The 144,179-nt window shown below is 40.6% G+C and overlaps 3 protein-coding genes across 14 annotated transcripts; 2 read left to right on the top strand and 1 right to left on the bottom strand.

The window, feature by feature from the left end:
• Positions 1 to 19,944: 19,944 nt before the first annotated feature.
• Positions 19,945 to 38,853, top strand: LOC120306764 (cytochrome P450 2K6-like). 4 transcript variants are annotated; one of them, XM_039340573.1, is made up of 11 exons: positions 19,945 to 20,187; positions 25,416 to 25,577; positions 26,620 to 26,768; positions 27,246 to 27,394; positions 29,672 to 29,906; positions 30,622 to 30,709; positions 31,562 to 31,661; positions 35,987 to 36,123; positions 36,431 to 36,618; positions 37,142 to 37,283; positions 38,420 to 38,853. In XM_039340573.1, exons 6-11 carry the CDS (start codon positions 30,625 to 30,627, stop codon positions 38,602 to 38,604), a joined length of 837 nt encoding a protein of 278 aa, XP_039196507.1. In that variant the 5' UTR covers positions 19,945 to 20,187; positions 25,416 to 25,577; positions 26,620 to 26,768; positions 27,246 to 27,394; positions 29,672 to 29,906; positions 30,622 to 30,624; the 3' UTR covers positions 38,605 to 38,853. The 4 variants fall into 4 exon arrangements, with proteins under 4 accessions (XP_039196507.1, XP_039196503.1, XP_039196504.1 ...); XM_039340569.1 differs by having other exon boundaries at positions 29,672 to 29,902; XM_039340570.1 differs by having other exon boundaries at positions 19,947 to 20,082; positions 29,672 to 29,902.
• A 181-nt stretch (positions 38,854 to 39,034) lies between these two features.
• LOC120306760 (cytochrome P450 2J2-like) lies at positions 39,035 to 90,796 on the top strand. 9 transcript variants are annotated; one of them, XM_039340550.1, is made up of 12 exons: positions 39,035 to 39,092; positions 39,177 to 39,419; positions 51,526 to 51,683; positions 63,721 to 63,808; positions 64,892 to 65,054; positions 66,136 to 66,285; positions 66,747 to 66,907; positions 83,073 to 83,249; positions 87,192 to 87,333; positions 88,027 to 88,214; positions 88,720 to 88,861; positions 90,372 to 90,796. In XM_039340550.1, exons 3-12 carry the CDS (start codon positions 51,577 to 51,579, stop codon positions 90,554 to 90,556), a joined length of 1,503 nt encoding a protein of 500 aa, XP_039196484.1. In that variant the 5' UTR covers positions 39,035 to 39,092; positions 39,177 to 39,419; positions 51,526 to 51,576; the 3' UTR covers positions 90,557 to 90,796. The 9 variants fall into 9 exon arrangements, with proteins under 9 accessions (XP_039196484.1, XP_039196486.1, XP_039196492.1 ...); XM_039340552.1 differs by lacking the exon at positions 51,526 to 51,683 and adding an exon at positions 58,493 to 58,755 and having other exon boundaries at positions 62,269 to 63,808; XM_039340553.1 differs by lacking the exons at positions 39,035 to 39,092; positions 39,177 to 39,419 and adding an exon at positions 58,493 to 58,755 and having other exon boundaries at positions 51,566 to 51,683; positions 62,269 to 63,808.
• Positions 47,851 to 51,577, bottom strand: LOC120306759 (MLV-related proviral Env polyprotein-like). The gene is made up of 2 exons (XM_039340549.1): positions 48,731 to 51,577; positions 47,851 to 48,183 (listed from the first exon to the last, which is right to left on the bottom strand). The coding sequence occupies exon 1, from the start codon at positions 50,716 to 50,718 to the stop codon at positions 49,090 to 49,092; it is 1,629 nt and encodes a 542-aa protein (XP_039196483.1). The 5' UTR covers positions 50,719 to 51,577; the 3' UTR covers positions 47,851 to 48,183; positions 48,731 to 49,089.
• Positions 90,797 to 144,179: the final 53,383 nt, after the last annotated feature.

A 144,179-nucleotide genomic window follows, 5' to 3' on the forward strand; every position in this document is an offset into this window, starting at 1 on the left:
GATGCCAATGCAACATATTACTATCTGTTAAGTCTTAGTACCTTTTTTCATTTTTAATAAATTTCTCTATGGACTTCATATTCTCCAGCCAGAGCAAACGTCATAGATGTCCTCAAAGGATACCATGCTTGAAGGTAATAAAAAGCTGCTGACAGAATGAACAAAACAAGAAAAAGGGCATGCCACCCATCTAGATCCCAGTGCAGAACATCCACAAGGCAACCAATGTATTTGTCATCCCATTCTTAGGGCTGAACCTAGACTAGATCCAATCTCTTCTTCTACTTGTTCTGAGGAGAGTTTCCTGTGACAGTTGAACCCATTAAGAAGCAAGGGCCATGGTGACTGTACACTGTACATTTTATTTGATCTGTATGGCTATGTCACCATCCTGTGCTACGCGTCTGTATGGCTATATAATAATCCTCTGCTACATTTTTCTGTATAATAAAACAGATTTTCTAATAGCAGGTTCCATTCCAAACTCAGTTTACTTTGCTTCATTCTGTATTAGTGAGTCTCTTCTCCTTTAATTATAATACAGTGGTACCTCAGTATTCATCGTTAATTGGTTCCAGGAGGTGCAATCAGTACCAAAAATGACGAATACCAATGAAATTTTTCCCATAAGGAATGATGTAGTGAGTCACAAGGCAGTAGACACCAACAACCGCTAAGGAGCAAGGCCCATGGTGACTGTACACTGTACATTTTATTTGATCTCTAAGGTCAGAGGTGGGATTCAGCCAGTTCACACGGGTTCGAGCGAACTGCTACCTAAATTTTTTTGAGTTTGGAAAACTGGTTGATCCATGGCAGAACACCCCCACACACATACACTCCTGATTGTGCAAATTGAGAACATTAATAATCATCAGGTTCACCTAACCTTCAAAGGTACTTTTTCCTATTTTCTGGCAAGGCGGGATAACATGAAAACCCATCTCCTGAGGCCGGGTGGAAAATAATTTCTTAAGTCGTGCCACAGTCCGCACCTCTCATTGGCACAGCCGCTACCTCGAGTGGTGCTCTACATAGCCAGTCAGCATCTCTATGGCTTCCACCAACACTTTTCCTGTTTCCAGTCTTTTCCTCCTTCGGTGGTAGCAGGGACTGTGGGGTGATGGTGGGTGTATGGGGCCTCCGTATTTCGGTGAAGGCGACCAAGCTGGAGGCCATGGAAGTGGAGGAGGTCAAGCTATTACTTCAGACTGGAGCCCCTGCTATCCCCTCACCTCTGCTACAGCATCAGCAGAGGAACTAGCCATGCCGATGGGGTGCTCGCTGGGGCAGCTGCTGCCGGTAACAGAGCTGGAGAAATGGGCCGGGTGGGGGACAAGCTGCCGGTGCCACTGCCACAAGGTGAAGCTAATGGGGGAAGGGGGATTAGACCCACATATCCCGCTTCCTGGAGCCCACATGCCCCATTGCCGGAGCCTCTCACATCACCCCACTGGTGCTGCGGCATGATGCTGCATTTCCGTGATGCAGCAACATGCCAAAATTGGCCGCAGCACAAGTGGGGCTGGTTTCTGAGGCCGTTTCCTCAGCTCCATTACTGGCAGTAGCTGCCTCAGTGAGCACCCAACAGCTCGCCCTCATCCACTTCCATGGGCTCCAGCTCAGTCGCCTTCACCAAAATACAGCCGCCATCACCTCACAGATCCTGCTGTCTCTGAAGGAGGGTGAGACTGGAAACATGAAAAATGAAGGTGGAAGTCATAGAGATACATTGATCAGCTGTGCAGATTGCCACTTGAGGGAGCTGCTGCTGGTAACGGAGCCGGGGAAATGGGCCAGGTTGGGGGGGGAACTGCCAGTTCCGCTGCCATGAGGCAAAGCTGGTGAGGTAAGTGGGATTGGACCACTTACCTCACCGGAATCCTGCCACAGCTCTCACATCACCCCACTGGTGATGCGGCCAATTTCAGCAACACTGCCACATGGAGATGCAACATTGTGCCCAGGACCAGTTGGGCAGCATGAGAGGCTGCGGCATGATACCAAGAAGCAGGGCACATGGGTCCTATCCCCCTTCCCCCACTGGCTTCACCTCATAGCAGCGGCACTGGCAGCTCCCTCCCCACCTGGATTCATTACCAGCATCAGTTGCCTCAGTGATGTCCCACCGGCACTGCTACTTCCTCTGCTGATGCTGTAGCAGAGGTGAGGGGGTAGGGGGGGCTCCAGTCTGAAGCAACAGCTCACCCTCTTTCACTTCCATGGGATCTGGTTCAGTCCCCTTCACCAAAATACTGAGGCCCCTTACAGCCACCATCGCCCGACAGGCCTTGCTACCGCTGAAGGAGGGCGAGACTGGAAACATTAAAAGTGTTGGTGGAAGCCATAGAGATACATTGACCAGCTGTGCAGAGCGCTACTCTGTGCTGCTGCACCCATCAGAAGGGCAGACTGTGTTGGCAACTTGAGAAATTATCTTTCGCCTGGCCTCAGGAGATGGGTTTTCATGTTATCCCGCCTCGCAGTTGCCGGAAAATAGGAAAAAGTACCTTTGTAGGTTAGGTGAGTGAACCTGATAATTATTTTTCTCAATTTACACAATATATTGAACCATAAACTGACCAAATAGAATTTCCAGCAGCAAGTTAAGCTATACATTTACATGTCTGGAGACCAAACCTGTTATTTTTGCAGTCTGTTAGCCCTACACATAGCTTAATATGTGTAGGTATTTAATTAACTTAATTAAGCACATTACATCAACATAGTTATTGTTTGCAATCATGTGACATCCCTCCCCCCACCTTATGTCTAAGGTAGCACAGGGCTACCACAAAGATAAGAATATCAATCTATTTTCCAAAGCACCAGAAGGCAAGACAAGAAACAACGGATGCAAGTTAATCGAGGAGAGAAGCAATCTAGAACTAAGGGGAATTTTCTTAACAGCGAGAAAAATTAATCAGTGGAATGTCTTACCTGCAGAAGTTGTGGGTGCCCCATTGCTGGATGGAAACTTTTAAGAAGAGACTAGACAGCCACCTGTCTGAAATGGAATAGGCTCAAGCAGGGGGGTGGACTAGAAAAGGGTTTTTAAACCAGTTTTATGTGTACCACTAGTGGTACTTTGGCAGGTGGCAGGTGGCGACCATCCTAGAGAAGTGTAGTGGGGGAGGGGAATGAGCCAAAGCGACCCAAGCCTGAGAGAGAGGTAGCTGGAGCTGCAGGACTGTTGGGGCTCAGCTCAGAAGGCAGGGAGGAAAAAGAGGAGAGGGAGAGAGGAAGAAGGGCCAATCAGCTAGCTCAAGGGTCTACAAATTTAGCAACTTTAAGAACTGTGGACTTCAACTCCCAGAATTCCTCAATCAGCCATGATGGCTGAGGAAGTTCAGAAGTCTTAAAAGTGCCAAGTTTGAAGATTCCTGAGCTAGCTGGTAGTGGTGCATATTAATAAACATGGATAAATTCATCATATATTTGTCAGTGCAAAGGGAAAGGGATTCAACAAAGGAACAGCCACCCAAAAAATTAAAATCGGTACTTTTTTTGCCTTTTTCTACAGTTTGCAACATTTTATTAGATTATAGAATAAAATACAAAAACACAAAAGCAAATAGTAGGATACAGTGGGGAGGAAAAAAGGGAAAAATTGAGGGGGAGAAGGGAAAAAGAACATACTTCCTCTGTTGCAGTAGAAGAAAACATTAACATTGAATCTCAACTTTTTACTTTTCCATAATATTATAAATTAGCCATTTCTATAACAACAAATGAATCTAATCAGTAAAACCCAAAATCCTCCCCCTTTTTTTTAAGTCATCAAGTTTTTGACACTTTGCTAAGCACTGGTGGTACTCAAATATTGTCATTTCCTAAAAGTACTACAATCTGTGAAAAAGTTGAAAAGCTGTGAACTAGAAGACCTCCAAGGTCCCTTCCAACTCTCTTATTCTATGAGGGAGCCAGGAATTTATTTATGTGAAAACAATGCCTAAGTATATACTCAATCTGTATATTCCCTCTCCAGGCTCCAAAACAACTACAGTATTTTATTGATGTTCAAATAGTTGAGTAAATAGTATGAACTAAATCTGTGCATTAATTTTCTTATCCCTACCTGGGTACATGACATTAATATTATGTCATCTGCATAGAGCAAAAAGTTTACATGTTTATTTTTAACTTTATCATATGCATATCAGTTGAATGAAGGGAAATAATATTCAGATTAGACAAAACGGGAGCCAATATATATCCTTGCCTGACCCCTTTTATTGATATTAAGTTTTCCTGATATGGAACAATGCATTTCTGTTTGTACTTTTAGGCATGAATTTGAGTATAATGCCTTGATTAAAGAGAGGAATCTGGAATCCATGTTCAGGTCCATAAGATTCTTGCAAAGAGGGTCCCTATTTATTGAATCAAATGCTGCACTGAGGTTTATAAAAGTTACCTTTTAGTGGTAGCCATTCTATTTCTATAGATCTATAAGATGAAATTGATTACAGACGGATGGACTTAAGCATAAAACAATAGCTCTTTTTGTATCCCAATGACCGATGATCAAATACGTTTTTTAAACGATTCAACTGTCAGTCAGTGCTTGGAATGAGACACATCAAGACAATCAGTAATTTGGCGGTAAGGAATAAAAAGAACAATAAAAGTATTGGGCCAAAAGGCAAAACACAATAGCATAAAGGGTGGCTTGGTCTTACTCAAGCCACCTGACCTCCATTGAGTTTAAAGATGCTTCAGAGTTGGGCAATTGCTCTTGCTAAAGCTTTAGCATGGATCGTTTCCAGATGTGCTCAAGGGCTAACCCTCATGTGCTGACTTCATTCTTAGGTAGGCATTGTTCAGCATCTATAGTTATCTACCTATAATTTGATGCTTGGATTAAGGGCAACTGTTAATAACAACTGCTGCAGGATCTATAACAGCAGCCCCAAATTATTAAGGTGATGGTGTTCATTTCTCTTAGTTGCAAAAGACTATCAATCACATAGATCCACAGATGTTTCTCAGACATGATGCCCACACGGAGACAGTCTCTTATTTGCAGGGGAAGTTGAGAGATTTTTTTTCATAATAATGTCCCAATGAGGGACTTGCATGAGTGTGCATGCGACATAATGCTGGACTACATAATATTTCTGTGACCCACAAGATTCTCGTTTATTTTCAGGTAGATTTAATAGACATATGGTACACCATGATTTTAAAATAATTCTGGCATAATATCATTATCTTGTCTATGGAGTTTTTCAATTATCCACGTCACAATTGTCCCAAAGGTACTTTTTCCAAAAGGCAACTGGACTTCTTGGTTTTTTTCTTGTCCCAAAGGTCTGCACTTATCTGTTTGTGTCAGGATGTTTGTCCTTTGAGTGTGCAAGCTTCTCTCTTAATGTATTCCTGGGACTAGACAGCATGTAAATCGATATGGAAATATACTCTTTGAGGGCTGGACCTCACCTTCTAGTAGTGCTGTCTGGATTCAAAACTGTGAAAGCAGCAATGACCAGCTTCCCAGAGGAATTCTCTGATCAACCCTATGATGATTTCTTGAGTACTTTACAGAAAGTAAGGGATAGGTGAAAATAGTAAGAAACTTTATTTAAATAAATAACCATCAGACTATAATGATTTGTGGTAATATTATGCATAGCATGGGGAAAAATGTAAGGCACAGTTTAAAAAAAAATGTGATTCAAAAGCATAAGATAAGCATATATGTCTGAAAGTTGTCTGAAGTTGTTTAAGGTGGATTCATTGCCACTGGACTAATTTTTAGTTTCAGAGACATTTCACTGCCCATTCAGGCAGCTTCCTCAGTCAGTGCAAGGCAGTTAGGCGGAGAGTCGTTGGAATGTACCAACTCCTGCCACATCAGCTTCAGGGATTCTCCTCCAAAATATGTTGCAAAATATCAATGAAGCATCTCTGAAACTAAAAAGTTGCAATTATTCAACCTTCAGACAACCTTCAGACATATCTGCCTGGATGACTGAGAATCATCAACACATTTTGGGGAAGAACCCCACCCCCTCAGGTTGGTATGGCAGGAATTGGTACATTCCAACGACTATATCTGCCAAATTGCCTTGCTCTTCAAACTTTCTTATAATTGTTGATTTATTGCTGGCTTGTCTCAAAAGTATTTTGCCCTCAGGGCCAAAAAGCAATTTAAAATATTTTGTTTAGTAATTGGCAGATAAACACAATAGTAACTTAATTAAACTTGGGGAGTAAAAAAAAAAAACCACACATTTGCCTATTTTACTGGTTGCTTTCAATCTTTTGATTGATCTGATCTGATTTGATTTTTTTTTAACTTTTTGAAACAACTGACAGAGTTCCCAATTCTCTTCCTTCATCCCCTTACAAGCCCTGTTCCTTAAAAATTTATTATAAAATACTGTTCTTGTGGAAAAATAAAGCTTTAAAAATATAAGGTCTTTTACGAAATTCCAAGGGTGAAAGAGAGATTTTTATTTTTGCACAAAAGGTTCAGAAGTGATTTAACAATCAACAAATTTCTGAACAAGGGGGAGGGTCTAAACTAAAACTTTATAGGTTTCTTTTTCTCAGGAACAAAGGAAGCATAGATGGAATCTTACATTGTATATGGAATCTACTTTGTGTAACATTCAGATAGTTTCTCACACATTAGCTCCATTTCTCATGGGAATACAATGAAGGCAGTTTTTACTTTTATACAATGTTTCTAAATATGCATTAGGTCATTCACGTACTGTTAATACAGCTTTTGCTAACACAGCTTTCTTTTCAGAGATTATGCAGACACATGATTTTTGCTTTTAGTGATTTTTCATTATTATTATTATTATTATTATTATTATTATTATTATTATTATTATAATACTTTATTCTTCTTTATTCTATGTTATTCTATTTCTTTCCCACATTACTCCCCCCTTTGGAAGTTTTCTAGCTTCAACTTCCATTATTCTACCTCTGATTCCGGATCTCTTGAAGGTACCATTTTATATTCCCATAAGGCTAACATTGTTTCATGTTTTGCTGTTAATTGGGCTGTACTTTCTGAGATCCTCCGAATCATGGCTATAAGACAGGGGAGCAAGCAAGGAATTAAAATACATCCTAGAATTAACAAAACTGCTATAACTATGATGGTTTGTAGGCCGGGTAACTTTGGCCACCATCCTGAAAATACATGTTCCAAGTTAAATCCGTTCCAGGTTTGCACCAGAACATGTGCTAACTTGATCATTTGATCTGTTATGCCTTTCAATACTTTTCCACTTTCATCTACTTCAATGCAACAGTTTGTAAGGTTGAATTTTCCACATACCCCTCCTTCTTTGGCTAAAAGATAGTCCAGGGCTAACCTATTTTGCATGATATATGTTCTGGATTTCACATTTTCTTTAGCCAATTCAGTTAGTCCCTTCACAATCTCATTGGTGATTAACTCTACCACCGCTTATAACCTCATGATTCTGTTGATCATATAAATAGGGGTACGGTATCCATACATTCCATCCTCAGCCCAAGTAGCCGGGCCATAGACTAGAATGATGTAACAAGGTGGCCATTCATCCTTTTGCCAAGTGATTCCTGCACATTGGGTGTATGCACTCGGTTCCCTTTTTTGTCTTATATTGCCAATTTCATCATATACAGGGACTCCAAGAATTTGCTTAGTTTTTAGTGGTAACAGGAAAAATCCTGGTCGAATTATTCCCAATACACAAGATCCACACCAGTTCTTAGGTAGTTGCTCATATGCCATTTTTCCGCAAATCCAGTACATTCCATCTGGAGCTAACCAATGGAGACTGGTATTTGTAGGGTCTTTTAGATAGGGCATCCCAGGAATGTTAGTAAGGGCATAACGATCCATAGCAGTGGTCTCATTGGTTCCAGACCACCATTTACCGTTTTCCCATGTTCCTGTGCATAGGAGGTCACCTACTGCTACACAAGATTCTGTTTTGTTTCTTGAGTAACATACATGTCCTACCAAGTTGGAAGTGAGACCCCAATCACCATCTTTCCCACTTGTATAGGTTAAATTATTATTTTTAGACATTTCTAGTACCTTGGTATAATTTAACTCTTGTGCCTCCTATGGCCACCTTTCTCCCATGTTTGTTCCACCACACACAAAACAGTTAGACACGCCTAAAGTATGGGTAATGTCTTCTGCTAACTTAACAAAGGTATTGGTTACATGTCTAGGTACTTCAGGAATATGTCGGTTCTCCATTTCCTCATAATATGACCAAAATAATGATTTTTGTTCTGGTCTTTTGGTTGCAGTTATAATTTTGACTTCTATTTCTGACATTGGGTCATAGCCACTTATATCTATTCCTATCCCAAACATCCATTTCTTACTTTCCCACCTATTTTGTTCCAGGAACCAACTGTCATTCTTGACTGTGAGAGTCAACAAATTACAGTTATCCGTTCCACAGGAATTTGCTTTTGTTTCATTCTTTTCAAACAAGATGTAGTCTATCTCTTTTGGGTCTTGGGTATGCCACTTAATACATGACCACCACTTACATTTGAATGCACATCCATCTGGTGGGCACAAGTACTTACGTTTTGGGATAAAGTTGTGAATATTACCGATTCCTCCACAACCATATGTTGGAGTCCAATAATTAGCTGCTTTGCAAACATCAAAGGTGACGCTAAAACTGGAGTGTGGATTGGATTTCCATTGGGAGATCCCTAAGAGTGCCTGGTCCTTATAGCTAGTTCTTGTTCTATGTGTTTTGATTTGTAAGGCCCAACGATCAGGATCAGACTTTGGGTTATAACACTGATATTGGACACCTTTTCTACAAACTTTATATGTAATTCTATTGTGTGTACAAGAGTCAGGAGAACTATCTTGGCACCCTTCTGGTTAACTGTATGGTAAATCAAAGTCTTGGTTATCTGGTTTCCTTGCTTTGTAGTTTTGATACAGTTTTGACAACCTTGGTTTCCCTGTGTTTCTGCTCTTTCTTGTGTGCTACTCAATAATTCTTTATTAGAGGGTTTCTGCATTATGACCTCTCGTGTAGCCATTGTACTGATTTGTGTAGGAATGTGTGTGCATATTAAATAATTAACAAATATTACGAGCTATAGAATCCTTATATCTTCCACCGTGCATAGAGAGACAGCTTCCTGGGGTGTCTCAGCAAGGTTGTTGATCACACTGTGTCTTGGGAACCCATTGCTGTATTTCTTGTAAATTTCAACACCAAAGGCTTGTCAGTCTTGTCCACCTTGTAGGTCACCGGATCTGCAGGTGCAGCTGCTTTCACTCTACTCCAATGGATCCAAGACTTTCCTTCCAAGGTTTTCACTGCCAAAGGAGAACACATGACAACAGTATACGGTCCTTTCCATCTTGGGCTCAAGGGATCTGATTTCCAGTGCTTTACCCACACTCTATCTCCAGGCTTGAACCCATGTGTTGCTGTAACCACTGGAGGGGGTTGTTGTTCCATCATATAATGGCGCAATTTTGAAACGGCCAAATTATGAAGCTGTAACTGATGTAACAATTTCTGTTGATCTACTCCCCCCTTATGTGCCAAGTCAGGCCAGCCTTGACTGTCAGGTTTAAACAGGCAAGGAGGACGGCCAAACATGAGCTCATAAGAACTAAGTTGTAATTTAGTGCGGGGGGCCCAGTCTGATTGCATACAAAACCATAGGCAAAACATCTGGCCAATGTAGATGAGTTTCCAAACAAAATTTGGTAATAAGTGTTTTAATTGTTCTATGAGATCTTTCCACTCTAGCAGCCGATTGAGGGTGGAAAGCACAATGAAATCTCCACTTAATTCCTAATGCTTGGGCTAAAGCCTGATTGATTTGGTGTACAAATTCAGGGCCATTATCTGATGAAATCCTAGAAGGGCAACCAAATCTAGGAATAATTTCTTTTAGAAATATTCTGGCAACCTGTATAGCTTTCTTATTTACAGTTGGAAATGCTTCAATCCAGCCTGAATAGGTATCAATTATTACTAACAATGCTACATATTTCTTACTTCTAGGCATGTCAGTAAAATCAACAACAACATAGTCCATAGGAAAATAAGCAATTGGTTGTCTGCCAGGTGGTATTACTGGTCCTTGGCGTGCATTGGTTTGGGCACAAATGGTACATTGAGAACAAACATCTGCTGTTAGCGAAGAAGCAAATGGGATATAGAAAAATCGTTCAAGTTGCTGTAATAATGCAGTTTTTCCCAAATGATGTTGCTTGTGTGCCTGAAAAATAAGTGGGCGAGCAAGTGCCAAAGGAACAGCAATGCATCCATCAGATAAGGTGTACCAGCCTTTAACTAGTTTGGCTTGTACATCTTGTTGTAATTTTTGAGTTTCCTCCCTTGTATATGTAGGATCAAGTTGTTCTAAGTAAGTGTCTAGATACATGAACCTTGTGATATCTAATTGGAGAGGGGGACCTTCTAATGCAGCTCTTTTGGCTTCTTTGTCTGCCTTCCTATTGCCCTGGGTAATAAGGCTTGAGTCTTTTTGATGTCCAGGACAATGGATGATTGCAACTTTGGATGGCAATTGTGCTGCCTTGATAAGTCTTTTAATCAAAGTTGCATATTGGATAACTTTGCCTGTGGAATCCAAATATCCTCTCTCTTTGTAGATAGCTGCATGTGCGTGTATTGTCAAAAATGCATATTTACTATCTGTATATACATTTAAAGTCCTTCCTGCTGCTACTTCTAATGCACGGGTCAAGGCATACAATTCTGCAAACTGTGAACTGGCTTGACTAGGCAACTGTGCTGACTCAACAGTAGAAGTTTGAGAAACTATTGCATAACCAGAGTATCTACATCCTTTATCCATAAAGCTAGAACCATCAGTAAACCATTGATAGTCTGGATTATGCAAGGGTTGGTCTGTAAGGTCAGGTCTGCAAGAATATTGTAGTTCTATTGTTTGCATGCAGTTATGAACAGGTTTGGTTGAATCAGGAAATGGCATTAGAGTTGCTGGGTTTAAAGTTGAGCATTGTTGCAGTGTAACTTGTGGATTTTCTAATAAAAGAGCCTGTATTTTATGCATTCATTGATTACTTATCCATAAATGTCCTTTATTGTCAATGATTGTTTGCAAGGCATGACTAGTATAAACAGTCACTGGAGCTGAAAAGGTTAACTTGTTTGCCTCCTGTAATAGCATAACTGCTGCTAGAATTTTTAAACATTGGGGCCAGCCTTGTGAAGAAATGTCCAGGTGTTTTGACAGATAAGCGACAGGGCGATTCCAACTTCCCTGCTTTTGGGTAAGGACCCCTAAAGCTACATTTTGTCTTACATCCACATAAAGTGAAAATGGCTTAGATATATCAGGTAGTCCTAGGGCGGGGGCTGTGGTGAGAGCCTGTTGCAGTTGTCTCATTGCTTGGGTTTGTTCCTCTTGCCACAAAAGAGGTTCTTTTTCTAGTCCCCTTAAAACTTGGTACAATGGTTTAGCTGTGAGAGTGAAGTTAGGAATCCAAATTCTACAGAAGCCTGTAATTCCCAAAAAGGCTCTAACTTCCTGTTTTGTTTGTGGGATGTTAATCTGTAACACAGCTTGCTTTCTCTGGGGGCCCAAAGTTCTTTGTCCTTTTGAAAGTTCATAGCCTAAATACATTACAGTCTCTTGAACTAATTGTGCTTTCTTTTTGGATGCTCTATAACCACAGTCTTGTAACAATTGGAGCAGTCTGGATGTGTTTTCAAAGCAATCCTCCCTGCTTTGGCCAGTTACTAAGACATCATCGACATATTGAAGGCAACAATCCTCTTGTCTGAATAACTTCAGATAAGCAAGATCTTGGGCTAGGGCTTGACTAAAGCACGTTGGCGAATTTTTAAATCCTTGTGGTAGCCTGGTCCAGGTGTATTGAGTTTTAACCTGTGTTTTTGGATTAGCCCATTCAAATGCAAAGATTGGCTGACAACTTTCAGCTAAAGGTATTGTGAAGAATGCATCTTTTAAGTCTACAACTGAAAACCATTTAGCAGATGCAGGTATTGTGCTCAAAAGAATATATGGATTAGGAACAGTTGCGTGTAGGGTTAGGGTCAAGTTATTGACGGGGTGTAAATCCTGTGCTGGTCTCCACTGTCTGTCAGGCTTACGAACAGGTAGAATTGCAGTATTCCAGGGAGACTGAATTGTTCTAATGATTTTTGCTACCAAGTATTTTTGTATTAATTCTTGAATGGCAGTGGCAGCCTCTGGAGTACAATATCGTTGAGGCACCCTAACAGGATATGCCTGTGGCTTTAGCTTTACCATAACGGGTGTGGCATATTTTGCAAATCCAGGGGGATTATTCTCTGCCCACAGGAGTGGGACATTAAATTGTTGCCAATTAGAATTTCCCATTTCCTTTCCTATTTCTGTTACAATCATTAAACGCCATATTTCTTCCACTGGGTGGCGCACTTGCATTAATTGTTTTCCGTGGTCAAAAGAAATGGTTGCTTTAAGTTTTGTGAGTAAATCTCTGCCTAATAACGGGATGGGGCATTCTGGAGCATAAAGAAACTGATGTTTAATGACTCCTTGTCCCACTTGGCATGTTAGGGGTTCCAGGAGTGGTCTGATTTGAGTTTCTCCAGATACTCCCTGAATTTGGATAGTCTGCTTTGATTGCTTGCCAATAGATTTATTTAGGACAGATCTGGTGGCTCCCATGTCAACTAGCATCGGGACAACCTGTCCTCCCACCCTTATTTTAACAATGGGCTCTGGGGGTGGGGCGATATAACCCTGTCCTCTTCAGTCTTCCCATTCCATGTCAGCTAAGCCGATCATGTTTTCTTCTCTTTCCTCTGTCTGATTGGGATAAACTGGATGCCCTCTTCCATTGAAGCTCTTTCTGAAGCCTCTCTGGAAAGTCCCTCTAAATCCTCTTCCTCTTCCTCTTCCCTACTGGCGAGATTGTCCCCTGGGTTGGCCATTCCTCTGGGGGCACTCCCTTTGCCAGTGTCCTTCTTGTTTACAGATGGCACACTGATTGGGTCCTAGGCATGTTCCTCCCAATGCCACGGCTAACATTTCAACTTTCTTTTTTTCTTTTTGATCTGATTTGCGTTCCTCCTCCCTGTCACGGTTACGGAACACTTTCCTTGTGATTTCCATAATCTCTGCTACATTTTCCCTAAGGCCCCTTCTATCTGCTGTAGTTTCCTTCATATATCTGAGGAACTCTGGGTAATAAATCTTTCAATTAGGAGCGGGCGGTTTTCAGCCGTCTCCATATCAAAACCTGTATTTACTTTGTAATCTTCTATTAATCTGCTAAGGAAAGCAGTTGGGGATTCATTTTTCTCCTGCCAAACATTGGTTACGGCAGAATAATTAACTGGGCGGATGGCTGCTTCCCTCAAAGCTTCTAAACATAACATCTGATAAGCTTTTAACAAAGTCTGATGTTGGACATTATTGGAATTCCAGTCTGGTCTCATTTCTACAGCGTCTGTATTTCTGTGTGTCTATAATTAACTCCTCCTTCTGGATGCCTTCTGGCTAAAACTTTGATTTTTTCTAATTTATATTTTTCTCTACCTTCAACATCTAGTAAAGTAGCGATAAGCTGTTGGATATCATCCCAATTAGGATTATGAGTTTGAATGATATTTGCAAATAAATCAATTATCTCTTGGGGTTTTTCTGAAAATGGCCCAAAATGTAATTTCCAATTCAAAAGGTCTGTGGTTGTAAAAGGAACATATTGTAGCATTGAAATATTAGTGTTATCTGGTCCAGGAACCAACACATCTCTTAGAGGGGCTATATTTTCTTCTGTTTTTATTTCTAACTTGCTCCTTGTTCGGCTAGAAACTGTTTTGTTTTCTTCAAAGTTATTCAAGCTTTTATCTGTTTCTTGAAGGGATCCAGCTGTTGCTAATTTTCCGTCCTCACCGGCTTCTGGCTGAAATTGGGCTTCTCTTTCAGGCAGAGGGGGTGGATTTTGCTGATTTATTCTCCCTTCTTCTCTTCTAGGAACGTAGGGGGGTGGTCTGGCAATTTCCTCCCTATCTTCCTGGCTGAAAATCTTAGCTTTTGTTTGAGGCTTGGCTTTTTGACTTGCCAAATATATCTTTGCACATTCTATCTGACATTTTGCTAACCATCTGGGTCTCTGTGCAATGTTGATTTTCCACTGGTCAATATAGGGGTACTGGTCCCAATAACCATTTCCATTCACAATTTGATGAACCTGTGCAACGAGTTCGGGATTCGCCGATCCCGTTTTTGGCCACCCTATGCCCAGGGCAGTCCACTCAGATTCACAGAATCTTTTTAACATGGCTGGATTTGGTTTTGGATCTCCACAATCCCTAGAAAAACCCTTTTTGAAATTCTTTAACATGCACTGGAGTGGCGTCTGGTCAATGCTCTCCTTTGACTTTTTCCCACCCATCTCTCTAATACACTACCATCAATCACTCAAGCATGAGCTACAATGGTTTAACCTCCCACACCATCCTGCCTGTTGAAGGCTTAAGGACAACACCTTTGCCTTTTCAGGGGCTGATCGGTCCCCTCTTCCGATCCAAAAGGGATCAGGTTTTTTCCCTGTTTTACAATACTTGTCTGCAGGCGTTTTCCAGACTCCTTTGTTGATTTAAGACCTGTCTGTCACCCTCACAGATCCTTAGACTGGAATGCTTCGTTGATGGGTTAATTCCCTTTCCTCCCGTCGAGGTCTCACCGCAGTCAAGAGCTACGGAGCCAGCTTTTGGAGCTGTCGTCGTTTAGGAAAGGGAGCCCCACCAGGGCAATCCGTCTTGGAAGGTTAAATTCCTTTTCTTAAAAGCCCTTAAAAATGTCCCGGCAGAGAAGTCGCCATAAATCTTGTGGAAAAATAAAGCTTTAAAAATATAAGGACTTTTACGAAATTCCAAGGGTGAAAGAGAGATTTTTATTTTTGCACAAAAGGTTCAGAAGTGATTTAACAATCAACAAATTTCTGAACAAGGGGGAGGGTCTAAACTAAAGCTTTATAGGTTTCTTTTTCTCAGGAACAAAGGAAGCATAGATGGAATCTTACATTGTATATGGAATCTACTTTGTGTAACATTCAGGTAGTTTCTCACACATTAGCTCCATTTCTCATGGGAATACAATAAAGGCAGTTTTTACTTTTATACAATGTTTCTAAATATGCATTAGGTCATTCACGTACTGTTAATACAGCTTTTGCTAACACAGCTTTCTTTTCAGAGATTATGCAGACACATGATTTTTGCTTTTAGTGATTTTTCATTATTATTATTATTATTATTATTATTATTATTATTATTATTATTATTATACTTTATTCTTCTTTATTCTATGTTATTCTATTTCTTTCCCACATTACTGTTAAGTCCTGCACGCGATGGCAAATGAAGAAGACTCATTTCTAGTGAACAGTTCTTTATTTGCATTTAGTCAAAACTCCAACAATGAGCAAAGGCATGCAGGTCTCCTTTTATACGTCCCAAATCCCCGGACATAATGGCAACATTTCTAGGCAATTTTGCACCTTGCGCATGCGCGCTAGGCCGGCACCACTCATTCTGGTCCCAGGCAGCATTTCCAATTGCCCGGGAACCTTGCAATGTCCCGAGCCTGCATTTGCAGGCTCTGGACACAACAAATACCTTCATTTGCAGGACAGACGGCCATTTGACGGTCACTTCCGGTTCTGAATGCAGTTTGTAACATCATATGTTCTTTGAGTTTTGGACGTCAATTTGCTCCTGGAGATGAAAACTTCCACAAACTAACTCAAGCCCTTGAAACGCTTGTGAATTTCACTGGTAACTTTCCCCATATTGTGAGTCATGTTTTCTACTAAGGAGACAAAGTTCCCCCACCACTTATGTTTCCATCTGATTTAATGCTTGAGTTGGGACTAGAACACAGTGTACCTCAGTTTTGGAATGGGACAATTGAACAGGGCTGCCTTAATATGCCCACTTCATTGAAATAATCAAAAATACGTGTAGCTCAGGCTTTAGATTTTGGCAGAAACCCCTTTTTTTCCCACATAGAGTTGGTGGGACAAACAGGAAGGCGATTGAAGACAAGGGTTCACGAACATCGACTTGCAATTAAACAGCATGACCCAAAATCCCTGATCTCAAGCCACATTGATAATAAAAAAATAGCAGTTTGACTGGGAAGGAACAAAAATCATTGGGCATACCAACACCTGCCACACACGTGAATTTAATGAAGCCTGGTATTCTACCAAAGGAGCAATTAACAAGCATATTGATCTAGATCCAGCATACGAATAAGAAAACAGACCATTTGAATGATCAATCAACAAGAGAACCAAACAGCTGCTCAGAATTTAAATATAGCTCCAAAGGAACAGCTAATCACATGACTAGCTGACCACACTGGCACATAAGACATTTATAAGCTAAGGAGAATAGGACAAGAAAATCCTGTTGATGATATTACCTAGTCTGGTGATGAAACATTCAAAAATTAAATTGAAACAAGCTTGGAGAGCAAACCACGCCCACTCCATCTCAGGCACTCCACCACAGCTGAACCAACATGTGCATTCTTTTTTTTTAAAAAAAAAAGTTTTAATTTTTTTCCATACATACAATAATAATTTTTCAACCAACGTGCTGTCTGAGTTTACATTCACTAATACATATTTAATTCCTAATCCTTTATTCTTTCCTCTAGCCCAGGGGTAGGCAACCTTGTCTCTTTTATGACTGGTGGACTTCAACTCCCAGAATTCCTGAGCCAGCATGGGGGAACTATGGCCCCTTCATGACTCGTGGACTTCAACTCCCAGAATTCCTGAGCCAGCATGGCTCAGCTTAGAAACCTCTTCCTTTCCCCTCAGCATGGCTGGCTCAGGAATTCTGGGAGTTGAAGTCCACGAGTCACAAAAGAGACAAAGTTGCCTACCCCTGCTCTAGCCATCGATCAAATAAGTCCCAAGTTTGATAATATTCTGTTTCTTCTTTTTCTTTCAGTCTCATAGTCAATCTGTCCATCTCTGTGCATTCTAGTATTTTTTTTTATTATTTCTTCATCTGATGGTATTCCTTCATTTTTCCAGTATTGCACAAATATAATTCTTGCTGCTGTTGTGACATGCAAAATCAAATATAGGCTTTGTTTGTTAGTCTCTTCTGGCATTATATCTAATAGACAAAGTTCAGGTTTAAAATCTACATGTTCTCCCAATATCTTTTCTAGCCAAGTATGTATCGTTTTCCAATAATTCTTTTCTTTATCACATGTCCACCAAACATGATAATATATATATAATATTTTGGTGTAAAGTGGATTAAGCAATATTTCTTTTGCTTGTCTCATGCCTGTAAATCAGTGGTTCTCAACCTTTTTAATGCTGCGACCCCCAACCGGTTGTAAGTCGAGGACTACTCAACCGGTCGTAAGTCGAGGACTACTCAACTGGTGCAGCACCGTTTGCAGAATGGGACTTTTGGCGGGCTCAGCAGGGTAGAGACAGCCTGAACAATTCCTATTGGCTTTTGAAAGCCAATAGAATTAGACTCTATTCAAGAGAGTCTATTCTATTGGCTTTCAAAAGCCAATAGAATAAAAGGGAGTAGCACAGCTAAGAAAAAGGGGAAAAAATGGCAGACTGCGTTGTTTGGCGACCCCCATGAAATGGTCGTTCGACCCCAAATGGGGTCCCGACCCACAGGTTGAGAACCACTGCTGTAAATCCTTTTGTTTACTATATCTTACTCTTTTTTCCCTGTGCTATACATAATATTACCATAAAATGGAAGAGTTTGATGGTTATTCAGGTAGAATTTCTTACTGTTTGCACTTACCCCTTCCTTTCCCTAAATTATTCAAGAAAGCATCCTCTGCCTGATGCGAGCATTCTGGGAAGCTGGTCATTCCTTCTTTCACCACTTTGAATCCAGACAGCACCATTCTAAGGTGTTGCCCATGCCACAAACTGTATATATTTCCATATTGTTTTACAGGCTGTCAAGTGAATCTAAGACGAGAAATCAAACACACTGATGATTCCCATTTAATATTGTGTGCCATCTACAGGTGTTCCTAAATCCTGAATTCTAAGACTTTTCACCATATGCAATTCTCTGCTCTTTAGAATTCTTTTTTTCCCCTCTCTAAGGTTCTTGCCAAGAATTTATTTCTGATTTTCTAAATTATTTTTCTAAGAATGGACATGTTTTTAATTTTTGTTTTTGTTTTGTCTATTTAATTTACTTATTCAATTTCTACAGCCCCATCTCACCTAAGTGACTTCCACGTTTTGTTTGGAAGACAGTCATGAACAACATTTTCAGCTCATAAACTGATGTTTTGTTTCATTTTTGTTCCGCTCTGTGTCACTGTTCCTTGGAGATACCCCTAGTTTAAGTAAAACCCGATTGCATTAGGGATGATAGCAGCTTTAGAGAGCCTTTGATGCCACCTGGAGCAGTGGTTCTCAACCTTTTTAATGCCGTTACCCCCAACCGGTCGTAAGTCGAGGACTACTCAACTGGTGCAGCACCGTTTGCAGAATGGGACTTTTGGCAGGCTCAGCAGGGCAGAGACAGCCTGGACAATTCCTGTTGGTTTTTGAAAGCCAATAGAATTAGACTCTATTCAAGAGAGTCAATTCTATTGGCTTTCAAAAGCCAATAGAATAAAAGAGAGTAGCACAGCTAAGGAAAAGGGGGAAAAATGGTGGACTGCGTTGTTTGGCGATCCCCATGAAATGGTCGTTCGACCCCAAATGGGGTCCTGACCCACAGGTTGAGAACCACTGACCTGGAGGCTTATCTGGGTCATCAGGGTCACCTGAGTAGTGCAAGTGTGTGTGGAGCTGTCTTGGAACTGTTCAAAGGACTGTGTTGTATATTGGAAATAGATGATGTTGCATCCCTCCCCCTCTGTTGAGAAAGGGTTGTTCAGTTTTGACATAGATGGCCTCTTTGACCTCTCTTTCAAACCAGTAGTCCTCTCTGTCCAAAATATGAAGTTGCTGTCTTCAAAAGAGTGGCCTTTGTTTTTTAAATGCAATGGACTGCTGAATCTTGTCCTGATGGGTTTGTTCTTCTGTATTAAGCCTCCACTTAATGTATTCTTAAATTTAAAGTGTGCATATATGTTGTGTTGGCTGAAGATCCTCCTAACCTTTTCTGATACTCCTGCAATATATGGAATGACTACATTGCTTCGTTTATTGTTTTTTTCCTTGCCTGCTGTGGAGGAGTTCCTGCTCGGTCTTTTTTGGGATTGGATAATTTATTACTGGTTGAATATTTAGAATGAAAAACTTTAAGGAAAGTATCTTCACAAAGCCCAAACCTGTCAGTTTTTTCTCTTTGATGCTTTCCAGTCAATTTGGAGGTGGTTGTTCCTTTTAATCTGATGCCTTTTACTTATCTTCCTGGTTTTCTGTATTCCATTGCTAGGAAACTAATAGCAACATGTCTTTTGAGGCTCTGATGGATTAGCGCTGGTGCATTGTCAGCCAGGTATTACCTCATTCATTCACATATTTCTGACTGCGTGCTACTTAGTGAGGTAAGTTAGCCCAGAGAAGGAAATATTAAAAGGGGCAGAAAAATATATTTTTCCTCAAAAGGACCTTTTTAAAACCAAACCTGGCCCCAAGTCTATCTCTCTGCCCCAAGCAAGACTTTAGCCCCATACAAATGCAGATGTAAAACCATCAGAGTTGAAGCCAGAGCACTGAAGAAGACAAAGAGAAGATCTGCATGCCCCACCCAAACTCTAGGAGTCATTAGCCCCCTCACCTGGGAAGCAGGATATGATAATAGGATTAAACCACAGATATCAAGGCCTAGACAAACACTCAGAAACAGCCTCAAGGTTCATGCCACAGGAACAGGAAACTATTCCAAACAAAGCTAGAGAGGGTATAAAAACCTACTGCCCATGTGCTCAACTCCTCTTTCCTCTCCTCTGCTCTTTCCTGCAAGGACCATCTTTCTGCTTCTTCAATAAACTTAACCTTCTTCCCAAAGCAGTCGCCATGTTGCTTATTTTTTCCCGGCTTGGATGAACCAGGATGAAGACTTACTTCTGACATTAGGAAGAGGTGATGTCGTGAGTATGACATGCCTGCTCTATGGGGTCTAATGATGACTCAGAGTTGGGCAATTATCCTTGCCAAGCATGGATCATTCTCAGATGTGTGCCTGGATTAGGCAGGTGGGTTGATGACATGGAGAAAGTACTTATGTACTCTTATAATTTTCTCCCAGTAATTTAATACTTGGATTAAGCACACACCTAAGAAGAGCTAATGAAGAATTCTGTAATGATTTTAATAACTTTTTGGATCTGAGTTCTGAAGGGTTGCATCTGTTTTAAGTAATGATTCATATGTTGCTGGTTGGCAAAGAAAGCAATAGAACAGGTTTGGCTGTGTCTTAATAGCTGCTTGGTATGTATGCTGGTTTTCTTCTGGATGAAATTTGAGGTGTTAGTTATCACTTTGAAAGCAATTCAGGCAATGCTTCCAGGCTCCATAAAGAACTATATCATCCCAATGAGTTTGGCCCACCCTAGCTGTGCTGGTAGAAAGGCCATGTTGGTGAGGGATTACTCTACACCTGAAGGTAAGATCTGCAGCCTGCACTGACCTTCCATAAGGGCCTAGAGACCTGGCTCTGCCAGATGGCCTGTGGGCTGCAGTACAGTAAAGTGGCTATCAGATTAAGAGAAACTCCACCTCTCCCCATGCACTTAACAGAATAACAGAACTGGAAAGGAACTTGAAGGTTTTCTTGTTCAATCCCTGTTCAAGCAGGAAACTGTGTAGTATTTCAGTCAGTTAAAAAAAATCATAACATTCAGATTGTGCTAGCAAATTCTTTTTAAATAATTTTGAACGGTAAGATTATTTTGGGATGCTATAATAACAGACGAACATCAAGATTATATATTTGGGGGCTTCTGCTTGGGACCTTGCTGTGATGCAGATGCAGGAAGACGGATTCCGTCTTTCGCGTCCATTGAGGGACCCTGGAAAGGGTCAAAAGCCACCCCTTAGAGGCAGCAAGCAAGGAGGGGACTCTTGTTGATCGTGGGGAGTAGCAACCCCCCGTTTGATCTGAGGAAGCCCTCCAAACCAGCGGAGGAAAGACTGGCTGCATTCATGTAGCCAGTCCTAAGCTGCGGACAACAGAAGTGAACAAGCACTACCAAGCAACTTTACAGCAACGTGGATGAAGCTGGATGAGACCTGATCCTTTCTTTATGATTTTAATACCTCTTCCTGAAAATGTGCCCAAAGCACTTCCCCCGATGAAAGAGGGAAAGGGAAATTTTGCCCCACTCCCTCAGAAAAGAAAAGCAGTGAATTAATACTTGGGAATACTGGAGAAACCTATAAGACTTATCTGGAATTAAAATATACTTACAGCTTGAAAATTTGGGGAGTAAAAGTGTTTTTAAGACCTTTTTATTTATTTATTTTTATTTTTAAAGAAAAAGATTTGAAAAGTTTAACAATATAAGTTTTGGAACTAAAACCTGGAAAGTGGTGTTGATGACATCTAATGGGGAATCATGACACTACAACTTATTTATGCCTAAAAGAAACCTGGCTTAAAGCCCAGAATTAGATAAGACTTTGGCTGGCCTTTGATCTATCAATATTTTGTTATTGAGAATTATAGTAGAGGAAAAAGGAGCAGGCTTGAGGGCTGCTTATCTATGTAGAAGATATGATAAACATTTTAAATTTGGCCTGAACTCTGAACATAAATACTGACTCTTAGAATTTTGGATTTTTTTTTTTGTAGAAGAAATATATGGAACACTTTGAATTACAAATCTTGATTGTTAAACAACCCTCAATGATTCTTCTTTCTCCCTGGACAGAAAGGAAATATTTTTTACTGGACAGAGAAATGAACTTTACTTATATCTGCTTAGGGGAGATTCAGGAACGAACAGATGGTTGGATAAATCTATAAAAGCTACTTACAAAAATAATAAAATAAAATAATGAAATACTAAAATAAAATGGATGTTTCATACTCAGCAGTAAATAGTAAAACATCATCTTTAACATCTGTTCCCAGCAGCCTCAACTTGCCATATCACCAAGAAAATACTGACAAAACACAGAAAGAAATTCTCTCCATGTTGAAATTAATACAAAAAACAATGATTTGGTGGCTAAAAGTGCTTTTGAGACTTCTTTTTTTTTTAAAAAAAGAAACTTGAAAATATAGGTTTGGATTTAAAAAGCTGGAAAATGGCGCTAATGACGTCTACTGGCAAATTACGGCACTACAATTTGTTATGCCTAAGGGAAACTTGCCTTGAAGCCTAGATTCAGGTAAGACTCTTGCTGGCCTTGGAAGCTTTCACTTTTGAAGACTGCAGCTGGAAAAATGGGGAAAAAGTCTTGGGCTGCTTATCTATGTGGCAGCAATGATAAACTACTTTGAAATTGGCCTGCCTGAACTATGAACATAAATATTAACTGACTTTCAGAACTATGTTATGGAACTATTTCCCTGCAGTAGAAACACATATCATTGCTTGAGATGATGGAATACTTTGGATTATAAATCTTTGATTGATGAACAATTTTTACTATAAAGACTGCCTACAAAAAAATAAAATGGATGTCCCATATTCAGCTTTAAATGGTTAAAAAATCATCTCTAAAACCTGTCCCTAAAGTCTTCAGCTTGACATACCATCAAGAAAATACTGATGAAGCTCAGAAAAAAATTCTTTTCATGTTGAAAACGATACAAGAGACAATTGCCTTAGCCCATGCTGAGATGAGAAATAACACAAAGGAGACAAAAGAACAATTTTCTAATCCAAATTAAAAACCCAGAAAATGACTACAAAGAAGGAATTAGCAATCCAGAAAATAGAAGGAAACAGATCCAAAGATGGAGGACCTAAACAAAGGAACTAACAGACAGACTCAGACAATTGAGGAACTACAAGATGTAGCGATAATATTGGAAATGGAAAAGATCTTACCAATTAAGATCTCAAAACACACTTGAGGAAAAGAAAGAACTGATTAACTGGAAGATAGAGCTGTTAGGAGAACTGTGGGGAACTGGAGAAGGAGGGAGGCTGTTTAATGAATATCAATGGACTGAAAAAATAGAGGAAGAACTATTTGAGGACTCAAATGCATTGACTTGGAAATTTAGTTGGCAAAGGAAGAAAGCTACAGTAAGACTGAAGAAAATAGAGGTTTTGACATTAGATGGGATATTATATTATTAATTAGACGTTTGAATATGGTGGAGAATAGATAATTGTTAGAAATAGAAATATTATTATAACTAGTGTCATGGTTCTGATAGATGAAACCATTTAAAAGAACTGCAAGGCAAAGATTTCTTCCTTAAAGAACATTTTATTCAGGAAACAAAGTATTGGCACTTACATAGTTGAACTCAAGACTAAAGTTCCCTTACCCCTGCTACAAAGTAACAAGTTGCAATTTTCACCCCAGAAATACTGTCATAAATCACATTCACTAATTAATCTAAAACGCGGGCTCTCCTCCCAACTTTTCAGACTGCCAAAACTTTATCTAGAATTGACCTTGATGCTCATACAGCTTCAACTATTATGGCTAACTAAACCAGCTCAAGTATTCCCTCTTCCCCCTCCTTCCTCATCTGAACTACCAAACAACAGAAAAAAAAACATAATGAAAGCAAAAGATGAAAATGGCTACAGTTTCTCAGTTGTCGCAACGCTGACAACTAGAAAGATAAGATTTGCAATTAGAATATCAGATTTTGGTATGAGAAGGGAAACAGGAAAAAGCTAAGAAGTTTGAATATGGGAAGCTTTTGGTTACCTAAATATAACTTACTTTGATATTATAAACAATAGAGACATTTTGAACACCGATGGAAAATTAAAATAAAAAAAAGCGAAAACAGGATACTGATTGAATGTCAACACTGTGACAAACCGAACTGAAGCCATTTTCATTTTGTCCTCATTGGCATATTTTAGTTTAGAGATTTTAAATGGGGTGGTGGTGTAGTTCTCAGTTAGCCAAAACAATTCATATGTGTGAGAACCAAGGTCAGTGCTGATAATGTTTTGGCAGGCTGGAGAGCTGGGAGGAGAGCCTGCATTTTGTAACAATTGGTGAATTGTTATTAACTTTGTAACCAGGAGGAGGGGATTTTAGTCTTGGGTTCACCTATGTACGTGCCAATAGTTTCTTTCCTAAATAAAATGTTATCTAAGGAAGATATTTTTTCCTTGAAGTTCTTTTAACTGGTTTTCAACTATTGGAACCATGACATTGAATATATGGATATTAAGTGCAAATACAATTAAGATATGTTTTGATTAGAAAACATATCTTAAACTGACATTATTGATATTATTAGAAAAATGTAACAAAGGTGTTGATATGCAATTGTATATATATATTAATAATAATAATTGTATTTGCCTAGTATGGGAAAACAGATATCACCAGAAGAAGAGAGGAAACATCAGATGGTGTAATATTGGATCTAGACTGAAGAAGTTAATATATATCAGTGAATTACTGATGGACCCAGACTGCACATTGTTTATTATTTGATTGTAAATCTAGAAAATTAATAAAATATTTATATAAAAAAAGATTATATCCTTGGAAGGAAGTACCATTAGGCTTTTACTTAAACTAATACAATTCCAAGCAACAATTACACAGAGCAGAACAAAAAGAAGGAGGAGGGATGAACAGTTTATGACTTGGGGATGTTGTTCATGACTGTCCTCCAAGAAAGACATGTACATTATTTGCTTTAGGTTTTCTATCTTTCTCTGGAGCCAGAAAAATTGGCTCTGTCACACTTTCTGGCTCCTGGTGAGCAAACTGTAAATGGTAGCACCAAGAGCAAGACAGGTTCACCAAGGGTGCATTTGTCCTCTATTGAAGATGGACTCTTTCTCTAGAGAATGTTGTAAGGCTCCTTATAGTCTGAAGGGGGAATTACTAGATTCTTTTTGATTTTGGGCAACTATTGACTAACACCGCTCCCCTTCGTAATATCTGCATAAGTCATCTTTCTCAAGGAAGTTGGTCATTTTTTAAAAAACTACTTTCCCAATAGTTTGTATGGAGCTAGTGCTGTTCTTATAGTCAATCTTAATTCAAGTTATAAGCCATCAGATGAAGGGAACAAACAGATGGTAGATAGTGGATTTCAACCAGAAACATAGAAAAAGGGACATCCCAGGAAAATAAAGAAAAGTAGATAAAGAAGTTCTTGGCAGGAATCTTAGAAAAAATAAGTTTCTAAAGAGTTGAGAATTGCCTATGGTGAAATGTGCTAAAATTTAGGTTTTAGGAAAGACTCTAGGTGGCATATCATCTGTAAATAATCTGTTTATTTTATTGAAATGTATCTCATCTTTGATTCATTTGGCAGCATGTAAAATAATATGGAAATATATACTCCATGTGGCTTCGACCTTACCTTGTAGTTGTGCTGTCTGGATTTAAAACTGTGAAAGAAGGAATGACCAGCTTCCCAGAAAATTCTCTGACCTACTAGATGATCCTTTCTTTGATATTTTAGGGAAAGAAAAGGGTAAGTGCAAACAGTAAGAAATTGAACCTAAGTTATCAACAAATTTTTCCACTTTGTGGTAACATGATGCATAGAATTGTTGTAATCAACATCATCATATTTTTGTTTTTAACACCAAGTGCTGAAATGTTTGTGTGTAAGTTTGTGTGTGAGTGTGTGAGTATTTGTCAAAGACATAGCCCAACTTTTTCTAGACCATGTCATTCACTACCACGGCATGGTCTCAGCACTCATGTCAGACAGAAACACACAATTCCAATCTAGATTTTGGAAAGAACTTTTCCAGTTACTAAATGTCAAGGTCAACCTCTCCTCTCCTCACCATCCTTCCACGAATGGGGAGGCTGAAAAAACTAAACCAGCTCCTACACCTACACTTGAGATGCTACTGCATCTACAGCCAAGAAAACTGGCCATTGTAACTGCCATTCACTAGCTCCCTTTCACCCTTGCCAAGTTCCCATGAGAACAGACTTTGCAGGATAATGCAGGAAGAGGAAAGCAGCATAGAAAACAGAGGAGAGGGGCAAGATGGAAGGATGGGTGATGTAGGAGATGACCAAGCTGAGCCTAAGGGTGGGATCAAACATTTCATCAGTCATGAGTCCCTTCGTGCTCACAAGAGATCTAAGTCCAGCCCACCTTGAATTCTTTCTACTCCTACCTCACACTAATTTCCCTTAACCATTAGTGTTCAGATTTGCGTAGAGAAATCAAGCTTACAATAAATGTTTATACCCATTTGAACTATCTGGATCTCCTGATTTTCCTGGCAGTAGATAATTATTTTAGAAGCTTTTGCTGTTCTTTATATAAGTTATAGGCTTGCAAACACTGTCCCCATACCATATATGTCTCCCAGTGTTCATATGAATTCCAAAATGAATAAATATTTTTAAAGAAAAATTAATATAACCAGAATCTTACAAATGGCAGCATGTCACAAATGTTTGGTATTGCCAGCTAAGACATGTTACACCAATCATTTTTTTAACATGAATGTTAGCAGTAATCATTTATCACTGTCTGCTGATGCCCTCAGGAATTATTCTTTCTAATGGCCACATCTGGAAACAGCAGCAACACATTGCCATCACTTCTCTGAGGAAGCTGGGCCTGGGAAAGAAAAGCATTGAACATCAAATGGAAGACACAGCTCAGACATTGGTGGAGTTTTTTAGACAAAAAAAGGTCTGTAATTTGCAGTAATATAATGGTGCAAGTTCCTGAGTGCAGAAATCTTTTCCATTCTGATTATTTCAAATAAAAACACATTGATTTGATTTGATTCTTATTTTTTTTAAAAAAAAAACCTGATGAAGTTCCTAATTCTCTTCCTTCATCAGTGTCCCAAGTTTATTAGACAGGGGGCATAATAAGATGAACTGACTCTACTTCTACATTAGCAGACTCTTGCAGTTTGAAAGTACAAATCTCCCGCAGTTTCTTTTTACTGCCTGATAAGTTACATGGGATCCTTTCAAAGTTTCTTTCTCTGCCTGTTATTCAGTTGTGGCCTCCTGAACATTTCCTAGGCAGTGCTTCTTCCCCCACCTGTATTCCAAGGTCATTCTCACATTCTATTACATTACCTTAAAAGTCCTGTTCTTTACTATTAACAGGTTAACAGGAGAATCTGATTTCATTATAAAATACCTTCATTTGCAGGACAGCCATTTGACTCGTCACTTCTGGTACTAAATGCAGTTTGTAATGTCATTTGTGGACATCAGTTTGCTCCTGAAGATGAAAACTTCCAGAAACTAACTCAAGCCATTAGAATTCTGTTCAATTTCACTGGTGACTTTTATCATGTGGTGAGTCATATTTTCTACTAAAGAGATAATGCACCTCAAACAAATTATGTTTCCACCATGGAAACATAGTTCATGGAATCATAAAGTGTATGTCATGGAGGAAGCTCGGGAAATCATCTAGTATGTTTTTCTCCCCATGTATAAGTGTGCCCTTGTATCACTCTTGACCCCTGGTGATCGCCTAGACAATCCTTTGTGGTTTCCTTTTCAACATTTTGGAAGTGATTTACCATTGCCCATTCCCTTTTTATTTCTTTCTTTTCATTAGTTTTATTCATTTATAACATAAAATGTGAAAATGCAAATGCAAACAGTAGGGGACAACAGTAGAAAAAGGGAAAACAAAAAGGTGTGAAGAAAGGGAGGGGAAGAAACAAAAAGCATTGACTTCCGACTCTCTCTTTTGCAGTAAAATTAGACATTAATCAAATCTCAACTTTTACATTTTTATGTATCCATTGGCCATTTCTGTATTGGCAAATCAATCACCATTGCCCATTTCCTAGGGCTGAGAAAGAGTGCAATTGGTCCAAGGTAGCCCAGTTGACTTATAGCCTGAGTTGGGTCTGAATAATGAGGAATAAAGAGGAAGGATGATTTCTCTTGATTTTGATACTAGACTGCTGATCTACCCTAAGACTAGACAGGTAGTCTTTGATTTGCAACCATAATTGAACCCAGAATGTTGATCGTATGTCATTGTGGTTGGAAGTTGAGTCATCACATGACTGGACTCAATTGTACAACCGTTTTTATGAATTTCATTAAGAACATCGACATGGCCATTAAGTGAATCATTTGCTCATAAGTCTAAACCCAGCTTACCCAATGGGTGTTCTTTGCCGGAAAATGGCAAAAAATGTAAAACCATGATTTTGTGACTCTGAGGTGTTGCTACTGGTCATAAATGGAAGCCTGTTGCCAAGTACCCCAAATGCACTCATGTGACAATCGGGACGGTAGTTTATCTTTGAGAATAAGTCATAAGTAAGTTTTGTCAAGTCTGTTGTATCTTTGAATTGTTGTTAAGCAACCAGTTGTAAGTCGAGAATTACCTGTTTCAGGGAGTTGTATCAGGTTATTGGCTTATGGTAAGGTAATTATCCAATAAGAGTGATCCTTTTCATATATAACACATGCAATACAGGGAATACTGAGCTGCCTCAGACAGGCTTAGTTCCCAGTAATAATTGTATCATCTTGAAGAGGTGGAAGGTTTGGAAGAACAAAGGAAAGTATGCTTGGATTTTAGTGTGAAATAGAGAATTGTGCTTTTATTTAGTTGGCCAAGAGTTTGATCCTACTACCTGTCCAGTCATACCTGGAGCAGGAGAATTAGTTCCACTCTGAAACAAATCAGTTTATTTAGTCATTGATGATTTATATACCCACCCATCTCACAGAGGTGGCTCAGGGGTTTACAGGACTATAACAAACCCATCAGAAATAACTCCCCAAAACTGAAGGAGAAACAGTAATAATAATAATAATAGTAGTAGTAGTAAAGTTGGAAGGGACCTTGGAGGTCATCTAGTCCAACCCCTTGCTCAGGCAGGAAACCCTACGCCATTTCGGACAAATGGCTGTCCAGTCTCTTCTTAAAAACTTCCAGTGTTGGAGCATTTACTGCTTCTGGAGGCAGGCTGTTCCACTGATTAATTGTTCTCACTGTCAGGAAGTTTCTCCTTAGTTCTAGGTTGCTTTTCTCCTTGATTCGTTTCCACCTGTTGCTTCTTGTCCTGCCTTCAGATGGTTTGGAAAATAGCTTGATTCCCTCTTCTTTATGGCAGCCCTTGAGATATTGGAATTCTGCTATCATGTCCCCCCTTGTCCTTCTCTTCATTAAACTAGTAACCACCTTCACCATCAATAATTACAGAGTTCATTTACCCACCTGATCCAAATGTCTTTGGGAACAGTCGGGATTTCAATACTTTATAAAAAACTACCAGAGTTGGGGAGATCTGAATCTCTTTGATTAGGGATAGTCATTTTTGATCCAAAACACTATATTGTAGTGCTAAGTTAATGATATTAGATCACAAACTAGTATACTGGGAAAATTTACAGTTATTGTATTATGTAGTCTGGTATGTGAATCCATTTGGGCTAATTTGTTTCAGGGGGGATTTTGGGATCTGATACCATGTATTGTTTGCCATGTTTTAATGTATTTGTAATATTTTTGTTTGAATATTAAGTTCTGCTGTTGCTGTGAGTTGCTAAGAGTCTTCTGTATGTTGTGAAAAATGAATAATTTTCCTCCTCTTTTTTTAGATTTATGATTTATTCCTGTGGTTAATGAACTACCTCCCAGGCCCTCACAAGAAGGCCCTGGCTTCTGTGGATTTAATCCTTACCTTTGCAAAGCAGGAAATAGAGAAACACAAAGAATCTCACTGTCTGCAAGAGCCACAGGATTTCATTGATTACTATCTTCTTTGAATGGAAAAGGCATGGTTTTATTGTAGCTCAATACATGAGAAAGGAATCATCACATTCCTTGCTGTAGGTAAATAGAAGGAAATACTGATTCTGTCTTCCTTCTTCCTAGATTTTTTTTTTTCTTTTTCATTCAACTTCCATTCTGAATATAGCTCATGGTAAATTCAGGTTGCTTCTCTTGGAGGTTAATTCGGTCTGCGTCTTATTCCAAGCCAGTAGAGAAATCCAAGAAAAGGAAAGAAATTGTGGCAGGCTGCAGTTGGAAAGGAGATTTATTGGCCCAGTAACAGCAGTGACAACAGCAAACATTTCTGGGGCAGCTAGGAAATTGAGGTTATGAGTTAGCGAGTTTTTATATGTTTCTGAGTTTGTTTTAACTGGTGTTTTGGTATTTATGTGAAAATGTGTTCTTTCTATGTTCTTTAGGCTGGATATAGTATTTTAATTGTCATTGCAAGATTTTCTATTGTGGCATGTGGGATCATGACTCACCTTAAGGGCAAAGGGAAAATGTAAAACAAGTGTTTTGTTTTCCGGATGTTGTCCCCAATTCGGGTCTGAGCCTAGGTTCCGAATCCTATGAAGAACACCAGAGATGAAGTGCAGGTATTGTTTCTGTGTATTGAAGCGCTCCAAGAAAAAGGGTCCTGACTAGAAAATGTCAAGTAACCTTGAACAATAGAATTAAGAAAGCTTTATAAATTTTCACTAAAGCAGAAGGTGGAATAAGGTAGGATGTATAAAACTAATCATGTCTTTTTTTCCCTCTTTTTCTCCCAAAGAAAATGTCCATTATGTACCCTAATCTACAGCCGAAATGCTGGAGATGTGGATATTTGGATGCTACCTATTACCATATTTGGTGGACGTGTAAGCATATAAAAGCTTTTTGGATTAAGATATGGTGGAATATTCAAAGAATTTTTAAAAGGAGGGTAAAATTTACTCCGCAATTATTTTTACTAGGTATTGTTATTGACTGTGATGCTAAGGAGGTTATATTGATGTTAAATTTGATTACAGCCGCTAGGTTGTTAATAGGACAATATTGGAAGAAGGAATCTTTGCCTACTTTACAAGAATGGTTTCATAAAGTTTCGTATTTGGCAGAAATGGCAAAGATTTCGGCTTTCTTAAAGGAGCAATCTCAAGAAAAATTTTTTGCGGTATGGGAAAAATGGATAAATTTTATACAACATAATTTGGATATGGAAAAATATTATTTAGCCTTTTTATAATTTGTAATGATTGTTTTTTCTTTCTTTCTTTCTTCTTTTTCTTTTTTATATATATACATTTTTTACGTATTATTATTCATATATTTTTTTTTCTTTTTTTTTTTATATATATATGCTTTATTCTTCGTCTACTTTCTTCTTTCTTCTTTCTCTCTCTCTCTTCCTTTTTTATTTTTTTTTTTTTTTTAGTATATATTATTCATTTTAAAGTTTATGTTATGTATATTATTATTATATATATTATTACTGTGATTTTTATTATTATTATTAATTATTTTATAAATTGCAAATGTTATTTTTAAAATATTTGTTAAATAATCCTATATTCAGTTCTGGGAAGTCGGGGGGGGGTGGGGTGGTTGGGGAGGGGGGGGTGGATTCTTATTTGTAAAACTTTTGAAAAATTTCAATAAAAAAAAAAAAAAAACTAATCATGTAATAAACATTTTAGTAATGATCTAACCGTCATCCTATTGGTCTCTAGCCAACTTTATTCCTAAACCTTGGCTAATGAATGCTGCTGGAATTATGTCATACACATTGTATTTGCTCCAGGACATCCCTATTACTAACTTCTATCTGAGGTATGCAAGATGTCTAACTCTTTGTTATTGTCCACTAACCACCTAGAGCAGTGGTTCTCAACCTGTGGGTCGCAACCCCATTTGGGGTCGAACGACCATTTCACGGGGGTCGCCAAACAATGCAGTCCGCCATTTTTTTCCCCTTTTCCTTAGCTGTGCTACTCCCTCTTATTCTATTGGCTTTTGAAAGCCAATAGAATAAGCTCTCTTGAATAGAGTCTAATTCTATTGGCTTTCAAAAGCCAATAGGAATTGTCCAGGCTGTCTCTGCCCTGCTGAGCCCGCCAAAAGTCCCAGTCTGGAAACGGTGCTGCAAGTTGTCTGCAGCTAGCTGTTTAGGTGAGCTTTCTGGACATTTCCACCCCTCCTTGCTGAGCAATTAAATGTAAGTAAAAGAGGGCCAGGGGTGGGAGGTGGGAGGCCAGCGGGCGCAGGGAGGGTTGCTGGCGCGCGTGAGGCTCGGCAGGTGGCTTACCTCCCTTGGCTGGGCCAGCTGGCCTGCGCCCTCACTGCCATGTACGAGGGCCACCCAGGAGTGCCTGGGCCTGCCTGCTACCACACCAAATGTGCGGTGGCCAAGGTAAGGCCAGCGAGGCAGCAGCGGGCACAGGGAGGATAGCTGGCGCATGTAGGGCCTGGTGGGTGGTTTACCTCCCTCTGGCTGGGCCAGCTGGTGGCTCAGCCGGTGGTCGGCCTGCGCCGTCGCTGCCGCTTGCAATGGCTGCCCAGGGGCACCTGGGCCTGCCTGCTGCCGCAAGTTGTGGCAAAAAGCTTCCTCAAATCCTATTATAGAAAGTCCTCGACTTACAACGGTTCATTTAGTGACCATTTAAAATTACAACTTCATTGGGAAAAAAAGTGACTTAGGACCATTTTTTTCACATTTACGACCGTCGCAGCATCCCCAGGGTCACGTGATCAAAATTCAGGTGCTTGTCCACTGACTCATATTTATGATGGTCACAGCATCCTGGGGGGGGGCAAGTGACCCCTTTTAGTGGCCTTCTGACAAGCAAAGTCAAAGGGGAAGCCGGATTCACTTAACAACTGTGGAAAGAAAGGTCATAAAATGGGGACAAAACCCACTTAACAAATCTCTCCCTTTGGGCTGAAAAATTCAGAATTTTGTCAAGGCCCTGTTTTTATCAATCTCAATGTTTTTATTTTTTATTAAATCATGGTCTCAGATCTCTGGCTAAAAATCTGAATTGCATGAGCCTGGTTTCTTTCCCAGGATAGTAGAGTTGATTTTCCACCAGAGGAGTAAGACTCCTCCCATGGAGTTGGTGATTGCTGGCTGTGAAGTTCTGGGAGTTAAAGTCCACATGCCATAAAATTGTCAAGGTTGAGAAACCCTGGGTTTGTAAATAGAACAACACAGATCATAGGAAACTTTAATGAACTGTTTTGACTGAACTATGCCATGTGTCATGTTTTGTATTATTGAAGCTATTGTTACATATTTTCACTAGCAAACCATTCAATGAGAATGGATCTAAAGAACATCAGGAAAAGGAAATATAGTGAGGATTTCTTACAATATGGCTTCACGTCAATATATACAGAGGGAATTGAGAAACCGCTATGTGTACTTTGTTCCGAAGTTTTATCAGCAGAGTCGTTGAAGCCTAATAAACTTAAACGCCATTTTGAGAGCAAGCATCCAAGCTATGCTGGCAAGGATACAAACTATTTTAGATCCAAAGCTGATGAACTGAAGAAAGGCAGACTTGACACTGGTGGCACGTACCACAAACAAAATGTAGCAGCCGTTGAAGCGTCATATTTGGTGGCACTCAGAATCGCCAGAGCTATGAAACCTCACACCATTGCTGAGGAGTTACTGTTGCCAGCGGCCAAAGACATTGTTCGACTTATGATTGGAGATGAATTTGTGACGAAATTGAATGCAGTTTCCTTGTCCAATGACACTGTCTGCAGAAGAATAGATGACATGTCTGCTGATATTCTTGATCAGATAATCCAAGAAATTAAATCTGCTCCACTTCCAATATTTAGTATCCAGCTTGATGAATCTACAGACATTGCAAACTGTTCCCAGTTACTGGTTTATGTGAGGTATATTAAGGATGGTGACTTTAAAGATGAGTTTCTGTTTTGCAAAACTCTTGAAACAACAACTACTGCACCTGATGTATTTGACACAGTTGGTTCATTTCTGAAAGAGCATAACATATCTTGGGAAAAGGTTTGTGGTGTTTGCACAGATGGTGCTCTACCTATGCTAGGATGTAGGTCTGGATTTCAATGTTTGGTATTGAATGAGTCACCAAAAGTCATCGGAACTCACTGTATGATTCATCAGCAAATATTAGCAACAAAGATGCTGCCACAAGAATTATGAAAAGTAATGAAAAGCATCATAAATTGTGTCAACTTTGTAACGGCAAGCAGTTTAAACACACGACTGTTTTCACAACTGTGCAACGAGTTGGATGCGCCAAACAATGCTCTGCTATTTCACACTGAAGTGAGATGGTTGTCGAAAGGAAAAGTTTTAAAACGTGTTTTTGAGCTTCATGATGAACTCAAAACATTTTTTATTCAGAAAGCAAACCGCAGTTTGAAGCTCTTTTCAGCGATAACAGTGAACTGCAGAAAATAGCTTACTTGGTTGACATCTTTGCCATCTTGAATGAGTTAAATTTATCACTGCAAGGACCAAATGCAACGTGCCTTGATTTGTCTGAAAAGATCCGATCATTCCAAATGAAACTGCAGCTTTGGCAAAAAAAAATTGGATGAAAATAAAATTTACATGTTGCTTACCTTGTCTGCTTTCTTTAAGGAACATGACATTGAACCAGACAACAGGATTACGTTGATAAATTCTGTTAAAGAACATCTGTGCATGCTTGCAGATGAAACCTCATCATGCTTTCCAAATCTACTGACACCCTATTTGCACTTGCCAGAAGCCCACTCACAGTCAACGTTGAAAATGTTCCTGAGACAGCACAAGAGGAGTTCATTGAACTTATTAACAGCGATGCAGCGAGAACTGATTTCTCCACAATGTCAGTTACAAAATTCTGGATCAAATGTTTGCAGTCATATCCTGTTCTCTCTGAGACTGTGTTGCACCTTCTTCTTCCATTTCCAACAACATATCTTTGTGAAGCAGGGTTTTCCAGCTTGTTGGTTATCAAGTCTAAATACAGAAATAGACTTGTTGTGGAAGATGATCTTCGATGTGCTCTTGCAAAGACTGCCCCGAGAATTTCTGATCTGGTTAAAAATAAGCAACCTCAACCTTCACATTGATGTTGGCTTCTTACACATACTGTTGAAAAATGTAGCAATGTAGTTTACTGTTGTTATATTAAGACTGTTACCCATGCTACACCATGCTTCAAGACAAAATTTCATTTTTTGTAATTAAAAATAAATATTTAACAATATATAATTACATATTGTTTTGTGATTAATCACTATGCTTTAATTATGTTCAATGCAAATACATCCTGCATATCAGATATTTACATTGCGATTCATAACAGTAGCAAAATTACAGTTATGAAATAGCAACGAAAATAATTTTATGGTTGGGGGTCACCACAACATGAGGAACTGTATTATGTGGTCACGGCATTAGAAAGGTTGAGAACCACTGACCTAGAGGATGTATGCAAGTGTTACACGTGCATATTCTCTGTAAATAAACATTCTTTGTTCTTGCCAGACAGACTCCAGTATTATAGGCATCATAGCCTTGCTTCATTTTAACAGATAGCCCATCACTAATTTAATCTCGTTTGCATAGTTAGTTTGAGTTCCTGGTCTATTCTGCCATCTATTTGGAGATCGCTTTAGCCAAGTCTGATTTTAGAATGTATACATTGTTTTATGAATGAAACTTAGTTTCCTTAAGCTTTTTCTGCAGGCTGTTTTAGGGGAAGAAAGACTGGGGCTGCTTTCTGCCTTTGTTAAGGAGATTTTTCTGCTCTTCTCCTTTAGGGGAAATATTCTATTTTGCTTCTTTTCTTGTTCTGTGAAATATTTTATTTGTGAACTGCCAATCTTCTGCTTAACAAGAATAAAAGTTGAAGTAAAAAAAATCCTGAAAGAGTTTATCCAGTGTTTCATAAACATGAGAAAAGAAGAGAAAAGAAACAGGAACACAAAGTGATTCAAGGAAAAATTGTGCCCACATTTTTTTCCAGATGGCATTTCTTTCAATTAGAATGCACACAGGAAATCTTGTTTGTGAATTTTTCTAACCCAGAACACAAGAAAAAATGACCCAAGGAAAGTTGTGTAGAATCCATTGTAATTTTCATTTTCCATTTTAAACATCTGAGCAGGAATGACCCCAAGTCTACCTACAATGAAGAGAACTTGGCTCAGTGTATTTTTTATTTTTTTGCTGCTGGGACAGAGACAAGCTTTGCTACTCTGAAGTGGGCACTGCTCCTCTTGACAAATCATCCCAACATCCAAGGTGAGCAAAATTATTTGAAGATATTTGAAGGATTAAAAGCTATTGAATAATGAACTGAATCTACTCTTCATAATAATTTTCCTATATGGATTCTTGAATCTAAAATTATGAACACGAGTTTAGTGGTATTAAAGGAAAGCATAGAATCTACATAAGGAGATATTTCTTTGAAATCCTTAATAAAATATTGAGTGAGGAATTAAAAACTGAAGATCAGTACAAATATATCAGTACAATAACAACAACAATGGGAAACAGAATATAAAATGAAAACCCAGCTTCTATTTCCATCAATTTTTTTTTCTAGAGAAAGTCCAGAAGGTGATTGAAGATGTGTTTGGCTTATTGGGGTCAATTTCTTATCAGGATCGGAAGAAGCTGCCCTACACCAACGCTGTGATTCATGAAATGCAGCGTGTAAAGTATATCTTGCTATTTGGGCTTCCCAGGCAAAGCACAAAGGATGTGAAGATGAGGGGTTATCACATCCCAAAGGTGAGAAATGTATTCAGGCTGCATTCCACTGATCCAACATGAAAGGAAAAGCAAAATACAGCATTTGGATAAAAGCTCTCTATTCAGGAACTGCCAATGTAGTCATGCAGAAATGAATGGGCAAGAATAGCAAACTTTTTGGAGGATGAATTATGGGTTTAAATCCAAACACATCTCAGATTTTAAAGTTACAACCTTAAATGTTTTCTATTTATCCTAGGAAGATGGTAAGAGATTAAGGGCTATACTTAAGTTCAAAACTGTAATTATGCCTGACCGTGTTTTTTTGTCCATTTCTTGGGGCAATCTGATGTGATAAATATGTACCCAGATCTCTGTTTTAATGAAAGGGAGGGGAGAAAGGAAGCTAAACAGTGGAGAATCTACTGTTCGCAGAATCTGCTTTGGAAATGAACAAATAGGGGTCCATAAAGGCAAGCTAAAACCAAATGCTTTATTTATTGAATTATTTTGGCTGTTTCCCTTATGAAACTCCTCTGTTTAGTCATCTCTATTTTTACAGGGAAGCTTTATTATCCCAGACCTGCGCTCTGTTCTTCTTGATCCTGAACAATGGGAGACACCTGAAGAATTTAACCCAAATCACTTTTTAGATAAGGATGGGAAGTTTATTGAATGGGAAGAGTTTCTGCCCTTTGGAATAGGTACGTCCATGATTCAAAAGCAGGTTATAACAAATACATTTCTTCCAGAACTACTCCTGAGGTTTTTTTGGCAACTAATTGCCACAATTCAAACCTACTTTTTATGGTGCCGGTCAATTTCCACAGTTTGCTCACTTGCCCCAGCATCAATGATCTAATCATATATTAATCTATGAGAATCACCTGGATATAGTCTTCTGGGTATATTCCAATACGGAAGGTTGTAATCACTGGGCCTTGAAAGCCCAATGACAACTGATGGCCCAGAAAAATACATGGTCAATAAACTGAAAATAACTGAGGAAGGAGAATTGGCTCTCCCAACATCAAGTTTCTGGCATAGCTGATTTGCCGATAAAGCCCCAGGTGGAATGGTCAGTTTTATCCAAATGCATCTGGAGCTGTAAGACCATCGCTTCCTTGATGACCTGTAATATTTGAGGAGAGTCTATAATCATAAACCAAAATGTGATTCTTTTCTACTAATAAAAAGAAATTTATGAGTGTTGTTGAAACTGCTTGCACCATCTCCATATTTCACAAGTCAGAGAGGACTTCACAGTAAATGAGACATAAGATTCCTTTCCAGACCTATCAGGTACCTCGACCACAGTATTTGGTGTCCCTTCATCCCTGCAGAATGTGATCTGCAGAAGGTCCTCTCCAATTTCTGGAGAAGTTGATTTCCATCCTTTCAGAATGGCCTCCACATCTGTCCATAGCAATAAAAGTTATGCAAAGCTGGTTCTTTCTCATAGACAAACAAACTATCAAAGCCCAATAATAGCTGGGACAGATCCATGGCAATCATGGCCAAACTAACATCCTGGACTATTCCCGAATTGACCATCTGCCCATAAATATTAGAATTTCTGAGGAAAAGAAGTCAAAGACAGTCTAATGCCACAGTGGCAATTACTCTGATGGGACCAATCGAAAGGTGTCCCCGCTGAAGACTGTCAAAAAACAGAAGAAAAGGGAAGAAAGCAGCTCTAGAAATTGAATCTGTTAGAAGATGCTAGGATTCAAATGGAAATCTGCTTTGGCTGTTCCAAATCTTTTCAGATTTCCTTGCTGGTGGGGATATACTGTGCAGAACAGATTATTATTCCCTTTATGCTTTGTCTCATCTTCAGGTCAGCGTGCATGTGTGGGAGAGCAGCTGGCAAGAATTGAGACCTTCATCTTTCTGACCAGCCTGTTGAGGGCCTTCAGCTTCCGGTTGCCTGAAGGAGTGAAAGAACTCAATGAAGCCCCTATTGTAAAAATGTCAATGCATCCATACCCTTATAAACTGTGTGCTATTCCCACACATTCTTAAACTTAAACACTATAAAAAGCAGAACACTAATTATAGAATAGCTATTCAATATGTTGCTGAATAGGTGGGTTCATACAACATACCTTACCAGAACAACAAAAGACCAGAAAGCTATGTACGTGAAGGAAGTGTTAGAAGTAAGTCTTCATCCTGGTTCATCCAAGCCGGGAATAAATAAGCAACATGGCGACTGCTTTGGGAAGATGGTTACAGTTTATTGAAGAAGCAGAAAGATGGTTCTTGCAAGAAAGAGCAGAGGAGAGAAGGGCTGAGCACACGGGCAGTCGGTTTTTATACCCTTTCTAGCTTTCTGTTTGGAAGTTTCCTGTTCCTGTGGCATGAACTTTGAGGCTATTTCCTGTGTCACGTATTCTGACCTGAGCCTAGGTGTGCCTCTCTGGTATACTTGATGGTAATGGGTTAGTCCTATTATGTCCCAAAAGTCATATCCTGCTTCCCTGGGGCTGGGCTAATGACTCGGAGTTTGGGTGAGTCTTTAGTCTTTAGCTTTGTTTCCTTTTTGGTGCCAATAAAACATATTACTTTTCATGTTTTTAAAATTTCCCCCATAGGCTCCATGTTAACCAGCCAGAGTAAACTTCACAGATAGTCCAAAATGATACTCTGCTAGAAGGTATGAAATGCTGCTTACAGAATTAGCAGACGAAGAAGAAAGGGAGTGAAATCCATCCACATCCGAGGGCAGAACATCCACAAGAGCAAGCAATGCACTTTTTATCTCATACTTAGGGCTGAACCTGGACTTGATCCAAATATCAAGGGGCATGGGTGATCATACTTATACCCCTTAATACGTAAGTATTTCCTGATCATGACATATTCCATACATGGTCATATTCTATAGTTCCTTATTCTAACATAGGAATGCTATTATACATGGTTATAATCTATAGTTCCTTATTTTAACATAGGAATGCTTTTAGCAGTTTGCAATATATCACGTGCAAAGTTAAAAAAAGGATATTGGGCTGATCTGGCACTTCTAAATTTATGTGTTGTCTGGGAGACAGGAAACCTCCCTCTCACCCACAATTTCTGTTAGACAATCAGTATTTTTCCAGCTTCCCACTTTACTCCCCCCCCGTTGAGACTTATCTCAACCTTGCAGATGAGTCTCAACCTATAATGCTTTCTGTAATGCTTGGGTCTGCTGTTTGTATGTTATTGTATTCCTGGTTCCTATATTCCCACATAGCCATAACTTGAGCAGTTGCTTTTCTTTCTGCAAGTATTGACATTCGTTTTGGCAATGTTATGTTATTCATCAATGAAAAGGCACATTGCATGAGACAACAGCTACTAATCATAATAGCAATAAAAATGACCATTGCTTTTATAATAGTACCAATAAGACCCATTGGGAGCCAAGACCATAAGTTACTCCACCAACTTCCCAGGGAATCTATTTTCAAATCCAATGCCATTTTATGGAGCACTTTAATTTGCTTGTTTATAACTGGGGATTGGTCTGATAAATTAAAACAGCACATCCCTTCAAAGACCTCACACCCCATATGTTGGCGGAGCAAGAGATAGTCTATGGCTGCCCTATTTTGTAAAATCGCCTTGCGTAGTTCTACCATCTCCTGATTAATAGCAGACAAGGCTATTGATGTAGTATTTATAGTTTTAGCCAAATTACAGGTCACAGACTTTATATTGACATGAGCTCTAACAGCTAGTGCAGGAACTCCCACCAATGAGATAGCTAAAGCATTATATTCTGCAGCATTCAAAAGAGTATGAGAGGAGTCACGGTCCTCATCCAAAACCTCTCCCCTTTTGTAACGTGTGACATTGAAGGAGGTAAAAAGTGACCTATCTGGTAGAAAGGTAGTCAGTCTGCTTAGACAGCAATATGTTGTGCTTAGATTGGCAGGAATATAATTAAAAGTGTCTTTGCCACATGTAAAAAACCATCCCCTGGGCAACCATATGTTGGCATAACCAAAGGACACTGATTGGAAAGATGTGCAATTCAGCTTTTCTTGGCTTACCTTCATGCAATGAGGTAGGGGTGTACTTTGCTCACAGCTTGTAATATGTGCACATGGTAAATTTTCCCGAACGGCTACATTAGGGGTATGTAAGGCTAGAGCATCGGGTGGAAAAAACTTTGAAACGTGACCCCAACTATATAATGTTTCATACCCTATATGGCCTTTAAACACATAGTGACCAAATTCCCTGGCCACTGTGACTGGAACACACACCGGTACTAAATATGTGGACAGCAGATTCTCCATATTATATGCTTCAGAAAGGCATTGGGTTGTGTTGGCTATTTTAGCCAACTGGACCCACAAATTATATTGCATCCTTGACTCCAATGGATGGGGCATATCCTTATTCTGGTTGGACCTTTTACTCCTTTTTCTCTCAGGCTGCTTCCTTCGTGGTTTCTGGATAGTGACTCCAAACTCCACTGGAATTACACGTACAATACAAGTCCCCTTCCAAAAGCTCTCCTGTATCGCCTCTGTAATGAAGGCATAAGGATTGTCAGTCTCCCTAGGGTGCAGGGGCCACCTGTGGCATTTGCAGGGAGATAGGAGAAGGCTTTTAAGCCACATAAGAGGAACCATCCTGGGGGAAGTCTCATGTAACTATAAGAGAATGGGATTGTTTCTGTGTCATTGCATGTGAGGGATGTGTTGTCCAGATTAATGCAGTTGTGTACCTTTGGTAGGGAGCATCCAGTGAGGTTAAAACATTTCTCAGAGGTAGTGGTTGCCACAATGTGTAATGTGTACATTGTTTGCTCCTTTGTGTTAGAGGAGTGTCCCCAGTCAAAGATGCTGGAGTAGGAGTCAGAGAGATGAAAGTCCCTAAGCTCAGTGTGGTTAAAGATGGCATGTGGTCTAGATGCTACTCCCATTAGGCATATGGTCAGAATGTCCCTGACTGATTTTCCCCCCGCTAGACAGAAGTTGGTGGTGTTCAGTACCTCTGTAGGTAAATATTCCCAAATATTTCCTTTTTCTGGGTGTAAGCTGGGTTCTAGAAATGCTGATACAATGGGTACAAGCAAATAAATACATACAAGGTTATACAGTGTAATTCCCAATATCTTCTCCCTCCCCATCTTCAGAAATGTTAAAGAAAGCTGCTAGTGTCCACTGGTCTGTTTTAGGGTCTTTTCTGAGTCTTACAGGTGGAACTGCAGGTGTTGTGGATGTGGCTGGGCTTAGGTCCACCACAGCTGGCTTGACATGGGTCCAGTGGATTCAGGAATCCTTCTCTGCTACTTTGATGGCTGTGTGCGTGGTCAGCAGGATCTGGAAGGGTCCTAGCCACCTGGGTTGAAGGGGTGAGGTCTTTGTGAAGAACTTGATCCACACCCAATCTCCTGGTTCAAAGGAATGCAGGGCTTCTTCCAGGGGCAAGGTATGCGTCTGGACACTTTCTTTCCACAAGGTGTGTAGTCTCTTGTGTAGGGCTGTAAGATAAGCAGAGAGAACCATATCCCCCCTATCTAGGCTAAGGGATTGGGGGTCTAATCCTTTTAATTTGTCAGGAGGTCTTCCAAAAATAATCTCAAATGGGGAAAGTCCAATATCCGTTCTTGGTCTGGTCCTTATATAAAACAGGGCAATGGGTAGGACCTGTGGCCATGCGAGGTGGGTTTCCTGGCAGAGTTTGCCCAGGAGGGTCTTGATCATGTTCTGTTCTGCCTGAGGATGAAGGGGAGTAAGGACAGTGAAGGTTTTGGGTGATGCCAAGGGCTTGGAATATGTAAGAAAGGATCTGTGATATGAAATGTTTTCCCCTATCCATGTCTATGAAACTGGGAACCCCAAATCTAGGCACTATGTCTTTAAGGAGATGTCTGGCTGTTTCCAACGCTGTGACATGGAATCTTCGACCCAGTGAGTCAACTGATCCCTACATACTAGGGCATATTGGTACCCATTAGCTTTAGGTAGTTGGATGTAGTCCATTTGTATTTTCTCAAAGGGTCGTTGGCCCTGGGTCTGCCGCCTTCATGGATGGCTTTCCTGGAGGTGTTGTTGTTTGTCTGACAGGTTTTGCAGGTGCTGGCTATTCTTGTGGCCTCACTGTACATGCCAGGTGCATACCATACTCTTCTAATGGAATTTACCATGGCTTGAGTTCCACAGTGGCCTATTGAGTGCAATCTTTGGCAGATGAGGCGTATTAGGTGCCGTGGTGTTATGGGTCTGATCAGAGGTGAATAATTCTACCTCATATTGGGCCAGGCGTTGCTGTGTGAAAGCCTGGGTTTGTGATTTAAGAAGGATTACAAAGACTTCGTGCGGCACTTGTAATGTGAGTGGATGACCTAAGAAAATGTCTTTCGAACATTTGACTACTTCCACAGTGGCTGCTACCGCTCTTAAGTAGGGTACTGTCCCTTGAGCCACTGGATCTAAGGTGACAGAGTAATAAACTACTGGGTGGTGTGTGGGTCCAAACCTTTGGGTTGGAACACCTGAGGCAATGCCTTGTTTTTCGTGAATGAAAAGTGTGAACTGCTTTTTGTAATCAGGGAGACCCAGAGCTGGAGCTGATGTGTTTGTTTTATCAGTAACAGAGTGTGGTCCAAGGATTTTGACCAGTTAATGGGATCAGGCATTGTCTAAGTTGTGAGCTGGATAAGGGGCTTTGCTAATCCTCTGAAGGAAGGGATCCATGGTCGACAGAAGCTCAGCGCTCCCAGAAGGGCTCTCACCTGGCGTTTGGTGCGAGGCGGCTTCATGCCTAGTATGGTTTGGCTCAGGGCTAATTTCCTAATCCCTGGGCAGTAATGTAATCTAGGAAGGTGATTTCCTGTTAGAGGTATTGCAGCTTTGAGGGGGATGCTTTATGTCCCCTTTCAGCTAAGGATTTTAGTAGGTGTAAGGTGTCAATTTTGCATGTGTATTCAGAGTCAGAGGCTATAAGGAGGTCATCAACATATTGAATTAAGGTTGATCCTCCTTTCAGGGAGATAGAGGCGAGGTCGACTTTTAATATTGGTGAAAATAGGGTTGGGGACTCTATGTAGCCTTGTGGCAAGCGAGTCCAGGTGTATTGTTGTTCTTCCCAGGTAAAGGCGAAGAGGTATTTGGAAGAGGGGTCTACAGGGATGCGGAAGAAAGCTGAGAAGAGGTCGATAACTGAGGAATGGGTTGCTGACGCTGGGACTTCAGTGATAATGGTGGCTGGGTTTGGAACGATGGGGGCTCGTGGGATCACATGGTTGTTCACCAGACATAGGTCATGAACAAATCTGAAGACTGGGTTCCCTTCACTGTCTACCTTAGGCTTCTTTACAGGAAAAATGAGTGTGTTGCAAGGGGAGGTGCATTTCTTGAGAACTCCCTGTGCTAGATATGCCTCTATCAGTTTCCTAATAGGTTTGACAGCTTCGGCTGGGATCTTGTATTGTGGAATGCATGGAGGGGGGCCATCTTTAACTTGGATTATTACTGGTGTGGCCCCTTTAAGAAATCCGACTTCAGTGTTATCCCATCCCCAAAGGGAGTATGGCAAAGAACGCAGATCATCGTGTAAGAGTTCCCTGCTTACTACAACCAGCTGCAGACGTTTTGTTGGGATATCTAGGGTTAGTCCCGTTTGGCTGCAGGTTATGGTGGCTCCCAATTTGCAGAGTAAATCTCTGCCCAAAAGTGATAAAGGAGATTGTGGGCACACTGTGAAGGTGTGAGTCAGGGAGAGGGGACCTATTTCTACCTGGATATCTTTGGTAAATTACACAGGAATAATTTTCCCCCCTACCCCCATTATATTGTCAGTAGCTCCTGGTGTTACTGCTCCCTTGAAGGGGACAGTTGTGATGAGAGATGCTGTAGCTCCTGTGTCTATCAAGCAGCTGTATTGTCTTCCTCCTATCATAATGTCAAGCATGGGTTCTCCTTCAGGGCCTGTCCTTACGGGAATGCTGAGGCCGGTGAAGGTAGCTTTGAAATCAGTTTGTCCTTCGTCTAGTCACACAGCATGTGCATCTCTGGTGTTTGGTTCCCATTGGGGTGACCAGGAGCTCCACCTATTTCTGTATTGGGACTGGGGGTCCCTAGGAAAAGGGGGCTAAGGGTGGGTTTTCCTGGTACCAGTGTTGTGTCGTTTTCCCCACATTTCCGTTTGAAGTGGCCCTCCTCCCCACATCTGTGGCAGTGTGTGCATTTCATCCCATTTGTTCCTTCTTTAATGCATCGCCAGCATGTTAGCCTGAGCTCAGGAGGTCAGTGGTTGTTTTGCCCCCTAACCTTAGTGAGTTCTTTAGACCTGGCTAATTCTACCCAGCAGTACCAATAAGGTATTTGGCTGGGCTTAATTCTAGGCCTAAGTGCTTTCAGAGTGTGAAAATCAAAGGTACTGCATTCTGGCCAAATCTGTTTTCCCATGTCATCCCTCAGCGAAGCCCAATATTTGCATATCTCTCTTGCTCTTTGTTTCTTCATTCCAGCTAGGACAGGAATCTGTCGATCATCCCATGCCTCGAGCAAATCTCCTAGGGGAATCCTAATTGTCACCTTTGAACTGCCGCTTCCCATGTTCCCTCTCAGATGTGGGGCTCACTTTGGCTCAGTCAGGTACAAAAAAGGAAAAAAAAACCTGTGGTTTTTCAGATGAAAAGGCGTCCGGGAGGACTTTGGTTCCCTGACCAAGTACCTTTACCTCCTTCCCTGGGAACTATCTGTCACGGTATTCAGACTCCTCATGAGTCCAGGAGGACTTGCCACCTTTTTGAAAGGCGGTGAGTACTGACACCTCCTTTCTGCCACTGGTTTTCAGACCCCTTGTGGATCTGGAAGTACCTGCTGCCCCCTACGCAGTGAATACTGGTACCTTCTGAACTGGGCTTTGCTTTTGGGCTTTCACAGGAAAAGGGAAATGGCACACACAGACAAAAATTCCCCTCAGGGTAAATCTTCCAACACTAGCTATTTTTTTAATGTACTGGCCATGTAGTGCTTTGTTTTCCCATGCCTCTATTCTGTTCTTCATTTGGTCTTTCTTGTAGGCCAGTATGGTCTCTCCAGTAGTCAGTAAGCCTTCCTGATATACTAATTTCAGTGCATCTTCATCATTGTCCTTCAGATATTCTTCCAAAGCCACTTTTTCTTCTTCAACCATCTGATGTACTTGTAGCATTCCACGCCCACCTATTTCCCTTGGTAGATAAAGTCTATCAATGTCACTGCGTGGATGAAGGGCATGATTGTCATTTTTTCTGGTCTTCCTATCCATTGCTTTTAGTTCTGCTTGAATCCAGTCCAATATTCCAGCTGTGTATTTAATGACTGGAATTGCCCAGGTGTTGATTGCCTTCATGGTATTTCCTCCATTGAGTTTGGACTTTAAGGTCCTCTTCACTCTCTTCACAATCTTTTTCTTGACTTCAGTGTGCTTGATGTTGTCAGCTTGAAGGATACCTAAGTATTTGTGGTAATCTTCCTCATCCAGACTCTTAATTTTATTTTCATGGGGCATCTTGATTCCTTCAGTTTTCACTATTTTTCCTTGTTTCATAGTAAGTGTGGCACATTTGTCCAAGCCAAACTCCATTGCAATATCTTGGCTATATATACAGACAGTGTTGAGCAGCAATTCTATTTCAGATGATGTTTTTCCATACAGCTTCAGATCATCCATGTAAAGGAGGTGGGATAGTCTGGCAGATGTTTTTGATGTTTGATAGCCATGTCCTGAGTTATTCAGTATTGTTTACAGAGGAAACAGTGCAATAACAAATCGTAGTGGTGATAATGAATCTCCTTGAAATATTCCTCTATTGATGTTAACCTCTCCCAGTCTCTCACCATTGACCTGCAACTGTGTCTTCCATTGTGCCATCGATCTTTCCACAAATTTTCTGATGTTTCTACTGACTCCTGTTATTTCTAGGCACTTGATTATCCAGTCATATGACAGAGAGTCAAATGCCTTTTTGTAGTCAATCCATGCCACATTCAGGTTGATCTTCCTTTTCTTCTTCTTCTTCTTCTTCTTCTTCTCCTCCTCCTCCTCCTCCTCCTCCTCCTCCTCCTCCTCCTCCTCCTCCTCCTCCTTCTTCTTCTCCTCCTCCTCCTCCTCCTTCTTCTTCTTTGTAGCAGCAGCAGCAGCAGCAGCAGCAGCAGTATTGGTATTATTAATATTGGTATTATTAGTAGTATTATTAGTAGTATTATTAAGCTTGTTAGTCTTTAGCTTTGTTTCCTTTTTGGTGCCAATAAAACATATTACTTTTCATGTTTTTGGGAGGGCAGAGGTCAACCCCGAGGCCCCTTGAATGTGGCGTGCCACAGGGGTCAGTCCTCTCTCCCCTCCTATTTAACATTTATATGAAGCCGCTGGGTGAGATCATCAGACAGCACAGGGTGAGGTTTCATCAGTATGCTGATGATACCCAGTTATATATCTCCTCCTCGAGCTCTCTCAGTGAAGCGGCCGATGTGATGGGTCGTTGCCTCGAAGCCGTGAGGGTCTGGATGGGGGTTAACAGACTCAGGCTCAATCCTGACAAGACCGAGTGGCTTTGGATGTTGCCTCCCAAGGATCATGTCAACTGTCCAGTGTTGACTCTTGCAGGGAAAAAAAAACCCCTTCAGAGCGGGTTCACAACTTGGGTGTCCTCCTTGATCCACAGCTGAATTTGGAACATCAATTGACGGCTGTGGCTGGGAGGACCTTTGCACAAGTTCGCCTGTTGCACCAGTTGCGACCCTACCTGGACCGGGATGCTCTCCTTACAGTCACTCACGCCCTTGTCACCTCACGTTTGGACTACTGCAACGCGCTCTACATGGGGCTACCCTTGAAAAGTATTCGGAGACTACAGTTGGTCCAGAATGCAGCCGCACGAGTGATAGTGGATGCTCCTCGATAGACCCACGTTACACCTATCCTCTGTGAGCTGCACTGGTTGCCTATTGGTCTCCGGGTCCAATTCAAGGTGTTGGTCATTACATTTAAAGCCCTATATGGCTCAGGGCCAGGCTATTTGTGAGACCGCCTACTACCTCATTGTTCCCTACGTCCGGTTAGATCCCACAGGCTGGGCCTCCTTCGGGCCCCGTCGGCCAAGCAGTGCCATTTGGCGGGGCCGCGGAGGAGGGCCTTCTCTGTGATGGCACCCATGCTTTGGAATCAGCTCCCCCGGAGATTAGGACCGCTCCCACCCTGTTGGTCTTCCGTAAGCTACTTAAGACCTGGCTTTTCCGGCAGGCCTGGGGTTTATAAAACCTTACCCCTGGATGATTGTTTTTGTATTGTTGTTTGTTATGTTTTATGTGTTTTTTATTGTTAGCCGCCCAGAGTCCTTCGGGAGTGGGGCGGCTTATAAATTTTAAAAATAAAATAAATAAAAATAAATTTCCCCCATAGGCTCCATGTTAACCAGCCGGAGTAAACTTCACAGATAGTCCAAAATGATACTCTGCTGGAAGGTATGAAATGCTGCTTATAGAATTAGCAGACGAAGAAGAAAGGGGGTGAAATCTATCCACATCCCAGGGCAGAACATCCACAAGAGCAAGCAATGCACTTTTTATCTCATACTTAGGGCTGAACCTGGACTTGATCCAAATATCTCTTTCATCAAGATCCTTCTGTAATTACAGCCTAATCATTTTCAGATTTGGCCATGGGTTACACAGCTGGGGTGGTGACCCAATTGTTAGACAGATATTGCTAAAACTTTATTATGCTTGGATTAACCACACAACCTTTTAATTAATAAGATGCCTGCTGCTTTCTCAGCTGTCACCTCTCATAGTGTTGTAGAAATGAAAGACTTGAGTCAGCTCATTTGGGAAAGGAAATTTTATTTATTTATTTATTTATTTATGAGACTTATATACCGCTTTAAGTGCAAGCACTCTCTAAGCGGTGTACACCAGTAAGCAATGTATATATATTTTACATTGCCCCAACAATCTGGGTCCTCATTTTACCTACCTCGGAAGGATGGAAGGCTGAGTCAACCTTGAGCCGGTGAGATTTGAACCGCTGACCTGCTGAACAGTCAGCTAAAGTGGCCTGCAGTACTGCACTCTAACTGCTGTACCACCTCGGCTCTTATGGTTTATTGTGCAGGTTCAGAGAGCTAATCACAGCAAAAAGGGTCTGAACCCCAAACAGGGGCATGGGTGATCATACTTATACCCCTTAATACATAAGTACTTCCTGATCATGACATATTCCATACATGGTCATATTCTATAATTCCTTATTCTAACATAGGAATGCTATTATACATGGTTATAATCTATAGTTCCTTATTTTAACATAGGAATGCTTTTAGCAGTTTGCAATATATCATATGCAAAGTTAAAAACAGGATATTGGGCTGATCTGGCACTTCTAAATTTATTTGTCATCTGGAAGACAGGAAACCTCCCTCTCACCCACAATTTCTGTTAGACAATCAGTATTTTTCCAGCTTCCCATTTTACTCCCCCCCCCCGTTGAGACTTATCTCAACCTTGCAGATGAGTCTCAACCTATAATGCTTTCTGTAATGCTTGGGTCTGCTGTTTGTATGTTATTGTATTCCTGGTTCCTATATTCCCACATAGCCATAACTTGAGCAGTTGCTTTTCTTTCTGCAAGTATTGACATTCGTTTTGGCAATGTTATGTTATTCATCAATGAAAAGGCACATTGCATGAGACAACAGCTACTAATCATAATAGCAGTAAAAATGACCACTGCTTTTATAATAGTACCAATAAGACCCATTGGGAGCCAAGACCATAAGTTACTCCACCAACTTCCCAGGGAATCTATTTTCAAATCCAATGCCATTTTATGGAGCACTTTAATTTGCTTGTTTATAACTGGGGATTGGTCTGATAAATTAAAACAGCACATCCCTTCAAAGGCCTCACACCCCATATGTTGGCGGAGCAAGAGATAGTCTATGGCTGCCCTATTTTGTAAAATCGCCTTGCGTAGTTCTACCATCTCCTGATTAATAGCAGACAAGGCTATTGATGTAGTATTTATAGTTTTAGCCAAATTACAGGTCACAGACTTTATATTGACATGAGCTCTAACAGCTAGTGCAGGAACTCCCACCAATGAGATAGCTAAGGCATTATATTCTGCAGCATTCAAAAGAGTATGAGAGGAGTCACAGTCCTCATCCAAAACCTCTCCCCTTTTGTAACGTGTGACATTGAAGGAGGTAAAAAGTGACCTATCTGGTAGAAAGGTAGTCAGTCTGCTTAGACAGCAATATGTTGTGCTTAGATTGGCAGGAATATAATTAAAAGTGTCTTTGCCACATGTAAAAAACCATCCCCTGGGCAACCATATGTTGGCATAACCAAAGGACACTGATTGGAAAGATGTGCAATTCAGCTTTTCTTGGCTTACCTTCATGCAATGAGGTAGGGGTGTACTTTGCTCACAGCCTGTAATATGTGCACATGGTAAATTTTCCCGAACGGCTACATTAGGGGTATGTAAGGCTAGAGCATCGGGTGGAAAAAACTTTGAAACGTGACCCCAACTATATAATCTTTCATACCCTATATGGCCTTTAAACACATAGTGACCAAATTCCCTGGCCACTGTGACTGGAACACACACTGGTACTAAATATGTGGACAGCAGATTCTCCATATCATATGCTTCAGAAAGGCATTGGGTTGTGTTGGCTATTTTAGCCAACTGGACCCACAAATTATATTGCATCCTTGACTCCAATGGATGGGGCATATCCTTATTCTGGTTGGACCTTTTACTCCTTTTTCTCTCAGGCCACTTCCTTCGTGGTTTCTGGATAGTGACTCCAAACTCCACTGGAATTACACATACAATACAAGTCCCCTTCCATCCCATTTTTAACTGCGAGACTAGGGTGACTTGTTCCCAACCCCAAAATAGAGGAGGCCCACATTCCAAGGTTACAGGAGGATGAGGCTTCTTATAAGGGGCCCTAACACATATGCCTTTCCTAAGGATATAACCAGCATATTGACAGGCTTCTGGGTTGACAGGTTGTCTAGTAAGGAAAGCTTCTTTAACTATTCTGTCAAACACTAATGGGAATTGACAAGGATGAGGCAAGATACCGTTCCAACATTCTGGTGAGAAACCAATGGGAGGGGGGGTGACCATCACAAGTGCCAGTGCCTATAGCATAAGATTGAACAATACTGGGAGTGTCTTCCGGCTTGCTCCATTGGCCTAGATTAAAGAGACAAACATGATTACATGCAACAATAGTACTATATAAAAGCAATAATAATCTTTCCATCCTTTCTTCTCCCGTGCGTAGAAAGCCAGCTTCTGGAGTGGTTTAGCAGGGGTGTTGAATCCAACCGAACAGCCGTAGATATATATGCAGGATATACTTGTACTACTATAATATCTGTTATACAAATAATAAAATATTCATTAAAAACATTTAAGAGTAAGCTTTGTAGAGACCTTTGGGTCCCTAGTTACTGTCCACAGGGGATCTGCTGCTGCCTTGATTCTGGTCCAATGGATCCAGGACTTAGATTCTGCAATTTTTATTGCTAAAGGAGAGGCCATTATTATCTCATAAGGCCCTCTCCATCTCCCTTCCAGCTGTTCACGCTTCCAATTTTTCACCCACACTTTATCTCCAGGTTTAAAGGAATGACATCTAGTTACCAACCTAGGTGATGTTTACTCAATAATGTAATTTCTGAGTTTTTCCACCTGCTTATTCAGTTCCTGCACCATTTCCAGAGTCCACACTCCCCCCTAATGGCCCAAATCAGGCCATCCAGCCAAGTTTCTTTTCAGTAAAGTAGGAGGATGCCCAAACATCAACTCATATGGAGACAGTTTGTATTGTCGACGAGGAGCACATCGCACAGCATATAGAGCTAAAGGCAAAGCATCAGGGCATTTCAAATGACTTTCAGCACAAATCTTAGTAATTTTCTCTTTCAGTGTCCTGTTCATTCTTTCAACGTTGGCCCCTGATTGAGGACAGAAAGCATTATGAAACCTCCACTTAGACCCCACTGCAGTAGCCACTGCTTTACTGATTTGATGTATGAATTCAAGACCATTGTCAGAGGAGATGAAGGAAGGACAAGCAAAGCGAGGTATTAACTCTTTTAACAGCACTCTAGCCACTTCTCTGGCCTGTTTAGTCTTTGTAGGGTAAGCTTCTGGCCATCCAGTGTATTTATCTACAAACACCAACAGGGCTTTGTACAATCCACATCTAGGCATGTCTGTAAAATCAACCATAACAGGGTCCATAGGAAAGTACAAGGTAGGTATTGTCCCAGGTGGTAAAAGGGGCCCTTGTCTAGGATTGACCTTAGCACAGACACCACATTGTGAAACCACTCGAGCTGCTATCCCAGCTAACCCATTTACATAGTAATCCCTTCCAATGGCTTCTTCCAACCCTGTTTTTCCCATGTGTGTAGCTTCATGAGATGCCTGAACTAAAGTCCATGCTGAAGACTGTGGGACAAAAATATGTCCATCGGGCAACAAATACCACCCATCCTTAATAGCAGCTTTAAGATCATTCACTGCTTTCACACATTCCTGCTGTGAATATGTTGGCTTAATGACAGGGGGCAGGACCCCCAAGTCCATTGCAACATATATTGATAAATCTGGTGTAGGTCCTGTTCTTACTGCCACCTTCTTAGCTTCCAAATCAGCCTTCCGATTTCCTTGAGCCACCTTATCCACCCCCAGATGATGCCCTTTACAATGCATAACTGAAACCTTTGCTGGCTTTTGTACTGCATCAAGAAGATGCTTTATTAAGTGTCCATGTAACACATATTTACCAGCAGAATCCCTAAATCCTCTCTCTTTATACACTGCACCATGAGCATGTAAAGTCAAAAAGGCATATTTACTATCTGTCCAAACATTCAAAGTCTCCCCTTCTGCCATTTCCAATGCTCTGATGAGTGCCCACAGTTCTGCTACTTGAGCACTATAGCCAGTTCCGAGCGGACCACTCTCCACCACCTCTGCATCATCCACAATAGCATATCCAGAAACCCTTTTGCCATCATGCATGTAGCTAGAGCCATCTGTATACCAATTCAAGGCAGCATCCGAAAGAGGAATATCAGATAAATCCGGACGGCTTGAATATACAGTCTCTAACACTTGTAGACAGTCATGCTCTGATTCAACTTCTGTTGGCAATAGGGTGGCAGGGTTCAATCGATTAGATACCACCAATTTTACTTGTGGGTTTTCAATCATCATTGCCTGATACTTAAAAAGCCTTTGACTACTGATCCACAAATGTCCTTTGTTATCCAGGATAGAATGGACTGCATGAGGGGTGTGGACACTTATGGGACATGAGAAGGTCAATTTATTGCAATCCTGTAAAAGGATTGCTATAGCAGCAAGAACCTTCAAGCAATGTGGCCAGCCTTGGGCTACTCCATCCAATTGCTTAGATAAGTAGGCCACCGGATGTTGCCACTGCCCCAATTGTTGAGTCAGCACCCCCAAGGCAACATTCTTCCTGGTGTCCACATACAAGTTGAAAGGCTTTTCTAGGTCAGGCAAAGCTAAGGCTGATGCCAATGTGAGGGCTTGTTTCACTTCCTTAAGAGCTCTCCTTTGTTCTCCCTCCCAATCGAAGGGCTCTGCATCACTCCCTTTTGTAGCTAAATAAAGAGGTACTGCTAATAAGGCATAATTTGGTATCCATATTCAACAAAATCCTGCCAAACCTAAAAAGCCCCTTAACTGTCGCCTATTTAGGGGTTCAGCAATAGCTAATACTGCTTGCTTTCTCTCCCAGCCTAAAGCGCTATGCCCCTCCTCAATGTCATATCCTAGATACCTCACCCTCTGCTTAACCAACTGTGCCTTCTTTCTGGAAGTCCTATAACCGCACTTCAGCAACAAATGTAAAAGGACCTCTGTATTTTCCCAACACGTCTCCTCTGTCCTACCCGTCACCAGCACATCATCCACATATTGCAGAATAGTGTCACCCCTCTGCCGGGGCACAAAATGCTGCAAATCTGCTGCCAGGGCAGTCCCGAAAAGGGATGGTGAATTTTTAAAACCCTGTGGCAGTCTAGTCCAGGTGTACTGAGCCTTTTGCCCTGTTTTTGGATTTTCCCACTCAAAAGCAAATAAAGGCTGATTAACCTTATGGATGAGAATCGTGAAAAAGGCATCTTTTAAATCTATAACTGAAAACCATTTTGCAGTTGGAGGAATCAAGCTCAACAATGGGCACTACCGGGTGGATCGTGACAGTCACAGAATTTATGATTCTGAGATCTTGGACCGGCCTAAAGGAACCATCTGGCTTCCTTATAGGTAAAATAGGTGTATTCCAAGTTGATTGAATAGGTACCAAAATGCCTGCCTTCAAATACTTCTGGATGCTCTCATGTATAGCTGCTATAGCCTCATTGGAGCAGGATCTCTGCCTAATATGCACAGGCATTGCTAAAGGTTTCACTTCCACAATCACAGGGGGGTGATGGGCTGCAAAACCAGGGGGTTATCCTCAGCCCATAGCCCCGGTACTCCAAACTCCCTCCATTTCTCTTCCAGAACTTCCTCCTCAACAGATCTATTAACCATCAGTCTCCACATAGCCTCAGGTTGATGTTTTATCTGAAGCGTTTGTTGTCCATCATCAAAGGAAATAGTTGCCCCTAGCTTGCTAAGTAACCTAACAAAGGCACTGGACATTCGGGGACATATAAGAACTCGTGTTGGATCTTTGAGCCTTTAAACACACAAGTTACAGGTTTATTTATTTATATATTTATTTATCAGACTTATATACCGCTTTAGCGGTGTACACCAGTAAGCAATATATATATGTATATATATATACATTGCCCCCAACAATCTGGGTCCTCATTTTACCTACCCCAGAAGGATGGAAGGCTGAGTCAACCTTGAGCCGGTGAGATTTGAACCGCTGACCTGCTGAACACAGTCAGCTAAAGTGGCCTGCAGTACTGCACTCTAACTGCTGCGCCACCTCGGCTCTCAGTTGTAGAACTGGTCATCCTAAAACCTGTCCCAACATTCCTTGAACTTTTATTTTATGGGGTCCTATTTTAGCAACCTGACTGTTCACAACAGATCTCCCTGCTCCAGTATCCACCAAAAACGTTGTCTGTCGACCCCCTATGTTTAAAGTAACCAATGGCTCAGGGGGCATCTCCTCTAAGCCAGGTCCCCATCAATCCGTCCAACCAGTCCCTGCCAATCCAATCCCCTCAATTTCCCTTTCTCTACTCCAGTCTCTTGTATACCCTCAAGTCCTTCTCTGTCCTCTGCCTACTCCTCCTCTCCAACCTCTTCCTCTCATCTGCTGCCTAGGACATTCCCTTTGCCAATGGCCTTCCTCTCTACAATTAGCACACTGATTAGGTCCCAGCACAGTCCCTCCTTGCAACGCCACAGCCAATAACGCTATCTTTTTATGCATTCTGGCCTCTTGCTCCTTCTTTTCAACCTTATCCCTGTTAACAAACACTTTCCTGGCTACTTCCAACAGCTCTGTAGTATTCTTCCCTAATGCTCCCTCCAACCTCTGCAACTTCTTTCTTATGTCATCATAGCTCTGTGCTATGAACCTCTCATTCAACATCCTCTCGTTATCAGCACTCCTTGGATCAACCTGAGTATAGAGCTCATAAACCTCAATCAATCTTTGCAGGAAACTCTCCGGACTTTCATCTGCTTCCTGCATTATAAAAGACGTCTTTGACATATTCACCGGAGGCTTTCCAGCCTTGCAAAGAGCCTCTACTACTAAATTCTGATATTCCTTCAGCAATCTCATCTGTGGTGGATCCTGTGCATTCCATTCTGAATCCTTCTTTGATGCCCTTGTATCCAACTCTGGCTGTATATCCTGTACAGCTGGCAATCTATCTCTCAAGCACTGCCTTACAGCAGCCTTCCACTTTTCCCTTTCCTCGGGAGTCAACAAAGTATCTAACAATTGCTGTATATCCTGCCATGTCAGATTATGAGTTTGCATAATAGTCTGAAATAAACTTGCCATCTTGGCGGGTTTGGAAGACAATGGACCATAATGTTGTTTCCAATTTAACAAATCTGTTGTAGTGAAGGGAACATACTGAAACATGGACTGAATATGTACTGCTCCCTGCTGGCCTGGCATTGCCTGATCCACCTGCCTCAGGGGACCTATAATTCCGGTCTGGCAGCCCCAGCTCTTGCAGCTGCCGATCTTGTCACTACTCCAGTAGCCTCAACTATTCCAGCTTCATTCTCCACTTCATCCTCCCCACTAAGTTCCCCCCTAACATCCACAGGGAGAGCTGTCTCCTCTGGCTCCCTTTCTTCCTTGGGGACCGATGGCTTCCCCCTCTGTCTCTGTCGAACAACTGGTTGCACATTACCAGATACAGCAGGAGCAGCCAGCAGCCCTTCCCCAGGCACAGCAGCTGCTGCAGCCGCCACTGGGGGCATGGGGGAAAGGCGCGGAACATATGGAGGGGGGTCTAAGGATCAGTTCCTCTACTTCCACCTTTATCTCTTTCCTTGCATCTGACACCTTAGTCTCTGAGACCTTCACATCCTTGAATCTCTTAGACTCAACCTGTAGCTTCTTCCCTTTTGATCTAGCCACACACAAACAAACCATTTCAGCCTGACATTGCAATAACTCATCTGCTTGCTCTGCTACTGCACCCCCCCCCACTGATCTATATATTGAAATTGTTTAGGGTAATTTTCCTCATTGGCTGCTATCAGGGAAGTGAGATCATCAATGATTTGATTCTTAAAAGTTCCCTCAGGAGGCCACCCCATATCCATGTGAGGCCATTGGTGCTCACATAAAAACTGCAGCCTATCCCTAGTTACCTTAGGGTAGGGAACCTTATACTGGGTATGATTAAAGTACTTATCAAATCCTTTTAACATGCATTCCAGCGGTGTGCTGGGAACATTGCTATGCCCCCCCCCATCCTAACACACTGCCAATGACCTACAGCGCCGGACGTTCCAATGGTCACTACTAGGAAATCCAGTGGCTTAACCACCCACACAGCTTAACACGGACTTCTTTAGGACCACTGTCCCAAGTCCAGGGGGTTTGATCAGGCCCCCTCTTCTATCTTCGAGTGAGATAGGTACAATTAGTTTAAACACATACTCGCCTGCAGTGTTGTTACATTCGTCCTGGCCAGGAGCTGGTTCAGACCTCCTTTCCTTTCCCCAAGTGTTCTTGGACTGCCTCTCAGCACTGTCGGCTCTGCTGACAAGCCACAGCTGTCTCCTGGAGGAAAACACCCCCGTGGCACCTGGAGAATTGTTCAGAGATGGCTTCCCAGCAGGTCCGAAGGGTCAAGCCGCCCTCAGTGAAACATCGCCTCACTCAAGTTTCCCGGCCAATGCACCAGAAACTGTTGTAGAAATGAGAGACTTGAGTCAGCTCTTTTGGGAAAGGAAATGGTTTATTGTGCAGGTTCAGAGAGCTAATCACAGCAAAAAGGGTCTGAACCCCAAACAGGGGCATGGGTGATCATACTTATACCCCTTAATACGTAAGTATTTCCTGATCATGACATATTCCATACATGGTCATATTCTATAGTTCCTTATTCTAACATAGGAATGCTACTATACATGCTTATAGTCTATAGTTCCTTTTTTAAACACAGGAATGCTTTTAGCAGTTTGCAATATATCATGTGCAAAGTTAAAAACAGGATATTGGGCTGATCTGGCACTTCTAAATTTATGTGTCATCTGGGAGACAGGAAACCTCCCTCTCACCCACAATTTCTGTTAGACAATCAGTATTTTTCCAGCTTCCCACTTTACTAGTGCATCTTGGAAAGAGACATCTTCTTTTGCAAAAATCGTCTGCTGTATGTCTCTGCTCCTCAAACCGCATACGAAGCAGTCCTCCAACATCATGATGCTCCCATGAAGACATTCCATCATTAGAAAAGGAAACAAGTGAGATTTTCTTTTCCATGATAATGTCCTGATGATGGCCTTACAAGTGTATGCACAATACACAATCCTGGACTAGATAATATCTCTTGTGAGCCACAAGATTCTCCTTTCTATTCAGATAGACTTTATGGATATATAATGTACCATGATATTTTAATAATTCTGACATAATATCATAGCACCATCCAAATCAGAATATCCAAGATGTCAACGCTGCAAATATTGTATATTCTTGCTTTTGACAATATGCAGAATTGTCTGGTAATTATGGGGTTAATACAGAGCAGAAGAGGGGGGGGGTTGGCAGTAAAGCCAGGGAAAGAAAGAAAACATTTGACCTTCACACTAATTGGATAATGTGAGATATGATGGCTAATTTAGGGAGGGAACATGCTGATAATTTAACTGCTCAGAGGAAGAGAACTTAGATCCTAGCAACCCTCCATTGTGCCTGTGCCGACATTTTGTAACAATAAAAGATTTTTAGGAAAATAATGCCTGGAAGTTCTTTGAAATGTTTCATTAGCTGGAACCATAACACAAGCAGTTCAAATGGTTATATAGATTTATTTGAAGTGTAACCTCTCTACAAGAATGTGAACTACTAACAGCCAAAGCAAATTAGCAGTAGGTAAGAGTCACAGGAATTCAAGGCCGGCTGGATTTAGATCTCTTGTGGGCATGAAGGGACTTATGACTGATGATGCATTTGATCTCTCGCTTGGGCTGAACCTGGTTATCTTCTACAGGCCTATTGGGTTATACAGCCCTTGTTTTTTTGTTTCTTTTCTTTTTTTAAAAAAATCTCTTCCTCTATTATTTGAGTGACATATGGTCAGAGGTAATCTCATTAATGTAACATAATATAAGAACAACTTGCTAACAAAATACCAGTACTAGACAAAGTATCAAAAGACGTGTTGCTATTTGTTTCTAATCAACACAGTATGTAAAGCAGGAAAAAAAAGAAAAAAATAATTAAGGAAAAAGGAAACCACCCCCTCCACATTGACAAGGAAGCATTAAAAAAAAACAACCCACAAGGCAATAGTGGTGATAAGGACATTTTTATTTTGCTGCTTGTTCTGCTGCTTGTGCTCTTCCTAAAACAACTCTGCTCCTGAAGACATTTGCCTCCTGGTCCTTTGGCTCTACCTCTCATTGGGACCTTCTGGGCTGATGAGTTTTGGCTTCGTGAAGATTATTTCGGTAAGGTATTTCATTCTATTTATAATTAACCAGTAATAAATACGATGTCTTTTTATAGTTTTCTTTGTATCAAAATTAAGGACAAGAGCACTAACCTCAAAATATTCTCAGATAACATGGAATCCAATGAATCAAGCGATAGTGGTGACACTTGATTAATTATTTTCCTCATTGTACCAGAGTTTTCCAGCTGAGACCTGCTGGCCACCATTTCATAGAGCAGGATGTCAAATAATGGGGATGATTTTTTTAGAAGGCGGATTCTAGTTCTGTTTTACAAAGAAACCTTTGATGATGGAACCAGTTCACTAGAGAGTGGGTTATTTCTCCTTTACTCAGATGAGGCTAACCATCCATTTGTTGAAGAGTATTTAAGTTGTATTTCTGCAGTGAACAATCAGTTGAACGTGAAAGCCTAAATGGTCACTTCTAATTCTGCAATTCTGTAACAATGAAACAGCCTGTTGAGGACCTTCAGCTTCCGGTTGCCTGAAGGACTGAAAGAACTCAATAAATCCCCTGTTGTAAAAGTGACAATACATCCACACCCTTATAATGTGTGCTATTCCCACACATTCTTAAACTTAAATCCATAAAAAGAGCAACACTAATTATAGAATAACTATTCAGTATGTTACTGTTTTCTATATACCTATCCACTTATGTTTTGATTCCATACTTAAACATCTTCAACCCATTGATGGGTTCACACAACATACCTAATCAGGTCAACGAAAGACGAGAAAGCTATGTATGAATTGGACGCGAAGGAAGCTTGTTACTCTTTATCTTTGTTTCCTTTTTGGTGCCAATAAAACATATTATTTTCAATTTACTCTTAGTGTCCCTTCTGTAGTTACAGCCTAATCATTTTCTCTCCAACCTTCCCCAAAAGCATAGGATTTGGATTTTTTGGCAGTACAAATTCTGCTTGAGGATCTGTGACCATTCTAGTAAACTTTTTCCTTTCACCAGGACTATAACATTAGAGTCTGGGGAAATTAATGTCAGGTGCAAGCAAAGAGATCCACAGGTATAGAGTTCAAGGTAGCTCCTTTATTTTCTGTCAATTTTACAGGAATCTGAGCTGTTGGTTTGAGCTCCGAGCTTGGCAATTTGGTTGCAAATGTTTGGTTGCAAATGTTTTGTCACCATTCGAGGAGACATCATCAGTGGCCTTTGAATAATATTCAAAGCACATTTCCTACAGGAATCTCTCCAGATTGCTTTCCTTTTCTTGGAAACAGAGAGATGGGGTTCTCCGGAGGTAGTGGGTGGATTGATCCTCAAGAAGAGATTTAAGCAAAGGTCACTTTCAGATTGGGCCATGGGTTACACAACTGTGGTAGTGAGCCAATTGTCAGAAAGGTATTGCTAAGACTTTATTATTATCTACGTATACTTTGATGCTTGGATTAATCACACAACCTTTTAATTAATAAGAGCTACTGTAGAATCTATTACAACAGCCCTTCCTTATTAGCAATTTGTTTTAGTTTTAAAAGGCAACACAGATCCAGAGATGGTCCTCCAACATCATGATGCTTCCATGAAGACATTCCATCATTGGAAAAGGAAACTAAATGAGATTTTCTTTTCCATGATAATGTCCTGATGATGGACTTACAAGTGTATGCACGATACACAATCCTGGACTAAATAAAATCTCTTGGGAGCCACAAGATTCTCCTTTCTATTCAGATAGACGTTATGGACATATAATGTACCATGATATTTTAATAATTCTGTCATAGTACCTTATTAGCAACACTGTCAAGCACCATCGAAATCAGAATATCCAGGCAGTTCAAATGGTTATATAGATTTATTCAAAGCGTAACCTCTCTACAAGAATGTGAACTACTAACAGCCAAAGCAAATTAGCAGTAAGTAAGAGTCACAGGACTCTTTCCGGTCCTTTCACTCAAAGAATCAACATCTCAGCGCCATTTTTCACCACTCTTAATTGAAGGAAGGAGAAGATAAATTCTTTTCCGGAGTTAAAGTCCCGAAATAATCCCCATTTTAATCTCTCCTGGTCAGCTCTGTCTGCTTTAAATTTTACTCACAAATTCATTTTAAGCACAGATGTGGAAGCAGTGTCTAGCTTTCCCTGGAAAAAATCAGGGCAAATGCATCCTGGAATGTGGAGAACACCCCAGACTCCGTGGGGGCTCTCACCCTCTGACCACCAAAAAAAAAAGCTTTGGGTCTCGGGGCGCTCTACCACTATCTGAGGAAAGCTCACCTCCTCCCCTTCACCCAGGGAGAGAGGTTCCAAGCTATGGGACAGCTGTTGCTTGCTGTCTCAGCTGGCTTTGACACATCCCAGGGCGGATGGCTGACAAAAGCCGCCATCGCCATGGCTGTCGCCACCAGAAGTCCTATTCAAAGTTCTTAACATATTCTTATTTTCCTTTTCATACTAAGATATAATATTCTGATTACAAAACCTAACTATCTAGTTATAATAATACTTCTTTTTCTAACAATCTATTCTTAACCATATTAAAACCTCTAATTAATAATATAGCATTCCCTCTAATAGGTCAAAGCTTCTGTTTCCTTCAATCTTACTCTAGCTTTCTTTCTTTGCAAACTAACTTTCCAAGTCAATGCATTTGGATCATCAAATAATTCTTCCTCTATTTTTGTATATATTATTTGGAACAAGAGAAACAATTTTGTTAAAGTGTTTTTGGAAGAGCTAGCTCATTGATATTCATTAACCCACCTCCCTCCTTCTCCAGTTCCCCACAGTTCTGTTAACGACTTTATCTTCCATTCCATCAGCTCTCCTTCCTTGTCATCCAGTATTTTCTGAAACTTTGGTTAATAAAATGTCTTTTCTGTTGTATCTTCTGAGTTTTCCTTTATCTGAATGTGCTCATTAGTTTCTTCCTTTATATCATCAATGTTTGTGTCAGCATTCCCTAGTTTTCCTTCTATTTTCTGGGTTGCTGGTTCCTTCTCTGTAGTTATCTTCTGAGTTTGTAGAGTTAAATTAGAAAATTGTTCTTTTATCTCCTTTGTGTTTTTATTAACCTGCTCCCAAGCTATAGTAATTATTTTTTGTATTAATTTAAACATGGAATTTCTTTCTATGTTTCATCAGTATTTTTTTTTTTTTGGTGATATGGCAAGTTAAGGCTACTGGGAACAGATGTTAAAGATGGTGTTTTACTATTTAATGCTGAGTATGAAACATCCATTTTATTTATTTTTTTATAAGTAGCCTTTATAGATTTATCCAACCAATTGTCCAATCCTGAGTTTCCCCTAAGCAGATATAAGTAAAATCCAAAGTTTTCTGTCCAGTAAGAAATATATTCTTTCTGTCCAGGAGAAAAGAGAACCATTAAAGGTTGTTTATCAATCAAGATTTATAATCCAAAGTGTTCCATATGTTTCTTCTACAAAAAAATAAATCCACAATACAGTTCTGAAAGCCAGTATTTATGTTTAAAATTCAGACAGGCCAAATTTAGAATGTTTATCATCTCTGCCACACAGATAACGAGGGGAAAAAGAAAACATGTGGAGCCCAGGAACAAGGACAGACACAAGTTTCAAAGAAAATAAAATCTTACAAAGATTCGTCTCTCAGCTTGTGCTCAGAAAGAAACACATCAAGACTAATTTGATTGTAAAGAGTAAAAAGAATTTTAAAAATACGGGGACACCATATACAGTAAAACACAGTATCATAAAGAATAGCTAGGTCTGATTTCTATTGGGTTTAATAATAATTCAGAGATGGGCAATTGTCCCTGCCTACGCTTTAACATGGATCATTCTCAATGTGTCCCTGGATTAGACAGCTGGATTGATGACATAATTGACAAGTAGGTATTGTGAAAGTACTTATCATTTTCTCCCTGTAATTTAATATTTGGATTAAGCACAGAACCAGGAAGAGCTACTGGAGGCAGCACAGATCTAGATATATTTCTCAAACCGTGTGATGCCCTCGTTAAGACATTTCGTAATTGGCAAGGGAAACTGAGTGAAATTTTCTTTTCCATGATAATATCCTGATGATGGGCTTCCAGATGTGTGTATGAAACATAATAATGGACTACGAGATGATATTTTTGTGATCCAAAAAATTCCCCTGTCATGGTTCCGACAGATGAAACTCTCCAAAGAACTTTGAGGCATTGTTTACCTTAAAGAATCTTTATTCAAAAATCACAACATTGGCACTAACATAATCAAAGCCAAAAACTGAATTTCCCTCCCCTGAGCACATAGTATCAAAGCACAATTCCCTCCTTCAATTAACAGTCATAAATCACATTCCCCAATTAGCTTGAAGCGCGGGCCCCCTCTCCAGTTCTCCATCCCGCCAAGTCCTTATCAGCTCTGGTTACAATAACCTTGCTTCTCACACTAGGTCTAGTGTTATTATGTTCACATTCCCTCTCTCAGCATCATCTAACTCTAAAAGCAAAAGGTAAAAGATGGCTACATCTCTATTTGTTGTCAATGCAGAAACGTCCAATGTTAGCAATGTTGATATCTCTTTTTTATTCAGATAAATTTCATGGACATGTGCTATACCGTGATTCTTAAGTAATTTTTAAGTAATTCTGGCATAGTATTATGTTAGGGACAGATTGGATTACACAGCCCGTGGTTTTGAAAAAAAATCTCCTCCTCTACTGTTTGAGTAACACATGGTCAGAGGTAACCTAATTAATATAATAGCAACTTGCTGACAAGATACCAGCACTAGATAAAGCATCAAAAGATATGTTGCTATTTGTTTCCAATTAACGCAGTACATAAAACAGGTAGAAAAACAAAACACTTCAGGTAAAAGGAAACAACCACTTCTGGATAGACTAGAAAGCATCAAAGAAAAACAACCAGCAGGACAATGATGGCAATAGGGATATTCCTGCTTGTTTTGCTGCTTGCTCTGCTGATTCTCCTCTTCCTGAAACAACTTTGGACCCGAAGACATTTGCCTCCCGGTCCTTTGGCTCTTCCTCTCATCGGGACCGTGTGGACTGATGGGTTTTGGCTTCATGAAGATTATTACCTTAAGGTATTTCATTCTAAATAATTAACCAGTAATAAATATGATAATTCTCAATTGTTTTCTTTGTACCAAATGTATGGACAAATTCATGTCAAAAATATTTTTACACAATGAGGAACACAATTAATCTAGTTATAGTGATTACATTTGATTAGTTATTTTTGTCATTATGCCATAATATTCAAGCGGAGACCTGCTCACCAGCATTTCACAGAGCAGGATGTGAAGTAATGGGGCTGAAGTTTTAGAACTTTGAACTGTAAGATTACTTTGGGATCCTAGAATAACAGACGAACATCAAGATTGTATCCTTGGAAGGAAGTACTATTAGGCTTTTACTTAAACTAATGCAATTCCAAGCAACAATTACACAGAGCAGAACAAAAAGAGGGGGGAGGGGAGAACAATTTATGACTTGGGAATGTTGTTCATGACTGTCTTCCAAGAAACACAAGTACATTTTTTACTTCAGATTTTCTATCTTTCTCTGGAACCAGAAAAATTGGCTCTGTCACACTTTCTGACTCCTTGTGAGCAAATTGTAAATGGTAGCAACAAGAGTAATACACATTCACCAGGATACATTTGTCCTTTGTTGAATATGGCCTCTTTCTCCAGAGAATGTTGTAAGGCTCCCTATAGTCTGAAAGGGGGTTACTAGGTTCTTTTTTATTTTGAGCAACTATTAACTTACAGTTTTCCTTCATAATATTTGCATATCATCTTTCTTAAGGAAGTTAGTCATTTTTTTAAAAAACTACTTTCCCAATAGTATGTATGGAGATACTTCTGTTCTTGTAGTCAATCTTAATTCAGGTTGTAACCCATCAGATGAAGGGAACAAACAGACAGCAGATGGTGGATTTCAAGCAGAAACATAGGAAAAGGAATATCCCAGGAAAATAAAGAAAAGAATATAAGACATTCTTGGCAGGAATCTTAGAAAAAATCGGTTTCTAAAGAGTTGAGAATTAGCTATAGTGAAACATGCTAAAATTTAGGTTTTAGGAAAGACTGTAGGTGTCAAATCATCTGTAAATAATCTGTTTATTTGATTGTAATGTAGCTTATCTTTGATTCACTTGGTAGCATGTAAAACGATATGGAAATGTACACTCCATGTGGCTTGGACCTTACCTTATAGTTGTCCTGTCTGGATTCAAAACTGTGAAAGAAGGAATGACAAGCTTCCAAGAAGAGTTCGCTGATCGACCAAATGATCCTTTCTTTGATATTTTAGGGAAAGAAAAGGGTAAGTGCAAATAGTGAGAAACTGAACCTAAGTTATCATCAAACTCTTCCAATTTCGGGTAACATGATGCATAGAATTGTTGTAATCAACTTCATCATATTTTGGTTTTCAACACCAAGTGCTGAAATATGTGTGTGTGTGTGTTTGTGTGTGTTTGCCAAAGACATAGCCCAACTTTTTCTAGCCCATGTCTTTCATTAACATGGCATGCTCTCAGCACTCGTGTTAGACAGAGGCACACAATTCCAATCTAGATTTTGGAAATCACTTTTCCACCTACTAAATGTCAAAGGCAACTTCTCCTCACCTCACCATCCTGCCACAAATGGGGAAGCTGAAAAAACTAATCAGCTCCTACACCCATACTTGAGGTGCTCCTGTATCTACCGCCGAGAAAACTGGCCAGTGTCACTGCTACTCACTAGCTCCTTCAGAAGAGGGGGAGGAGGATTCCTTTGAGACTGCCTCCCTCCCACCCTTGCCAAGTTCCCATGAGAATAGACTTTGCAGGACAATGCATGAAGAGGAAAACAGCATAGAAAATACACGGAAGAGGAGGGGGCAAGATGGAGGGATGGGTAATGTAGGAGATGACCAAGCTGAGCCCAAGGGAGGGGTCAAACATGTGAGTCCCTTCATGAGTCCCTTCATGTTCAGAAGAGATCTAAGTCCAGCCCACCTTGAATTCTTTCTACTCCTATCTCCCACTAATTTTCTTTGGCCATTAGAAGTTCAGATTCATGTAGAGAGCTCAACCTTACAATAATTTTTTATACCCATTTGAACTGTCTGGATCTCCTGATTTTCCTGGCACTCAACAATTATTTTAGAAGCTTTTGATTTCCATCATATAAGATATACTGTAGGTTGGCAAACACTGTCCCCATGCCACATATATCTCCCAGTGTCCATATGAATTCCAAAATGAATAAATATTTTTAAAGAAAAAATAATATGGACAGAAACTTATAAATTGGCTGCATGTTACAAATGTTTGGTATTTCCAGCCAAGAGATATTTGGCATAACTAAACCTAATCCTTTTTAAAGAATCATTTATCACTTTCTGCTGATGCCCTCAGGAATCCTTCTTTCTAATGGCCACACCTGGAAGCAGCAGCGACACATCGCCATCACCTCTCTGAGGAAGCTGGGCCTGGGAAAGAAAAGCATTGAGCATCAAATAGAAGACACAGCTCAGACATTGGTGGAGTTCTTTAGACAAAAAAAAGGTCTGTAATTTGGAGTAATATTATGGCTCAAGTCCCTGAGTGCAGAAATACTTTTCATTCTGATTATTTCAAATAAAAACATATTTATTTGATTTGATTTTTAAAAACTGATAAAGTTCCCAATTCTCTTCCTTCATCAGTGTCCCAAGTTTATTAGACAGGGGACATAACAAGATGAACTGACTCTACTTCTACGTTAGCAGACTCTTGCAAGTTTGAAAGTACAAATCTCCCACAGTTTCTTTTTACTGCCTGATAAGTTGATGGGATCCTTTCAAAGTTTCTTTCTCTGCCTGTTATTCAGTTGTGGCCTCCTGAACATTCCCTAGACAATGCTTCTTCCCCCACCTGTATTCCAAGGTCATTCTCACATTCTATTACATCACCTTAAAAGTCCTGTTCTTTACTATTAACAGTTAACAGGAGAATCTAATTTCACTATTAAATACCTTCATTTGCAGGACAGCCATTTGACCCATCACTTCTGGTACTAAATGCAGTTTGTAATGTCATATGTGCTTTGAGCTGTGGACATCAATTTGCTCCTGAAGAAGAAAACTTCCAGAAACTAACTCAAGCCCTTAATATTTTTTTTAATTTCACTGGTGGCATTTATCATGTGGTGAGTCATATTTTCTACTAAAGCGACAATGCCCTCCAAACAAATTATGTTTTCACTATGGAAATATAGTTCATGGAATCATAAAATGGCATGGAGGAAGCCTGGGAAATCATCTAATATGTTCTCCTCCCCATTTATATGTGTGCTCATGAATCACTCAAGACCCCTGGTGATTGCCTAGACCATGGAGGAGGAGGTCTAGACCATGGAGGAGGCTGGGAGCCTTCTCCTGTGGCTCCCAGCATCCTCTGCCATTTGCAGAGAGAGAGAGAGGGGGGGGCACTTGCGCTTCCCTTCTCTCTCTCTCTCTCTCTCTCTCTCTCTCTCTCTCTCTCTCTCTCTCTCTCTCTTTCTCTCTCTTTCTCACTCAGTGGGGGAAGAGGACTGGCACACCAAGGGCAGGAGAGAGCCAGCCCAATAAAAATGTGTGTCAGCTTGTTGGAGAACAGGGTGAATCCAGCTTGCCAGGTGAGCAGAGAGAGAGAGAGAGAGAGAGAGAGAGAGAGAGAGAGAGAGAGAGAGAGAAAACTCATGCATAGCAGCCTCTATTTCTTTTTAATTAAACTCTTCAATCAAGCTGTAGTGCTGTAATTTGCCAGTAGATGTCATTTGCACCATTTTCCAGCTTTTTAAATCGAAACTTATATTTTGAATCTCTTTTTTTTAAAAAAAAAGTCTCAAAAGAACTTTTAGTCCCCAAATTTCCAAGCTAAGTCCCATTCGTCATCTTCAGGCTGGTGTTTTCAGCTTCGTGCTTCGAGGAGCAATGTGTGGTCTTCCTTTTAATTGCCAGTGGGGGTATGAACTGATTGGGTGGGAGCTTGGCTGTGTTCTGATTGGGTGGAGGTGTGTTCTGATTGGTTAGGGGCTTGACTGTGCTCTGATTGGCTGGGGGGTTGGCTGTGCTCTGATTGGCTGGGGGAGTGTTCTGTTTGGTTGTGCTCAGGTTAGTCTGAGATGCAGGGGGGGGTTAAGATTTTGGGCTGCCTTGCTATTTTTTGGCTTCGCGTTCGTGGTCGTGCCTCATCTTCATGGAGGGTGTCAGTTTGCTTCATGTATGGATTGGAGGGGTTTAAAGTGGCTAATGATGCAGCTGTGGTCTGGCTTCTGGTTTGTGGTTGTGCCTCATCATCGGTGTGGCTTTGGGTTTGCTTTTTGCGTGGATGTGTGGTGGTGACATCCTGTGTGGTTTTTGTGAATGTGGGTCTGGTATCATTTTTTGTGTTAGGGAGTTGTTTGTCAATAAGGGCGGGTTTCCAAACAGCTGGTAGGCGGGAGGTATCATCTCGCTTGTTCATGCTGTGTGGGCGTTTTTCTATCTCGATGGCTTCTCTGATTATTCTGTTATTAAAATGTTCACTTTTGGCAATGGTTCTGGTATTTTTAAAGTCAATTTCATGTCCTGTGGCTTTAAGGTGTTGGACCAGGGAAGATGTTGGTTCCTCTTTTTTGACTGAGTTCTTATGTTCTTCAATGCGTGCACTTATTCTTCTGTTGGTTTGTCCGATGTATGTGGTGGGACAAGTGGTGCATGGGATTTCGTATACTCCTTGATTTTCTAATTCAATTTTATCTTTGGGGTTTCTAAGGATGGTGGATATTTTTCTGTTTGTGCAGAATGCTGTTTTGATGTTGTGTTTATGGAGGATCTTACTGATTCTGTCTGTGGTGCCTTTTATGTATGGGAGGAGGGCTTTGCCGTTTTCTTGTTCTTTGTCTTGGATTTTAGTGGGGGTTTCTTTTTGGATTAGGTTTGTAATCTTATTTCTTTGGAATCCATTGGATGTTAGTACATTGGTGAGAGTGTGTAGTTCGGTTTTTAGGTGTTGTTCGTCAGCTAAGCGTTTTGTTCTGGAGATGAGTGTCTTGGCTACAGAGTTGATCTGTGCTGGGTGGTGGTGTGAGAGAGCGTGCAGATAGCGGTTTGTGTGTGTTTTCTTCTGGTAGATGGTGTGTCCTAGGGAGCCATTGGATTTCTTGTAGACTAAGACATCCAGGAAGGGAAGTTGGTTGTTAGCTTCTGTTTCCATGGTGAACTGTATTTTGGGGTGTAGGCTGTTGAGGTGTGTGAGGAAGTTGTCCAGTTTTTCTTTCCCATGTGGCCAGATTATGAAGGTGTCGTCTACATATCTGAGCCAGAGTTTGGGTTTGTGATCCGATTTTTCTAGAGCTTGGGTTTCAAAGTGTTCCATGTAGAGGTTGGCAATGACAGGTGAGAGGGGTGATCCCATGGGTGCTCCTTCTGTTTGTTTGTATTTTTGTCCATTATAGATGAAGTATGTGTTGGATAGGCAGTGGTTGGTCAGATCTAAGATGTGTTTGGGGGGGTTATATTTGTTTTGGATAGCTGTCAAGGCTTCTTTGATAGGCACTTGGGTGAAGAGGGATATGACATCGAAGCTCACGAGTAGGTCGCTGGGCTGTAAGTTTTGTTTCTTTATGATCTCTATAAACTGGAATGAGTTTTTTACGTGTGAGGTGATGGATTCTGCATAGGGCTGTAGTTGTTTGGCGAGAAATTTGGCTAGGTTTTGTAGAGGTGAGCCTATGGAGCTGACTATAGGTCTGAGTGGGGTTCCTTCTTTCTGTATCTTGGGGAGACCATAGAGTTTGGGGCATCTGGATGATTTCTCTCTGGGAATGATTCTTTGCTGGATCTCTTCGCTAATGGGGGAGGCTTTTATTTTGGATCTGGTGGTTTTTTCCAGGTAGGTGGTGGGATCTGTATTTAGGGGTTTGTATGTGGAGTCTTGGAGTAGGTTGGTTAATTTGGTTTGGTAGTCAGATATATATATATTATATATATATATATATATATATATATATATATATATGTTTTCTGAGGTTTTTGCGGGTGTTTGTATGTAGGTCTTTGGTTATTTGGGTTTGGCAAAACATCGCCAAGACTCTTCCAATTTTACACGAGAGAAAACCTGAATAACCAAAGATATATATATATATATATATATATATATATATAATTTTGAATATAGGAATCCCAGGTATGGACATTTAAAGTCAATCAGATAAAAATAAAGAGCTCTGGGATGTAAGATAAAAGGCTTTTTTTATTAATTGCTGAGCTTTCGTTAACAACCTGTTAACATCATCAGAGTAAAGGGCTAAATGAGAAGGGGGAGCATGTGCATAAATTTACATAACAGTTTAAAAAAAAACGGTTGAAGTGAGGCATGTGCACACAATGTGCCCAAGAAGCTCTTTAAGGCATAGAGCAGTCAGTCTCAAGACCATTTTAAAAGTCGCACTTGTCAGCTGTTTGGCGCGTAGATCCAGCATGCCTTTTAGCCAGCCTCTTGGATTGTATAGTTTGTTTGGTGTAGGGTTGTTGTGTGTGTGTGTTTTGTTGGGTACGGTTATTTGGAATGTTTGTGTGTGTTCATTTGTTATGCTTATTAGTTGTGGGTGGTTTTGTGGTGTTTGGGAATTAGGCTGTAATATTTTGTTCCATTGAATGTGATAAGTCATATTTCATTGCAGGGGGGAGTTTTGGTCTTGATCTTAATATTCTGTGGTTACTTAGGTGTTGTGTGTGTATGTTTTGTTGTGTGTGAGTATCTTGTGAGGTTGCAGGATTTATGTTTTGGATGTTTGTGTCCTGGATGTTGTGGTCAGGGGGGTTGTTGTTTCTGTGTGTGAGAGTATCAGAACATGGTGTGTTGGTTGTGTGAGTTGTCATGGTTGTATTAGAATTATATTCTTTAGTTAAGTTTGATGAAAAGGATTGTGTTGTAGAAAGGATATCTATTGTGTTGGTTTGGGGTTCGATAAGTGGGTGGGGTGGTGTTTTTGTGTTATTATTGGTTGGGTTGAAGTGTTTAGGTATTTTATGTTTTTGTAAATGTCTTTTTAGTGTTTGGTAAGGAGGTAGTAGGTCTATGTGTCTATTAATAAAATGACAGTCTGAAAACCAAGCTTCTTTTAAAAGACGGCCTCCTTTGGTGGAATCATGAGCAATGACTTCTGCTCCTTTAAAGTTGAAAGTGTGGCCATGCTCAGCTATAGGGGTCCAGACTTGGGAGCGTTGTTCTTGTCTTCTTACTGCCAAAACATGGTTTTAAATCTTTTTGATGTTTCTCTAATGTAGTTACATTGGCATGTGTTGCAGTTGATCTTGTATATGATGGAGGACAAATCACTGATTGGTAATGGTTCTTTGGGTCGCATCAACTGGGAATGTAACGTTTGGATGGGTTTATGTGCTATGTTGATATTGTATGGGGCAAGGATCCTGACGGTTGCTTCTGAGACTCCTGTCACATGTTCCGACTAATGAAGCACTTCAAAGAACTTTCAGGCATGTTTCCTAAAGTCTTTATTTGCAGAGCTACAATTTTTGCCGGTCACCATGTTGGACTGGTTAATGCCAGAATCTGAACTTCCTGTCGCTGGCATCAAGCTTTCCTTGCTCAACCCCTCCCTTCTCATGCAGTCACAGGTCACATTATCCAATTAGTGAGAAGGTCAAACGTTTACTTCCTCTTTCTTTCCCGGGCTTTTTCCCCGCTCAGTCTAAGCTAAGTATTAACCCAATAAATGCCAGACAGTTTTGCATATTGTCAAAGCAAGAATATACAGTATTTGCAGCATTGACATCCGGCCCCCCTTACAAGAAGGACAGATCCTGTAAGGAAACAAAAGCATATGTTAAGGGTTATCTTTCGGTTTGCTGGGGTGTTTCACATGAAACTTTTCGATCAATCTGTCAGCGTTCACTTCACTAGATTTCACCCAGGTGGCTTCAGACAATGGGTATCCCTTCCATTGTACCAAGTACTGTAATTTCCCTTACTTTCAGGTAGGTCCACTATAAAGTCCATAGCTATTTTTTCCCAGGGTTGAGAAGGGTCTGCCACGGGTTGCAGTAACCCAGGAGTTTTCCCCAGGATTCTTTTCATTGTAGCACATACAGTACAACTTTTTACATAGTTTTCCACATCCTTTTTCAGCCCCGGCCACCAGAATTGCCGGCGGGTGAGGTGTAGGGTTTTCAAATATCCGAAGTGTCCAGCCTGCTTTACATCGTGGCTGTGGTTGAGAGCATTTAGACGGAGCGCTTCTGGCAAATATAACTTCCCCCCTTTGTAAGCCAAGCCATCCCTGCATGTTAGGGACGCTTGATTATCTTTGAACCATTGGTCAGTGAGGAGCTCTCGTTTTATTTTCTTCACTCCAGGGTCATCCGGATTGGGGACCCTGCGAGGTGTAAGTTGAGTGACAGTTTGTGGATTGGGAATAATTGCCTCGTTAACCTGCTCTCGCTCACTTTTGTACTGGGGTAACCGGGATAGCGCATCAGCTAGAAAGTTCTTTCCTCCTAGTATGTACTTTAGAGTGAAGTTGAAGCGGTTAAAGTACTGTGCCCACCGTACTTGCTTTGGTGACAATTTGCAAGGAGTTTTCAGTGCCTCTAGGTTCTTGTGATCAGTCCATACCTCAAATGGCACCTTGCTCCCTTCTAGATAGTGTCGCCAGTTCAATAGCGCCCACCTAATTGCGAAGGCCTCTTTCTCCCAGATTGCCCATCTTCGCTCGGTCTCCGTGAATTTCTTAGAGGTGTAGGCACAGGATTGCAGGATCCCATTTTTGTTCTTTTGAAGTAACACTGCTCCAACCGCCACATCGCTGGCATCGGCTTGAATCACAAAGGGTTCCCCTGGGCAGGGGTGCTTTAGAACCGGTTCAGCGGCAAATAGTCTCTTTAAATTCTCAAAAGCTGTTTGACAGCTCATTGTCCATGCTAGTGGTTGGCCCGGTCGTGGCTTCCCTCCTCCTTTGCCTGTTTTGAGTAGTTCTGTAAGAGGAAGGGCAATCTCGGCAAAAGAAGGGATGAATTGACGATAAAAGTTGGCAAAACCCAGAAAGCTTTGGAGCTGTTTGCGAGTCCTTGGGGGTTGCCATTCGATTATAGTTTTTACCTTGGCCGGATCCATTTCAATACCCTCATTGGAAATTCGGTAGCCAAGATAGTCTAATTGGGTTCGGTGAAATTCACATTTTGACAATTTGACATAAAGCTTGGCATTCAATAGTTTCTTTAACACTTCTCTCACTAGCTTTATGTGATCATTCATGTTTGTGCTGTATATCAGGATATCATCAAGATACACCAAAACCCCTTTGTACAAGTGATCATGTAGAACCTCATTAATCAACTGCATAAATACAGCTGGGGCCCCCTGTAGTCCAAATGGCATGACTTTGAACTGATAGCTCCCCATAGGGCAGTTGAAGGCAGTTTTCCACTCGTCTCCCTCTTTTATTCTCACCCGGTAGTATGCCTCTCTTAGGTCTAACTTAGTGAAGACACTCCCCTTAGCCAGGTGGGTCAATAAATCCTTTAGGAGGGGGAGGGGGTATTTATTTTCCACACTTACAGCATTGAGTCCCTTGTAGTCTACGCAGAGACGAAGAGACCCATCTTTTTTCTCTTTGAACAACACAGGGGCTCCCACGGAAGATTTGGCCCGTTCAATAAACCCCCTCGCTAGGTTCTTGTTCACATATCGCTGCATCTCCTCCATTTCGAGGGGGGACATAGCATACATCCTCGGACGTGGGAGTTTGGCTCCGGGCACCAGTTCGATGGAGCAGTCATTGGGTCTGTGAGGGGGTAGGGCATCACATTCTTTTTCACTGAACACCTCCGCCAGGTCCAAGTATTCTTTGGGGATGACTGGTTCACCTGGGGTCAGTGAGACGGCCATGTGCGCTCGCTCATTGGGTGGCCTAAGATGCCCGGTAACATCTGTTGAATCAATGGGGGGATCAGGCCCTATAGGTAGTCTCACAATTCTCATTCCTTTCTCCCACCAGATAAATGGCTTCCATTTGTCCAACCAGGCTAGTCCCAGGATCACTGCCTCGGTCATCTTTGGAGCCACCAGGAAACGAATAAACTCCCAGTGTGCACCTATTTCTAGGCGTAAGGGCTCCGTTAATTGTGTAATAAGAGTCCCTCCCATCAGGGAGCCATCGGCTTGCTCAAATCTCATCGGTTTGGAAAGCTGTTTTGCCCTTATGCCCATTTTCATGGCAAACGCCAGACTAATAATGCAGCGGGTACATCCCGAATCAATTAGTACGTTTAAGTCTATTTGTGCCCCAGACGTAGGGATTACAAGTTTGGCAGGCAGTGAAAAAGGCAGGATTTGTTGACTCACCATTGGGTCGTTTTCTCCTTCATCGTTGCTATCAAAGAAGGGAAGAGCAGGGGCAGGTCCACCTGGAGTCTTGGCATTCTCCTGTGTGTGGGGTGTAACCTGGGCGACTGGTTCTTGCGTGAGTCGATTAGATTTTTCTCTTGGTAGCCGCTGAGCAGGTTTCTTTTGCATCGCCGGTCCTGGTTTGCTCTGCAGTCGAGGGTAGGGGACTGGACAGGTGGCCGCTCGGTGTCCTCCTTGTCCACACCGGAAACACTCGAAGGAAGGGCGTGCAGGTGGCCTGGGTCTCTCAGCCCTTGCAGTGGTTGAAGGCTTTCGTGGGGGTGATTGCTGTTCAGGTAGCTCTGGTTGCTGTTCGGGTTCCTGTGGGGGAGGCTTTTTATAGCGAGAGAGCTTAACATCCAGCTTCACGGCCGTCTGGTACCACTCCTGCAGCCGATCAGGTACTTCTCGATAGATGCAAGCCTGGGAGAGGTGATCATCTAATCCCTCGATGAAGTGATGGATGAGGGACTGCTCAGGCCACCCCTCTATTCGACCTGCCATCTTGCGGAACTCTCGCACGTACTCTAGGGCAGGCCTCCCTGCTTGTTTTATCTTGTGAATTTGTCCTGCTGCTTTGAGGCCGATGGATGGGTCTTCAAATCGTTCTCTCAGTCCTAAGAGAAAGAGATGGGGATCCTCCAATTCGAGGGCTTGCTCGCTATATAGATTGTTCAGCCATTCAGATGCTTCTCCCTCCAGGTTGGCCCCAATGACGTCAACCATGGCCCCTGGTTCCGGATAGAGATAGGCCCAGCGATTTAAATGAGAACGCACTTGGTTGAGGAAAAAAATCAGCTTCTCTGGGTCCCCATCGAACGTTGCATTGAAGGGTGGTGCAAACACAGGCTGCTGTGGCCCCCACTGGGGCTGGTTCCATGGCTGCTGGCCAGCGGGGTTGGATGGTACCCCCTGCTGCTGTAGGCCTCCCAATGGTGGCTGCGCAAGTGGGGGTTGTAGTGGTCTTCTCTGTTGTTGGACTGCAGGGGGTGGTGGTGCCCTCTGCTGCTGCTGATCATTCATCTGCTGGGGAAACCCATCTACCCATTGCTGCAGATGCCTCAGACTGGAACTCACCCTCTCTTCAGGGTTGGGGTCTCTGGCTGGCAAAGGCAGGGTCTGACAGGCTTCCTGCTGGGCTCCCCATCGCTCTTGTGGCCACCCCAGTTGCTGTAGGCCCCAACCTGGCTGCAGATTTATGCCCAGGGGTTGCACGTTTGGGGGCTGTGGCCAACCTCCTTGCTGTGGCTGTTCTCCCCCCAGCTGCTGATTTCCTGGCTTCTGTACCACCCCAAGACATTGCAAGGCCTCTATTGGCTGTGGTAAGTTCAGAGGACATGGATCAGCCACTTGCTGGGGAACCCAATTTCCCCTTTGTTGCAGAGGATTCAAACTGGGATTCTCTCTCTTAGGGATGAAGGTTTCACTTTGTAGGGACTGTTTTCTGTTTCTCATTTCTAAGTTTTGAAATCTTTCCAATGACTCACCCATAACTGTGTTATCTGTCCATGCTGCTTTTGAAGTCTTCGATCTCAGCTGGGAAATCTGCCAAATTTCTCCCTCCCCCGGCTTGCTGGCTGTCGCTTTCCCCCCCCGGGGAAACTGCTGCAGCTACGGGGCTGGTTTCAGGCAATCTTTCTTTCTCCATGATGAGATCTCCCCCGAAACTTTGCCAGCTCCTTTCAGGCATAGAAGCAGCTGTTGATAGATCGGGACGTAGATCGTTTGAAAAAAGTGCGGATTCTGGCATGATGTCACATGTTCCGACTAATGAAGCACTTCAAAGAACTTTCAGGCATGTTTCCTAAAGTCTTTATTTGCAGAGCTACAATTTTTGCCGGTCACCATGTTGGACTGGTTAATGCCAGAATCTGAACTTCCTGTCGCTGGCATCAAGCTTTCCTTGCTCAACCCCTCCCTTCTCATGCAGTCACAGGTCACATTATCCAATTAGTGAGAAGGTCAAACGTTTACTTCCTCTTTCTTTCCCAGGCTTTTTCCCCGCTCAGTCTAAGCTAAGTATTAACCCAATAAATGCCAGACAGTTTTGCATATCGTCAAAGCAAGAATATACAGTATTTGCAGCATTGACAACTCCATTGACGTATGGGAGTGTTGCCCACGTTGTATTAGTTGGAGCATTGTAGTTTGAGTTTGGTGTTTTATCTTTGCAGCAACGTTTGATGAAGCTTGGTGGATAATTATTTTGTTTGCATATGCTGAGAAGATATGCTTTCTCTTTAGATTTTGCTGTTTCTGTACTGCAGTGGGTCTTGATTCTTTTGAATAAAGTTCTTAAACAGCTGATTTTATGCGATATAGGATGATTGCTTTGGTAGTGGAGAATTCTATCAGTATGAGTGGTTTTGCGATAGACGGTGGTTGATAGGTTGCCATCTGGAAGGCGATGGACCAAGACATCCAGGAAGGGTAAGGAGTTGTTGTCCTCCTCTTCTGCTGTAAATTGGATGTCTGGATGGAATGAATTCAGTTTCTGTAAGAATTTGGTGGTATCACATTGCTTAATGACTGCAAAGGTGTCATCCACGTACCTAACCCAAAAACTAGGTTGATAATCAGCCATGACAACACATTCTAGATCCTGCAGTACTGCTTCAGCGATGATGCTTGAAATGGATGACCCCATGGGTGTGCCTTTCACTTGCTCATAAGTTGTGTCTTTGTAAGTAAAATAAGTTTGAAGGCAGAAACCCAGTAATTGTATGTAGTCCTCTGTGCTAGGAGAATTGAGGTGTTGTATTTCTCCTTTTTGCAGAAGGTTTCTAAAAATAGAGATGGCTAGATTTTGGGGAATGGATGTGAAGAGGGATACTACATCGAATGAGTGGTTAGGGAGTCGCTGATCAGGTGTTTGAGTTTTAAGCTAACCACTTTGCTAGGCCATAGGTGGGTGTACTTCTGAAAGATACGATAGGTCTTAAAGGAACTCCTACCTTGTGGATTTTGGGGAGTCCATATATACGTGCCATGGCTTGTCTCTGGGTTGGATGGATCTTGGTCTTCGTCTTTTATTCTGTTTTGCCTCTTGAGTCTGTTTAAAGTATTGTTAAGTCAGTTGGTGAGTGATGTCATAGGATCTTTGTTGGTGATGCGGTATGAAGTTTTGTCATTAAGTAGATCAAGGATTTTCTGGTCATAATCATGTTTATTTAAAATTACTGTAGATCTACCTTTATCAGCTGGGAGGATGATGATGGATTTGTCTTTTCTTAGATCCTCTAAAGCTCTGCTTTCAGATTTTGGTAATGTGTGGTATTTTCTGTGGTTGATAAGTAGTCCTGATATTCGTTGTCTGTGTATCTGTCTTGAGGGTGGTCTGTGTTTCGGCTCTCCAGACGGCGAGTTGTTTGGATTTGTCCCAAAGTGCGGGGTGGATCTTGTTGCTGAGTTTGAGGTGGAGTGTGAGGAGATCTTTGTTAATTCGGTCTAGGAGGAATCTTTTTGTGTGAAGTTCATTTCTGATTAGGGCCAATTCTGTTCTTTTCAGGATCCGTTTGGTGGCTGCAGAGTTGGAGTGGAATTTCAGTTGGAAACATGTGGGGATTAGATTTTGATCTCGGCAGTTACGTAGGAATGCGAGGTCACATTTGTTTTGGACAAATCCAAACAACCTACTAGTGAGCTTCGATGTCATATCCCTCTTCACCCAAGTGCCTATCAAAGAAGCCTTGACAGCTATTCAAAACAAATATAACCCCCCCAAACACATCTTAGATCTGACCAACCACTGCCTATCCAACACATACTTCATCTATAATGGACAAAAATACAAACAAACAGAAGGAGCACCCATGGGATCACCCCTCTCACCTGTCATTGCCAACCTCTACATGGAACACTTTGAAACCCAAGCTCTAGAAAAATCGGATCACAAACCCAAACTCTGGCTCAGATATGTAGACGACACCTTCATAATCTGGCCACATGGGAAAGAAAAACTGGACAACTTCCTCACACACCTCAACAGCCTACACCCCAAAATACAGTTCACCATGGAAACAGAAGCTAACAACCAACTTCCCTTCCTGGATGTCTTAGTCTACAAGAAATCCAATGGCTCCCTAGGACACACCATCTACCAGAAGAAAACACACACAAACCGCTATCTGCACGCTCTCTCACACCACCACCCAGCACAGATCAACTCTGTAGCCAAGACACTCATCTCCAGAACAAAACGCTTAGCTGACGAACAACACCTAAAACCCGAACTACACACTCTCACCAATGTACTAACATCCAATGGATTCCATAGAAATAAGATTACAAACCTAATCCAAAAAGAAACCCCCACTAAAATCCAAGACAAAGAACAAGAAAACGGCAAAGCCCTCCTCCCATACATAAAAGGCACCACAGACAGAATCAGTAAGATCCTCCATAAACACAACATCAAAACAGCATTCTGCACAAACAGAAAAATATCCACCATCCTTAGAAACCCCAAAGATAAAATTGAATTAGAAAATCAAGGAGTATACGAAATCCCATGCACCACTTGTCCCACCACATACATCGGACAAACCAACAGAAGAATAAGTGCACGCATTGAAGAACATAAGAACTCAGTCAAAAAAGAGGAACCAACATCTTCCCTGGTCCAACACCTTAAAGCCACAGGACATGAAATTGACTTTAAAAATACCAGAACCATTGCCAAAAGTGAACATTTTAATAACAGAATAATCAGAGAAGCCATCGAGATAGAAAAACGCCCACACAGCATGAACAAGCGAGATGATACCTCCCGCCTACCAGCCATTTGGAAACCTGCCCTTATTGACAAACGACTCCCTAACCCCAAAATCTTAAACCCCTCTGCAACTCAGACTAACCTGAGCACAACCAAACAGAACACTCCCCCAGCCAATCAGAGCACAGCCAAGCCCCTAACCATTCAGAACACACCTCCACCCAATCAGAACACAGCCAAGCTCCCACCCAATCAGTTCATACCCTCACTGGCAGTTAAAAGGAAGAAACAGCTAAAACCACACATTGCTGCTCAAAGCAAGAAGCTAAAAACACCAGCCTGAAGATGACGAATGTGACTTCGTCGAAACGTTGCCAAGACACTTCCAATTTTACGCGGGAGAAAACCCGAACAACCAAAGACCTATATATATATATATATATATATATATATATATATATATATATATGTAGGTCTTTGGTTGTTCGGGTTTTGTCCCACGTAAAATTCGTCGCCAAGACACTTCCAATTTTACGTGGGACAAAACCCGAACAACCAAAGACCTACATACAAATACCCGCGAAAACCTCAGAAAACATATATATATATATATATATATATATATATATATTATATATATATATATATATATATATATATATATTCAAAATCTTGAATCCCTCTGCAACTCAGACTAACCTGAGCACAACCAAACAGAACACTCCCCCAGCCAATCAGAGCACAGCCAACCCCCCAGCCAATCAGAGCACAGCCAAGCCCCTAACCAATCAGAACACACCTCCACCCAATCAGAACACAGCCAAGCTCCCACCCAATCAGTTCATACCTCCACTGGCAGTTAAAAGGAAGAAACAGCCAAGACCACACACTGCTGCTCGAGGCACGAAGCTGAAAACACCAGCCTGAAGATGACGAATGGGACTTCGTCGAAACGTCGCCAAGACACTTCCAATTTTACGCGGGAGAAAACCCGAACAACCAAAGACCTACATATATATATATATATATATATATATATATATATATATATATATATATATATATATAATTACTTCCCCAAGTAATTAAATTGCTGCTTTTCTTTTCCTGAGGGAGTGTGGCAGAAATTCCCTTTCCCTCTCTCATCGAGGGGAGTGCTTTGGACAGTTTTTCAGGAAGAGATCTTAAAATCATAAAGAGAAGATCAGGTCTCACCCAGTTTCATCCACGTTGTTGTAATGTTGCTTGTTGGTGCTTCCATTGTCAGCAGCTTAGGACTGGCTATATGAATGGAGCCAGTCTTTCCCCCACCGGTTTGGAGGGCTTCCTCAGATAAAATGGGGGGGGCTGCCACTCCCCCATAATCAACATGGCTCCCCTTCTTGTTGCCTCTATGGAGTGACTTTCGACTGTTTCCAGGGTGCCCCAGTGGGGCAAAATTGAACATGAAAGATGGAGCCCCGTCTTTCTGTGTCTGCATCACCACAACATCAAAACTGGCAGCCAAGTATGCTGTCTCTTTGAATTGTTGTTAAGCAACCAGTTGTAAGTCAAGCATTATCTGTTTCAGGGAGTTGTATCAGGTTATTGGCTTATGGTAACATAATGTTCCAACAAGAGCGATCCTTTTCATATATAATACATGAAGTACAGGGAATACTGAGCTGCCTCAGACAGGCTTAGTTCCCAGTAATAATTGTATCATCTTGAAGAGGTGGAAGGAAAGCATACTTGGATTTTAATGTGAAATAGAGAATTGTGCTTTTATTTAATTGGCCAAGAGTTTGATTCTGCTACCTGTCCAGTCATACCCTGAGCAAAAGAATCAGTTCCACTCTGAAACAAATCAGTTTATTTAGTCATTGATGATTTATATAGCCACCCATCTCACACAGGTGGCTCAGGGGGCTTACAGGACTATAACAAACCCACCAGAAATAACCTCCCCCAAATCCGAGAATAGACAATAACCACCTTCACCATCAATAATTACAGAGTTTATCTACCCACCTGATCCAAATGTCTTTGGGAACAGTCGGGATTTCAATATTTTATGAAACACTACCAGAGTTGAGGAGATCCGAATCAATTTGATTAGGGATAGTCATTTTTTTTAAAAAAAATTTTTTTTTACCATTTTCCTTTATACAACTCTAGTACATATTCAACAGACTGTGAATATATACTTTGGATTAACATTCTATACAATATATACACTATATACATTCAATATCTAACTCACAATAACCTTATGTGTATTTCCAATTTTTGTTTCTATTATCTATCCATGTATACCATTTATACCGTGTAAAATTCTGAATCGTCTTTTTCTTTTTGTTCTGAAGTGAATTTATCCATTTTGGCACATTCATATATTTTCTGAATGATCAATCCCTCTGGTGGTATATTGCGTTCTTTCCAGTATTGCGCGAACGCAATTCTTGCTGCAGTTAATATGTGTAGAATCAAATATTTTTATTTTCCTATTACATTTCTTTTTAAGTATTCCTAGGAGAAATGTTTCCGGGTTTAGTTCTATTTGGCATTTTGTTAGCTCGTGTAGCCACCCTTGTATCTTAGTCCAGTATTTTTTTGCTTTGGGACACAACCACCAAGCATGAAAGAAGGTACCTTGATGATGGTTACATTTCCAACATTTTGGGCTTATATTTGGGTACATTTTCTCCAGGCTTGCTGGGGCTAAGTGCCAGCGGTATAGCATTTTATACTGATTTTCCTTATATGCAGCAGATTTAGTTATGGTGTAGTTTTTCTTCCAAATTCTTTCCCAATTGTCTAATTCTATATTGTGCCCTATGTTTTTTGCCCGTGCAATCATCGGTTCTTTTACCATCTCCTCTACTCTATCAAATTCTAATAAATAATTGTATATTTTGGAAAAATGGGCAAGCTACAACTATCACTTCTAGGTAGGATCGTGACTATTAAGATGAATATTCTACCCAAATTATTATACTTATTTCAGACAATCCCCATATCATTAGACAAGAAGTTTTTTGGAGAACTTAATGAAATTATTACAAAATTTGTTTGGCTAGGGAAGAAGGCGAGGATAAAATTACTCTCTCTCCAAGATAGTAGAAGTAGGGGCGGCTTTGGACTCCCAGCAAGGGAATTCTACCACAAGGCAGCAACTCTGGTCTGAATAAGAGATTGGGGTTAACTTAAATAACAGAACAATTTTAACACTGGAAGGGCACGATTTACAGAAGGGGTGGCATTCCTTCATGTGGGACAAGGAAACAGGACACACTCATATTTCTATAGATATAAAATAAGAGATGCATTGTTACGAACCTGGGAGGATATAAGGAAAAAACATTATAGGAAAATTCCTGGTTGGCTATCCACCATGGAGACAATGATCCACCCCAACACGTTAGACATAAGCAAAATGCCCAGATACTCAGAAATTTTAGATAAACAAGGAAAGCTCAAAATTAATCAGTTATTAAAAGAACAGGGAATATCTATTGATTGGTGACCATATTTACAACTGCAATTTAGATACAAGAAAGATGTGGAAGAGTATGGAATAGATACGGAACCAAAACAACTAGACAAATTATTGATAGGCCCCGAAGGGATAGTCACTTTTTATCCAAAACACTATCTTGTAGTGCTAAGTCAACAATACTAGATCACAAACTACTACACTGGGAAAATCAGAGTTAGATGATGCTAGGGGGGGGGGGAATGTGCATTAGAGTTTAGCTAAACATAACCATATAGGACCTGATGTGTGAATCAAGGTTATTGAAATAAGAGATGATAAGAATTGGTGGACTGGAGAACTGGAGAGAAAGCATTGGAGAATTGGATTTATGATTGCACTGGAGAATGTGATTTATGACAGTTAATTGGAGGAGGGAATTGTGTTTTGATACTATGTGCTCAGGGGAGGGCAATTCAGTTTTTGGCTTCGATTATGTTAGTGCTGACGCTATGCTTCTCTAATAAAGATTCTTTAAGGTAAACAATGTCTTGAAGTTCTTTGAAGAAAAGTTTCATCTGTCGGAACCATGGCACACAAGTTGTTTGTCGCAGATAAACACATTTAAAAAGCCTCCACTAATAGCTTTATAATAATCTACCTGCCTCTAATATTACCTGCTATGTAGAAGTTGGGATTTTTAGGAGGGGGGCTTTGGGGATCTGATACCATGTTTCAAAGTGTTTGTAATATTTTTCCTCCTCTTTCTTTTAGATATATCATTTGCTCCCATGGTTAATGAACTACCTCCCAGGCCCTCACAAGAAGGCCCTGGCTTCTGTGGATTTGATCCTTACCTTTGCAAAGCAGGAACTAGAGAAACACAAGGAATCTCACTGTCTGCACAAGCCACAGGATTTCATTGATTACTATCTTCTTCGGATGGAAAAGGTATTGTTCTGTTTCCGAGTAAAAGGCATTGAGACGAGCAGGAGTAACAGTCTTGTCTTTATTCCATTCACAACAGAACCAAAAATGAAATGGGGCAGATTGCTCTTATACCCCTTTGCAGGGACAGTATCAGCCAATCAATGCAAGGCATTTATCCCACCTTGTGCATGCGTGCAAGGCGGGAGAAAGCCTGTCTGGTGCCAGGCATTCACGTGGTCTGCCCGGGCCTCTCTGCAGCCTCCTGCACCAGTTGAATGACTCAGCAGGCCCAGGACATAACAGGTATAGTTTTATTGTAGCTCAATACATGAGAAAGGAATCATCACATTCCTTGCTATAGGTAAATAGAAGGAAATACTGATTCTGTCTTCCTTCTTCCTAGATTTTTTTTTCTTTTTCATTCAACTTCCATTCTGAATATAGCTCATGGTAAATTCAGGTTGCTTCTCTTGGTGGTTAAATCTGGTCCGTGTCTTATTCCAAGCCAGTAGAGAAATCCAAGAAAAGGAAACAAATTGAGGCAGGCTGCAGTGCGAAAGGAGATTTACTGGCCCAGTAACAGCAGTGACAACAGCAAACATTTCTGGGGCAGCTAGGAAATTGGGGTTGTGAGTTAGCTAGGTTTTATATGTTTCTGAGTTTTTTCTAGTTGATGTTTTGGGATTTGCATAAAAATGCGTTCTTTCTATGTTTTTTAGGTTGGATATAATATTTTAATTGTCATTGCAAGATTTTCTATTGTGGCATGTGGGATCATGACTCACCTTAAGGGCAAAGGGAAAATGTAAAACAAGTGTTTTGTTTTCCTGATGTCCCCAATTTGAGTCTGAGCCTGTGCCGAATCCTATGAAGAACACCAGAGATGAAGTGCAGGTATTGTTTCCGTGTATTGAAGCGCTCCAAGAAAAAGGGTCCTGACTAGAAAATGTCAAGCAACCTTGAACAATAGAATTAAGAAAGCTTTATAAATTTTCACTAAAACAGAAGGTGGAATAAGGTAGGATGTATAAAACCAATCATGTAATAAACATTTTAGTAATGATCTAACCATCATCCTATTGGTCTCTAGCCATCCCTATTCCTAAAACTTGACTAATGAATTATCAAGGAGTTATATCATACACATTGTATTTGCTACAGGACATCCCTATTCCTAACTTCTACCGGAGGTATGCAGGATGTCTAACTTTTTGCTATTGTCCTCTAACCATCTAGAATGGATGCAAGTGTTACACGTGCATATTCTCTGTGAATAAAAATTCTTTGTTCTTGCCAGACAGATTCCACAATTGCAGGCATCCCAGTTTTCTTTCAAGTGCATGTCATAGCCTTGCTTCATTTTAGCAGACAGCCCATCACTGATTTAATCTCGTTTCCGTAGTTAGTTTGAACTCCTGGTCTATTTTGCCATCTATTTGGAGATCGCTTTAGCCAAACAATGTACACATTGTTTTATGTATGAAATTTAATTTCCTTAAGCTTTATCTGCAGGTTATTTTAGGGGAGGAAAAACTGAGGCTCTTTCTTCCTTTGTTAAGGAGATTTTTCTGCTCTTATCCTTTAGGTCAGGGCTTTTCAAGCTTTCTACCGATTGTACCATTTTAGGATATGGCAATATTCGAGTACCACCTAGCAAGGTGTCAAAAACTTGATGACCAAAAAAAACCTGTTCAAAGTTGCAATTGCACTGAAATGACTTATGACCATTTTCACACTTATGACCATTGCAGCATGCCCAGGGTCATGTGATTTATATTTGGATCCTTGGCAACTGATTCATATTTCTGATGGTCACAGTGTTCCAGGGTTAGGTGATCCCCTTCTGCAATCCTTTGACAAGCAAAGTCAATGGCAGAGCTGCTGGTGGCCAAGTGCTAAGGCGGGACTTCCTTTCCTTCCTCCCTTCCCTGCCTCCCTTTTTCTCATTCCCATCTCCTTCTGAAGGAAGAATTTAACCCCCCCCCCCATATTTTCCCTCTTTCATATATTGATCAAACAAGGAAAGGCTTCCAGAGACAGAAAAGACAAGCTGCTGAGTGAACTAGCTTAAAAAGGCACATTCCCCTTTAAGAATTAGCTACTGTCTAGAAAGGAAAATAAGGAACACAGCCGGCACTTAAGGAAGAAAAAAAAATGTCAGTACTGGCTGCCGGCTAAGGCAACCTCCCCAAATGGCTCCATTCATAAGTAAAGGAATGCTACAGGCAAAATCTATTCAGGAGAAAAATACTTCAAAATCCTTTCCCTCAGTAAGGCATATGATAAAGTATATCACAACCTACTACTTGATAAAATAGAAAAATGTGGGTTAGATAACATCACCACCAGATGGATCCATAGCTGGCTGACTGGCCGTACTCAGCATGTGGTCCTCAATGGAACCGCAACTAAATGGAGGGAAATGTGTAGTGGGGTGCCCCAAGGCTCTGTTCTGGGCCCAGTGCTCTTCAACATCTTCATTAACGATATGGACAAGGGGATAGATGGGGAACTCATCAAATTTGCAGACGACACAAGCTGGCAGGAATAGCCAACAATCCAGAAGACAGGCTTAAGATACAGGAGGATCTGGACAGACTTGAACACTGGGCGCTATCTAACAAAATGAAATTCAATGGTGAAAAAAGTAAGGTTCTACATTTAGGCAAGAAAAAACAAATGTACAGGTATAGTATAGGGGGTACTTTGCTCAATAGTAGTAACTGTGAGAGGGACCTCAGAGTCCTAGTGGACAGTCACTTAAATATAAGCCAGCAATGTGCTGAAGCTACCAAAAAGGCCAACACAGTGCTGGGCTGCATTAAAAGAGGGATAGAATCAAGATCACGTGAAGTATTAATATCACTTTACAATGCCTTGGTAAGGCCACACTTGGAATACTGCATCCAATTTTGGTCACCACGGTGTAAAAAAGATGTTGAGACTGTAGAAAGAGTACAGAGAAGCAACAAAGATGATTAAGTGACTGGAGGCTAAAGCATATAAGGAACAGTTGATGGAATTGGGTATATCTAGTTTAATGAAGAGAAGGACGAGGGGGGGACATGATAGCAGTGTTCCAATATCTCAAGGGTTGCCACAAAGAAGAGGGAGTCAAGCTATTTTCCAAGGCGCCTGAAGGCAGGACAAGAAGCAACGGATGGAAACTAATCAAGGAGAGAAGCAACCTAGAACTAAGGACAAACTTCCTGACAATTAGAACAGTTAACCAGTAGAACAACCTGCCTCCAGAAGTGGTGAATGCTCCAACACTGGAAGTTTTTAAGAAAAGACTGGACAGCCATTTCTCTGAAATGGTATAGGGTTTCATGCCTGAGCAGGGGATTGGACTCAATGACCTCCAAGATCCCTTCCAACTTTATTATTATTATTATTATTATTATTATTATTATTATTATTATTATTGTTGTTGTTGTTGTTGTTGTTGTTGTTGTTGTTGTTTATTTATTTATTTATGAGACTTATATACCGCTTTAAGTGCAAGCACTCTCTAAGTGGTGTACACCAGTAAGCAATGTATGTATATATTTACATTGCCCCCAACAATCTGGGTCCTCATTTTACCTACCCCGGAAGGATGGAAGGCTGAGTCAACCTTGAGCCGGTGAGATTTGAACTGCTGACCTGCTGAACACAGTCAGCTAAAGTGGCCTGCAGTACTGTTGTTGTTGTTGTTGTTGTTGTTGTTGTTGTTGTTGTTGTTGTATTTCATAAACATGGTTAAAAGCTCTAATACTTCAAAGAAGAGAAATGAAACAGGACCACAAAGTGATTCAAAGAAAAATAGTGCCCACATTTTTTTCCAGATGGCACATCTTTCCATTAGAATGCACACGGGCAATCTTGTTTGTGAATTTTTCTGACCCAGAATAGAAGCAAAAATGATCCAAGGAAAGCTGCGTAGAATTCATTGTAATTTTCATTTTCCATTTTAAACATCAGAGCAGGAATGACCCCAAGTCTACCTACAATGAAGAGAATCTGGCTCGGTGTATGTTTGATTTTTTTGCTGCTGGGACAGAGACAAGCTTTGCTACTCTGCAGTGGGCACTGCTCCTCTTGACCAATCATCCCGACATCCAAGGTGAGCGAAATCTGGGCGGTGGATACAAGGGCCATGCTCAGGTTCTAGAACCCAGAGAAATTATTTGAAGGTATTTGAAATATTAAGGGCTACTGAATGATGAACTGAATCTATTCTTCATAATAATTTTCCTATGTGGATTCCTGAACCAAAAATTATGAACACGAGTTTAGCGGGATTAAAGGAAAGCAGAGAATCTACGTAAGGAGAGCCTTCTTTGATATCCTTAATAAAATATTGAGTGAGGAACTAAAAACTAAAGATCAGTACAAATCTGAAACATTTAACCCAGTGTAAATGCAGAAATCTACCAAGGTTTTTAGTTTTGGTGCTTAGTTCCAGTCTAAACTGCATACAAAAGACCCAATTAGAGTAGAGTATAAAAAGTTAGGAGGGTTGTACAACAATTGGATCCATATTATATTCTAGACAATGGTGGAACATTTTTTTAATAGAATCAGATTTCCAATTGATTGGGATTGAATTCTGGAGACTGACTTGACTGAAGGAGAGTCAGATATTTTACATATGCATTCCTTCATGATTCTCAAAAGAAGGATGGCTATTCGACCTATTAAAGAATCACCAAGGATTGAAACTGGAAAATATTAATAATGATGATGAAGAAGAAGAAGAAGTGAAGCAGAATAGAAAATGAAACCCAACTTTGATTTCCATCATTTTTTTCTCTAGAGAAAGTCCAGAAGGAGATTGAAGATGTGTTTGGCTTATCGGGGTCAATTTCCTATCAGGATCGGAAGAAGCTGCCCTACACCAATGCTGTGATTCATGAAATGCAGCGCGTAAAATATGTCTTACTAATGGGGGTTCCCAGGCAAAGCACAAAGGATGTGAACATGAGGGGTTATCACATCCCAAAGGTGAGAAATGTATTCAGGCTGCATTCCACTGATCCAACGTGAAAGGAAAAGCAAAATACGGCACTTGGATAAAAGCTCTCTATTCAGAAAGTGCCAATGTAGTCATGCAAAAAGGAATGGGCAAGAATAGCAAACTTTTTTGAGTCTGAATTTAAATCCAAACACATCTCAGATTTTAAAGTTACAACCTTAAATGTTTTCTATTTATCCTAGGAAGATGGTAAGAGATTAAGGCTGAACATAAGTTCCAAATTGTATTCATGCCTGACCATGTTTCTTTGTCCATTTCTTGATGTGATAAATATACACCCAGATCTTTGTTTTAATGGAAGGGAGGGGAGAAAGGAAGCTAAACAATTGAGAATCTACTGTTCACAGAATCTGCTTTGGAAATGAACAAATAAGGGTCCATAAAGACAAGCTAAAACCAAATGCTTTATTTATTGAATTATTTTGGCTGTTTCCCTTATGAAACTCCTCTGTTTAGTCATCTCTATTTTTACAGGGGAGCCTTATTATATCAGACCTGTGCTCTGTTCTTCTTGATCCTGAACAATGGGAGACACCTGAAGAATTCAACCCAAATCACTTTTTAGATAAGGATGGGAAGTTCATTGAACGGGAAGAGTTTCTGCCCTTCGGAATAGGTACGTCCATGAGCCCAAAGTAGTTTATAACAAATAAATTTCCACCAGCGCTACTCCTGAGTTTTTTTTGGGCAACTAACTCCCACAATTCAACTTACTCTTTATGGTGCCAGTTAGTTTCCACAGTTTGCTCACCTGCCCCAGCCTCAGTGATCTAATCATATAGTAATCTATGAGGATATCTACCTGGATATAATCTTCTGGGTATATTCCAATACGGAAGGTTGTAATCACTGGGCCTTGAAAGCCCAATGACAACTGATGGCCCAGAAAAATACATGGTCAATAAACTGAAAATAACTGAGGAAGGAGAATTAGGTCTCCCAAATTCAAGTTTCTGGCATAGCTCATTTGCCCAGAGAACCAAAATAGATTGAGTGTCATAGGCTGATAAAGCCCCAGGTGGAATGGATCAGTTTTATCCAAATCCATCTTGGGTTGTAAGATCATAGCTTCTTTGATTACCTGCAATATTTGAGGATAACTCTATAATCATACAGTTAGATGATGCTGGGAGGGGGAATGTGAACGAGAATCCAGGTAGACATAACAACACCAAACCTAGCATGAGAAACAATGTTATTGTAACCACAGCTGATAAGGAATTGGCAGGCTGGAGAACTGGAGATGAAGCCCACGCTTCAAGCTAATTGGGGAATGTGATTTATAACTGTTAATTGGAGGAGGGAATTGTGCTTTGACACTATGTGCTCAGGGAAGGGGAATTCAGTTTTTTGCTTCGCTTCTGCAATGCCGATGTTAAGCTACTCAAAATAAAGATTCTTTAAGGTAAACAATGCCTCAAAGTGCTTTTGATGAGTTTCATCTGTCGGAATCATGACATCTACTGGTAAAAAGAAATTTATAGTTTTGTTAAAACTGAGCCATCTCCGTATTTCACAAATCAGAGAGGACTTCACAGTAAATGAGACATAACATTCCTTTGATGTATTCTTTCCAGATCTATCAGGTATCTTGACCACAGTATTTTGGTGTCCCTTCATCCCTGCAGAATATGATCTGCAGAAGGTCCTCTCCAATTTCTGGAGCTGTTGATTTCCATCCCTTCAGAACTGCTTCCACATCTGTCCATGGCAATAAGAATTATCCAAAGCTGGTTCTTCTTCAGAGACAAACAAAATATCAAAGCCGAATAGTAGCTGGGACAGATCCATGGCAATCACAGCCAAACTGACCTCCTGGACCATTCCTGAATTGACAATCTGCCCATAAATATGAAAATTTCTTAGGAAAAGTAGTCAAAGACAGTCTAATGCCACATTGGCAATTACTCTGATGGGACCAAATTGAAAGGTGGCCCCACTGAAGACTGTCAAAAAACAGAAAAAAAGGGAAGAAAGCATCTCTAGAAATTGAATCTGTTAGAAGATTCTAGGATTCAGCATGGAAATCTGCTTTCGCTGTTCCAAATCTTTTCAGATTTCCTTGCTGGTGGGGATATATATGCAGAACAGATTATTATTCCCTTTATGCTTTGTCTCATCTTCAGGTCAGCGTGCATGTGTGGGAGAGCAGCTGGCAAGAGTTGAGATCTTCATCTTTCTGACCAGCCTGTTGAGGGCCTTCAGCTTCCGGTTGCCTGAAGGAGTGAAAGAACTCAATGAAGCCCCTGTTGTAAACGCGACAATACATCCACACCCTTACAAACTGTGTGCTATTCCCACACATTCTTAAACTTAAACACCATAAAAAATGTAACACTAATTATAGAATAGCTTTTCAGTATGTTACTGTTTCCTATATACCAATTCACTTATGTTTTGCTTCCATTGATTCCACATGTAAATGTCTTCAACCCATTGGTGGGTCAACTGGGTCAACAAAAGACCAGAAAGCTATGTATGAACAGTATGCAAAGGAAGCTTGTTACTCTTTACCTTTTTGGTGCCAATAAAACATATTACTGTCAATTTACTCATAGTGTCCCTTTTTGTGTTTTTAAAATTCCCCCTATAGGCTCCACATTAACCAGCTAGAGCAAACTTCACAGATGGTCCAAAATGATACTCTACTAGAAGGTATGAAATGCTGCTGACAGGATTAATGGAAGAAGAAAGGATGTGAAATCCATCCACATCCCAGGGAAAAACATCCACAAGAGCAAGCAATGCATTTTTTTTACCTCATATTGAGGGCTGAACCTGGACTGGATCCAAATATCTCTTTCATCAAGATCTTTCTGTAGTTAACAGCCTAATCACTTTCTCTCCAACCTTCCCCAAAAGCATAGGATACGGGTTTTGGCAGTACAAATTCTGCTTGAGGATCTGTGACCATTCTAGTAAACTTTCTCCTTTCACCAGGACTACAACATTAGAGTCTGTGGAAATTAATGTCAGGTGCAAGCAAAGAGATCCACATGTATAGACTTCAAAGTAGCTCCACCTTTATTTTCTGTCAATTTTAAAGGAATCTGAGATATGGTTTGAGCTCCGAGCATGGCAATTTGGTTGCAAATATTTTGTCACAATTCGAGGAGACATCATCAGTGGGCTTTGGATAATATTCAAGCACATTTCCTACAGGAATCTCTCCAGACTGCTTTCCTTTTCTTGGAAACAGAGACATAGGGTTCTCTGGAAGTGGATTGATCCTCAAGAAGAGATTTAAGCAAAAGTCACTTTCAGATTGGGCCACGGATTACACAGCTGTGGTGGTGACCCAATTGTTAGACAGACATTGCTAAGACTTTATTGTTATCTCCCGATACTTTGATGCTTGGATTAATCACACAATCTTTTAATTAATAAGAGCTACTGCAGAATCTATTACAACAACCCTTCGTTATTAGCAATTTGTTTTAGTTGTAAAAGGCAACACAGATCCAGAAATAGTCTTCCAACAGCATGAAGACATGCCATCATTGGAAAAGAAAACTGAGTGAGATTTTCTTTTCCATGATAATGTCCTGATGATGGACTTATAAGTGTATGCACGATACATAATCCTGGACTAGATAATATCACTTGTGAGCCACACATTTCTCCTTTCTATTCAGATAGACTTTATGGACATATAATGTACCATGATATTTTAATAATTCTGGCATAATATCTTATTAGGGACACTGCCAAGCACCATCAAAATCAGAAGATCCAGGCAGTTCAAATGGTTATATGGATTTATTTGAAGCTTAATCCTCTACAAGAATCTGAACTACTGATAGCCAAAGCAAATTAGCAGTAGGTAAGAATCACAGGAATTCAAGGCTGAATGGACATAGATCTCTTGTGGGCATGAAGCGACTCATGACTGATGACGCATTTGACATCTCCCTCTTGAGAAGTCTGGTTATCTCCTACAGACATACTGGGTTATACAGCCCTTGGTTTTTGTTTGTTTGTTTGTTTTTAAAACCTTTGCTCACTAGAGAGCAGATTCTTTCTCCTTTACTTAAATGAGGCTAAACATCTATCTGCTGAAGATGATTTAAGTTGTATTTCTGCATGAACAATCAGTTGAAATTGATAACCTAAATGGTCACTTCTAATTCTGCAATTCTATAACAACGAAAGAGCCTGCTGAGGGCCTTCAGAATCCGGTTGCTTGAAGGAGTGAAAGAACTCAATGAAGTATCTGTTGTAAACATGTCACTGCACCCACGGCCTTACAAACTGTATGCTATTCCCACACAGGCTTAAACCTAAACACCATAGAAAACATAAAACTAATAGATATTCAGTATGATCAATTTTTACTCAACATTGAAACCTATTCAACCTGTCAAACCTGACTCGACTTGAAGCTTAAGCAAGAACGATTCACATCTCCATTTTATGAGAAAGATAGTCTTTACTAGAGATCAAATATAGTAAGGCAAAGTCAGATCTAAGGTTCGTGCACCAAATTCTCCAGCATAGTTCCCTCTTCCCAGAATCCACTCCACCCATGGCCCTGGATTGTCCAATCATATTCAAACTAGACGTTGTTGCAACAGCCATCCCTGGTATGCAGCTACATTCCTTCACAGATGGTTGTCTATGAATTCGAGTCTCCAGCAGGTAGAGTGAACTGTGGGATCCTCCTTTCAGCTTCCCTTCCCCTATATCTCCTGGCAGACTGGCACCAAAGCAAAGGTGTAAGGTGAATGTGAGGTGGCAGTTGCTGTATTTATACAATATATCTAACCAGGTCAACAAAAGAGCAGGAGGTTATCTCTGAACAATATGCTAAGCTTTTTGTGTTTTGCTTTTGTAAAGTTTCTCCTTAATTCCAGGTTGCTTCTCTTTTTCATTAGTATCCACCCACTTTTTCTTGCCCTGCTCTCTGGTGCTTTGGAAAATAAGTTGATCCCCCTCTTCTTTGTGGCAAACCCTCAAATACTGGAATGCTGCTATCATGTTACCCCTAGTCCTTCTTTTCTCTAGACTGGCCATACCCAATTTCTGCAACCATTCTTCTTATGTTTTAGTCTCCAGTTTTTAACCAATTTTGTTGCTCTTACTCTTTCATTCTATCTTACATACACCTCACCAATTTCAATCAAATATTATTATACTAAAACCAAGAGAAGGTTGCTCTGTTCCAGTGTAATAGCAGATTACAAGAATAATCAATAGCCACAGTCACACATAAAAAGAACTTTTTTCTAGAGAATAAGTTGTGAAAATATAGAACACGGAAAATTCAAATTTTCTAGAGAAATACTCATTTTAATTGCCAGTGCCTGTAAATCATTTTGTTTACATCATACTCTTTTTTCCTGTGCTATGTATATATTACCACAAATTGGAAGAGTTTGATGGTTACACTATGAAGGTAGAATTCCTTCCTGTTTGCATTTATCCTTCCTTTCCCTAAATCGTCTAAGAAGGCATCTTCTGCTTGGTATGAGAATTCTTCTATGATGCTGGTCATTCCTTCTTTCACAGCTTTGAATCCACACAGCACTATCATAAGTTGTTGCCCAAACCACATGTTGTATATATTTCCATATTGTTTTACACACTGTCAAGTGAATCGAGGATGAGAAATGTTACAACCAAATACACAGATGATTCCCATTTAATACTGTATGTCATCTACAGGTGTTCCTAAATGCTGAATTCTAAGACTTTTTCCCATATGTAAGTCCCTGCTCTTTAGGATTCTTTTTTGTAGGAAGCAGTATCGGATCCCGGGTAGAGAAGTAACCAAACTACATAGGAGGGGGGGGGGAAAGTGAGGAAAAAGAAGCAGAAAGTTAGATAAGGAAGACAGGAAGGATAAAGGATAAAGAGAAATTGGGGCAAGGAGAAAACACCAGCAAACAGGAGTGCAGCGAATGAATGACTGCATGTGGCGTCGAGACAGCCGGCCACAGAGGACGAGAGAGCCAGCTCTGGACCATAGCTAAGCAGCCCAACGCTTAGGCAATGGAGAGCAGTGAACTGGTGGGTCACAACATTTATTCAACAATTGCCTAGGCCCACATCCTGTTCAAGGAAGGCTAACCCAGGCCCAGCAAAGCAGAGACAGCCCGACTCCCACAGCCCTCTCCCTGCCTCCTTCCAGCCCCACAGCCCTTCCCAGGGGAGAATTACCTCAGGTGGAGGATCCATAAGTGTTCCCTCCCCAGCAAGAGCAGCAGCCTCCTCCCCCACCTCCTGCTAGCCTGGCCCGGCAAAGGACAAAAGGCCCACAGCAATCCTTCTTTGACTGTGAGGAATCAGAAGTGGCAAAACCTGAGGGGACAGGGGGAGGAACGAAGCAGCAGCAGAAGCAACAGAGAGACTTCAAGAGCCAGAGGCCTCTCTGATTTCTCAAGATGAATGGCCAGCTGAGAGGAGCAGATCAGGCAGAGCAGCTGAGGCGACTGGAAAGCTGAATGGAGGCTAATCAAAATAACTAGACCCACAGATTAATATCCCCCTCCTCCTCCACATTGGAATGAATGATACTACAAACAACCTGAGTGCAATAGTGAAAGACTACAAACAACTAGACAACAAAGTTAAGAAGCTAGGAGCACAAGTAGTGTTCTCGTCAGTGCTCCCAACAAAAGGCCAACACCCATTGAGGGAAAAAAGAATTTTAGAAATAAACCACTGGCTAAAGGGTTGGTATCGGCAAGAAAACTTTGGTTTCCTGAATCACGGACTGCATTTTCTACACGAGGGACTCTTGGCAAGAGATGGGCTACACCTCCCAAAAACAGGCAACAATGTACTTGGAAAAAGACTGGCCCAACTCATCAGGAGGTTTTTAAATTAAAACTGAGGTGGGGAGAGTGACCAATCTCTAGCATCTCTAGAACCCAAAACCAATCATAAATCCTAAGAGAACAAACAAAACAACAAGGTAGGTAGTGTTGAGAAAAAAGAAAAAGTCAAACAACAATCAGGAGACACAGGAAACACTCCCATGGACAGGCATAAAAGCCTTAAATGCTTATACACAAATGCTCAAAGCTTGGGGAACAAACAGGGCGAACTAGAAGCAAGAGTACACGAGGGAGGCTATAACATAGATGGCATAACAAAAACCTGGCGGGACAAAACCCATGAATGGAATGGATAGTTGGATGGATACAAATTGTTCAAAAGAAACAGGTCTACAGAAAGAGGAGGGGGAGTTGCACTATATGTAAGAGAACACTACACATCTCAGAAATGCACATAACCCAAGAAAAAATATCTCCAGAATTTATATGGGTCAATATAAAAGAGAAAAAAAGTGACATTACCATAGGTGTATATTACAGGCCACCCTACCAACCAGAAGAAACAGATGAACTCTTTGCCAACCAGTTAACAAATGCATGCAGGAAGCACACCACAGTAGTAATGGGAGACTTCAACTATCCAGATATCAACTGGGAGACAAACTCTGCAATGAGCGGGAGATAAAACAGATTCCTATCCAACCTAGCCGACAACTTTGTCACCCAAAAGGTAGAGGAGGGAACTAGGCGCAAAGCTATACTGGACTTAATTCTTACTAATAGAGAAGAAGTGATAGAGGGAGTTGAAGTTACCGGAACCTTGGGCGAAAGTGACCACGTCATACTGGAATTGAATATAATGCAAACACTAGCAATAGAAAACAATCCAACCAATGTCCTAAATTTCAAAAGAGCTGACTTTGACAAGCTCAGAGAGAACCTAAGAAAGAACCCATGAATGAAAATCCTAAAAGGGAAAACAACCCAAGAACCATGGGAAACCCTGAAAAACACAATCACAAAAGCCCATATGAAGAACGGCTGCGGAAATTGGGTTTGGCTAATCTAAAGAAAAGAAGAAATAGGGGAGATATGATAGCAGTATTCCAGTATGTGAGGGGCTACCACAAAGAAGAGGGGGTCAGGTTGTTTACCAAAGCACCAGAAGGCAGGACAAGAAACCATGGTTGGAAGCTGATTAAAGAGAGAAGCAACCTGGAATTAAGGAGAAACTTCCTGATAGTGAAGACCATCAATGTGGGCACTCCATCACTGGAAGTTTTTAAAAAGAGACTGGACAATCACATGTCTGAGATGGTATAGGTCCTTCTGCTTGTGCAGGGGGCTCGACTAGAAGACTCCAAGGTCCCTTCCAGCTCTATTCTATTCTTTCTGATTTTCTGAATTATTTTCTAAGAATGGACATGCTTTTATTTTTTATTTTTGTTTTGTCTATTTCAGGGGTGCCAAACACAATTTCATTGAGGGCTGCAACAGCATTCTGGTTGCCCTCAAAGGACCAGGTGGGTGTGGCTGGGTGGGTGTGGCCAGCTCAAAGTGACCAGCTTGATGTCACTCACATTGACATTGATATATGATATTGTGTTTTATATTGTAGCCCAGAATCTTTTTTATTTGTTTTATTCTTTACCATCAAATTAGCTTTGATGTGTTTCCTCCTGAGCACAAGCTGAGAGATGAATCTTTGTAAGATTTTCTTTTCTTTGAAACTCACATCTGTCCTTGTTCCTATTTTCTTTTTCCCCTCTGGGTACACAGCAGAACTTTAATAGGACCACTTTTTTTGGTAATTGGGTGCCAAGCCATGCCACATAGATAAGAATCCTGGCATAAATGAGGCAGAATCCAGAATCCGCCTTCTAAAAATTCAGACCCATTATTTCACATCCTGCTCTATGAAACAGTGGCTAGCAGATCTCAGCTGAAATACTCTGGTAAAATGAAGAAAATAATTAATCAGGTATCACCACTATCGCTTGATTAATTTATGTGAGAATATTTTGAGGTTAATGCTCTTGTCCTTAATTTTGATACAAAGAAAACAATAAAAAAGCATTGTATTTATTACTGGTTAATTATAAATAGAATGAAATACCTTACTGAAATAATCTTCACGAAGCCAAAACCCATCAGCCCAGAAGACTCAATGAGACGTAGACCCAGGAGGCAAATGTCTTTGGGACCAGAGTTGTTTTAGGAAGAACACAAGCAGCAGAACCAGCAGCAAAATAAAAATGTCCTTATCAGCACCATGGTCTTGCGGGTTTTTTTTTAGTGCTCCCTAGTCAGTGTGGAGGTGGTGATTTCCTTTAGCTGAAGTTTTTTTTCTTTTTTTCCCTCTTTTTCATACTGTGTTGATTGGAAGCAAATAGCAACATGTCTTTTGATACTTTGGAGTATCAAAGTATTTGTACTGCCAAAAAACCCAAATGCTATGCTTTTGGGGAAGGTTGGAGAGAAAATGATTAGGCTGTAAATACAGATGGATCTTGATGAAAGAGGTAATTGGATCCAGTCCAGGTTCAGCCGTATGAGGTAAAAAATATATTGCTTGCTGTTCTGGATGTTCTGCCCTGGGATGTGGATGGATGGCACACCCTTTCTTCATCTGCTGTTAATTCTTTCACCAGCATTATGTACCTTCTAGCAGAGTATTATTTTGGACTATCTGTGATGTTGTGTCCCGAGCCTGCAAAGGCAGGCTCGGGACGTTGCAATGGACGTTGCAAGCTGCCCGGGACCAGACTGGCTGGCGCCGGCTTTGCGCCCCTACGCGAGGCGCGGAGTGCGCCTAATTGTTGCCATTCTGCCCGGGGATGTTGTTAAAAGGAGTCTGAGAACCCTGCGAGCCTCAGAGCTGTGACGGAGTGGAAAAGACTTCAATAAAAGAGCTATTGGAACCACAGGATGTCCTGTGTTCATTCGCCATTAATCCGAGGACTCAACATGTGAAGTTTGCTTTGGTGGGTAAACATGGAGCCTATAGGGGAAAGTTTAAAAACATGAAAAAGGACACTAAGAATAAATTGTAATATACTTTATTGGCATCAAAAAGGAAACAAAGGTACAGTGTAACAAGCTTCCTTCACATACTGTTCATACATAGCTTTCTAGTCTTCTGTTCACCTGGTTAGGTATGTTGTGTGAATCAACCGATTCAGTAACATACTGAATAGCTATTCTATAATTAGTGTTTTTTATGGTTTTTAAGTTTAAGAGTGTGTGGGAATAGCACACAGTTTATAAGGGTGTGGATGCATTGTCGTGTTTACAACAGGGGCTTCACTGAGTTCTTTCACTCCTTCAGGCAACCGGAAGCTGAAGGCCTTCAACAGGCTGGTCAGAAAGATGAAGGTCTGAACTCTTGCCAGCTGCTCTCCCACACATGCACGCTGACCTGAAGATGAGACAAAGCATAAAGGGAATAATAATCTGTTCTGCACAGTATATCCCCACCAGCAAGGAAATCTGAAAAGACTTGGAACAGCCAAAGCAGATTTCCATGTTGAATCCTAGCATCTTCTAACAGATTCAATTTCTAGAGCTGCTTTCTTCCCTTTTCTTCTGTTTTTTGACAGTCTTCAGTGGGGACACCTTTCTATTTGGTCCCATCAGAGTAATTGCTACTGTGGCATTAGACTATCTTTGATTTTCTCAGAAATTTTCATATTTATGGGCAGATTGTCAGTTCAGGAATGGTCCAGGAGGTCAGTTTGGCCATGATTGCCATGGATGTGTCCCAGCTACTGTTGGGCTTTGATATTTTACTTGTCTCTGAAGAAGAACCAGCTTTGCATAACTCTTATTGCCATGGACAGGAGGCCATTCTGAAGGGGTAGAAATCAACTTCTCCACAAATTGGAGAGGATCTTCTGCACATCACATTCTGCAGGGATGAAGGGACACCAAAATACTGTGGCTGTGATGCTTGATAAGTCTAGAAAGAATACACCAAAGGTATCTTATGTCTCATTTACTGTGAAATCCTCCCTGATTTGTGAAATACGGAGATGGCTCAAGCAGTTTTAACAACACTGATAAATTTCTTTTTACTAGTAGAAAAGAATCACATTTTGGTTTATGATTATAGACTATCCTCAAATATTGCAGGTAATCAAGGAAGCGATGGTCTTACAGCACCAGATGCATTTGGATAAAACTCACCATTCCACCTGGGACTTTATCGGCAAATTAGCTATGCCAGAAACTTGATGTTGGGAGAGCCAATTCTCCTTCCTCAGTTATTTTCAGTTTATTGACCATGTGTTTTTCTGGGCCATCAGTTGTCATTGGGCTTTCAAGGCCCAGTGATTACAACCTTCCCTATTGGAATATACCCAGAAGAGTATATCCAGGTGATTCTCATAGATTAATATATGATTAGATCATTGATGCTGGGGCAGGTGAGCAAACTGTGGAAATTGACCGGCACCATAAAGAATAGGTTTGAATTTGGGGAGTTTAGTTGTTATAAGCTGCTTTGGACTCATGGACGTACCTATTCCAAAGGGCAGAAACTCTTCCCGTTCAATGAACTTCCCATCCTTATCTAAAAAGTGATTTGGATTGAATTCTTCAGGTGTCTCCCATTGTTCAGGATCAAGAAGAACAGAGCGAAGGTCTGGAATAATAAAGCTTCCCTGTAAAAATAGAGATGACTAAACAGAGAAGTTTCATAAAGAAACAGGCAAAAAAGTTCAAATGGATGAAGCATTTGGTTTTAGCTTGCCACTGTGGACCCCTATTTGTTCATTTTCAAAGCAGATTCTTTGAACAGTAGATTCTCCACTGTTTAGCTTCCTTTCTCCCCTCCCTTCTGTCAAAACAGAGATCTGGGTGCATATTTATCACATCAGATTGCCCCAAGAAATGGACAAAGCAACATGGTCAGGCATAATTACAACTCTGAACTTAAGTACAGCCCTTAATCTCTTACTAACTTCCTAGGATAAATAGAAAACATTTAAGGTTCTAACTTTAAAGTCTGAGAGGTGTTTGGATTTAAACCCATAATTCATCCTCAAAAAAGTTTGCTATTCGTGCCCATTCCTTTCTGCCGTATTTTGCTTTTCTTTTCTTGATGGATCAGTGGAATGCAGCCTGAATACATTTCTCACCTTTGGGATGTGGTAACCTCTCATCTTCACATCCTTTGTGCTTTGCCTGGGAATCCCATATAGCAAGACATATTTTACACGCTGCATTTCATGAATCACGGCATTGGTGTAGGGCAGCTTCTTCCGATCCTGATAGGAAATTGACCCCGAGAAGCCAAACACATCTCCAATCTCCTTCTGGACTTTCTTTAGAAAAAAATAAATGATGGAAATAGAAGCTGGGTTTCATTTTCTATTCTGTTTCACATCATCATCATCATCATCATCATCATCATCATCATCATCATCACCACCACCATCATCATCACCATCATCATCATTATTCTCAATCATCGCACAGTCAGCCAGATGTTCAGACTGGATTTGGCATTTTGTCTACCTATCGAGTCCTTACCCAGGACCTGGGATAGGCAGATGTGGATGTTTGATGGTATTACAGGTATCGTCGCAGGATGGAAGCAGTTCCTAATAAGGCCGCCTTTTGCAATTGACTAATAGCAAATTTGTCAATGCCAATGGTGTTCAAGTGGTGCTCCAGTTGTTTTGGGATTGCGCCCAAGGAGCCTATGACTATTGGTACTACCCTTGCTTGCTTTTGCCACAGTCTTTCTATTTCTATTTGTAGGTCTTTGTATTTTGTTATCTTCTCCAGTTCTTTCTCTTCTATTCTGCTGTCTCCAGGCACTGCCACGTCCACTATCCAGACTTTTTTTGTCTTTCTTATCGACAATTGTTAAGTCTGGGGTGTTATGTTGCAGGTGCTTGTCTGTTTGAATTCTGAAGTCCCAGAGCAGTTTAATTTTATCATTTTCTATGACTTTCTCTATTTTATGATCCCACCAGTTTTTGCTTACAGGCAAATGATATTTTTTGCAGATCTTCCAATGCACCATTGTTGCTACTTTGTCATGCCGCTGCTTGTAATCAGTTTGTGCAATCTTCTTGCAACAGCTTACCAAGTGGTCCACTGTTTCTTCAGCTTCTTTGCATAGGCGGCACTTACTGTCTGTTGCTGTCTTCTCAATTTTGACTTTGTATGCATTTGTCCTTAAGGCTTGGTCTTGTGCAGCCAGAATTAGTCCCTCGGTCTCTTTCTTCAATTTTCCTGCTCTTAGCCATTGCCAGGTTTTATTATTATCTGCTTTCCCAGCTATTTTTTTAATGTATTGGCCATGTAGTGCTTTGTCTTCCCATGCCTCTATTCTGTTCTTCATTTGGTCTTTCTTGTAGGCCAGTTTGGTCTCTCCAGTAGTCAGTAAGCCTTCCTGATATACTAATTTCAGTGCATCTTCATCATTGTTCTTCAGATATTCTTCCAAAGCCATTTTTTCTTCTTCAACCATCTGATGTACTTGTAGCATTCCACGCCCACCTATTTGCCTTGGTAGATAAAGTCTATCAATGTCACTGCGTGGATGAAGGGCATGATTCATTGTCATTATTTTTCTGGTCTGCCTATCCATTGCTTTTAGTTCTGCTTGAGTCCAGTCCACTATTCCAGCTGTGTATCTAATGACTGGGATTGCCCAGGTGTTGATTGCCTTTATGGTATTTCCTCCATTGAGTTTGGATTTTAAGATCTTCTTCACTCTCTTGATGTATTCACCTCTAATCTTTTTCTTGACTTCAGTGTGTTTGATGTTGTCAGCTTGAAGGATACCCAAGTATTTGTAGTACTCTTCCTCATCCAGACTCTTAATGTTATTTTCGTGGGGCATCTTGATTCCTTCAGTTTTCACTATTTTTCCTTGTTTGATAGTAAGTGTGGCACATTTGTCCAAGCCAAACTCCATTACAATATCTTGGCTATATATACGGACAGTGTTGAGCAGCGATTCTATTTCAGATGATGTTTTTCCATACAGCTTCAGATCATCCATGTAAAGGAGGTGGGATAGTCTGGCAGATGTTTTTGATGTTTGATAGCCATGTCCTGAGTTATTCAGTATTGTTGACAGAGGAAACAGTGCAATAACAAATAGTAATGGTGATAATGAATCTCCTTGAAATATTCCTCTCTTGATATTAACCTCTCCCAGCTTCTCACCATTGATCTGCAACTGTGTCTTCCATTGTGCCATCGATCTTTGCACAAATTTTCTGATGTTTCTACTGACTCCTGTTATTTCTAGGCACTTTATTATCCAATCATGTGGCAGAGAGTCAAATGCCTTTTTGTAGTCAATCCATGCCACATTCAGGTTGGTCTTCCTTCTCTTGCAGTTTTCCAAGATCATTTTGTCTATTAGGAGTTGATCTTTTGTTCCTCTGCTATTGGGGCGGTTTCCTTTCTGCTCAGGTGGAAAGAGATTGTTTTCAACTAGATGCTGTTGTACTGCATCAGCTACCACACCAGTTAGTAATTTGAAAGTTGTTGGTAAGCAGGTAATTGGCCTGTAGTTACCTGGTGTTGCCCCTTTGCTGGATTTTTCATTATTAGGTAGGTTTTCCCAGTTGTTAGCCACTTTTCAATTTCTCCTCCTTGTAGTATATTGTTGAACTGCTTGGCAATGAGTGGGTGTATAACAGTTAGATGTTTCAACCAAAACCCATGCAGTTCATCTTCACCTGGTGCTGACCAATTTTTGATTTTCTTTGCTCTTTTTTCTACCATTTTTGTTGTTATTACTAGTTCTTTCATTTCAACTTCTGTTTTATTTGCATCCACCTCTTTTAACCAAGCCGCATCCTTGTTGTATTTCTTTGGGTTATCCCATATCTGCTTCCAGAACTGCACTGTTTCTTCCTTGTCAGGTACTGACTGATTCCTTGCAGTTTCTCCATTGATGGATTGGTAGAAACGTTTCTGATTGGATTGAAATTGGAGGTTCTGCCTATAGTTTGCAATTCGAGCTTCATATCTACTGATTTTCCTGGCTATAGCTGTTATTTGTTGCTTTATTATTTCCAGTGCTTCCTTGATCTTCCTTGTTTCTAAGTGGTATTTCTTGATTAGGTATTCTTTGGTCTTCTTGTTCTTCAGCTTCTTTTCTTTCATCTGTTCTAGCTTGCTTGCATGTGATCTTAACTTGCTGATCTTATTTTCTAGTCTAACCTTCCATTTTTGTGGTGCACTGTTTGTTTGTTTTTCTTTTTTGTTGATTTTACATCCCAGGTATTCTGTTATAACTGCAGCTGTGCTGTACATTAGTTGGTTTGTTTCTTGCAGTGAATTGGTGCTTATACTTGCTATTGCAGTATTTGCATCTTTTAATGCTTGTGCTAGCTGTTTCTTTGGAACAAGCTTCAATGCAGGCAGCCTTATTCTGTTGTTTTTGTGCTGTTCTAGATGCTCAGTTATTCTTTGTTTCAATTCTTTTATTTCTTTAGTTAGAGGGTTTTGTTCTTCCTGAGGAAGAGGTGCCTGGTTTCCAAATGAGAACAGTTGTATATCTCTGCTGGATTCCTTTCACTGCCAACTCCCCCTGGTTTGCCTCTACATTCTGAATTACTTCTGGTAAGGCTTTGATTTCTTTGCCCTGGGTAAACCTTTGCAGTTCGTCCAATTCTGTTTCTGTAAATACTTTATTTCGTGTTATAAATCGGCGTTGATCTGCTAGTCTCTGTTCTGTTATTTCTGATTCTGGATGTTGTTCTTTCCAGAATTGGTGCATTCGTTTTAGATATCCTCTTCTTGTTGGACTTGATCTGTAGTAACAGATCATTATTTCTTTGTTTTCCATCACTGTGTATCTGCGACGGGTAAACACCTTTTCTTCCAGTAGTTCTGCAGCTGCTGGCCCTGGTTGCTCAGCCAACAGTCCTGAGTCCTGTAACCCATTTTTCACCAGATATCCAGGAACTCCAATATCTAGTGCGGACCTTGTTAACCCGGGCGACGTCCGAGCCGGTATGGCATTCTGAAATTTACGTCTCACCATATTTTTTATGGGAGAGACACTCTTTGTCTGACTCCTCTGATGAGACCTGTCCAGTATGGTTGAACCTCTGGCATAGCTCTCATCTTCCTCAGAGTACACAAGCCCCACAACCACGTCAAGGTAGTGCCTCACTTTATTATTATTATTATTATTATTATTATTATTATTATTATTATTGTGGATCATCGCAGTCAGCCAGATGTTCAGACTGGATTTGGCATTTTGTCTACCTATCAAGTCCTTACCCAGGACCTGGGATAGGCAGATGTGGATGTTTGATGGTATTACAGATATCTCTCAGGATGGAAGCAGTTCCTAATAAGGCCGCCTTTTGTAATTGACTAATAGAGAATTTGCCACAGTCTTTCTATTTCTATTTGTAGGTCTTTGTATTTTGTTATCTTCTCCAGTTCTTTCTCGTCTATTCTGCTGTCTCCAGGCACTGCCACGTCCATTATTATTATTATTATTATTATTATTATTATTATTATTAATATTATTATTATTATTTTCCAGTTTCAATCCTTGGTGATACTTTAATAGGTGGAATAGCCATCCTTCTTTTGAGAATCATGAAGGAGTGCATATGTAAAATCTCTGACTCTCCTTCAGTTAAGTCAGTCTCCAGAATTCAATCCCAATCAATTGGAAATCTGATTCCATTAAAAAAATGTTCCACCATTGTCTAGAAAATAATATGGATCCAATTGTTGTACAACCCTCCTAACTTTTTATACTCTACTCTAATTGGGTCTTTTGTACACAGCTTAGACTGAAACTAAGCACCAAAACTAAAAACCTTGGTAGATTTCTGCATTTACACTGGATTAAATGTTTCAGATTTGTACTGATCTTTAATTTTTAGTTCCTCACTCCATATTTTATTAAGGATATCAAAGAAGGCTCTCCTTACGTAGATTCTCTGCTTTCCTTTAATCCCGCTAAACTCGTGTTCATAATTTTTGGTTCAGGAATCCACATAGCAAAATTATTATGAAGAATAGATTCAGTTCATCATTCAGTAGCCCTTAATACCTTCAAATAATTTCTCTGGGTTTTAGAACCTGAGATTGGCCCTTTGTTCCCACAGCCCAGATTTCGCTCACCTTGGATGTCGGGATGATTGGTCAAGAGGAGCAGTGCCCACTTCAGAGTAGCAAAGCTTGTCTCTGTCCCAGCAGCAAAAAAATCAAAAATACACTGAGCCAGGTTCTCTTCATTGTAGGTAGACTTGGGGTCATTCCTGCTCTGATGTTTAAAATGGAAAATGAAAATTACAATGAATTCTACGCAGCTTTCCTTGGGTCATTTTTGCTTCTGTTCTGGGTCAGAAAAATTCACAAATAAGATTGCCCGTGTGCATTCTAATGGAAAGATGTGCCATCTGGAAAAAAATTGTGGGCACTATTTTTCTTTGAATCACTTTGTGGTCCTGTTTCATTTCTCTTCTTTGGAAGTATTAGAGCTTTTAACCATGTTTATGAAACACTGGATAAATTCTTTCAGGACTTTTTTTACTTCAACTTTTATTCTCCTATTAAGACACTGGGTTTGTTAAGCAGAAGATTGGCAGTTCACAAATATAATATTTCACAGAACAAGAAAAGAAGCAGAATAGAATATTTCTCCTAAAGGATTAGAGTGTTGTAGAATTGAAAAACTTGAATCAGCTCTTTCAGGAAAGGGAAGTTTATTGCGCGCAGGTTCAGGGAGCCATCCTGGCTGAAGAAATCTGAACCCAGATTGTACATTGATGACCATTTTTATAACTCTTCTGGCGGGGGTTATTTTCAGGTCACATTCCACACATGGTTACATAGAAAAACTACTAGACAGATCTATAATCGATAGCTCCTCGTTTACATTGGAATGTTTTTAGCAATCAGCAATATATCAAGTGTTAAGCAATTTAGATACACCATGTGACAAGCAGTTAGTAATATATCATGTGCAGAGCTGAGAACAGGATGTCTGGCCATCCTAAATTTAAGAGTTGTCTTGTAAGCAAAACAAACCTCCCTTTCATACACATTCTTTGGTGGGCCATCTGCTTTTTACCCATATTCTTTGTCGGACCATCAGTATTTTTCCAGGTACCACTTTATTCCCCCCTGATGAGACTTATCTCATCCATGCAGATAAGTTTCATTCCATAACACTTGGGTCTGATGTATGTATGTTGTTATACTCTTGTCTCTGGAATTCCCACATGTGAAGAACCACCCTTTAGGTAACCATATGTTTGCATACCCAAAAGACACTGTTTGGAAAGATGTGCAATTTAGCTTTTCTTGGCTCACTTTCAGGCAATGAGGTGAAGGTGTATTCTGCTCACACCCTGTGATATGTGCACATTGTAGGTCTTCTGGAATGGCTACGTTAGGAGTATGTAAAGCTAAAGCATCAGTGGGTAGAAACTTGGAAATGTGACCCCAGCTGTACATTGTTTCATAGCCTATATGTTCTTTAAACTCATGGTGACTGAACTCCTTGGCTGCTGTGACAGGAACACATACTGGTATTAAACATGTGGACAGCAAATTTTCCATGTCATATGCTTCAGAAAGGCAAAAATCAGTTGTGTTGGCTAGTTTAGCCAATTGGACCCACAAATTATATTGCATCCTTGACTCCAATGGATGGGGCATATCCTTATTCTGCTGGGACCTTTTACTTCGCTTTCTCTCTGGGCGCTTCCTCGGGGGTCGTTGGATAGTAACTCCTAATTCCCCCGGGATTACATGTACGATGCAAGTCCCCTTCCATCCCGTCTTCAACTGCGAGACTAGGGTGACCCGCTCCCATCCCCAGAATAAAGGAGGCCCACACTCCAGAGTAACAGGAGGAGGAGGCTTCTTTAACTATTCTGTCAAATGCTTGGGGAAATTGACAAGGATGAGGCCAGATACCATTCCAGCATTCTGGGGAAAATCCAATAGGGGGTGACCTTTACAAGTGCCCGTGCCTATAGCATAAGATTGGATAAGGTGTGGAGCTTCTTCTGGCTTGCTCCATTGGCCTAAATTAGAAAGACAAACATTATTACATGCAACAATAGTACTATATAAAAGCAGAAGGAAGCCTTTCATCCTTTCTTCTCCCGTGCGTAGAAAGCCAGCTTCCGGGTGTGGCTTAGCAGGGGGTTGAATTTCAGCCAGACAGCCGTAGATATATGTGCAGGATACACTTGTGCTAATACAATATCTGGTTTACAAACAATAAAATATTCCTTAAACATACTAAACACGTTTAAGAGTGAGTTTGGTGGGAACCTTGGGGTCCCTGTTCACTGTCCACAGAGGTTCTGCAGCTGCTTTAACTCTGGTCCAGTGAATCCAAGATTTAGATTCTGCAATCTTTATTGCTAAAGGGGAGGCCATTATTACTTCATAAGGTCCTTTCCATCTCCCCTCCAGTTGTTCATGTTTCCAATGTTTTACCCACACCTTATCCCCTGGTTTAAAGGGATGACATCTTGTTATTAGTTTAGGAGGTGTTTGTTCAACAACATAATTCCTAAGTTTTTCCACTTGCTTATTCAGTTCCTGCACCATTTTCAGAGCCCATACTCCCCCCTGATGGCCCAAATCAGGCCATCCAGCCAAACTTCTTCTCAGCAGCGTAGGAGGACGCCCAAACATCAGCTCATATGGGGATAGCTTGTATTGTCTACGTGGAGCACATCTCACAGCGTAGAGAGCTAAGGGCAATGCATCAGGCCATTTCAGGTGACTTTCAGCACAGATCTTAGTCATTTTCTCTTTCAGTGTGTGATTCATTCGTTCAGAATTCGAACCGGACTGAGGATGAAAAGCACAATGAAACCGCCATTTGGATCCCACAGCAGTAGCCACTGCTTGATTAACTTGATGAACAAACTCAGGACCATTATCAGAGGAAATAAAAGACGGGCAACCAAAACGAGGTATTAGTTCTTTTAACAATAGTCTTGCCACTTCCCTGGCTTGTTTAGTCTTTGTAGGGAAAGCCTCTGGCCAGCCAGTGTATTTATCCACAAATACCAATAAAGCTTTGTATAGTCCACATCTTGGCATGTCTGTAAAGTCAACCATGACAGAGTCCATAGGAAAGTAAGAGACAGGTATGGTTCCAGGTGGTAGTAGGGGCCTTTGTCGAGGATTGACCTTAGCACAGATGCCACATTGTGAAACCACTCGAGCAGCTATCCCAGCCGACCCATGTACATAGTAATCCCTCCCAATAGCAGCATCCAATCCAGTTTTCCCCATGTGTGTTGTTTCATGTGCTGCCTGAAGTAAAGCCCATGCTGAAGATTGAGGGACAAAAATACGTCCATCAGGCCATCCCTAATACCACCCATCCCTAATAGTAGCTTTGAGATCATTCACTGCTTTCACACACTCCTGCTGAGAGTATGTTGGTTTACTGATAGGAGGCAAGTCCCCTATGTCTATTGCCACACATATTGACAGATCAGGAATGGGCCCTGTTTTCATTGCCACCTTCTTAGCTTCCAAGTCAGCTCTTCTATTCCCCTGAGCCACCCGATCCACCCCTTGCTGATGTCCTTTGCAATGCATCACAGAAACTTTTGCTGGTTTCTGCACAGCATCGAGAAGTCGCTTGATCAAATGTCCATGCAACACATGTTTGCCTGCAGAATCCCTGAATCCCCTTTCCTTGTACACAGCCCCATGAGCATGCAGAGTCAAAAAAGCATATTTACTATCTGTCCAGACATTTAAAGTTTCCCCTTCAGCTCTTTCCAATGCCCTAATTAATGCCCATAATTCTGCTACTTGAGTAATGCAGCTTGCTCCTACCGGACTACTTTCCACCACTTCCTCATCATTCACAATCGCATATCCAGAAACCCTCCTCCCATCCTTCATGTAACTCGAGCCGTCTGTATACCAATTCAGGGCAGCAAGCAGTTGTGTTCTGAATCCACTTCTGTGGGCAATAGGGTGGCAGGGTTTAGCCGGTTAGACACCACTAATTTCACTTGAGGATTTTCAATCATCATCGCCTGATACTTAAAAAGCCTTTGACTGCTGATCCACAAATGCCCTTTATTATCCAAGATAGAATGAACTGCATGAGGGGTGTGGACACTTATGGGACATGAGAAGGTCAATTTATTACAGTCCTGTAAAAGGACTGCTATAGCAGCAAGAACCTTCAGGCAATGTGGCCAGCCTTGGGCAACCCCATCTAATTGCTTAGATAAGTAAGCCACCGGGCGTTGCCACTGTCCTAATTGTTGAGTTAACACCCCCAAGGCAACATTCTTCCTGGTATCAACATACAAATTGAAAGGCTTTTCTAAGTTAGGCAAGGCTAAAGCTGGAGCTGATGTGAGGGCTCGTTTCACTTCCCTAAAGGCATTCTTTTGTTCTCCCTCCCATTCAAAAGCAAACAACGGCTGGCTAGCCTTGTGAATAGGAATCGTGAAAAAAGCATCTTTCAAATCCACAACTGAAAACCACTTTGCTATGAACAAGTGTATACCTCCTTTAGGCTTCCTGATTAAAATTGTCCACACTTGATAAGAAATGCTAACCACCAAGATGTCCCCAAATGTTGATTTTAGATAAAAATGCCACTGGCTGCCTTTCCCCCCCACGCACACACTTCTGGGTAAAAACCTCCTCCAACCTTTGTCCTTGTTTATAAATAAATTACCTAGCAAAGAACCAACAAAGGAGAGCTCACCAAACCCTGTTTGCATTTATTAACACAAGCTCTTTTTCTAACAGTTTTGCATATAAATCTTTACTCAAAACAGCATAGCTATTTATAATCCCAAAATTTTTCTCAACTTCGTTCTAACTTCACACAAAAAAAAACAAGTTTAATAAGATATTCTGAGTTACTGAAAGTTTTTTTTTCCTAAACTCTAGTATTGCTTTTAATATAAAGTTAGTCAAATTCCAATTTAATCAAATTCCATTCAGATGGAAACAGATTTCCATTAAATTTCCATTAAATAGGGAGAACATTTACAAATCTAAGCAAACTCTTTTGGTTGATATTAAACAATTTAAACTCAAAAATTTCCCAAAAAAAGTTGTCCGTGTCCAACAATTACTGACTCCTCTTTTGAATAGAAAAAATTGCAAAAGTGGGCATTAAATTTTCACAGCCACCCAACCTTTCTCAAACCTGAATTCTAAGCAGAGAAAAAGTTAAAAAGATCAACCCCCCCTTTTCTCCTCTCTCTCTATCTCTCTCAAATCAACACAGCCAGAAAAAAGCAGCGGGGAAAGGGGGTTGTGTCTGCAGATAGAGTTTGAAAAGGCATTAACACATTAACATTTGCAAAAGGGAGAGAGCAGAATAGGCAAGAAAATGGTATAGGATTTCCTGCCTGAGCAGGTAACTTTGGGCTGTTCTTAAGAGGGAGAGAAAAAATAAATAAATAAACAAACACATCTTCCTTCACTTTGTTTGTTGGCCAGACAAACAGAGTGAGGTTATTTTTTTTTGGTATCTTCTTTTCTCTTGAGGTTAGTAACAGTCATATTTACTTCACACACAAAGACTCTGCTTTCAAATCCACAACTGATCTTCCTGCTCCAGTATTCACCAAAAACGTTGTCTGTTTGCCCCCTATATTTAAAGTAACCAATGGCTCAGGGGGGGCTTCCTCCAAGCCAGGTCCTCGTCAATCTGACCAGTTAGTTCCTGCCAAGCCAATTCCCTCAATCTCCCTGTCTCTATTCCAATGTCTCCCATTCCTCAGACCATCTCTTACATTCCCTGGACCATCTCTCACATTCCTTGGAGCCCCTCTCTGCCCTCTACCCATGAAGGGGGAGTGCATGGGGGGCCCACTGCCAACACCTCCACATCCTCTGCCTTCTCTTCCTCTCCAACCTCTACCTCGCATCTGCCTTCTTGGACATTCTCTTTGCCAATGACCTTCCTCCTTGCAATTAGCACACTGGTTGGGTCCCAGCATGATCCCTCCTTGCAATGCCACCGCCAACAACTCAATTTTCTTATGCATTCTAGCATCTCTTTCCTGTTTTTCCACCTTATCCCTATTAACAAACACTTTCCTAGCTACCTCCAACAATTCTGTAGTGTTCTTTCCTAATGCTCCTTCTAACCTCTGCAACTTCTTTCTTATATCTTCATAACTCTGTGCTATGAACCTCTCATTCAACATTCACACATTGTCTGCACTCCTTGGATCAACCTGTGTATAAAGCTCATAAGCCTCAATCAGCCTTTGCAAAAAACTTTCCGGACTTTCATCTGCCTCCTGCATCACAAAAGACGGCTTTAACACATTCACTGAAGGCTTTCCAGCCTTGCAAAGAGCCTCTACTACTAAATTCTGATATTCCTTTAACAAAGTCATGTGTGCTGGATTTTGTGTATTCCATTCAGGGTCCTTTTCTGGTGCCCTGGCTTCCATCTCTGGCTGTATATCCCGCACAGCCGGCAACCTATCCTTCAAACACTGCCTAACAGCAGCCTTCCACTTCTCCCTTTCCTCGGGAGTCAACAAAATATTCAACAATTGCTGTACATCCTGCCACGTCCTCTTTACTTACTTCTCCCCTCACATTTACAGAGAGACCTTCCAAATCCCCTTCCTCCTTGGGGGCTGACAGCCTCCCCCTTTCTGTTTTCGTCTCACAGCCGGCTGCCTTTCTTCAGACACAGCAGGGGCAATCAGCCCTTCCTCTGGCAGAGCGGCTGCTGCCGCAGCCGGCACTGGGGGGGGGAGGGGGAGAAAGGTGGAACGTAGGGAGGAGGTCTGAGAATCAACTCCTCTACCTCCATCCTTATCTCCTTCTTAGCATCTGACACCTTAGTTTCTGAAATCTTCACATCTTTCACTCTTTTAGTTTGTACTTGAAGCTTTTTTTCCTTTGAGTCTAGCCACACACAAACGAACCATTTCAGCCTGACATTGCAATAATTCATCAGCTCGTCCTGCGTCCTGCTACTGCATCCCCCCACTGATCTATATACTGAAATTGGTTAGGATAGTTTTCTTAAAAGTCCCCTCTGGGGGCCACCCCACATCCATGCTACGCCCCCCCATCCTAACACACTGCCAATGACCTACAGCGCCGGCGGTCACTAGTAGGGGATGCACTGGCTTAACCACCCACACAACCTAACACGGACTTCATTGGGATCGCCGTCCCGAGTCCAGGGGAGTGATCAGGCCCCCTCTTCTATCTTCAAGTGAGATAGGTACCATTACTTTAAACACATACTCGCCTGCCTTGTAGTTACACCCATCCTGGCCAGGAGTTGGTTCAGACTTCCTTTCCTTTCCCAAAGGGTTCTTGGACTGGCCTTCAGTACTGTCGGCTCTGCTGAGAAGCCACAGCTGTCTCCTGGAGGAAACACACCCCCATGGCACCTGGAGAATTGTTCAGAGATGGCTTACTAGCAGGTCCAAAGGGTCCAGCCATCCTCAGCGAAATATCACCTCACTCAAGCTTTTCCCGGCCAATGCACCAGAAAATGTTGTAGAATTGAAAAACTTGAATCAGCTCTTTCAGGAAAGGGAAGTTTATTGCGCGCAGGTTCAGAGAGCCATCCTGGCTGAAGAAATCTGAACCCAGATTGTACATTGATGACCATTTTTATAACTCTTCTGGCGGGGGTTATTTTCAGGTCACATTCCACACATGGTTACATAGAAAAACTACTAGACAGATCTATAATCGATAGCTCCTCGTTTACATTGGAATGTTTTTAGCAATCAGCAATATATCAAGTGTTAAGCAATTTAGATACACCATGTGACAAGCAGTTAGTAATATATCATGTGCAGAGCTGGGAACAGGATGTCTGGCCATCCTAAATTTAAGAGTTGTCTTGTAAGCAAAACAAACCTCCCTTTCATACACATTCTTTGGTGGGCCATCTGCTTTTTACCCATATTCTTTGTCGGACCATCAGTATTTTTCCAGGTACCACTTTAAGAGCAGAAAAATCTGCTTAACAAAGGAGAAAGTAGCCCCAGTATTTCCTCCCCTAAAACAACCTGCAGATAAAGCTTAAGGAAATTAAATTTCACACATAAAACAATGTGTACATTGTAAAATCAAACTTGGCTAAAGCAATCTCCAAATTGACGGCAGAATAGAGCAGGAGCTTAAACTAACTATGGAAATGAGATTAAATCAGTGATGGGCTGTCTGCTAAAATGAAGCAAGACTATGACATGCACTTGAAAGAAAACTGGGATGCCTGCAGTTGTGGAATCTGTCTGGCAAGAACAAAGAATTTTTATTCACAGAGAATATGCACGTGTAACACTTGCATCCATTCTAGATGGTTAGAGGACAATTACAAAGAGTTAGACATCCTGCATACCTCCGGTAGAAGTTAGGAATACAGATGTCCTGGAGCAAATACAATGTGTATGAGATAACTCCTTGAGCATTCATTAGCCAAGGTTTAGGAATAGGGATGTCTAGAGACCAATAGGATGATGGTTAGATCATTACTAAAATGCTCATTAGATTATTAGTTTTATACATCCTATTTTATTCCACCTTCTGCTTTAGTGAAAATGTATCAAGCTTTCTTAATTCTATTGTTCAAGGTTCCTTGGCATTTTCTAGTCAGGATCCCTTTTCTTGGAGCGCTTCAATACAAGGAAACAATACCTGCACCTCATGTCTGGTGTTCGTCATGGGATTCGGAACCTAGGCTCAGACCCGAATTGGGGACAACATCAGGAAAACAAAACACTCGTTTTACATTTTCCCTTTGCCCTTAAGGTGAGTTATGATCACACATGCCACAAAAGAAAATCTTGCTATGACAATTAAAATACTATATCCAGCCTAAAAAACATAGAAAGAACACATTTTCACACAAATACCAAAACACCAGTTAAAACAAACTCAGAAACATATAAAAACTCGCTAACTCATAACCCCAATTTCCTAGCTGCCCCAGAAATGTTTGCTGTTGTCACTGCTGTTACTGGGCCAATAAATCTCCTTTCCAACTGCAGCCTGCCTCAAATTTTTCCTTTTCCTGGATTTCTCTGCTGGCTTGGAATAAGAGGCAGACTGGATTTAACATCCAAGAGAAGCAACCTGAATTTACCATGAGCTATATTCAGAATGGAAGTTGAATGAAAAAGAAAATAAATCTAGGAAGAAGGAAGACAGAATCAATATCTCCTTCTATGTACTTATAGCAAGGAATATGATGATTCCTTTCTCATATATTGAGCTACAATAAAACTATACCTTTTCCATCTGAAGAAGATAGTAATCAATGAAATCCTGTGGCTCGTGCAGACAGTGAGATTCCTTGTGTTTCTCTATTTCCTGCTTTGCAAACGAAAGGATCAAATCCACAGAAGCCAGGGCCTTCTTGTGAGGGCCTGGGAGGTAGTTCATTAACCATGGGAATAAATCATAAATCTAAAAGAAAGAGGAGGAAAAATTATTCATACAGAAGACTCTTAGCAATTCACAGCAACAGCAGAACTTAATATTCAAACAAAAATATTACAAATACATTAAAACATGGCAAGCAATACATGGTATCAGATCCCAAAAGCCTCTCCTGAATTTCCCAACTTCTACATAGCAGGTAATGTTGGAGGCAGGTTGATTATTATAAAGCTATTACAGAGTTGTTTTATTTTTTTAGTGGAGCCTTTTTAAATGTGTTTATCTGCGACAAACAACTTGTGATTTTAATAAATTAGCCCAAATGGATTCACGTACCAGGCTACATAATACAATAACTGTAAAATTTCCGAGTGTACTAGTTTGTGATCTAGTATCATTGATTTAGCACTACAAGATAATCTTTTGGATGAAAAATGACTATCCCTAATCAAAGAGATTCAGATCTCCCCAACTCTGGTAGTGTTTCATTAAGGTGACCAACTTTTTTACAATGAAAAGGAGGACACAAATAAACTAAAGAAAAAATATCATAAATAAAAAAAACATTTTATTCATTGCAACAATCATACAGACAACTTGCATGTGCAAAATTTGCCAGCCGGGTGTTTTGGCGCGCTCAGCAGCAATTCCTATTGGCTTTCAAAAGCCAATAGTGGGAGTAGCACAGCTCATGCAAAAGTTGGAAAAAAAAAACCATCAAAAAAGGGTGCCAGAACGCCATTCTGAGCGTTCTGTGACGGGAAAAAAAAGCCCTGCAGATTAGTCTTCAAATATCATGAAGGAGGACATGAAGGAGGACACTTTTTGAGGGAGGACAGAACTTACAAAAGGAGGACTGTCCTCCCTAAAGGAGGACGATTGGTCACCTTAGTTTCATAAAGCATTGAAATCCCGACTGTTCCCAAAGACATTTGGATCAGGTGGGTAGACGAACTCTGTAATTATTGATGGTGAAGGTGGTTATTGTCCATTCTTGGGTTTTGGGGGGTTATTTCTGATGGGTTTGTTACAGTCCTGTAAGCCCCCTGAGCCACCTGTGTGAGATGGGTGGGTGTATAAATCATCAATCACTAAATAAACTGATTTGTTTCAGAGTGGAACTGATTCTCCTGCTCCAGGTATGACTGGACAGGTAGCAGGGTCAAACTCTTGGCCAATTAAATAAAAGCACAATTCTCTATTTCACACTAAAATCCAAGTATGCTTTCCTTTGTTCTTCCAAACCTTCCACCTCTTCAAGATGATACAATTATTACTGGGAACTAAGCCTGTCTGAGGCAGCTCAGTATTCCCTGTATTGCATGTGTTATATATGAAAAGGATCACTCTTATTGGATAATTACCTTACCATAAGCCAATAACCTGATACAACTCCCTGAAACAGGTAATCCTCGACTTACAACTGGTTGCTTAACAACAATTCAAAGATACAATAGACTTGAAAAAACTTACTTATGACTTATTCTCAAAGATAAACTACCATCCAAATTGTCATATGATTGCATTTTGGGTACTTGGCAACAGGCTTCCATTTATGATCAGTAGCAACACACCAGAGTCACATAATCATGGTTTATATATATATATATTTTGCCATTTTCCGGCAAAAAAAATCCATTGGGTAAGCTGGGTTTAGACTTATGAGCAAATGATTCATTTAATGGCCCTGGCGATATTTTTAATGACCTTCATAAAACGGTTGTACAATCAACTCAACTTTCAACCACAATGACATATGATCAATATTCTGGGCTCAACTATGTTTGCAAGTCAAAGACTACCTGTCTAGTCTTAGGGGAGATCAGCAGTCTAGTATCAAGATCAAGAGAAATCATTCTTTCTCTTTATTCCTCATTATTCAGATCCAACTCAGGCTCTAAGTCAACTGGGTTACCTTGGACCAACTGCACTTTCTCAGCCCTAGGAAATGAGCAATGGCAAATCACTTCCAAAATCTTGAAAAGGAAACTAGAATTGTCCAGGACTCTAGGCAATCACCAGGGGTCAAGAGTGACTGAAAGGCACACATATAAATGGGGAGAAGAACATTAGATTTCCCAGGCTACCTCCATGCCATGCATTTTGTGATTCCATAAACTATGTTTCCATAGTGGAAACATAGTTTGTTTGGGCTGCATTGTCTAGAAAATATGACTCACCGTATGATGAACGTCACCAGTGAAATTCAACAGAATTCTAATGGCTTGAGTTAGTTTCTGAAAGTTTTCATCTTCAGGAACAAACTGATGTCCACAACTCAAAGCACATATGACATTACAAACTGCATTTAGTACCAGAAGTGACGGGTCAAATGGCTGTCCTGCAAATGAAGGTATTTTATAGTGAAATTAGATTCTCCTGTTAACCTGTTAATAGTAAAGAACAGGACAGGTGATGTAATAGAATGTGAGAATGACCTTGGAATACAGGTGGGGGAAGAAGCACTGCCGAGGGAATGTTCAGGAGGCCACAACTGAATAATGGGCAGAGAAAGAAACTTTGAAAGGATCCCATGTAACTTATCAGGCAGTAAAAAGAAGCTGCAGGAGATTTGTACTTTCAAATGCTTAGAAGAACTCTTTTCCCAGGCCAGTTTCCCACCTTGCATTTATCGGAGAACAAAAAAGATTGCTCTGTCTGTATCATCATGGATTGTGGAAAGTATTGTTATTTCTCCATTCAGTCTGAGGTTTAGGAACTCCAGTCGAAGGTATCTAGAACCCGTATCTGAAATATTTTGAGTCTTCCATTGCAAACTTGTTAAGCAAAGGTTTTTTATTTACAGTCAGAAGTTAACACATATATAGTTGGACAAACGATATTTTGAACCCAAAATGAGAGATGCAAATTTATTAGATACAATACAATTGCATATTTAATATACGTATTTAATGTATTTATTTAAATATAAATCTATTCAAATATACATTTAAAATGATTTTTTTTCTTAAAAAAGGACACATTTAATGGAAGGAAATTAAAAATAATTGCTTCAATGGACATTCCAAACGAGTTGAAGTTTTTTCCCCAGAAAGTGTTCAAATTTATAATTGAATTCACCAAGAAAAATTCAAATTGGATGCATTCATAAAACAAAAGTATTCCATAGGGGAAGAGTTACAGCTTAAAATGTAGAAGGATATGGCAAATAACACACACACACACACACACACACACACACATATTTCAGCACTTGGTGTTGAAAACAAAAATATGATGAAGTTGATTACAACAATTCTATGCATCACATTACCACAAATTGGAAGAGTTTGATGGTAACTTAGGTTCAGTTTCTTACCATTTGCACTTACCCTTTTCTTTCCCTAAAATAGCAAAGAAAGGATCTTCCAGTCGATCAGAAAATTCTTCTGGGAAGCTGGTCATCCCTTCTTTCACAGTTTTGAATCCAGATAGCACTATTAGAAGGTAATCCCCAAATGATATGATGTATATATTTCCATATCGTTTTACAAGCTGCCAAGTGAATCAAAGATGATATACATTACAATGAAATAAATAATTTACAGACGATTTGCCGCCTAGTGTCTTTCCTAAAACCTAAATTTTAGCACATTTCATCATAGGCAATTCTCAACTATAGAAATTTTTTCCCCCAAGATTCCTGACGAGAACAAATTTATCTACTTAGCTTTATTTTCCTGGGATGTTCCTTTCCTTATATTTCTGCTTGAAATCCACCATCTCTTTTTAATAATAATAATAATAATAATAATAATAATAATAATAATAATAATAATAATAATAATAAAGTTGGAAGGGACCTTGGAGGTCATCGAGTCCAACCCCCTGCTCAGGCAGGAACCCTACACCATTTCGGACAAATGGCTGTCCAGTTTCTTCTTAAAAACCTCCAGTGATGGAGCATTCACCATTTCTGGAGATAAGTTGTTCCACTGATTAATTGTTCCCACTGTCACGAAGTTTCTCCTTAGTTCTAGGTTGCTTCTCTCCTTGCTTAGTTTCCATCCGTTGCTTCTCATCCTGCCTTCAGACGCTTTGGAGGATAGCTTGACTCCCTCTTCTTTGTGATGTGAAAACCTGAATTAAGATTGACTATAAGAACAGCACTATCTCCATACAAACTATTCGGTAAGTTGTTTAAAAGAATGTCCAACTTCCTTGAGAAAGATGACTTATGCAGATATTATGAAGGAGAACTGTAAGTCAAAAGTTGCCCCAAATCAAAAAGAATCTAGTAACCCCCTTCCAGACTATAGGGAGCCTTACAACATCTCTGGAGAAAGAGGCCATATTCAATAGAGGACTAATTCACCCTGGTTAACCTACATTACTCTTGGTGCTACCATTTACAATTTGCTCACCAGGAGCCAGGAAAGTGTGACAGAGCCTATTTCTCTGATTCCAGAGAAAGTTAGAAAATCTGAAGCAAAGAATGTACTTGTGTTTCTTGGAAGACATTCATGAACAACAGTCCCAAGTCATAAAATGTTCCCCCATACACACACTTTTTATTCCGCTCTGTGTAATTGTTGCTTGGAATTGCGTTAGTTTAAATAAATAGTCTAATGGTATTTCCTTCCAAGGATATAATCTTGATGTTCGTCTGTCATTCGGCATCCCAAAATAATCTTACTGTGCCAAGTTATTTAAAAAGAATTTGCTACCACAATCTGAATGTTATGATTTTTTTTAACCTACATATTGAGTTGTAAGATTCTTTTACTTCTGATATTCTGATGAAATACTGGAAACCAGAAGGGGAATGTAGTAATGGTTATCTAGAGAAATGTATCATTAATTTTATTGATTGATTAAATTTATGTGCCACCCATCTCATGTGGAGGTGACTCTGGGTGGCTTACAAACATTAAAAATAGGTAACATTAAAATGACAAAAAATAAACAGCAATAATAATAATAATAATAATGAGATTTACAATTGACAGATGGAGGAAGGAAGGATGAGGTACTAAAGGCCACTCAATTAAACAGAGGAAACTGGTGAACCTTTGGCTAATCAATTAACTAAGGTATGTAGGAAGCACACCACAACAATAATGGGGGTACTTTATCTACCCTGATATCAACCGAGAGACAAACTCTGCTGCTAGTGGAAGATCAAAAAGATTTCTGACGACTTCCGGTGGTTCCAGCGATGACAATGGCAGCGTTTTACAAAGCCGCCTGTTCCTGGTCTGTGTAAAAGCTGCGGGACTTTGACAATCAGCTGTCCCGTGGCTTGAATCTCCTCCCTGGGATAAAGGGAGGAGGAGAGCTCTCAGGTAGAGGTAAGAGCTCCCCTGGATCCCTGTTATTTTGGGGATCGGAGGGTAGAGCTCCCTCGGAGCCTGAGCATCTCCACGTTCCAGGGAGCCTTCGTCCCGAAGTTTTGGGATGAAGCAAGCTGCCGCTTCCACATCTGCTTCTTTTAGCTGCTTGTGAGTATTTGAAAGCAGACGGAGCAGACCAGGAGAGACTGCGCTCAAGCTTGATGGTGTCTTTAACTTCAGCAGGTTTCCTCTTCTTCTCCCTTTGTTCACTTTCCCTTTAGAAGAAAGGGAAAGTGAAAGGCAAAATGGCAATTGTCTTTCTTGTTTGATTTGCGTTATAAAGCAAAACCTGGACATAGATTAATTCTCTAAATATAGAAGTAAGAATTTGGCTTTTATTCTTTTTCCTTTTTTTTTAAAGAATAATTAAAAGAACTGTGATTCTTTTTTTTCTTTTTTTTCTTCTTTTTCTTTTTCAATAAGAATCTTTCTTCTTGGAACGTAAGAAAATGGCTTTAAAACGCCTGCCTCCTGCTCCTAAAGCTCCTATCTCTTTTCCAATGCCTCAGTCTGCTTCTCAGAAACCAAAATCACCTCCACCCTCTCCTTCTCCTGCAATTTCTCTTAGTGATTTACAAGAAGCTTTAAAAAAGCATGCTTTGGACATTAAGGAGGAAGTAAAAGATCTTATAATTGCAGAGAGGGCTAATACAGAAGAATTATTGAAGAAAAAGAACAAGCAAGTAAGGGACCATATACTTTTTGCTTTTCAGGGCCTTGCTCTGCATATAGAGAGAATTGATGACAAAATGGAGGAGATTATTGAAAATGCAACAAGAATTGAATCTAAAGTACAGGAGGTAGAGAACAAGATAGAAATCATACAGGATGAACAATATAGAGAGATGGAATATGCATTGCATATCACAATATAGAGAGATGGAATATGCATTGCATATCAGAGGGTTGAGAGAGAATTCTCAGGAGGACTTAAAGATGCTTGTTGTGAAAGATATTGCTCTTAATCTTCATTGGAGGCCTGAAATAATTGAGAATGAGATAGAAATTTTTTTTAGAGTTAACTCATGGGTTGCTAGACAGAGAAATTTACCAAGAGATGTGGTTATTTATTTTTCCAGAAGATCTATTTGTAATGAAATTATACAGGCTTTTTATAAACAAAAGTTTCAAACTGCAGACCAAGAGGTGATAATCTTAAAAGAAATACCTCCAAAAATTCTAAGAGGCAGAAAAGATTTTACTTTTCTGTCTGATGAGTTAAAACATCGTCAAATTCAGTTTAGATGGGAGATTCCAAGAGGAATAATAGTGAATTATGAGGGGATACGTCACAGATTAACCACTGTCTCGAAGGCAAGAGATTTTTATCATTCTATTTTAAAGGCAACATCATCATCACCTCCACAAATAAGGATAACGGAAGAGTCTCTTATGGCAGGAGCCTCATCAATGATGGTTATGGAACAAGCTGCACAGAATCTTGAGATAAAAGAGCAAAGGATGACACGAGCTGCCCATAAACATAAAGAAAAAGAGCAGCAGCAGAAGAATGGTGATAAAGTTGAAAGTATGGTTACTACACAGCCTGTGGGAGGAGCAAGACCAAAAAGATCTTCGACAGTTGATTTGCAGGCCATGCTCCAGAGGCTCCAGGCCGGTGGAGATGGCCAGGTTCTTGACCTGGAATGTTAATGCCTTAAATGTGCCACAGAAATGAAGAAAGGTTTTTCACTATTTGAAACAACATAATAATGACTTGATATGTTTGCAAGAGACTCATATAACTTTAAAGGACTCTACATTCTTGATGAATTCTCATCTGGGTTCACATTTTATTGCTCCAGCTCCAGGGAAAAAAGGGGGAGTGGTAATTTATGTGAAGAAAAATTTTTCATCTAAATTAATTGAGGCTGATTCTGAAGGAAGATATCTCTTTGTGGAACTATTATTACAAGGCCAAAAAGTTCTTATTGTTGGATTATATGCTCCCAATCAACAATAGAAACAATTTTATAAGTTGCTGCATGGGAAGATATCTCAGTTGGATTACAAATGGTAATTTTGATGGGTGACTGGAATGGGGTTTTAGATTCAACTATGGACAAGAGGAACTCTTCTAAAACTTTTACCCAAACCAAATTACCTAAGACTTTTTTTGATTTGAAAGAAGAATTGGAGCTTACTGATATTTGGAAAGAAAGGAATATAAGTGATAGAGACTTTACTTTCTATTCAGATAGACATCAGTCATTTTCAAGGATTGACTTTTTTTTTGATTACTAGTGACTTCCTCTCTAGAGTGAGGAAGGTGAAAATTTTTCCCAGATCATTGTCAGATCACAGTCCAGTGTGGATGGAATTATATCTGGAAGATGGGAATAGCAGATCTTGGAGACTGAATGAGAATTTGTTTAATCGGGAAGAATTCGTATAAAAGTGTAAAGAGCATTTAAAGGACTTTTTTTGCTATAAACATGAATAAGGGTACATTGATGTCTATGGTTTGGGATGCCAGTAAGGCATATATGAGGGGAATTTTGATTCAATTGAATAAAGTTTTTAGGGAAAAAGGGTTACAAAGACATAGAGAAATAGAAGAAGAGATTAAATTAAAAGAACAAAAGTTGGTTCTTAACCCAACTGATAATAATTTAAAGATATCCATAAAGATGCTTAAGGAACAATTTAATATGTTGATGGCAGATCAGGTCGCTATCAATCTGTCGTATATGAGACATAATACTTTTTGTAATGCGAATAAGCCTGGGAGGTGGTTGGCTTATCAGTTACGAAAGAAACAGAAAGCTAGAATTATAGAGAAAGTAAAATATAAAGGTACTGAGGTTTTTCAGCAAGATCTGATTAAGAAGAGTTTTTTAGACTTCTACACAAAATTATATTCAAGTGGTAATATAAAGGGTTTTGACATAGATAAATATTTACAATCAGTACATTTTCCTAAACTCTCAGAGGAACAACAAAATGGGATGAATAGTTTAATTACTGTGGAGGAAATTGGTTTAGCTATCAAGCAGTTAAAGGTTGGAAAGTCTCCTGGAACAGATGGACTGACCTCGAGGTATTATAAGATTTTATCTGAAGAAATGATAGGGCCATTAAAGGAACTCTTTAACAGTATTTTGTTGGGTATGCAAGTTCCTCCTTCTTGGAAAAGAGCTTTTATATCATTGATTCCGAAGGAGGATCAGGATTTTACAGAGCCTAAGAATTATAGGCCAATTTCATTATTAAATGTTGATTATGAGATTTTTGCAAAAATTTTGGCAAATAGATTAATGCAGGTTATGAAAGATTTGATTCATAGTGATCAAGCAGGATTTATAACAGGAAGATACATGAAACATAATGTTAGACAAATTATTAATTTAATTGAGTATTTGGATAAGAACAACCAGATTCCTGTGGCTTTTATTTTTTGGGATGCTGAAAAAGCTTTTGATCAATTAGATTGGCAATTTCTATTTTCATTGGTGGAGAAAATGAACTTTGGGGAAAAATTTTTATATGCACTTAAAGCTATATACCAGCAACAATCTGCACAAATTGTCGTAAATGGGGGACTGACTGAGAATTTTAATATTCAAAAAGGGACAAGACAAGGATATCCATTATCCCCATTGTTATTTGTTTTAACGCTGGAAATCTTATTGATTCAGATTCGAGAATCAAAGCTAATCAAGGGTGTAAAGATAAGGAAGAATGAGTATAAATTGCGGGCTTTCGCAGATGATTTGGTTTTAATTTTGGAACAACCGAATCAAGCAATTGACTGTTTATTAGAACTTATAATACAGTATGGGAATGTTTCTGGTTTTAAAGTTAACAATTATAAGACCAAGATATCATCTAAGAATATGTCAGTTAAGGATAGGGAAAGTTTGATTAAAGCCACAGGTTTTCAGATGGTAAAAAAGGTTAAGTATCTGGGAGTATACTTAACTGCTTGAAATGGAAAATTGTATAAGAATAATTTCAAACCATTATGGGTAAAAATACAAAAGGATTTAAAAGACTGGAAAAAATTGCAATTGTCATTGTTGGGGAGAATTTCAGCTGTAAAAATGAATGTTCTACCAAAGTTTCTTTTTTTGTTTCAGATGATACCTATTTTAAAAAAAAGAGGCAAATTTGGATGAATGGCAAAAAGGTATCAACAATTTTATATGGGCCGGGAAGAAACCAAGGGTTAAGTTTAAGATACTACAGGATGCTCGAGAAAGAGGGGGACTTAAGGCACCAAATTTGAAATTATATTATGATGCAGCCACCTTAACTTGGTTAAGTGACTGGCTTAATTTATGGGATTTAATATATGGTTGGCATGCATACTTAATTTTTAATAAGAAAGTCGATCGGACTTTTAGATCACATATTTTGAGGAATGCCTTACTTCGTGTTTGGAAAAAGTATTATTATAGATTAAATTATAAAATACCTATCTGGGGGATTCCCAGACATGCAATTGAGGGAACTTCTAAGGGGATAAATTTTGATAAAATTTTGTATAAAGAATTGTTAATCTGGTCTGGTTTGAATTGGCATTTGAAATCCCTAGATGTATTAAGGCAGGAAAATACTCTACAGTCATGGTTTCAATACTTACAAATAGTGGATAGATGGACTGTAGATAAGAAAGAGGGAATAACATTAGAAGATAAACAATTGGTTATCCAGATTAAAAACCAGAGTCCGGCTCATATAAAAAAAATTTAAAATGTGTTATTAGAGTTAGACTCAGAAATAGAACTGGTTAAAGATTGTATGATTAAATGGGCTCAGAATATACAGGAACCGATTTCATTGGACTTATGGGAGACAATTTGGACTAGAAATGTTAAATTTACACAAGCTCAAAATTTGAGAGAAAATTTTTATAAAATGTTTTATAAATGGCATTTAGATCCTAAAAAATTATCTTGTATGTATCCTAATATACAGCCCAAATGTTGGAGATGTGGTAATAATGATGCGACATATTTTCATATTTGGTGGAATTGTAAAAAAGTAAAGGCTTTTTGGATTATGATTTGGTGGAACATTCAAAAGATTTTTGGAAGGAAGATAAAGTTTACTCCTCAACTATTTTTACTGGGTATTTTCATTGATTTAAATGAAAAAGAAACTATCTTGATGTTGAATTTAGTAACTGCAGCAAGGTTATTAGTAGGTTCATATTGGAAGAAAGATTCTTTGCCTACTTTAGAAGAATGGACATTTAAAGTATCTAGTTTTGCAGAAATGGCAAAAATTTCTGCTTATTTAAAGGATCATACACAAGAAAGATATATCACTGTATGGAGAAGATGGATAGATTATATTCAGAAAAAGTATGGAATTAAAAATTTTCACTTATTTTATGAATGAATATTATAACAAATATTATAGAGAATTGTTTTATAGGTTATGGAGTTAAAGGTTAATTATGATACTTTCTTTTTTCCTTTCTTTTTTCTTTTTTTTCTTTTCTTTTCTTTTTCATTATTATAAATTTTGTTATTATTAACCCTGTATTCTGCTCTGGGAAGTGAGGGAGGGGGGGTTGGGGGTGGGAGGGAGGATAAGAGGGGGGGGTAAGTGTAGTATAGATAATGGTTGTTTATAGGAGTGCGGCCCGGGCACTCCCCTTATGCTGCGTTCATGGGTCTGATAGGGATGGGAGGAGAGAAGGTGTAGAGAGGAAGTAGGGTACTGAGAGGAGAGGGGGAGGGGAAAAGAGTAGGAGGAGAGAAAGAGGAGAGAAGTAGGGAATGTTTTAAGAAAGGGTGGACGCAGCCTGGGGGGAATGGGCGGGTCGCACCAATGGTTATGAATTTATCTTATTTAAAATTAAAATTGTATTGTATTCTTATAATGTTTAAATGGAAAAAAAAATAAAAAAATTCAATATAAAAAGATTTCTGACAAACCTAGCAGACAATTGAGAACCAACCTAGAACTAAGAAGAAATTTCCTGACAGTGAGAACAATTAAACAGTGGAACAGCTTGCCTTTGGGAGTTGTGGGTCCTCCATCACTGGAGATTTTAAAGAAAATTAGTTGTCTGAAGTAGTATATGATTTCCTGCTTGAACAGGGATTGAATAAGAAAACCTTCAGGTTCCTGTCCAACTCTGTTATTCTGTTAAGTGCATGGGGAGAGGTGGGGTCTTCTCTTAATCTGATAGCCACTTCACTGTACTGCAGCCCACAGGCCATCTGGCAGAGCCAGGTCTCCAGGCCCCTATGGAAGGTCAGTGCAGGCTGCAGATCTTACCTTCAGATGTACAGTGTTCCCTCACCAGTTGAAATTCCTTGTCTGACAGATCTGCAGCATGGCCTTTCTACCAGCACAGCTAGGGTGGGCCAAACCCATTGGGGTGATACAGTTCCTTATGGAGCCTGGAAGCATTACGTAAATTGCTTTCAAAGTGATAACTAACATCTCAAATTCCATCCAGAAGAAAACCAGCATACATACCAAGCAGCTATTAAGACACAGCCAAACCTGTTTTATTGCTTTCTTTGCCAACCAGCTACATGTGAATCATTATCTAAAACAGATGCTACTCTTTAGAATGTCAACACTGTAAACATTGGATGTTCCCTCTCTGACAATTAATGAAAATCACAGCCTTTTTTTCCTTTTTGCTTTTAACATGCTTCATCTTCTATTTACGGATCAGGTGAAGAGGGGGTGGGTGGGATGAATGCTGAGCTCAGCTAACCATAACAATACATGCTGCTTTGTGGGAACCCAAGGACGAATTGATAACGTTTTGGTGGGCTGAGGAGCTGGGGAGAAAGCCCGCATTTCAGGCTAATTAGAGAACGTGATTTATGACTTCTTATTAGGGGTGGAAATTGCAGTTTGTTACTTTGTATCGGGGGAAGGGAAATTAGTTTTGGGTTCAACTAGGTTGTGCTGATACTTTGTTTCCTGAATAAAATGTCCTTCAAGGAAAAAATTCTTGCCTTGAAGTTCTTTTGATGGGTTTCATCTATTGGAACCATGACACAGAACTCAGATCCAGAAAGTTGTTAAAATCGATATTATAGAATTGCAGAATTAGAAGGGGCCACTTAGGCTATCAGGTTCCACTTATTATCCACTGCAGAAATACAAAATAAAGCATCTTCAACAGAGGAATGTCTAGCCTCCATCTGAACAGAGTGAAAGAGAAAGCTCCTTCTCTTTGAAGAGTTGGTTCCTTTATCAAACATTTATTGGTAAGACTGAACTAGAATCTGCCTTCTAAAAATTAAGCCCCATTACTTCACATCCTGCTCTGTGAAATGTTGATGTAAGGACCCACCCCACTTTGCATCTTAAGAAGACAGAACTCTTGGAATACTTCTTCCAACAGGAATCCTTTATTAAGAGAAAATGGTTGCAGGCATGCTAGACAGGACTTGGGGTTCAAGCTCTTCCATTCAAGGTTTTAAGGGGTTCCCCAGTAGTCCCACCCAATCAACCCCCCTTCCAGTGATAGTTTCAAGTATCACAATTCCACCCCCTTTCTTCTTTCTTCCGTCTGAATGGAGACTTCAGGTAACTACATGAAAGGCAAGTATCCTGCTTTGTTATGATAAGGTTCTCTAGTGCTAACGCTTTGATGTTACAATAAACACACATTCAGCATTCAGCTCTTTGAAGTGTACTGAAGGAAGTGAGGGCCATAAAGCCCCTTTGTTCTCCCCCTTCTCTCCCTCTTATGGCAGAATCCAAAGAAGGCAGAATTGGGAGTTTCTATATTTGATAATTAAAGATGAAATATGATTGGATTCTGACATCCGGCCCCTCTTAAAAATAAGAGAGATCCACCTGAAAGAAAACACAAGTATAAAATTTAGTTAGGCTTGTTAGGATACTCTGTGTGAAACTTCTTCAATAGCTTCGGGGCTCTGACATGACGTTTATGGACCCACTCATTTTGTGAGGGAGGGAGGTGTTTCCAGGCAACTAGGTACTGAGTTGCTCCATGATATCTCCTAGAGTCAAGGACTTCCTTTATTTCGAAGTGTTGTTCACCCTCCACCATGATTGGAGGTGGTGGGGGGGGGATTTTTGGCCGTAGAGGTGACTGATGCTCTCTTTTCAGCAAGCTGCAATGAAAAATTGGGTGTATTTGCCTGAGATTTTTGGGTAATTCTAATTCTACTGTTACTGGATTTATGATTCTTTTAATTGGAAAAGGTCCTATATATTTTGGTCCAAGTTTTTTACAGGGCTGTAGGGACTTTAGGTATTTTGTAGATAAGTACACCATTTCTCCTATAATGAATGGTGTAGGCTCAACCCTTTTTTTATTGGCTTGTGTTTTATATGACTGCCTAGCTTCATCTAGTGCTTTTCTGACTATTGGCCAGGTGTTTTGTAATTTCTCCATCCATTCTTTCAGCGAGGGGATCGTTGGTTCGTTTGGGGTTAATTCTGGCATGGGGTTGAAACTTTGACCGGTGGCTATTTGAAAAGGAGTGTAACCTGTGCTGGAGTGGACTGCATTATTGTAGGCAACTTCTGCAAAAGGGAGTAAGTCCGCCCACTCGGTCTGCTGGAAACTAAGAAAACATCTTAAATATTGCTTAAGTACGGAGTTCATTTTTTCAGCCCCCCCATTTCCTTGAGGGTGGTGGCTAGATGTCAGTCCCTGAGTGGTTCCTAAGAGGGATAAAAATTCCTTCCAAAATGCAGACGTAAATTGCACCCCCCTGTCAGAGATGATGCGTTGGGGTGCCCCATGCAATCTGTAAATGTGTTGGATGAAAAGTTTTGCTAAGGCTTTTGCAGTGGGAATCTTTTGGCAAGGGATAAAGTGCACCTGTTTGGAAAACAAGTCCGTGACCGTCCAGACCACAGTATTCCCATTGCTTTCTGGCAATTCCACTATAAAATCCATGGCTATTTCTCTCCAGGGGGCTGAGGGACTTGCCACTGTTTGCAATAGTCCTGGCACTTTCCCTTGCAACCTCTTTGCCGTGGCACATTTTGGACAACTGGCTATATAACTTTCAATGTCCTTTTTCATGGATGGCCACCAAAATTGCCGTTTAATTAAATGTAAAGTTTTTACAAATCCAAAATGCCCTGCTGATTTTGTGTCATGGCAAAGGTGCATGAAAGTTACTCTTTGAGTTGTTGGTATATATAACTTTTCCCCTACCCAAGGCAACCCGTCTCTCATTGTGCACACATTTTTGTTTTTCTGGAACCATTCATCTGTTTCCAAGCTTTTTCTGAATTCAATCCCAGTTTGGCTGTCCAGTTGTGGTTTTATTTTGGCTTGGGTTCTTGTGGTTACTGGTGCTGCCAGTTGTGACTCTGCCATTATTGGTCTAGAGTCTGTGGTTCGTGCGCTGTTATATTGGGGCATGCGAGATAGAGCATCTGCCAGGAAGTTCTTTCTTCCTGGTAAATGTTTGAGCTTAAATTGGAATTGGTGAAAATGCTGGGACCAGCGGGCTTGTTTGGGATTGAGTTTCCTGGAAGTTTTCAGGGCTTCTAAATTTTTGTGATCAGTCCACACCTGGAAGGGGATTTTGTTGCCTTCCAGGAACTGTCGCCACGTGAGTAATGCCCAACGTATCCCATAAGCCTCCTTCTCCCATACGGGCCAGCGCTGTTCTGTTTCCGTGAGTTTCTTGGATGTATATGCACAGGGTTGCAATACTGCATCATCATTTTCTTGTAATAGCACAGCCCCCACTGCCACATCACTTGCATCTGCCTGTATTACGAAGGGCTTGTCCATGTCTGGGTGCCTTAGTATTGGTTCGGCAGAAAAAAGTCTCTTTAGTCTCTCAAACGCTGCTTGGCACTCCATTGTCCATGTTAGTGGCTGGCTAGGTTTTACTGAGGATGTTCCCTTCGTTTTTAGTAAGTTAGTGAGGGGCAAGGCTATCTGTGCAAATGAGGGGATGAATTGGCGGTAAAAATTTGCAAAGCCCAGGAAACTTTGTAGTTGCTTTCTTGTGCGGGGTGGTGCCCAATTTAGTACTGCTTTGACCTTCTCTGGGTCCATTTCAATGCCCTGTGGGGATATGCGATAGCCTAGGTAGTCTATCCTTTCCTGGTGGAATTCGCATTTTGAGAGTTTGGCATATAGGTGAGCGGCTCGCAGCTTCTTTAAAACCGCTCTGACAAGTTTGACGTGTTCTTCTTTTGTTTCAGTAAAGATAAGAATGTCGTCCAAGTAAACAAGGACCCCCTTAAACAGGTGCTCCCTTAGAACGTCATTGATTAATTGCATAAAGACTGCAGGGCCCCCTTGTAATCCAAATGGCAAGACTTTGAATTGATAGCACCCCATGGGGCAGTTAAATGCAGTCTTCCATTCGTCCCCTTCCTTGATTCTCACTCGATAGTAAGCTTCCCTTAAGTCTAGTTTAGAAAAAATTTTCCCTTTCGATAGGTGTGACAGCATGTCTTTCATGAGGGGCAGCGGGTATAGGTTGCTTTCACTGATTGTATTCAGGGCCCTATAATCCACGCATAAACGTAAAGAGCCATCCTTCTTCTCTCTAAAAAGGACCGGGGCAGCCACTTTAGGCTTGGCTGGCTCAATGAAACCTCTCTCCAGGTTTTTTTTTATAAATCTTTCCATTTCCTCCTTCTCCTTTGGGCTCATGGAGTATAATCTGGGCTTCGGGAGTTTTGCCCCAGGCTTGAATTCAATGGTACAGTCTGTGGGTCGGTGGGGGGGAAGCTCATTCGCCCTCTCCTCACTGAAGACTTCAGCAAGGTCCCTATATTCCTCTGGTATTTCTGTTAATCTTTTTTCCTCTCCTATGGATGCTTTTTCTATTCTTGATTCTGGTAGCCTCCCTTGGGGTTTTAAGTCCATAGGGTCCCCCTTCGGGAATTTGATTTCTGTCGTCCTCCAATTTACCCAGGGGTTCCATTTTTTCAACCATTCCATCCCTAGAATCATTGGGCATTCCATACCTGGGGTCACCACAAACGTTAAGTCCTCTTCATGGTTGCCCAGGGAGAGATGTATTGGCAAAGTGGCTAGGGTAGCTGGCACCCCCCCTGCTATGGATCCATCTAGCTGGCCAAATGAGATTGGTTGTTCCAGTCTCCTGGATGGGAATGCCCAGATTCCCCACTAGTGTTGGGCTAATGAGGCAGCGGGTGCATCCAGAGTCTATTAAGGCTTTCACCTTCACAGCTTCGGGCATGGGGGGGATTAATATAGTCACTGTTTTGAAGATGGGTGTGATGCATCCACTTACCAGGGGTTCGCCCTCCGAGCTGTCATCTGTGGCATCCACCGGCCCTGTGGTGTAGGCTGGAGTCCTTTCCCCTTGGTGAGCAGAGGTGGGGGTTTCTGCAATTTCCATCATTCTCATGGCCGTTTCTTTTGGCTTAGCTGAATACTTTCCGGGTTTGTTGATTGGGGATCTGTCTGGGTTGTGCTGGGGGGCCTTTGAGCGGCATTCTACAGCTCGATGCCCTTCTCTTCCGCACTTGAAACATCCCATTTGCTTCTTGGCTGTATCCGATGATTTCACCGGTTGGTGTGTCAGCTCAGGCGGGGGGCGGCTCCATTGTTTTCCTCGGCGGTGCCTCTTCAATATGTCGATCTCTGCTTCCTCTGCCAAGACGTACCATTCCTCAAGTCGATGTGGGTCCCCTCGGGGCAGGCAAGCATCATATAGATCATAGTTTAGTCCGTCTTTGAAATGGCCCAGGAGGATGTCTTCTGGCCAATTCAGTTTGCTGGCATGGCCCGGAATTCTTGTGTATACTCAGCCACTGGGCGTTTGCCCGCCTCATCGTTGTTATTCTTTCACGGGCTTTGCGATCAGCCAGGGGGTCTTCAAATCGTCTTCTCAAAGAGGACATGAAACGGTTGAAGTTACTGAGTTCTGGGGCATTGGAGTCATGCAAGTTCACTACCCATCCGCAGCTTTTCCATCAGGCATGATGCATGCACGATCCGGATGCGGGCTTTGTCGCCTGGAATATCCTGCCCATATCCTCAGGTTAGCCTGAGGATTGGGTTAGAAAAACCCAAGCGGTGGCTCCCCTTTGATTTTCACTTCCAACGGTGGACGTCTTGGGAATGGATCGTGCCTCTGGTTGTGGGTGGTATTGCCTTCCTGTCAGATTTCCATCTGTGGTCCGTAGGGGTGGGGGCTCCTGGATCAATTAGAATTTCCCTGTGTTGCAGGTTCCATGTCCCCGCGGTGTCTCTCCCTTTGCGCTCCAGAACTGGGTGCGGCCGTATGTTCGTATTCTCCTCTCCTAGGGAGCTGAGAGTTCTCTTCATCAGGTCAATAGCTTTCTCTAGGATCCAGTCTGAGTACGGTGCCCAGCTTCCTCCCCCTTTAATTGCATGCAGGGATTTCTCCATCTCCTGCTTCCATTCTGGTTGCTTGGTCCCCCGTCTCATGGTCACCTTTCTTGATTCCTTTCCCACTCACTTTTCTTTCCAACGCCCATTGACCAGCAAGGCTTGTGGTCCCGTGTCTCCACCACTTCTTCTCCTGAGGAATCTGGCCTCTCGGATCCCAACATCTGGCAAGGTTCCAACTGGGTCAGCGGCTCTCTTTCCAGGGAGTTTTCCCCCTCTCTTGCTCCATTGTCTGACATGGTAAATTTTTGCAAAATCCCCCGGCAAGGGTCTTCCTTCCAGGTGGATTAATTTTGCAAGTCCTGTCTAATGTAAGGACCCACCCCACTTTGCATCTTAAGAAGACAGAACTCTTGGAATAGCTTCTTCCAACAGGAATCCTTTATTAAGAGAAAATGGTTGCAGGCATGCTAGACAGGACTTGGGGTCCAAGCTCTCCCATTCAAGGTTTTAAGGGGTTCCCCAGTAGTCCCACCCAATCAACCCCCCTTCCAGTGATAGTTTCAAGTATCACAATTCCACCCCCTTTCTTCTTTCTTCCGTCTGAATGGAGACTTCAGGTAACTACATGAAAGGCAAGTATCCTGCTTTGTTATGATAAGGTTCTCTAGTGCTAACGCTTTGATGTTACAATAAACACACATTCAGCATTCAGCTCTTTGAAGTGTACTGAAGGAAGTGAGGGCCATAAAGCCCCTTTGTTCTCCCCCTTCTCTCCCTCTTATGGCAGAATCCAAAGAAGGCAGAATTGGGAGTTTCTATATTTGATAATTAAAGATGAAATATGATTGGATTCTGACAGTTGATGAGCAAGTCTCGGCTTGAATATTCTGGCATAATGACAAAAATAACTAATCAAATGTTATCACTGTAACTAGATTAATTATATTCCTCACTGTGTAAGAATATTTTAGACATGTATTTGTCCATACTTTTGTTACAAAGAAAACAATTGAGAATTATCATATTTATTACCGGTTGATTATTTAGAATGAAATACCTTAAGGTAGAAATCTTTATGAAGTCCAGTCCCGTGAGCCCACAAGGTCCCAATGAAAGGAAGAGCCAAAGGACCGGGAGGCAAATGTCTTCAGGTCCAGAGTTGTTTCAGGAAGAACAGAATCAGCAGAGCAAGCAGCAAAACAAACAGGATTATCCCTATTGCCATCATTGTCCTGCTGGTTGTTTTCCTTTCATGCTCTCTAATCCATCCGGAGATGGTTGTTTCCTTTTACCTGTTTTGCTTTTCTTCCTCTTTGTGTTGATTGGAAACAAATAGCAACAAGTCTTTTCATGCTTTGTCCAGCGATGGTATTTTGTCAGCAAGTTGCTATTATATTAATTAATCTCTGACTATGTGTTACTCAGCCAAGGGTTGTGTAATCCAATAGATCTCTAACGTGATACTATGCCAGAATTACTTAAAAATTACTTAAGAATCACAGTGTACCACATGTCCGTGAAATTTATCTGAATAAAAAGGAGAATGTATTTTCATAATACCTACTTATCAATTATGTCATCAACTGATCATGCTAAAGCCTTGGCAGGGACAATTGCCGAACTCTGAATTAGCATTAAACCCTGATGATGGGCTTCCAAGTGTATGCATGACATATAATAATGGACTAGATGGTATTTTTGTGACCCAAAACCTTCTCCTTTTTATTCTGATAAATTTCATGGACATGTGGTACACTGTGATTTTATAGTAATTTTTAAGTAATTCCGGCGTAGTATCATGTTAGCAACAGATTGGATTACACAACCCTTAGTTTTGAAAAAATCTCTTCCTCTAACATTTGTGTAACACGTGGTCAGAGATAACTTAATTAATATAATAGCAAATTGCTGACAAAATACCAGCACTACTTAAAGAATCAAAAGATGTGCTGCTATTTGTTTCCAATCAACATAGTGTGTAAAACAGGAAGAAAAGCAAAACACTTCATGTAAAAGGAAACAACCAGCTCCAGATGGACTAAAGAGCATTTTAAAAAAAGAACCAGCAGGACAATGGTGGGGATGGGGATATTCTTGTTTGTTTTGCTGCTTGCTCGGCTTATTCTGTTCTTCCTGAAATAATTTTGGACCAGAAGACATTTGCGTCCTGGTCTTTTGGCTCTTCCTCTTATTGGGATCTGGTAGGCTAATGGATTGGGCTTCGTGAAGATGATTTCCATAAGGTATTTCTTTCTAAATAATCAACCAGTAACAAATAAGATAATTCTCAATTGTTTTCTTTGTAACAAAAGTATGGACAAATGCATGTCTAAAATATTCTTATACAATGAGAAATGCAATTAATCTAGTTATAAAATTTTATTTGTTTTTTGTTTTTTGTCATTATGTCAAGACCTGCTCACCAACATTTCACAGAGCAGGATGTGAAATAACGGGAATGAATCTTTAGAAGGCAGATTGTAGTTCCGTCTTACCAATAAATGTTTGATAATTAAATCAATTCTTCAGAGATGGTGGGTTCCCCTTCACTCTGCTCAAATGGGGCTAGACATTCCTCTGTTGAAGATGCTTCATTTTGTCCCAAAATGCTTTTTCATGAGGCAACTGGACTTCCTTGTTTTTCTTTGAAGACATATCACTTCTCATCCAAGAAGCTTCTTCAGCTCTGACTGGATGGTGAGGAATGGAAGGATTTATACTCCTTGCAGACAGCTGGTCATTTGCATTCTTCTAGCGAGTCATTGAGGCCACCTAGAGGTTTATCTGTGTCCTCAGGGTCACGTGAGTGTGCAAATGGACGTGGAGCCTTCTTGGAACTGCTGAAGCCTAGGAGATCCTCTTCGTTATCTTCCATTATATTTTGAAATCTTAAAAACTATGAGGCTCTTTCCATCTCAATCCCAGCTATCGAGTGTTCTAATTCTTCATTTATTTGGATCAACTTCTGATTTTTATGTTTTACAGCTTCTTGTTTCTGTTCAACCTCAGTTGATTTATCTTCTATTTTTTAAAATTCTTTGTTGATTATCTGTGATCATCTATTTGAAACTTTTAAATTGAGAATCTATATTGTTGATTTTTTTGATTCTTTTTATCAAAATCAATTTTCAATTCCTCATGGTTTTTCAATGTGACCACCATTTTAGCGATTACTTCTTGAATTGCTTGTAGGGTTGCTTGAGTGTCCTTTTGGAAGGTATTAGCCTTTTCTTGTTGAAGCATTGTATCAATTGGTCTCTGATAGACTAGACTTGCAGAAGCCGAAGAGGGAGTAGAAGATCCTTTTTTTTCTAATTTTAGATAAGTTAGGAGTGCTCATCTTTATCTTTAAATAATACATTGTAATCCACCAAGCAAGTGGAAATTTATAATCCAATAGGCTCCTAACAAATAGGAGAGGTAAACCAATAAAAATAGTAAATAGTAAAAAAGAGCAAAAGGAAAAAAGGGGAAAAGGAAAAAATAGAGAAGAAAGAATAAAATACCCAAATTTGTAATCCAAAGTATTCTGTTTGGAGGGATTTCTTGTTATTCACTCTTTCAAAACAGCTTGTAAAGATTCCAGATCAAGCTGTATTTGTAATCCAGAGAAGTCCAATGACTTCAAACACAATTTTTATTTATAATTGTAATCCATCCTGTAAGACAGGGCAATCTAAAAAGAGTCTTTCTTTTCCAGCCACAGTCTTCAGGACTTTAAAGTCCAAAACCACCAAAATGCTTAAACTATAAGCAATGTCTGGGCATACAGCCAAGATTTACTCCAACTCAACTCAATAAGATAAGGTCAAAAGAAACAAAGCCAAAACTGCTATAGTTCTCAGTTTTGCCACTAGATATAATTAGATGGCGACTCCCACCATACTTCGAAAAAGTTTAAGATGTTAAAAACTGGATGGTTTCCAAAGAAGAAATAAAACAAACAAACAAAAAAAGATTTATAAAACCAAAAGTTTTCCAAGTTATCCTTCTTTTATGCCTCAGTCATCTTCACAGTATCGCTATAAGTCAGTTTTAATTTCCCCAAAGCTTAAACCGTTACTTATAGTTCAGAAGGGAGGGGTAAGAAAAAAATCCCTCCCCCCTCCCTGAAGTTGAGGGATTATGTTGTTGAATGCTGCTTCCCAGAACAGGTATTTCCACTTGTAGAGAGGTGAGAGGTCAGTCTCACCCAGATCAGCTGTTTTGCTTTCTGCTTTAAAATTTGTTTTCTCCGACAATCAGCTGCTTCTGGCAGACCACATGGGTGCAGTCAGCCTTTCTTCCTGCTGGTCCCGAGGGCTCCTTTGGATCAAGCAGCCCAGCTACTGCTGGCCTGTGATCTGCAAAGTTGCACCCCTTGGCCAGTTGCCTCCTTTTGGACTCCCCAGCTGGTAGAAATCAGGCTTGGGGAAGGGAGATTCATTTCCCAGTGCCCATCTTGCAGCAACGTCACCAGAAACTCCCTGGAAATTTTAAAGACAAAACTGGATAGCCATTTGTCTGAAATGGTATAGGGTTTCCTGCCTGAGCAGGGGGTTGGATTAGATGACCTCCAAGGTCCCTTCCAACTTTATTATTATTATCGATCATCGCACAGTCAGCCAGATGTTCAGACTGGATTTGGCATTTTGTCTACCTATCGAGTCCTTACCCAGGACCTGGGATAGGCAGATGTGGATGTTTGATGGTATTACAGATATCGTCGCAGGATGGAAGCAGTTCCTAATAAGGCCGCCTTTTGCAATTGACTAATAGCAATTTGTCAATGCCAATGGTGTTCAAGTGGTGCTCCAGTTGTTTTGGGATTGCACCCAAGGAGCCTATGACTATTGGTACTACCCTTGCTTGCTTTTGCCACAGTCTTTCTATTTCTATTTGTAGGTCTTTGTATTTTGTTATCTTCTCCAGTTCTTTCTCTTCTATTCTGCTATCTCCAGGCACTGCCACATCCACTATCCAGACTTTTTTGTCTTTCTTATCGACAATTGTTAAGTCTGGGGTGTTATGTTGCAGGTGCTTGTCTGTTTGAATTCTGAAGTCCCAGAGCAGTTTAATTTTATCATTTTCTATGACTTTCTCTATTTTATGATCCCACCAGTTTTTGCTTACAGGCAAATGATATTTTTTGCAGATCTTCCAATGCACCATTGTTGCTACTTTGTCATGCCGCTGCTTGTAATCAGTTGTGCAATCTTCTTGCAACAGCTTACCAAGTGGTCCACTGTTTCTTCAGCTTCTTTGCATAGGCGGCACTTACTGTCTGTTGCTGTCTTCTCAATTTTGACTTTGTATGCATTTGTCCTTAAGGCTTGGTCTTGTGCAGCCAGAATTAGTCCCTCGGTCTCTTTCTTCAATTTTCCTGCTCTTAGCCATTGCCAGGTTTTATTATTATCTGCTTTCCCAGCTATTTTTTTCATGTATTGGCCATGTAGTGCTTTGTCTTCCCATGCCTCTATTCTGTTCTTCATTTGGTCTTTCTTGTAGGCCAGTTTGGTCTCTCCAGTAGTCAGTAAGCCTTCCTGATATACTAATTTCAGTGCATCTTCATCATTGTTCTTCAGATATTCTTCCAAAGCCATTTTTTCTTCTTCAACCATCTGATGTACTTGTAGCATTCCACGCCCACCTATTTGCCTTGGTAGATAAAGTCTATCAATGTCACTGCGTGGATGAAGGGCGTGATTCATTGTCATTATTTTTCTGGTCTGCCTATCCATTGCTTTTAGTTCTGCTTGAGTCCAGTCCACTATTTCAGCTGTGTACCTAATGACTGGGATTGCCCAGGTGTTGATTGCCTTTATGGTCTTTCCTCCATTGAGTTTGGATTTTAAGATCTTCTTCACTCTCTTGGTGTATTCACCTCTAATCTTTTTCTTGACTTCAGTGTGCTTGATGTTGTCAGCTTGAAGGATAACCAAGTATTTGTAGTACTCTTCCTCATCCAGACTCTTAATGTTATTTTCGTGGGGCATCTTGATTCCTTCAGTTTTCATTATTTTTCCTTGATTGATAGTAAGTGTGGCACATTTGTCCAAGCCAAACTCCATTACAATATCTTGGCTATATATACGGACAGTGTTGAGCAGCGATTCTATTTCAGATGATGTTTTTCCATACAGGTTCAGATCATCCATGTAAAGGAGATGGGATAGTCTGGCAGATGTTTTTGATGTTTGATAGCCATGTCCTGAGTTATTTAGTATTGTTGACAGAGGAAACAGTGCAATAACAAATAGTAATGGTGATAATGAATCTCCTTGAAATATTCCTCTCTTGATATTAAACTCTCCCAGCCTCTCACCATTGATCTGCAACTGTGTTTTCCATTGTGCCATCGATCTTTGCACAAATTTTCTGATGTTTCTACTGACTCCTGTTATTTCTAGGCACTGTATTATCCAATCATGTGGCAGAGAGTCAAATGCCTTTTTGTAGTCAATCCATGCCACATTCAGGTTGGTCTTCCTTTTCTTGCAGTTTTCCAAGATCATTTTGTCTATTAGGAGTTGATCTTTTGTTCCTCTGCTATTGGGGCGGTTTCCTTTCTGCTCAGGTGGAAAGAGATTGTTTCAACTAGATGCTGTTGTACTGCATCAGCTACCACACCAGTTAGTAATTTGAAAGTTGTTGGTAAGCAGGTAATTGGCATGTAGTTACCTGGTGTTGCCCCTTTTGCTGGATTTTTCATTATTAGGTAGGTTTTCCCAGTTGTTAGCCACTTTTCAATTTCTCCTCCTTGTAGTATATTGTTGAACTGTTTGGCAATGAGTGGGTGTATAACAGTTAGATGTTTCAACCAAAACCCATGCAGTTCATCTTCACCTGGTGCTGACCAATTTTTGATTTTCTTTGCTCTTTTTCTACCATTTTTGTTGTTATTACTAGTTCTTTCATTTCAACTTCTGTTTTATTTGCATCCACCTCTTTTAACCAAGCCGCTCTTGTTGTATTTCTTTGAGGTTATCCCATATCTGCCTTCCAGAACTGCACTGTTTCTTCCTTGTCCGCGTTACTACTGATTCTTGCAGTTCTCCATTGATGGATGGTAGAAACGTTTCTGATGGATTGAAATTGGAGGTTCTGCCTATAGTTTGCAATTCGAGCTTCATATCTACTGATTTTCCTGGCTATAGCTGTTATTTGTTGCTTTATTATTTCCAGGGCTTCCTTGATCTTCCTTGTTTCTAAGTGGTATTTCTTGATTAGGTATTCTTTGGTCTTCTTGTTCTTCAGCTTCTTTTATTTCATCTGTTCTAGCTTACTTGCATGTGATCTTAACTTGCTGATCTTATTTTCTAGTCTAACCTTCCATTTGTGTGGTGCACTGTTTGTTTGTTTTTCTTCTTTGTTGATTTTGCATCCCAGGTATTCTGTTATAACTGCAGCTGTGCTGTACATTAGTTGGCAAGTTTAGTAGGACGATATTTACCCCCCCCCGTTTGTTTCTTGCAGTGAATTGGTGCTTATACTTGCTATTGCAGTATTTGCATCTTTTATGCTTGTGCTAGCTGTTTCTTTGGAACAAGTTTCAATGCAGGCAGCCTTATTCTGTTGTTTTTGTGCTGTTCTAGATGCTCAGTTATTCTTTGTTTCAATTCTTTATTTCTTTAGTTAGAGGGTTTTGTTCTTCCTGAGGAAGAGGTGCCTGGTTTCCAAATGAGAACAGTTGTATATCTCTGCTGGATTCCTTCACTGCCAACTCCCCCTGCTTTGCCTCTACATTCTGAATTACTTCTGGTAAGGCTTTGATTTCTTTGCCCTGGGTAAACCTTTGCAGTTCGTCCAATTCTGTTTCTGTAAATACTTTATTTCGTGTTATACTCGGCATTGATCTGCTAGTCTCTGTTCTGTTATTTCTGATTCTGGATGTTGTTTTTTCCAGAACTGGTGCATTCGTTTTAGATATCCGCTTCTTGTTGGACTTGATCTGTAGTAACAGATCATTATTTCTTTGTTTTCAATCACTATGTATCTGTGACGGGTAAACACCTTTTCTTCCAGTAGTTCTGCAGCTGCTGGCCCTGGTTGCTCAGCCAACAGTCCTGAGTCCTGTAACCAATTTTTCACCAGATATCCAGGAACTCCAATATCTAGTGCGGACCTTGTTAACCCGGGCGACGTCCGAGCCGGTATGGCATTCTGAAATTTACGTCTCACAATATTTTTTATGGGAGAGACACTCTTTGTCTGACTCCTCTGATGAGACCTGTCCAGTATGGTTGAACCTATGGCATAGCTCTCATCTTCCTCAGAGTACACAAGCCCCACAACCACGTCAAGGTAGTGCCTCACTGGGGGTTATTATTATTATTATTATTATTATTATTATATTATTATATTGATCATCGCAAAGTCAGCCGATGCTCAGACTGGATTGGCATTTTGTCTTACCTAGCGAGTCTACCAGGACCTGGGATAGCAGATGGGGAATGTTTGATGGTATTAACAGATTGTCGCAGGATGGAAGCAGTTCCTATTACTATATTATTGTTCGTTATTGTTGTTGTGGTTGTTCTTGTTGCGGCTTGTTGCTGCTGCTGCTTTTGCCATAGAAAAGCATAAACAACTAAATACAGAGACTTATGCAGTATGATAAATGTTTACTCAACAACGAAACCTATTCAACGAGGTTTCATCTCATTTGCTTCTTCTTCTTTTTCTTCAATCCAACTTTCTTTCTTTTTCTTTCTTTTTCTCCTACATTATTCTTTTTCCCTTTTTTTTTTTATTTTCTTTTTCATTCCTTCATTTCAACCAACCCCTTTTCTTTCCACTTCAACCTTCCTCGACTTGAACCTTAAGCAAGAACGATCTGCAACTCCATTTTATGAGAAATATTGGCTTTACTAGAGGTCAAACATAGTACAGTAAGGTAAAATCAGATCTAAGGTTCGTGCATCAAATTGTCCAGCATTGCTCTCGATTGTCCAATCATGTTCAAACTAGATGTTGTTTCAACAACCATCCTTGCTATGCAACTACATTCCTTCACAGGGGGTTGTCCATGAATTTGAGTCCCAGCTAGTAGAGTGAACTGTGGGATCCTCCTTTCCCCCTTCCCATTCAGCTTCCCTTCCCCTATAGCTCATGCCAGACTGGCACCAAAGCAAAGGTGTAAGGTGAATGTGAGGTGGCAGTTCTGACACAACTCATTGATGTGTTTACACAACATATCTAACTAGGTCAACAAAAAACCAGAACCTGAACAATATGCTAAGTAATCTTGTTATGTTTTACCTTTGTAAAGTTTTTCCTTAATTCCAGGTTGCTTCTCTTTTTGATTAGTATCCATCCACTGTTCCAATCAAATACACAGATTATTCCATTTAATCCTGCATATCATCTATAGGCGTTCCTAAATCCTGAATTCTAAGACTTTTCACCATATGCAATTCTCTGTTCTTTAGAATTCTTTTTTTCCCTCTCTATAGCTCTTGCCAAGAATTTTTTTTCTGATTTTCTGAATTATTTTTTCTAAGAATGGACATGCTTTTATTTTTTATTTTTGTTTTGTCTATTCCAGGGGTGCCAAACTCAATTTCATTGAGGGCCGCAAACAGCATTCTGGTTTCCCTCAAAGGACCAGGTGAGTGTGGCTGGGTGGGCATGGCTGGGTGAGTGTGGCCAGCTTAAAGTGGCCGGCTTGATGTCTCTCACATTGAGGGGCACCAGTGCTGGGCTGGGCTGCAAAGTCCCAATGCTCCAAAGGTTGGCTGTTTGCCCTCCACTGCCCAGGGCTCCGGGCAGCCCAGGGGACCATCAACACTAACTGGGCACCTGGAACCTCCTTCAGGCAGGTCCATTCCTGGCCTACTCTCTGCTTGTGTTGTGGTGTTCCATCATCTCTGTGCCCCAGGATGCTGAGTGCAGCCATCCTTCTTGATAGAATGGCTCGCGCATTGCTGAATGCCTGGCCATCCCAGGCTGCAGCTCTGGATCCAGCATAAGTGCCTCATTCCAGTCTCTGGCCCCGCCTACATGGTGGAGAGGGTGACCCAGAGCCGGCCCCAACTATGCTCGGCTTGTGTTGCTTAGCACTCCCCGACTTTTGTCCCACAGGTCAGGTCCCATCCGCTGCCTGGTGTGCAGGCTTCCCCCACACTTTCTGCCTCATTTCTGACAGGATTCTTATCCTTGAGGCATAGCTTGGCACCCAATTACCATAAATGTAGTCCTATTATTTATTTATTTATTTGTTTGTTTATTTATTTATTTATTTATTTATGAGACTTATATACCACTTTAAGTGCAAGTACTCTCTAAGCGGTGTACACCAGTAAGCAATGTATATATATATTTACATTGCCCCAACAATCTGGGTCCTCATTTTACCTTTCCCGGAAGGATGGAAGGCTGAGTCAACCTTGAGCCGGTGAGATTTGAACCGCTGACCTGCTGAACACAGTCAGCTAAAGTGGCCTGCAGTACTGCACTCTAACTGCTGCGCCACTTCGGCTCCTTAGACTTCTGCTGCTTACCCTGAGGGGAAAAAGAAAACATCTGGAGCCCAGGAATAAGGACAGATGTGAGTTTCAAAGAAAAGAAAATCTTACAAAGATTCGTCTCTCAGCTTGTGATCAGGAGAAAACACATCAAGGGTAATTTGATTGTAAAGAATAAAAAGAATAAAAAAAATCTGGGCCATAATATAAAACATGATATCATAAAGAATAGCTAGGTCTATTGGGTTTAATAATAATTCAGATTAAACAGCTGGATTGATGACATAATTGATAGGTCATTATGCCAAGACCTGCTCACCAACATTTCACCAAACAGGATGTGAAATAACGGGAATGAATCTTTAGAAGGCAGATTCTAGTTCCGTCTTACCAATAAATGTTTGATAATAGAACCAATTCTTCAGAGATGGTGGGTTCCCCTTCATTCTGCTCAAATGGGGCTAGACATTCCTCTGTTGAAGATGCTTCATTTTGTCCCAAAATGCTTTTTCATGAGGCAACTGGACTTTCTTGTTTTTCTTTGAAGACATATCACTTCTCATCCAAGAAGCTTCTTCCGCTCTGACTGGATGGTGGGGAATGGAAGGATTTATACTCCTTGCAGACAGCTGATCATTTGCATTCTTTTAGCAAGTCATTGAAGCCACCTGGAGGTTTATCTGTGTGCTCAGGGTCATGTGAGTGTGCAAAATAGATGTGGAGCCTTCTTGGAACTGCTGAAAAAATTGTGTTGTAGACTGGAGATAGATGATGCTGTATCTCTCCCCCTCTGTTGAGAGAGGGCTGTTCAGTTTTGACATAGATGGACTCTTTGACCCCTCTTTCAAACCAGCGGTCCTCTCTGTCCAAAATGTGGACTTTGTTATCTTTAAAAGAGTGGCCTTTGTCTTTTAAATGCAGATGCACTGCTGAATCTTGTACTGGTGGGTTTGTTCTCCTATGTTGTATTATGTATTTATGAAGTGGTTGTTTTGTTTTCCCAATATACAAATCAGCACATGGCTCACTGCATTGTACTGCATATACCACATTGCTCAGTTTGTGTCTGGATGTTTTATCCTTGGGGTGGGCAAGCTTTTGCCTTAGTGTTTTCTTGGGTTTGAAGTGTGCACGTAGGTTGTGTGGACTGAAGATCCTCCTGACATACCTGCAATTTATAGAATGACTACATTGCTTCATTTATTGTTTTCTTCCTTGTCTGTTGTGGAGGAGGTCCTGCTGGGTCTTTTTTGGGATTGGATGAAGGCCCACTTGGGATAGCCACAAGTTCTGAGGGCTTCCATGATGTGTTTTAGTTCTTTTTCTTTCCCATCTTTACTGGTAGGCAGGCATTCAGCTCAGTGGTGTAGGTGTTCCCAAAATGGGAGTTATCAGAACCTTCTATAGACATTTGCCTTATTTGGTATTTGCACAGTGGATAATGGGGTGGAATTTGATAGTCTAAGTGGCGCCTTCTAATTCTGCAATTCTATAATAATGATTTTAACAACTTTCTGGATCTGAGTTCTGAAGAGTAGCATCTATTTTAGATAATGATTCGTGTGCTGAAATGTGTGTGTGTGTGTGTGTGTGTGTGTGTGTGTGTGTTATTTGCCATATCCTTCTACATTTTAAGCTGTAACTCTTCCCCTATGGAATACTTTGTTTTATGAAAACATCCAATTTGAATTTTTCTTGCTGAATTCAATTATAAATTTGAACACTT

Source organism: Crotalus tigris, unplaced genomic scaffold, assembly GCF_016545835.1.
Source record: "Crotalus tigris isolate CLP2741 ecotype Arizona unplaced genomic scaffold, ASM1654583v1 scf7180000017752.986373038:1224578, whole genome shotgun sequence".
Taxonomy (NCBI): Eukaryota; Metazoa; Chordata; class Lepidosauria; order Squamata; family Viperidae; genus Crotalus; species Crotalus tigris.

What these genes read in the sequence shown, in the direction of transcription:
- LOC120306760 (XM_039340550.1), top strand. Translation starts at nt 51,577, where the DNA reads ATGAAACCTCCACTTAGACCCCACTGCAGTAGCCACTGCTTTACTGAT. An exon ending in ATCTTCTTCGGATGGAAAAG is followed by an intron (nt 83,250 to 87,191) that starts GTATTGTTCTGT and finishes TTTAAACATCAG; the next exon opens with AGCAGGAATGACCCCAAGTC. An exon ending in CAATCATCCCGACATCCAAG is followed by an intron (nt 87,334 to 88,026) that starts GTGAGCGAAATC and finishes TTTTTTCTCTAG; the next exon opens with AGAAAGTCCAGAAGGAGATT.
- LOC120306759 (XM_039340549.1), bottom strand. Translation starts at nt 50,718, where the DNA reads ATGGTCACCCCCCCTCCCATTGGTTTCTCACCAGAATGTTGGAACGGT.
- LOC120306764 (XM_039340569.1), top strand. Translation starts at nt 29,840, where the DNA reads ATGGAAAAGGCATGGTTTTATTGTAGCTCAATACATGAGAAAGGAATC. An exon ending in ATTACTAACTTCTATCTGAG is followed by an intron (nt 31,662 to 35,986) that starts GTATGCAAGATG and finishes ACATCTGAGCAG; the next exon opens with GAATGACCCCAAGTCTACCT. An exon ending in AAATCATCCCAACATCCAAG is followed by an intron (nt 36,124 to 36,430) that starts GTGAGCAAAATT and finishes TTTTTTTTCTAG; the next exon opens with AGAAAGTCCAGAAGGTGATT.